General features: G+C 47.0%; 2 protein-coding genes across 5 annotated transcripts; one reads left to right on the forward strand and one right to left on the reverse strand.

Annotated features, from left to right (window-relative positions):
* The first annotated feature begins 3,778 nt into the window (after positions 1–3,778).
* Positions 3,779–75,199, forward strand: SCTR (secretin receptor). 4 transcript variants are annotated; one of them, XM_077861400.1, is made up of 13 exons: positions 3,779–3,872; positions 24,029–24,149; positions 40,004–40,111; positions 46,311–46,414; positions 53,122–53,219; positions 54,173–54,305; positions 56,600–56,753; positions 63,496–63,556; positions 64,886–64,955; positions 68,071–68,162; positions 69,598–69,724; positions 73,603–73,644; positions 74,716–75,199. In XM_077861400.1, exons 1-13 carry the CDS (start codon positions 3,828–3,830, stop codon positions 74,893–74,895), a joined length of 1,335 nt encoding a protein of 444 aa, XP_077717526.1. In that variant the 5' UTR covers positions 3,779–3,827; the 3' UTR covers positions 74,896–75,199. The 4 variants fall into 4 exon arrangements, with proteins under 4 accessions (XP_077717526.1, XP_077717527.1, XP_077717528.1 ...); XM_077861401.1 differs by having other exon boundaries at positions 74,722–75,199; XM_077861402.1 differs by lacking the exons at positions 3,779–3,872; positions 24,029–24,149 and adding an exon at positions 33,629–33,733.
* Positions 75,200–77,048: 1,849 nt separating this feature from the next.
* On the reverse strand, positions 77,049–83,136 carry TMEM37 (transmembrane protein 37). Its single transcript, XM_077861404.1, has 2 exons — positions 83,072–83,136; positions 77,049–77,904 (listed from the first exon to the last, which is right to left on the reverse strand). The coding sequence occupies exons 1-2, from the start codon at positions 83,090–83,092 to the stop codon at positions 77,332–77,334; spliced, it is 594 nt and encodes a 197-aa protein (XP_077717530.1). The 5' UTR covers positions 83,093–83,136; the 3' UTR covers positions 77,049–77,331.
* Positions 83,137–138,046: the final 54,910 nt, after the last annotated feature.

The raw sequence follows: 138,046 nt of genomic DNA on the forward strand, positions 1-138,046 counted from the left end.
TTTTTCTCCTTGCCCCTTATTAAAGAAAACATTTTAACACTTGTTAAAATGGTTAGAAAGACTTTATTCAAGACAGTTAGTAAAGGGGTATTGCAATAGGGGAGAGAGACCCAGCTCAATTTGGAACACAATAAGGACAAATGGGGATTTATGGCCTAGGAGCAGGATGAGGGGGCAGTGGATGAAAGATCACTAAGAGGAGACATCAAGAGTGGGGGATTCTTGCTAGCAGGACTTAACAGGATCCTTGCTGAAGGCAGGCCAGGATTGAGACAGCGGAGGTGGGGAATGAGGAACTTGACCAGATATCAAAGATGGTCAGCTATCAAGAGTTAGAGGGGGGAAAAAGAGTTGGAGGGATTCTTACTAAGCTGAGGACGGTGAGACGCTTGCTGAGACCGGGCTGGGCAGGCCAGAGACAGAGGGGGCCAAGATCCAGGCCTAGGTGAGAATAGGAGAATTCTATTTAGGAATTGGCCAAGGTCCTGTCCCTGTGCTTTAATAAATACAACTTTCTAAATTCTATTTAGGGGCCAAGATCCAGGCCTAGGTGAGAATAGGAGAATTCAGAGAATAGGGCTCTGAGGAGTTAAGCTCAAGTTTTGTCAAGGGGAGAGTCTTTGCCCTCTACTTGCTAGTTGCTAGTCCCTGCTACCTCACTGTCCCTCACTGGCTCCCTTAACCTTGCCCACAGCACTACACCTCCATTGTCCTTTCATTAAACACTCTTTAGTGAAACCACCCATGCCTTCGGTTCTCCATCTCCTGCCAGGCATGGCTGCTATCTTGCCAACCCCATAGGGCTGTTTTAAGGGACAAATGAGATGATGCATACAAAAGCACTTTGAAAGCCCAAGAGTAAGGAAGTCATCTTCATGACGGACAAGAACCCTAGTACAGTACAAAAGGTAAAGGCAGAAGCTTTGAGCTCAGTCCTGGGTTCAAATCCTGCCCCTGCCCCTTGTTAGCTAGTCCCATCTCATTGATCAAAGAAAGTAAATATCTCTCATATAGTCCTGGAGGATTGGCTATGGTAACACACTCCAAATGCCTAAACAGGGTCTCTAGCACATGGCAGGTATTAAAAACATTGTTAGTTCCCAACCTCTTTCCTTCCACCCCTGTTATGAAATCATTTTCTCAGGCAGGTTTTACAAAGCCACTAACTGCATCCATGACTTGAAAATGGGCTTCTCATGGAGCACCTCAGACCCTTTTCTCAATACTCAGAGAGGCAGAACCTCCCATTTAAGGAAGAATGGCTTGCCACAGGCCAGAAATTTATTAAGTTGCACAGAACCAATGTGGTTCTGCTATTTTCCTGGAGATCATGAGGCTCTGATATAGAGCACAGATTCCGTTTTTGTACTGTTTTCTTGAAATTTCTTCCCATCAAAGAACCAATGCATACAGTGGTTACAGAAAACACAACACAGAGGTCTATACAGTAAAAATGGCAAGTCCTTACGGCATGGTTTTTCTGATGTACGTTTAGGGTGTTGGGGCTTAAGGGGCCAGGGAAGCAACATTCTTTCCAGCCTGAATTTTGACCCATTTAATAAATAAGATTAAGACAGATGAGGTCAAGTAGCACTTTCATGAGTGATAACTGGGAGACTGCGTTTATACTTGAGGGCAAGTGGGTTTTCTGACTCTGAACTGCAGAATTACCACTGTCCCTGGTGACACTGGTTCCACACAGGCAGAGCCTTGACCAGCAATGAGTCCGCTGGGACAATCCACTTACAGGCTCTCTGCAGATGAGGGAGCTGTCAAAGGGAGGCAGGAGTGCAGAACCTCATGCAAGTCCTTACCACATATGTGTGAATCACATAGAGCTCTCTCTACCTGTGTGTGTGTGTGTGTGTGTGTGTGTGTGTGTGTGTATGTGTGTCTGTGTGTTAGGGGGAGAGCCTTAATGAGGGAGTAGAGAAAGGTCAGGAGGATTATACTAATGGATGCACTCCAGGAGGAAGGAAATCAAGGGTGGGGTTGAGTGTTCCCCTTCCACATACATTATCTCCTGTTCTCCAGTACTGTACTAGTGTTTCTACAAACATCCTTGCACATATTTCATTGAATCTTTGGGTGAGTATTTCTGTAGGAAAAGTTCTTAAAAAAGGAATTCATGTGGGGCACCTGGGTGGCTCAGTGGTAAAGCATCTGCCTTTGGCTCAGTGATCCCAGGGTCCTGGGATTGAGTCCTGCATTGGGCTCCCTGCAGGGAGCCTGCTTCTCTTTCTGCCTAAGTCTCTGCCTCTCTCCCTGTGTCTCTCATGAATAAATAAATAAAATCTTTAAAAAAAAAAAAAAACTGAATTCATGTTTCTGTATACTTTAGGCTGATATACCCTGGGTATTGACTGTGGACCTGAGAGCTGAAAGTTCTTTCTCCCTTTTATTTTTACTCTGATTTACCAGCTTTGCCCTATCAATAGCTTCTTCAGGTGAGGAAGGCCGCTAAGGACTAGCATATGCTGCCTTAAGAGCAGGTTAGCTAAACAAACAAAAAAAAGCAGGTTAGCCATCTGACCAGAGGCCAGTCACAGAAAATCAGGGTACCAGGGTTAGGCAGGCTTTCTGATCTGACCTTCTGAGTCGCAGGTACCCAGCAGCATGGTTGATCCTCCTGCACCCTCAATACCCTTCTCTATCAAATGGGCATATTATGACTAAAGGGCTTGGGGGGGAATTCAAGGAGCTGATGTGTACTTAAAGTGCTGGGAGAAAGGTCAAGATAGGAGAACCAAGAGAAGAGGAGTGGAAACAAAAACAGAGAAAGAAAAAACTGGGCCTGTAAGAGCCATTTGAGGGTACCCAGTACTGAGAGGCTAAAAGCCCACCTCCAGGTCGTCTAGGCACTCACTCTGGTTGAGCAGCTACTGGGGAGACCTGCCTGGTGCTTAAATAGCTTCACAGGGACACCAGGAAGCACAAAGCCTCCAGGGGTTCATCTTCAGCGCAGCCCCCATAACACCTTGGGTGTACCACGGGGTCCTTTCCCGTCTCACCTGATCATCCGAACTTCCTCATGTGATGGTGCTCAGGGGAATGAAATTCCCTAGAAATGAGCGTTATGACTTATTTATTTATTTTAGAATGACTTTATTTTTTTAAAAAAAGATTTTATTTATTTGACAGAGCACAAACAGAGCAGCAGAGGGAGAGGGAGAAGCAGGCTCCCTCTCTGGGCAGAAAGCCCGATGTGGGGCTCCGTCCCAGGACCCTGGGATCATGACCTGAGCCAACGGCGGACGCTCAACAGACTGAGCACCCAGGGGCCCCTCAATAATGAGGAAATATAAAGTGAAAAATCAGAAAGGAAGTGCCAAGTAGCTACCCCCCCCCCCCCCAACAGATGCGATCTGCATCCAGGAGCAGCCGCTCAACCTCCCTTCAACCCGAGGGCGGGGATCAACCGATGCGAGACGCAGAAGGGGGCGCACGTTGCCCTCCGCGGCAAAGCCAGGGAGCGCGCCCTCGGGACTCGGGGGGCGGGGGGCTGCCTCTCCCGGGGCCTCCGCCCCCCCCCACCCCCCCCCCCACCCCCGGCCCGGGCCCCCCTCCGCCTGCTCGGCCGCGGCCAGTCGGGGCCGGCTGGAGGAGCGCGGGCGCCCGCGCCTTATCCATGGGCTGGGCGGCGTAGCGCGCGGCCACCTCCGGGAGGAGGAGCAGTCCCGGGGCCGCGGCGGGAGGGCCGCCCCGCAGGGCTCCTCCGCACGCGGCGGCCGGCCGGGGCGCGGGCCCCTGCGCAGGGCGCTGAGCCCCCGGGCCGCGGGGCGCACACGGGCGGCCGTCGAGGCGCCCCCGGGGGCGCGCCGGGCACCATGCGTCCCCGCCTGCTGCTGCTGCTCGCCTGCGCCGCGCACGCCGTGAGTACGCTCCGCTCGTGGGCCCCGTCCCACGCCAGGGGGGCCTGCGGGGTCCCCAGATCTTCCGCGGAGAGGGGGAAATCTGACACCCCGTACCCCGCCCCCATCCCCCCAGAATGAAAAGAGCAGGTGCGCCTGGCGAAGGCGGGCTTGGCCCCCCTCCCGTCTGCACACCGACCCCTTCCTCCGGGCTGTGCCTCGACGGAAGCCCTGCCGCGCCCCTGGCAGGGCCCACTGTGTGCCGGGCACGCCGCCTCCAGTTTTTCATTGAAACCTCACGATCGGCTTTCCAGGTCGATATTGTCACCCTCGATTTTAGGGACTGGGAAACAGGGACTCTAAGTAAGGCCAAAAACCTTGCCCCAGGAAAAGATGCTTGGAACCCACATCCTTCGGTCCCAAAGCCTTGACATTTTAACACACACACACACACACACACACACACACACACACACGCACACACTCCGAGGGAAACCTCAGAAAGTTCTGGCTGGAGCTTCTGGGTCTGTCTGTGGTGGGACGGTTCACAGCTCCCTCCCTCAATTTGGGATTTGGCTCCCTGAAGTCTGTACATCTGAGGGGTCCTGGGAGTAACTGGTCCCGGCCAACCCTATCCAGGGAGGAGCTGGAAAAGAAAAGAGAAAGGCAAAGTGGGTGGCTTGTTTTCCTTTCCCACAGAAACTCCTTGGACTCCAGAGCCTCTCCCACTGGGATTTGTGAATGAGTGGCTGCACCCAGATAGCCTGGATGGAAGGAATGGTGGTGGTGGGGGGTTTGGGGGGTAGGGTGGGAGGAGGGCCCAGGGGGTGCAGATTTCCAAAACCACTTCTTCCCACCAGCATTCCAAACTGGCCTTCAAGGCCCCTGTCCTAAGAAACTCCCCAGGAAAAGTGCTTGGGGACCTAATTCTGCGTCTCCAGTCTCCATCCTGGGTGAGTCCTTTCTGATGTCCAAATGACCTTGCCTTCCAGTAGTCCTCTCCTGTTTGATTATAAGAAAAACCTTCACCGCCAGAGCTGATGGGAGTGTTCATACTCAGGGGATGCCCCTTGGGCAGCTCTGTGACATTCCAGCAGCAGTAGTTTGGAAGAGTGGGATGTGAGACTCTCATTCCCAGCTCCCTTGTAACCCTGGAGTCTCTTCTCATCCGTGGCAGTGCTGGTGTCAGAAAGTGCTAGAGCAATAGTACCCCCTCACTAATCTGAACTCCCAACTTGGGGAAATACCACTCAGGACACTGGGGACAATTCAACGCCTCTAGGTATGTTGCTATTCAGTGCCCAGGATGAGAGAGGCAGTAGCTTCTTCCTATGACCTTCCCCACCTACTTCTTAACCCTGAGGTGGTCGGAAGAAACCAACGTGTGGCTGAGCTTCAGGACTGAGGTTCAACCTACATTTTTAATCTCAAGGGGATCCCCAGGTTACGTCAGGAATAAGCAGAGGGGGCAATGAAAGCTTCCACTTGGCTTGAATCTTCAGTGTGCCTTGGAAGGCTTTTCATGATGCTCTGGTCCAATTCCCTTATTTTACAGATGAACAAACTGAGAACCACAGAAAAAAAGAGACCAGCCCCAAATCAGCAAGTTAGCGGTGGAGCTGGGACTAGAACCCAGCTCTCTTGATCTCAGTCACCCATAGCAATGCTTCCTTATGTCCTTTGTCTTTACATGTCATTTTCACACACTCATGTCCTGCTTTGTATTATCCCAAGATGGTTTCCTGTGTATAAGTTTCGGTCCTCTGGGCGTTTTATGGGCTTATCTGGACCTGAGGTCTCATACGTCTTGGCAAGAACTCCTTTAATAAATAAGAATGGAACTGACCTACTTTGGTTGGAGTATTTCCCAGCCTTTGAAACCCTGCTTACCTTCTGTTTCTTTGACTCTGAATGGTCAGACATTTGATTTGGAGATTTAGGGCATTTAAACAATTTTTTAAAGTTATTTTTAAATTTTATTTATTTATTCATGAGAGACACAGAGAGAGAGGCAGAGACACAGGCAGAGGGAGAAGCAGGCTCCACGTGGGAAGCCCGATGTGGGACTCAATCCCAGGTCTCCAGGACTATGACCTGAGCCAAAGGCAGACACTCAGCCACTGAGCCACCCTGTTGCCCCTAAAGTTATTATTTTTTAAAGATTTCATTTACTCATGAGCAACACACACACACACACGCAGAGAGAGAGAGAGAGAGAGAGGGAGAGAGAGAGAGAGACAGACATAGGCAGAGCTGGCTCCCTACGGGGAGCCCATATTGGACTTGATCCCAGAACCCTGGGATCATGCCCTGAGCCGAAAGCAGATGCTCAACCACTGAGCCTCCCAGGCATCCCAACAAATTTTTATTCATTTTGGGGACCCCCCATTGAGTAAGATCACGGATATCTTCCTAATGGGACATCATTAAGCCAAATTGCTTATTACTGCTGCCTGCCCTGTCCCCTCGCCTTTCCATATAGGGAAGCGTCAGGAGGGTCCCTTGCAAATGGAAACCAGAAAGTGATGATGACTGAAGGGGCCAGTTTTCTGAGACCTCCATAGAAATATGGTCTTACCTCCCTTTGCTATCCCACCCCTTGAAGCTCATGAGGACTTTTCCTTGGAACGATATTGAGATTATTCACTAGCATATCTGTACTCCTCCTCCTCCCCAATACACACACTTTGAGATGTTGTCTTATTCATCTTCTATCCCTAGAGCCTGCCACAGTGTAAGGAGGAGCTCAATGAGTGTGTTGGTTGAGTGAAAGAGTGAATGAGTGAATGAATGAGTGTCATAAGCTGTGGCACTTTCCTGTAGCACCAAGTAATAAACAATGACATCCTGAAGGCAATCATTACTTACAAAATTGTACATAACTGTGTCAAGTAAATGAAAAACAGTCATTCAAGGAAGGGCTTTTTAATCTGTGGCATCTGGCAAACTGCCAACTTCATGACCTTAGTGAGTTAAATGGGGTGTAGAGAGCTACTTTCTCCTTCGAGTGGGGTTTCTTCACTTTGACACTGTAACCCTGGATATTAAATCTGGGCTTTCAGCAAAGGGTGCCAGGAAGGGAGTGAGCCCCTCTCTCAGCTTGGAGGAAGTGATAGGGTAGGAAGAGTGGGGACACGGTGGAGAGAGGAGAGTCATAGAATTCTTTGTTATGGGGGATCCTGTACATCGTGTTCCATCTAGCACCATCCCTGGCCTTTACCCACCAGAAGCCAGTAGCACCTCTCTGCATTGTGCCAACAGAAATATGTCTCCAGACATTGCCAAATGTTGTCCGAGAGGCAGGGAGGGAAGAACTGCTCCTGGTCAAGAATTGCTGCCTCGAAGCTTGTCCTGTTTCAGGGGAAATGCATTAGCAGAACTAACAATAGGGGTTTGTTGCATATGGGATTCAACACGGTGGGATTGGTGACAGGGAATCGGAGCCGAAGACAGAACATGTGTACCTGAAGAACACACACTTCCAGACAAAATGACTGGTGCCAAGAATGGGCTTAATCTTCTCCGGCCTCCCTCCTCTCTCCATCCTGTCTCAGTGGACAGCTCAGAAACAGAAAAAGTCTTGGCACAGCCGTCTGGCACATGGTGCTACTGCCTCCAGGGCGCTGACAGGCTCTGTGGCAACCCGGGGGAGCAGGATTTTAGGAAGACCTGCAAGGGTCACCTGAGGGGCTGGCTCTGGACAACTCTTCAGAGGAGGCTCACTGGGATTTTTTTTATCTACCAGAAAAATCACCTTCTCATTTTCTGGGGGAAATATTTGTGGATTCCTTTTGAAAACTGTTGCTCTCTCTAAAATTAATGTGGATGATGATGATAATGATGATGAAGGCTTCCTTTATCGAGCACTCACTTCATACCAGATACCCTGCCAGAGCCTTGCCAGCACCATCCGACTTTATTCTCATAACCCTCATCGTGCAGAGAAAGAAGCCCAGGCTCCAAGAGGGGTGAAGCCATTTGTCAGGGCCACTCACCCAGACATGGTGTGAGGACCCAACCCTGGGATTCCTAACAAGCACCCACATCTGCTCCTAGAAAGAGGCCTGCATTGGTTTCTGGTGCCCACAGGGGCTGTCACAAAATTTTCTCCCAAATCTCAAAGTGACATTAATTTCCGTTTAATCTAATCACTTTATAAGACATACAACAATTACTGAATTACACATACCATTTTATTAAGGGCCCCAGAGATGATCTTGAGAAGTCATAAAATCAATCACCTGGAGGTTACACCTCCCAAACTCTTTAAGAGGCTCCTTCTCTTAGCTTTGACCCACCTTTCTATGCTCCCATGGGGCCTTCCTCCATGCACCCTGTTCCCATTATCCCTGCCCTACGGCTTCCTCCATGCCCAGGGAGGACGAAGGGTGCCCCACTTGGAAGCCTAGACTTCATAACCAGGATTAGAGTTTCACTATCACAACAAGCGCCCTCCAATGTCCCCTGACTTGCTCCTCACTTTCCTGCCTTTAGCAAGCTGAGCTTTCTCACCACTGACCTTCACTCAGGCATTGGGACAACCTGCAGGGTAAAACCCACAACACTCAGATCCTATCTACGTGCTTACATTACAAACAGAGGGCTACTCGGCATTCATGTGGACTCCAGAAAATAATAATATCCTGGGGCCCACTCAACCTCAATGTTCTGTGTCCGGCAGATTCCAGGGGGCATTTGGGGCAAAAACATCTTTTCTTGGCCATGTGCTATAGTCCCAGCCCACCCTGCTGCCAGGGTTCCTGTTTTCCTGTCTTCTCCAGAATCCCCACATGTCCAACATCCTCACCTGTGGGCTCTCCCTGATGTCTGTGTTCCTGACCTTCCTGGCCCTTCTTTCATTGTCATAGACAAGCTTGTCTCCTATTTCCTGACAGCCATGAATGAACTTCCTCCGACCAGCATTGGGCTCTTCTAGACGTATCTAAATTGTATCCACCTGTTCCCTTCCTTCGCATGTACGTCAGTCAGCTCTGGCTGCTGTAAGAAAGTACCACAGTCTGGGTAGGCTCAAACAACAGAAATGTATTTTCTCACAGTTCTGGAGGCTTGATGGCCCAGATCAAGGGCTGGTGGGGCTGGGCCTTGTGAGAGCTCCCTTGCTGCTTTGTCCTCACATGGTCTTTCCTCTGAGTGGGTGTAGAGAGGCAGATAGAGAAGGAGCTCTTTGGAGTCTCTTCTTATAAGGACACTAATCCTATCATATTAGGGCCCCACTCGTATGATCCTGTTTAACTTTCATTACCTCCCTACAGACCCTATCTTCAAATATAGTCACTCTGGGGGAATAGGGTTTCAACATGAATTTGGGCAGGATAACATGGATATTGAGTCCATAGCACCATCTGAGTGGGAAGAGAGCCTCCTCTCCTGCTTGTGAGGCCAGTCCCTGCCCCTGCGCTCCCAGTCCTCCCACCCCAATCCACTTCCATCCTGAGAGGACACAGTGAAGCCACTGTGCCCTGTCTTTATCTTTCTTCCTCTTAACTGACCTTCCCCATCGGCTGGTCTGTCTGGGTCTTGCCCGGGTCTGGCCAGCCCAGATGGTCAAGAGCCCTCCCTCTGCACTCGAGGCCTTCCAGATGCAGTTCCACCTCTGCCCCCTGATGGCCAGCTTCTTGGAAGAGGCATCCACAATGATTGCTTCCACTTGCAATGATTTCTCAGCCCGCCACAACCTGCTCCCACCCCACCACCCACTGAAACCAGTCTCTTACATGGCCTTCGTTTTGCTGTCTTCATTTCACACCTTTTGGCCTTGGTCCCACCTAGAGTGACCACATGACTTAGAGAGATGGGAGGTTGTAAGTAATGATGTCGAGACAGCAGGCATACACCTGACTGTCTTGGGCAAAGTGGGGACAGGACCCTGGCCTCTCAAGGCATCCAGTGGAGGACCCTCCTTCCTTTCCACTCCCCACTCCCTTGGCTTCTGCTCTTTCCAGGCTTCCGGTCCCCATCCTTGTGCCCTGTCTTCTCAGGCCTATAAGGATCTCTTGCCCAGGCTCCCTCTTGCTCTCCTCACTCTGCCCACTCTTACTGTATGATCCTCTTTAGCAGTCCTACCACGTCAGAGATCCAGTCTTCCAAACTCATCCTACCGCGCCCCCCCACCTCCCATGCCTTCTTCTTCTTTCCTCATTTTTCCTATTCTTGAGGCAGCCTTGTGGGAGTCTCACTGTCCCCCATCCTCACCCTGACATTCAATCCACTGTCTGCCGCTGCAGAACCTACCTGCTCACTGTCACTCTGGGCCCTACTCTTCCTGGGATGTTCAGGTGTTGCTGTTCTGGGTCTAACAATTCTCACTTCCTCCCTAAGTGGTGGGGCCACCTCCTGGAGGGTCCCAGGCCTCCACTTTTGGTCCATTATGGCTGTTGCCTTCACTGTGTACTGCAGCTGTTGGCCTCTCTGGACCCCTTAGACCACGAGCTTGAAGAACAGGAGCTATGTCCCATGCACCTTTGTGTCCCCAGTGACGAATCAATTGCTGGGCAGGGAAGAGGTGCCCAATAAATATTTGATGAAATTTTGCATTTTGAACTGGTTGCTTGATAATGAGTTTCCTCTTCTTAGCTCTCATTGTATAAACTGGCTGGTATCATATCTCCATTTATTTCCCCCTTGAAAAAATTTCTTTCAGCCTAAGTTGGAAGGCAAGTAATTATATCATAAGGTGTGATTGGCAGAGCGATATTGAGTCTCTTCACCTTCTTTAGAATCCCGTAGATTTTTACTTCATCTCCTCCCAGATACTACCTTTTCAGATGCAAGAGTCCAGAGTTAAACTAGCAGAACTCGCTCTCAACATCTTTCTCCTCTTTTTTTTTTTTTCCATCGTTCTCCTCTTATTTTGCTTTAGTTATTCTCTCTGTAGACTAGAGTTTCCTGTTGCTTTCTGAAGGCTAGAATGTGGCTGCCCCCTAGCTTTCCAAGATTACATGCTTTAGAAATGGGAGAGATTGACCTTACTCCTCCTTCTAATACCACATATCCAAGAGAGGAAAGCACATTGTCCCAAAATGGGTTAGGTTTTCTCCAAAGGTCTGATCATTGCAATGGGACCTCATGGCATACCTCAGGGTGAAAGGGTCTTCCCAGGGAAGGGTTAATGGCTAACAGGTTGAACAGATACCTCAAAATATGCCCACCATCTGAGAAAACCCTGTGAAAGGGACAGTGGAAGCTAATCAGACAGTCACAAAGCAACAGGTATGAACTTGTACATGGTAGTAGACCAGCCATGACTAGATGCTGAGGTCAATGCTGGAGTATCAAAGAGTGATACTTGTACAGAGACACTACTAGATACTCAGTCTTAAAAAGGATACTACTTAAGTGCCTTTCTTTAAAAAAAAAATTACTGTGGGTTATGCCCAGCAAAACCAAAACTGCATCTAAAATATAGGACACAGGGGCACTTGGCTGGCTCAGTTGGTAGAGCATATGACTCTTGATCTCAGGGTTGTGAGTTTAAGACCCATGTTGGCATGGAGCTGACTTCGAAAAAAAAATTAAAATAAAATAAAATATAGGATGCAAAAAAGTGGAATTTATCCAGGATGGCAATGGGCAGATCAGTTCCACAGTTCTGAAACACAGAGGATTTAGTCCAGAAAGTCAAAGGACTCCTTGAAGTCAGTTCCAGAGAGGCTTGTTGGCAGAGCTGCTCTATTTAGAAACTTAGAATGCAACTATGCTATGCAGTTGATAAAGTGAAGGACTACAGATTTTGTGATCAACAAGAAAAAAGAAAGTGAATTTAAATTTCCAGCGAAAGACAAAAGTTATATGAAAACTTTCATGGTGCAAGTATTAAAAAAGCCAAAGTTTGACATGATTGCAGCAATATTTTTCAAACTCCAGATGTAAAAGTGGCCTGGACTCAAAGTCTGAAAATGAAGAGGAAAGTAATGTAATGTTTCTCTTTGGCTAATTAAAATAATAAAGAAAAGTACCATTTAGTAAATTTTTTTCTGACAATACTTTAGTGAATTTATGAGGAATACATATATTTAAGTGTACTTAGGTTGGAAGTGCCTTTTTAAAATACCAACTAGCATCCCATTCTTGGTACCAACTATTCTGGGATTTTTCTGTTCAAAATATTTTGCTTATGATGCTAAATATATAGGGTTTTTCCTCACATTGACAACCAATTCTCCAACTGGCCCAGCACCAGCTGACTATTCTAAAATTTAATTCAGTTCTGACTCTAACCATCTGGAATCAGCACAGATCCACAGACTATGGGTTAAGGACATAGTCCACAAGACCGCTCCTACTTTAGATGCCAATCCCAAGTCAGGGCCCGTACTTCTGGCTGATTGACTGTATACTGGAGGTTCCCATGACCTCCTCCTTTGATTTGATCATTTGCCAGAAGCATTCACAGAACTCAGGAAAGTACTTTACTTGCCATTACTGGTTTATTATAAAGGATACAATTCAGACAGCTGAGTGGAAGAGATGCAGAGGGTGAGGAAGGGGACACGTGGAGCTCTCAGCACCTCCATGTCTTCACCAACCTGGAAGCTCTCCAAACTCTCTTGTTTAGAGTATTTACGTAGGTTTCATCACATAGGCATGATTGACAAAATCACTGACCATTGGTGACTCCATCACTGCCCTCCCTCTCTTCTCCTGTGATCAAAGGGCAGCTGGAAGTTCCAATCTCTAACTACATGGTTGGTCTTTCTGGTGACCAGCCCTGATACTGTAGTTATCTAGGGGGCCCTAGTCATCTTATCAGCATATACAAAGTCACTTCCCATCACTTCGGAGATTCCAAGGGTCTTAGAAACTTTTGTATTATTAGGAACTGAGGAGTAAGACCCAATATTAAGATGCTTCTCTCACCCTTGATGCTCAGGAAGTTACAAGGATTTTAGGCACATGATGCCAGGAACCAGAGATGAACACCAAATCTATATTTCTATTATATCATAATATTGCATTAGACATCCAGTTTCAAATGGCAAATTAATCACAGGTGTTTATCTACTCTGCCCCTGGTAGTGTCCTTAAAATGATAGTAGAGGAATCACAAAGGTATAAACCCAAAAATCAAAGGGAACAAGATGAGACAACAATGAAGCAGAGGTTTCAAGAAATCTTTGGAGATGGAAAATGAATGAAATAGTGGTAGCAGTGTGGGAAAATACCAACCTATGTGCTTGCACCAGGTAGAGTGAGATTGATGACAAATGGTCTGATGGGCCTGCAGTGCCCTAGAAGGGATCCGAGCATGGAGGAGAAACATAGATCCTGTCTTGGGAATCCTGATTATTTATTTTATAGCAAAAGCCACAAACTGTTCAGACCCACAGTGGTTCCAAGGACCCCATTAGTGAGTGCTTCAAGCTTAACTATGTCATAGTACACAGCACAGTGACTATAGCCAATGGTATTGCCATAGTGTTCTGTGAGGACACATGGGAGCTACTCTAGCTACACTTGTGAGCACAACAATAATGTATAGATCTGTAGAATCATGTTGTGTACCAGAAACTAATGTAACAGTGTGTGTCAACCATACTTCTAATAACATACATGCATATATATGTATATGTAATAATATACATGTATGTGTGTATGCATATATATATATAATTGAGGAAGGCCTCCAATGTGAAAGCGATGAACAGGAGAAAAGAAGGAAGATATATCCACCATGCAGAGAGGAGCAAAGGTCACATGACTACAATTAATTTCCTAAAAAACAGTTCTTTATTTTTTTTAAAGATTTTACTTATTTATTCATGAGAGACAGAGAGAGAGAGAGAGAGAGAGAGAGGCAGAGACACAAGCAGAGGGAGAAGCAGGCTCCTTGTGGGGAGCCTGATGTGGGACCCGACGTGGGACCTGATCCCAGGGCTCCAGGATCAGGCCCTGGACTGAAGGTGGCACTAAACCGCTGAGCCACCCAGGCTGCCCTAAAAAAAGTTCTTTAAAAAGATCTAAGGGTGCCTGGTAACTCAGTTGGTTAAGCATCTAACTCTTGATTTCAGCTCAGGTCATGATCTCAGGGTCCTGGGATTCAGCCCCACATGAGACTTTGCACTCCGTGTCTGCTTGAGGATTCTCTCTCCCTCTCTCTCCCTACCCTACTCATTCTCTCTCTTGGTCTGTCTCTCTCTCATCAATCAATCAATCAATCAATCAATCAATCAATCTTTAAAACAGAAAAGATGCCAGGTCTAAGAAGGAGGAGTATGGGAAAGAAGGTGCTGAAGAAAAGGAGTCACCAGAGAATTAGCCTGCCTGGAAATTAAGTGTACGATGACAAAGCATTTATTAGGATGCTCAACAGATGATGTCAAGGAAATGCCTCAGAAAGAAGAGCATCTGACACAATGGTGGAAGAGTAGAGAAAGGTGAAAGACTAGAGAGTCCATCTGAGTTGTCCGTTAATCAAATAATATGAATTTTAGGAAGACAGAATAGAGAAGATGAAGGTAGGAAATAATAAAATAAATCACATAGCATTTAAAAAATTCCCAGACATGAAGAACATAAGTCTTCAAATAGAAGTGTCCCCTGAGTATCTAACCAATGAATAAAAAAAGAAACGTTTCCTCTAGGAATTTAAAAGCAACTAAAAACAAGAAAAATTCTAAATATTTCTACAGAGAAAACAAGTCACATGAGAAAGGTTTGGAAGTACAACTGGATTTCTTTTTGATCCAGAAAGAGAGGAGAAAGGCCTTCAAAATTGGGAAGGAAACTTATTTTCAACCCAGAATTCTCTGCCTGAATGATTAACTTGATAATTCATCAAATTCATAAAAGCCTTTTCACTTCTGCAAAGATTTTGAAGTTTACCTCCTACATACACTTTCACAAGTAGCGGCTAGAGAATGTGCTAGAGAACAAGGAAGTGAAGCAAGAAAAAAGACGTCAGATCTATGAAATCAAAGTCTAGTCAGAAGAGCTGAAGAGAGGGTACCCAAAACCACAGCTAGGAATCAGGCCCACATTAGAGCAAGAGGAACAAGGACCAGCAGAGAGGTCTCCAGAGGTAAAACAAATACAACTGTTGATGGATGTCTCACAGAGCTGTTGGAGCACTTAGAAAAATTAACCATATGTACACAGAACACTAATCAAATGAAAAAAACAAAGTAATTATTGACCTCAGGAAAAACAAAATGTACGAGAAGAGACATAATCATTTTACATGGCTAGACTTAGCAATGAACAATATTTCATAGTCAAAACAAGACATTATAGACCATTTATTTAACAAAAAATTAAGTCAAGAGAAGTATATATAATATATGAGGGACAGAAGTATATATAGGGAGGTTTAAAAACATCTAAATCTTTATCTTCCATAACAGAGTTTGGAATAGTGTTTCAAATTAATAATCTAAGAATTAGCAGTAGAAGAATATAATTTTTAAATATGGAAGGGGGCTTGGCTGGCTCAATCAGAGAAGCATGTGACTCTTGATCTTGGGATCATGAGTTTGAGCTCCGCATTGGGTGTAGAGAGACTTTAAAAATCCTTGAAAAAATATGGAGATAAAACCAAAAATGAACAGCTAAAAAGAATTGAAATAGTTGCCTCTGAAGAGCAGGTAAAGATTAGGGAAGGGAACTGCTACTTTTGGTGGCAAACCCCTTGGCACTAGTACAAGTAAAAGAGAAAAAAAATCCACGTACATACACAAATTCAATTTTTAAAAAATGTTTAAAGAGACTTTTTAAGGACTAATAATTCTTGTTTTGAGGACAGTTTTAGAAGTTCTTTCATCTTCATCTGTCTGTTTCTCCTGTGAACTTTATTTATATATTTATTTTTAAAGATTTTATTTATTTTAGAGAGAGAGAGGATGGCAAGGAGGAGCAGAAGGAGAGGGAGAGAGAGTCTTAAGCAGACTCCATATAGAGCATGGAGCCCAAATTTGGGCTCGATCTCATGACCCTGAGATCATGACCTGAACCAAAGCCAAGAATTGGAGGCTTTAACCGACTGGGCCACCTAGATGACCCTCTTCTGTGAATTTTAAGTAAAATTATATTTAATAATTATATATAAATATAAATATACATGTAGCTTCTCCTCCCCTTCTCTAGGTTAATTTAGCTAATAAGGGGGCTTGTTTCCCACTTATTTTCCTTCCGATGCTTCTACCACATGGTTGCTCCATTGACCACACTCCTCTCAGCCACTCCCAGCAACCTGAAGGGCCACTTTTCTTCACTGCTGGTCACCATCTGGAGCCACAAGCTCAGTCCTTTCAGCAGAATGCTTCTGCTGTCTTTAGTTGGCATGCCACCACAATACAAAATTATTTTGGTTTATTAAATTTTAATGGAAGGACTAAGGGTAAAAAATGTGGAATGAACCACTTCACATCCATCAAGATGGCTGCTATTAAAGCAAAATACAAAAATAGGGGCTCCTGGCTGACTCAGTTGGTAGAGTGTGTGACTCTTGATTTCAGGGTCCTGAGTTTGAGCCTTACATTGGGTGTAGAGTCTACTTAAATATATATATATAAAGTAAAATAGGGGTACTTGGGTGGCTCAGTTGGTTAAGCCTCTGACTTGATTTTGGCTTAAGTCATGATCTCAGGATCATGAGATCGAGCCTCTTGTTGGGCTCCACATTCAGCAAAGAATCTGCTTGAGATTCTTTCCCCTCCCTCTGCACCTCCTCTCTCTCTCTCTCTTAAATAAATTAATAAATAAATAAAATATTTAAAAATATATACAGTAAAATAAAAAATAACAAAAGTTGATGAGGATGTTGAGAAAATGGAACCTCTGTGCATTGCTAGTGGGAATGTAAAACTGTGCAGCTGTTGTGGAAAACCATTTGGTGGTTCCTAAAAAAGTAAACATAGAATTACCATATGATTCAGCAATTCTATATCTGGGTATACACCCAAAAGAATCGAAAGCAGGTACTCAGATATTTGCACACCCATGTTCATTAGCAGCATTATTTACAATAGCCAAGAGGTGGAAGCAACCCAGGTGTCCATCAACAGAAGAATGAAAGAACAAAACGTGGTGTATATGCACAATGGAATATTATTCAGCCTTACAAAGGAATGAAATTGTGCTAGATGCTACAAGGTGGATGTGCCTTGAAAACACACTAAGTGAAATAAGCCAGATATAGAACAAATATAGTGTGATTCCATTTATACCTACAAAAGCCAAATTTGTAGAGTCAGAAACTAGACTAGAAGTCATTAGAGGATGTGGAAGGAGGGAAATGGATATTTATTGCTTAATGGGTACAAGGTTTCTGTTGTGATGCTGAAAAAGTTCTGGAAATAGTAATGATTGTTGCACAACATTGTGAGTGTACTTAATGCCACTGAATTGTACACTTAAACATAGTTAAAGCCCTAAATTTTATGTTATGTATATCTTACAAGATTTTTTAAAAAAAGAAATTATAGGATAAGAAGAAAAGGTTACTATCTTCTATTTTTTCTGTAGTCCAAGGGAAAAGCACCAAAGAGGTTGACATTGTCTTGGAGGGACAGTCCTAGTACAGGGGTTCTCTCATTTCTAACCTTGCTCCATCTTTTTCTCAAGAGTCCTCTCTGGGGGAGGACCCCTTTCTTGAATCCCACAGTGCAAATTGCCACCTCTTGGGGGAAACTTCACTCCCTAAATTACACACATTGGTACTGCCCTAGAATCTCTTCCCTACCCTGTGTCAGTCAGTTATGCTGTATAACAATCACAAAAAAATCTCGGTGGTATACAGCAGTAAGTGTTTATTTGTAAACTCTCTTTGTTTGTAAGTGAGCTGGGGTTTAATTGATCCAGGCCATGCTCAGCTGGCTTGGCTCCAGCCCCTGGGTTAGGTTCAAGTCTGCTGTGTGTGTTATTCATTCTTTCAAGACCGGCAGGATACCCCAGGTGGCAAAAATGCAAGAGAGCAAGCACAGCTGTGCAAACATATTTCAAGCTTCTTTTCATATCGGATCTACCTAATAGCCCGGTGATCAGTCACATGGCCAAGCCCAGTGAGAAAATATACTCCACCCACCATGAAGTCATTTGTATAAACTCCTATAGGAAATTGAGACCAATAATTCTAATTATGATAATTCCTCTTTCCCTGTCCTTGGCAGTAAAACTCCTAAGTCTGTTATGAGTTACATTGTCTATATTAATACCCAAAGGATACTACAGAATGTGGAAGCTGGCAAGTACAGTCCAGGATAGATTTTGTCCTCTGAATCTGGCAGCATAATCAAGCCTGAAATGTTGCCCTCATCCCCATAATTGAATATGGCACATCACTATATCCACACATGAAAGAGAGAAGCGTGTTTCTTTCCTTTTAAGGGCGTAAGATACCACTTGCACATGTGTGTTTTGCTCTAATCCATTGCTAGAACCAAGTCACGCGGACACACGTTAGTTGCAGGGAGATGGAAAATTCTAGTCTCCAGATGGGCAACCATATATGCCCAGTTAAATTCTGATTGTAGTAGAGGAAGGGAAGAATAATTATAGAAACAAAGAGTAATCTCTGCCAGAGAGGTTATAACTGCAGATAGGAATGGGAACAGAGACATGGAATGAAGTATCTACCTTCCTCTATGTATTTACATAATATTTTTAAAGTTTCATATAATTTTCATAATACTTCCATGTATTCTCTTCCAGATTTTCTTCTGAAAATATGGTACATTCTACATCCCTACAATCATACAGTGTATACAACTTTGTGTCATGCTCTTCTCATTTAATATCATGGTGTTACCATTAACAATCTGTACTGCTGAATAGTCTTCTGAATTATCACAGGTAATGGCTGAAACTATCATGTTGAATGTAATTTCAAGATTTTAAAAAATATATTTCATTATTTATTTGAGAGAGAGAGAGCATGAACAGGGTGAGGGGCAGAGGGAGAAGCAGACTGCCTGCTGAGCAGGGAACCCGACATGGGGCTTAATCTAGGACTCTGAGATCATGACCTGAACCGAAGGCAGATGTCTAACCAGTTGAGCCACCCAGGAGCCCCTAATTTCAAGATTATAGTATTATATATTATGTTGAATGTTAGCTGAGTGTTCCCTTAGATGTTTAAATTGTCTCTTTTTAATATTTAAACTTTATTTTGAGATCATCGTAGACTGTATGAAATAATACAAAAAGCCCATAGCCTTTTGCCAGCTTCTCCCAGTGATAAAATCTTGCAAAACTATAGGTAGTACAGTATTACAATTCCAGCATTGACATTGACACAGTGAAGATACAGAACTTTTCTACCACCCCAAGAATCACAGTGCCCTGTTACAGTCACAACCACTTCCCTCCCACTCCTAACCCTTCCTTAATTCCTGACAACCACTAATCTGCTCTCTATTTCTGTAATTTTGTCATTTCAAGAGCTATATGGATAGAATCATATAATATGTAACCTTTGGGATTGACTTTTTTTCATTCAGCATACTTCTCTGGAGATTCATCTAGGTTGGCATATGTATCAATAGTTTGTTCCTTTTTATTGCTGAATGGAGTTTTATAGTATGGATGCATCATAGTCTATTTAATCATCCACCCATTGGAAGACACCTGGATTGTTTGAGTCTAGGGCTGTTATGAATAAAGCTGCTATAAATATTCACGTACAGGTTTTTGCATAAATAGAAGTTTTCACTTCTGTGGGATAAAGGCCTAGGAGTGCAATTGCTGGATCATATAATAGTTGTGTATTTAGCTTTTGTAAAAACACCGCCAATCTGTTTTCCAGAGTGGCTATATCAAATTTCATTCCCAGCCGCGATGTATGAGTATTCTAGTTTCTACACAACCTCGCCAACACCTGTTGTTACTATTCTTTTTAATTTTAACTATTATGATGGGAGTATAGTGAAAATACATTGGGGTTTCAATTTGCATTCACTTAATAGCTAATGATTTTGAGAACCATTTCACATGCTTATTTGCCATCTGCATATCTTCTGTGAAATGTCTTTTCATGTATTTTACCTATGGTTCTAACTAAATTTTTTGTTTGTTTACTGGTGAGTTTTGAATGTTCTTTATAAATTCTAGATACCAGACGTTTCTTGAATATGTGACTGCAAATATTTTCTCTTTCTTTCTGCAACTTGTCTTTTCATCCACTTAATATGGTTTTTCATAAAGCAAAACTTTAAAAAATTTTTCTGAAGTCCAGTTTACCTAGTTTTCCTTTTATGGATTGTGCTTCTATTGTCACATGTGACCCTGAAAGTCTGCTCATTTTTTGGATCCTTGGGACTCCAGGATCATGCCCTGGGCCAAAGGCAGGCACTCAACCGCTGAGCCACCCAGGCCTCCCTACTTTTAATTTTTTTAATGAAAAAAATATTTTAAGCTCCAACGAGGGGCTTGAACTCACAACCCTGAAAGCAAGAGTCACATGCTCTACAAGCTGAGCCAGCCACATGTCCCAAAGTCTGTTCAATTTTATTTTCAGTTTATTTTTTCTCTGTGTTGTACAGATAGAGTCATTTCTACTGTCCTGTCTTCTGGCTCAGTGACTCTTTCTTCTGTCCCTCCCCATGCCACCACCATTCTCCTGTTGAACCCTTCCACTGAGCTTTTTCCTTCAGTTATTGTCTTTTTCAGTTCTAGCATTTACATTTGATTTCTTTGTATCTTCTATTTCTTTGCTGAGACTTTCGCTTATTGCCGAGGTTTATATCCCTACATTTGTTTTGAGTGTACTTATAATTGCTCATTGAAGCATTTTTATGATGGCTGCTTTAAATAAAGGTCTTTGTCAAATAGGTCTAGATCTCTCCACCTCAGTGTAGGCATCAATTAATCATCTTGTCTCATTCAGTTTGATGTCTTCCTGGTTCTGTTCTTAACATGATGAGTGATCTTTTATTGAAAGTGAGACATTCTGTATTGCTGTAAGACTGCATCTTACTTAAATCTCTCTTAGTTGGCTTTTCCTGATGGGAGAAGGGGATGGGTGCTGCCTCATTTCTGCCAGGTCCAAGTAGAAGTCCAGCTTCCCCACTCTGCCTTTTTTGACAATAGCAAAGGAGAGAGTTTCTCCCCTTACTGATGAGTGGAAGGTGGGAGTATCAGCTCCCTATCTGGTCTTATAACATTGCAGTGGGTGAGATCTCATCATCACTGGTGCTGATTAAAGTTGTGAGTGTCCATTAGGCCCCCTCCATGTTTAGAGAACCTTTTTTTAGCCATTCTTTTAGGGTAGGAGGCTGGCAACGAGTTCCTTCAGTCTTTCTTATCTGAGAGTGTCCTGATTTCCCTTTCATTTCCAGAGATATCTTCTCCTGAGTATAGGATTCTAGGTTAACTCTTTTTCTTAAGTACCTATGACACCACCCCAGTGGGGAGATGGAGGAGCACCTCATTACTTCTGGATTGGGATGGAAGTCCCGTCTCCAAAGACATCATAGGCTGGGGGGACCTCTGTTAGCACATAGCAGGGAGAAAGCACCAGCTCGCTACTTGGCCATCTCTGTCACCACCCTGGCAGGGATGCTGAGGCCATATGTCACAGTCTGGGGAAGGCAGAAGTCCTAGTTCCCCAGCTGACCACAGTTTTTTCTGTGGTATTTGGCTGGAGTAGGGCAGTTGTTGTCTATACATTTTCTGCCTTGCTAGACTTCCTCTTTCCTGATCCTTGGCTAGAGAGAGCAGGCTTTTATTGGGGCTATTTTTGTTGCATATGGCTACATTTCCTTACTGCTGACTTCTTCAGCTCTGGTAATAGGATCTAGGAAGTGAAAAGAAACTTCAGAGACATTACGGCTTCCTTGGGTCATGAGGTCTTCAGCTACTTTGCCTTCTCTCCACCTTCCAGAATCTTCCTAACCTTGCTTTGTAAATAGTGTCCAGGATTTCTTGTTGTACTTAACAGGAGTAATAGGGAAAAGCTTTGTGTACTATATCTTCCTGAAGTCCATCTCTTTGTTGCTATAAGACGTAAAGCTGCAACAGAATCCTTCCATAAAAAGCTTTTTACACATAGATTACTAGAAGTAAAGTCAGTTGGCCAAAAGGTATGAACATTTTTGTGACATTTAATGCATGATGACATCACTTAAAAGATTGTACCTGTTTGCACTACCTCCAGCAGTTTCTCACCTTTTAAGAGTGATGTTAGTCTCAAGGTAGCACTGAACAGAATGTGTGTCTACTTGAGATCTTTGGTGAACTAAAGGCAGCTTGCCAACCTGCAGGTGGATTTTTCCACTCAAGCTCTTCTACTGGCTCTGCTGAAAAGCTAGAGGGTGCTGGTGTTGATGGACTTCAGCAAGGACTGGGAGGGAATCCCATGAGAGGATAAAGGCATAAGTATGTGAGGTTGCATGCCTGTTCTCCCAACAATGACTACATTCTTAGAGAAACTTGTTTTAATATGAGAATCTAAATATAAGAGTCATCACAAGCAATGTGATGAAGTCGTTTTGCTATATTGTCAGGTATGAGATGGAAATTCAGGGGAGATGAATGGGGAAAGAATGACCATAGCGTGATTTTTTTAAAAAAGATTTTATTTATTTATTTATGAGACACAGAGAGAGAGAGAGAGAGAGAGAGAGGCAGAGACACAGGCAGAGACACAGGCAGAGGGAGAAGCAGGCTCCATGCAGGGAGCCTGACGTGGGACTTGATCCCGGGATTTCAGGATCATGCCCTGGGCTGAAGGCGAGACTAAACCGCTGGGCCACTGAGGCTGCCCAACCATAGTATGATTTTAATGCTGGACTGGCACAGGCATTCCTGCAGCAGCTCTGTTGTGGCTGATCACAGCCTCTGGGCCAGGGGATGTGATGTGTGTGTTTCATGGGGATCATGGGCCCAGTTGCTTGGTATTGGGGAGAAGAGCAGTTGCTGACAGCTAATATATTCCTTTTTATTTTGAAAGAGAGAGAGAGCGAGAGAGATTGAGGGTGGGGGTAGGGGCAGAGGGAGAGAGAGAGAATCTCATGCAAACTCCATGCTTACCACATGGAACCCTACAAAGGGCTTGATCTCACAACCCTGAGATCATGACCTGAGCTGAAATTTAGAGTTGGATGTTTAACTGACTGAGCGACCCAGGCACCCTGTGGATAGATACTTTCTGACTGTAATAGCGAAGGGTCATAAGATGTGGAGGATCCAAAATAAGAGATAACCAGATAATTTATGTTTGGTTTGCAATCATTTGAATACTGTACTACCTTAGCTGCCCTTCTCTGGCCCAGAGCTTTTGTTTATTTGGGCCATTTTGGAGCATGGCTTTGTCCCTAGGGACTTCTCCCCCTCTCCATTATGTTGACATTTTCATCTACAACACAGTAGTGCAGGATTGACAAGAGGATATGAAACCTAGCCCTTGACCTCTTGGAAGGCTGGTCTCTGAAATCAGGAATCCTGGGTGTCAGACCTTGGTCTCATGCCCAAACCACTATGGGCATCAGTTTCCTTTTCTGTGTCTCTTTACAGGGTTATTTTGGGATTAAACAATGTATTATATGTGAAAAGTCTCGAATATTAAAATTCATTACTCTGTAAAAGGTAAAGAAGAAATCCAATTCATTTATCTTTTCAGTTGTTCATTCATTTACTCATTCGTTCACTCATTTACTCACATATTTATCAAGTGTCAGGCACAAATAAAAGAAGGGAGCCGTGCTCTGGAAATCTACTCTAGGAAGAGCTAGGAAGTCAGGACTATATGCTAATTCTTCCTGTCTAGCTCTTTCCTCAGTTGCTCTTTGCATGGGGTGAACATGTGCTGTCTTCTGGGGAACTGGGAGATAGTTAAGTATAGGTTTCAAAGACCTTTGAACCAAAACTAAGCTTGCCAAACCTGGGAAATAAACACTGTTGGAATAAATGAAGTCCTACTGACTAATAATGGTGAGATGTCCAGAAAGCAAGTAACTCACTGGGCTCGGGAGTCTTGGTAAACTTAAGAGCATGATTTGCAGTGGACAAGGTACAGATTGAGTGTCCTGGCTGTCCCAGCTGTGTCCTGAATTCTCTCTCAGGAGTGGCTGCCTCCACCTCTCTGTGAGGAGCTCCTTGGTGGCGTGGATTTTCCCCTCCTTATTTTGAATCCCCACTGTCTAGTCCCACTCTTGCTCACAGAAAGTCTTTTTGTGATACACTGGAGTTAGTGGCCAACATGAGCATTCTGGGTTTTGGACTTGCAGGTGGGCGCCCTCCCCAGACTGTGTGATGTGCTGCAGGTGCTGCGGGAAGAACGGGACCAGTGCCTCCAGGAACTCTCCAAAGAGAAACCAGGAGACCTGGGCATGGAGCAACCAGCCCCAGGTATGTGGCCCACTTTAGTCCACTCATGGATGTGGATTGTGTCCAGTCCCACTGGGGTAAGGCGGGCTGGGCCAGTTGAAGATGTAAGGTGCTGGACTAGCTGTATTCATTCAGATAATCAAGGGTGGGGGTGGGGAGGGTCTGGAGTGATCCCAGTGAGCAGTTGACACACACTCAAGAAGTCAGATCATCACCACTCACTGTTTCTCTGGGCTTCTGGATACAAGTCTGTGTTTTCAAACCACCAACTTGTGCATGATGACTTCACCAAGGTAAGAGTTTGGTGAGAATGACTAGTCAAGGCAGTGTACCTCTTATCCATTCTCTCGCCTCCTCTGCCAGTTTAATGAGTGAGGTAGCCAGAAAGGCAGCAAGGGGTCAGAAGAACCGGGGGTCCAATGTTGGCTTATACTCACTGGCTGCGTAACCATGAACAAGTTCTCTAACCTGCTGAGCCTCAGTTTCTTGATCTACATAATGGAGATGATAATGCCTGCTTTGGGACTATAGTGATAAATAAGATAAAGTATGTTCAATACTATGATTCTCAGGGCACCTGGGTGGACCAGTTAGTTAAGCATTTCCTTCACCTCAGGTCATGAACCCAGGGGCCTGGGATCAAGCCCCGTCTAGAGTTCCCTGCTCAGAAGAGAGTCTGCTTCTCTCTCTGCCCCTCCCCGTGTCCATGCGCGGGCTCTCTCTCTCTCAAGTAAATAAATAAATAAATACATACATACATACTAAAAAAAAAAACCAAAATAAATACTGGTGATTCTTAAATGTCATTATTTTAAGTATTACTATTATTCATTTTAAAATACCATTAATTTGACATTTAAGTGTTAATTTTATTTCTATTCTACTTTTTTAACTTCCCCTCATTTAAGGATTAGAAGGCATGTAGCATTAAGAAAAGAATCCATTACAGGTATTCAAACAAAAACTTGTACACACATATTCACTGGTCTCAGTAGCAAGAGGCAGAAACAGTCCAAGTGTCCATCATCTGATGCATGGGTAAGGAAATGTGGTCTATACACACAATAGAACATTATTCAGTCATAAAAAGAAATGAAATACTGGTACACGCTACAACATAGATGAGTCTTGAAAACATGGTAAGTGAAGAAAGCCAGTTACAAAAGGCCATGTGTCGTATGATTCCATGTATATAAAATGTCCAGATCTGGCAACTCCATAGAGACAGAAATTAGATCGGTAACTGCAGGGGCTAGGGGAGGGGGGAGGGGGAGTAACTGCTTAGCGGTTCCCTTTTGATGCTGGTGAGAATATCTTAGCTCCAGATAGAGGCGATGAATGCATGATGCTGTAACTACTAAATTCCACTGAACTGTACACTTTAGAATGGATAATGGTTAAGTGTATGTTACATGAACTTTTAAATAGACTCTTTTTTTTACAGCAATTTACTGCAAAATTGAGCAGAAAGTGCTGGGTTCCTATATACTCTCTGCTCCCCACCCAAGCATAATCTCCTCCCCCATGAACATCCTATAACAGAGCGATTCACTTGTTATAATCGATGAACCTGCATTGATACAACATTACTACTCAAAGTCCAGAGTTCATATTAGGGTTCACTCTTGGTATACATTCTCTGGGTTTTGACAAATGTATAAGGACATGTGTTCACCATTATAGTATCATACAGAGCAGTTTCTGTGCCCTAAAAATCCTCTGTCCTCTACCTATTCATCCCTCTCTCTTTTCCCTAATCCTTGGCAACCACCGATGTTACTGTCTCCATAGTTTTGCCTTTTCTGGAACCTCATATGGGTAAAATCATACAATATGTAGTCTTTTCAGATTGGCTTCCTTCACATTGATATGTATTTAAGGTTTTCTCCTTGATAGCTTGATAGCACATTCTTCATAGAGCAAAATAATATCCCATTGTCTGGATTCACCACAGTTTACCCATTCACCTACTGAAGGACATCTTAGTTGCTTCCACATTTCGATAATTATAAATAAAGCTGCTGTGTGTGGACATAGGTTTTCAACTCATTTGGGTAAAATACCAAAGAGCTTGATTGCTGGATCATATACATGGTAAAAGTATGTTCAGTTTTGTGAGAAGCTACCAAACGGTCATCCAAAGTGGGCGTGTAATTTTGCATTCCACAAGCAGTGAATGAGAGTTCTTATTGCTCCACAGTCTTCACCAGCATTTGCTGTTGTCAGGGTTTTTTTTTTTTTTTCAATTTAATTTGATAAAATGCATGTAACATAAAATGTACTATCTTAATCATTTATAAATTTAAAAAATTTTAATTTTAAGAAAAATTGCATAACATAAAATTTACCATCTTAGCCATTCTCAATGTACAGTGCAGTAGTGTTAAGTACATTCACCTTGTTGGGCACTTGGTCTCCAACACTCTTCATCTTGAGAAACTGAAACTCTATATCATTAAAACAACTTCCTTGGGGTGCCTGGGTGGCTCAGTTGGTTAAACGTACAACTCTTGATCTCAGGGTTGTGGAACCTCCTGAAAAACAAACAAACACCCAACAGCTCCCTTTTTTTCCCTTACCCCATCGCCTGGCAACCACCATTCTACTTTCTGTTTCTATGAATTTGACAATTCTATTAAAAAAATTTTTTTTTAATTTGACAATTCTAGATACTGCATGTAAGTGGAATCATACAGCGTTTGTCTTTTTGTGATTGGCTTAGCATAATGTCCTCAAAATTCATCAATGTTGGGGCATAGAGCAGAACTTTCACATTTTGTTTATCCATTCATTCGTGAAAGGACACTTGAGTTATTGTCACCTCTTATCTGTTGTGAATAATGCTGCCATGAACATGAGTGTGCAAGTATCTCTTCAAGTTTCTGCTTTCAATTCTTTCAGATATATAACTGGAAGTGAAATTGTGGGATTATATAGTAATTCTATTTTTAATTTTTTCAGGATCTGGCATACTGTTTTTTTTTTCATAGTAGCTGTAATATTTCACATTCTCACCAGCAGTGCATATGAATTCCAATTTCTCCATATCTTCACCAATATTTGCTACTTTATTTTTTTATAGTAGTTATTCTAATGGGTATGAGGTGATGTATCATTGTTTTGATCTGCATTTTCATGATGATGAATGATGTTGAGCATCTTTTCATGTGTTTGCTGGTTATTTGTATGTCTTCTTTGGAGAAGTGTCTATTCAAGTCCTTTGCCCATTTAAAAATAGGGTTGTTTGTTTTTTTGCTGTTGTATCATAGGAGTTCTTTATGTATTTTGGGTCTTAACCTGTTATCAACTCTATGATTTGTAAATAATCTTGCCTATTGTGTAGGTTGCCTTTTCATTCTGTTGGTTGTGTCCTTTGAAGAACAGAAGTTTTTAAGTTTGATATAGTTCAATGCATCTATTTTTTACTTTTGTTGTCTGTGCTTTTGAAGTCATATCTAATAAATCATTGCTAAATTGAATCTCACAAAGCTCTTCCTGTATGTTTTATCTTAAGATTTTTATAGTATTAGCTCTTATATTTAGGTTCTTGGTCCATTTTGAGTTAATTTTTGTATATGGTGTCCAACTTCATTCTTTCTCATGTGGATATCCAGTTTCTCCAACAGCTTTCATTGAAAAATGTCTTCCCATTGAATGGTTTTGGCACTCTTCTCAAAAATCATTTGACTATATACGTGAAGGTTTATTTTTGGGTTCGCTAGTCTATACTATTGGTCTGCACAGCTGTCTTTCTGCCAGTGCCATGCTGTTTTGATTACTGTAGCTTTGTAGTAAGTTTTGAAATCAGAAAGTGTGAGACTTCCAACTTTGTTCTTTCAAGGTTGATTTGGCTATTTTCAGGTCCCTTGAGATTCCATATGAATTTTAGGATGGATTTTTCTATATCTGCAAGTAATGCCATTGGGATTTTGATAGGGATTGCATTGAATCTATAGATTGTGTTGGATAGTATCAACATCTTAACAATATCAAGTGATCTGATCCGTGAACACAGGATGTCTTTCCATTTAGTTGTGTCTTTAATTTCTTTTAGCAATATTTTGTCATTTTCAGCATGCAAGTCTTTAACCTTGTGGTTGGGTATTCCTAAGTGTTTTATTTTTTTATGCTATTGTAGATTGCTTCATTTCCTAATTTCCTTTCCAGGTTGTTCCTCATTAGTGTACAGGAATACAACTGATTTTTGTGTGTTAATTTTATATCTATCCTGCAACTTTGCTGAGTCCATGTATTAGTTCAATAGTTTTTTTTGTGGAATATTGAGGATTTTCCACATATAACATTATGTTGTCTGTGAACAGAGATAATTTACTCCTTCCTTTCCAATTCAGATGCCTCTTATTTCCTTTTCTTGCCTAATTGCTATGGCAAGGACTTCCAGTACTACTCTGAATACACCTGGTGATAGCAGGCATCCTTGTCTTGTTCTTGATCTTACAGGAAAAGCTTTCAGTCTTTTACCAGTGAGTATGATATTCACTGTGGGCTTTTCACATATGGCTTTTATTATGTTGAGGTAGTTTCCTTGTCTTCCTAGTTTGTTAAGCGTTTTTATCATGAAAGGGTGCTGAACCTTGTTGTATGCTTTTTCTACATCAACTGAGATAATCATGTGGTTTTTGTTCTTTACTCTGTGAACGTGGTATATTACATTGACCGATTTTCATATGTTGAGCCATTCCTGTGTTACAGGGATAGATCCCACTTGGTCATGGTACATAGTCCTATTAATGGATTATCCTCTTCAATTAAGTTTCCCGGTATTTTGTTTAAAATTTTTTGCAATAATGTTCATCGGGGATATTAGTCTGTAGTTTTCTTGTCTGGCTTTCTGTCTTTGTCTGGCTTTCGTAGCAGGATAATACTGACCTCGTAGAATGATTTACCCCCTTTTCCCCTTTTTTAGAAGCATTTGAGGAGGGCCAGTGTTAATTCTTTTTTATTTTATTTATTTATTTATTTTTTTAATGTTGATTCCTCTTTAAAGGTTTGGCAGGATTCACCAACAGGGCCCTCTGGGCTTTTCTTTGTTGGGAAATAAAAGTTTTTTTTATTATTATTATTGACTCGATGTCTTTACTAATTAGAGGTCTGCTCAGACTTTCTGTTTGTTTGTCTCAGTAGATTGTGTGTTTCTAGGAACTTACCCATTTCATCTAGGCTATGCAGTTTGCTGGTGTATAGGCCATGCATACATATCCTTTTGCAACAGTCTTCCCTCCAAGTCATGGCCTTTGTTCTTGAAATTCTTGATCTGTTGGTTATCCAGTTTCTCACTGTGTACCACGGCTGGGTCGGGGGCTCCTTCCCCTGCTCCAGCACCATGCAGCATAGATACTCCCTGGATCTCAGCTGGCACTCCAGCAGCTCTGCCTGGTGCACACTGCTTTTTCGCTCCTCTCGTCTCCTCCGCCTCCACCTCCTCCTCCTCTCTCTAACTTTCCCACTTCACATGGTGCCTGACTACTGGTGGCAATGATGGTGGAATGTGCTGTGAGCTAGAAGAGGAGGCAGCCTCTATCTCTGTTTTGTGAATTTTACCTCAATTTTTAAAAAGGAAGAGGAAGAGGATGAGAGTGGAGGAGAGAGACCCAGACTTTTAAATTAGACAGTCTGGGGGCACCTGGGTGGCTCAGTTGGTTAAACATCTGACTCTTGATTTCAGCTCAGGTCATGATCTCAAGATCATGAGATAAAGCCCTGCATCGGCTCCGTGCTCAGCGTGGAAACTGTTTAAGATTCTCTCCCTCTCCTTGTGCCCCTCTCCCTGCTCACTCTCTCTCTCTAAAAAGATAAAATAAAAATAAGTTAATAAGTTAGACAGGCTGTGTGACCTTGGACAAGTTACTTAGTGTCTCTGGGCCTCAATTCCCAATTTTTTTTATGGAGTGGTGTGAAATTACAAGCATTCATTTACAAAATATAGCACTTACTGTTATGAGGTGGGAATGGTGAGAACAAAGTATACAGTGATGAGAAAAAGGAACACAGATTCCTCTCTAATCACCGAGGGATCTATTTTTCCACATGTAGTAGAAGTTTGGTAGCCTAGTTTCATCAAATAGGAGTTGGCTTTTTTAGCACATTATAGGAAGTCCAGAACTGGACTTTTTGTGCTGTTTGCCTCATGGTCATAAAAAGGCTGCCATACCTCCAGGCAGGAGGGGGAGAGTACCTGTCTCTGGCAGGAAGAATAGAATCACCAGTAGAAAGGGTGAGATGTACTGGGAAGTCCTGAAGTTCTCTAAGTGACTTCTGCTTATATACCTCATCTGCCAGAACTGGACTGCATGGCTACCTCTGGCTGCAGATGAGGCTGGAGATTGATTTTTAGCTGTGCCTGCGGCCACCTTGAACACAATCACGCTCTGTCAGTGAGCAAGGTAGACAGTCTCTGCTACAGCCATTATGACTAGCTGATGAGGGAGACATTACTCAAATATCACAAATTATTGTAAAACGGAAACAAGATGAGTAGAGTGTGATGTTCGGCTCTGTGTAAGTATGAAGTGAGGGACTCTGACCCGGTCTGCAAACCCTGGGAAAGCTCTCTGAGGAAGCCATGTTTGAGCCCAGACTAGGGATGAGTAAACTTTCCTATGCAAAAAGGAGAAAGAGCAATCAGGGCTGGGGGAACAGTGGAGAGCACACCTGTGGTGGGAGGAAGGCCGAGGTGGCCAGAACGCAGCCTAGGGAGGAGAGCGAGCTTGTCACAAAATGGGCTCGAGAGGCAGCAGGGCCATGGCCATGCACAGGAGCACACTGGCCACATAGAGGATTTTTAGCCTGATCTTATGAGCACTGGAAAGCCCTGAAGAGTCTTCAGAGGGGAGCTATGAGATCCTCTGTTTATGCAAAGATCACCTTTGCTGCAGCATGGAAGGTGCATTGGAGAAGGACAAGAGGAGGTTCCCAGACCCCCCCTGGAAAGCTAGTGGTCTGGGCAATGGATAATGGTCCTCTGGACTAGCAGGGTTCCTGGGAAGCAGGTGCCGGGAAGAGGGTTCAAACGCAAGTAGCTAATTTGGCAGCTATCCCAGGAACGCCCAGTATGGGGAGCTGAGGGAAAGGAAGGAGCCCCTAAATGTGGCATTCTTTTCATTCACTTTTTTTTTTTTTTTTTTTGGCATTCAGAACAGGGAGGGAGCTGGACGTGGGTTCCAGCGGCTGGAGAAAGCCTTCAGATAATGGGATTCAGGGGCTGGCATTTGAAAATGAGGTTGGTGTGTGCAGAAAGGGGAAAGAGCGAGGCCACACGAGAAAGGTCTGCTCCTGAGGGTAGGTGGAGGTGGAGAGGAGCGGACACAAGTAAGCAGGTTCAATGCCAATGCAGGCAAGATGTGGTGGAGATTCGACTCAGGGGCGAGGTGGGAGAGGGCACGTCCAGGATGGCTCCCAGGTGTTCCACTTGAGCAACAGGAAGATAGGGCAGAGGAAGACCGGGTGTGCAGAGGGAGGAGCGACACAGATCAGGAGGTGTCAGCCATGCAGAGGAGGGGTCAGGCTGGGGAGCCCCTCTGTACAGGTGACAAAGGGGTTGAGGCTGAAGGAGGTGAGGGTGTGAGGGGGGAAGAGTGCCCAGGAGCCAGCCTCAAGCTGCCCAGCAGGCATTGTCAGGAGCAGCCAGAGGCAGGAGGAAGATCAGGATGTGGTGGGCAGCCTGGACGTTGCTATGTGCTTTCAGCGATTTGCCCATCCTCTGCATCAGGGACAGGGACAGGATGACCTTCACCCCCAGCCCAGCCTTTCCTTCCTCTGCCAGCTGTGAAAGCCACTTGCCAGAGGCAGACCGTGGTCTTACAGTGCTCACTGGGGGGCACCATTGAGCCTGAGCCTCTTGATTTCCCGGAGCCCCTCCTGCTACCCTAGAAACTGTGTCTGGAAGGGCAGAAAATGAGCCACCAACTCAGCCAGCCTTGGGTGCTGCAGTGTTGGCAGCTGACCTCTGCCTGCATGTCCCCAACACGAATGCCTACAATTCCAATGACAGGGCATGGGCTTTTCATTAGCCCTAGGAGAAAGGCCTAAAATGCCAGGCCTCTGGGCAAGAGACAGTGGACTTCAGCTCCTACTGAGAAGTAAGGGGCACTTATCTTGAGAATTAGTGCCTGATGTGTTTGGAATGTTCCATTGCTCTTCAGTGGGTCCAGGATGAGGTCCAGCTCCTGACTGGGCTCTCGTCCATGCCTCCATCCCAAACATTTCCCCATGGCTCAACCAAATTGCTTACAGTTTTACGATTGTGTCAGTTTCTCTGGGCCTCCAGGCCTTTGCACATGCTGATCCCTCTGCTACAGCACCATTCCCTCTTCCTCACTCTGCCAACTACCCTACTTTTTAGACACTTCCCAAAACAATTTCCTGAATGCCCACAGCTCCGCTGGTTAGGTGGCCACCCTGACCCCTACAGGGAGCCTGCTTGTCTCCCTCCTGGCACCTCGGCACTGCACTACAGAGATGTATTTGCTAGACTGTGTTAACTTTCCTCCCCTTCCCTGATGCATGGCACAGGGCTTGCACAGACCAAGTAGTCATTGTGTGTTTGTTGACTGACTTACCAAGTGAATGAGTGAGTACAGATACTGACTGAGAGCAAGGAGAGAGGAGAAAACAATAGAGCTGGCCCTGAGTGGACAGTGGGAGATGAAGCAGAGCCATCCACGAGCCAAGGCCCCTGCAGGCCTGACCTGTCACAAACTAGCTAAGGTGGGGAGTGTGGCCCATGCCACCCATGGAGGGATGCAGAGAGCCTGACCCAGGAGCAGAGACACAAGCCCTTTGTCCTCAGGGAATGCCCATAACAAGCATCGAGCTGCTCTGCTAGCCCCATTCAGCCTCCAAGTGACCCACATCGTTGGCTGGGCCCCCTGCTTGGCCTTCTGGATGCCCCAGTGCTCCTGTTGGCTCCCGCACCATGAGGGCACATGTGCTCCTGTAACCGTGGGGGGTTGTGAGCTGAGCACCAGGGGTGCACACCAGGCCGCAGGACAGACAGAGCCAGCCAGAGTCTCAGTGCTGTTGCTTCCTCTCCGTGATCTTGGGCCAGATCTCTCCAACTTGCCCATTTAAAAATGAGGATATCATGGGGACCTCACGACACCGTTGGCCATATATAGAGGCAGGGGTCTCATGGTGGCAAGGGGCTTCTCTTATGGCCCCTCTGCTAGGTCCACAGAGACCAGGCTGGCCTCTGCTGTGGATGCCTAGGCTCCACCTGGGCCTGCTGTCCACCTGCATGCTCAGCCCTGCCCGGGGAGGCTCCACTATCTGGAACTGCTACCCAGATGCTACGGACGCCGACCTCACGCACACAATGCTTGGGGTGGCTGTGAACGTGCCCACACCGGGTTCTGGGTTGACTGATCTGGAGCAAGTCTGCTCATCCTTTCTCCTTAAGGCTCCCACGTGGTCCTAATGGTGCCTCCAGGTCCGAGAAAGCTCATTAGGAGCTCCTGCCCTGGTTCTGCCTCTAACTCCCTTGGAAGGCCCTGAGCATACCCTCCTTCTGGACCCACTCTCTCCGTATGAGAAAGGGACTATGCTGGATTTGTGGTGTTCAAGAATGTTTGGTGAGGCCAGGGCAGGTGAGTGAGAAGGTGGCCAGGCTCCTCTCCTCGACCCCCCCCCACCCTCCAACACACACACAGGGCCCTGTGGGATCTGTTTGGCATGTCGGTCTTCTGCGATTTTCATTTGGGAAAGCGGATCCGTGGCGTGGAAAGCCTAGTTTAAAAGCCCTGGAGGCGCAGGATGTCCGAGCGCCTGGCCTGCTGGAAAAGTCTTCAGGCTCGCTCTGCCGAGAGGTTGGGAAGACAGAGCAGAACATGCAAGCTGGCCCAGGCCTTGCTCTCGAGACTGCCCGGTCCCCGGGCCACCCAGGCCACAGGCCCACAGGCCCTCCGTCCCCAGCAAGGATCCGTCTCCTCTCGGTGCCTGAGGCAGGAGGGGCTGGCCGACTCTCGGTTGGGGGCGTGGGGTTAATGGTTAAGCTGTCCAGTCCTCCCTGGGGAGGAGGTTAATGTTTGATCACCAGACGAGTCACAGGAAATGCCACTCACGGAGCTGTCCCCGAGCCTGGCACACTTATCACAAATAAAAAATTAACTCTTCAGCTATTCCGGGTTAGGTGGCCAAGGCCTTCCCAGCATTTTGTGGGAACATTTCAGGGTCACCCTAATAGCTGCATGAACCACTCTACCAGGCTATTTATTGCTCTGTTTACAGAAGCTGATACCCCCTTGGAGCTGGCTGGTGGAAGGGCTTTGACTCCATGGGGAAGAATGTTCCAGAGAGTTGGTATGGTGGCAGGAAAGGTGTGCGCTTGGCAATCACAAAGACATGTGCATTCCTCTGTCACGTAGGGGCTGTGTGACCTTGAGCAAGACACTAATCCTCTCTGGGACTTCATGTCCTTGCCTTCAAAGTGGGGACTTGCCATTCATTCCTTCCCTCTTTCTTCTTGTCTCTGCTAGCTGGTTGCCCTGTCCTGAAGAACATGAGCAGGAGGGGACAGGCTGACTTCTTTTTGGGGGGCGGGGAAAGGGGAAGGAGTGAATGAGGTGAAATTCACATAACTTAACCAAACTGAACCAGTATAGAGTGAACAGTTGATCGGCATTCAGGGCACACAGTGCCGTGCAGCCAGCATCCCTCCAGTTCCAAAACATTTTCATTGCCCCAAAATAAAACCCCATCTCCAGTAAACAAACCCTGCTCACTGCCCCCATCCCCTGCCCCTGGCAACCACAAATCTTCTTCCTGTCTCAACGGATTTGCTGACCCTAAATTCCTTTTTTTTGTTGTTTTTTTACCGATTTTATTTATTTATTCATGAGAGACACAGAGAGAGAAGCAGAGACACAGGCAGAGGGAGAAGCAGGCTCCCCATGGGGAGCCCGATGTGGGACTCTATCCCAGGACCCGGGGTCACGACCTGAGCTGAAGGCAGACACTCAACCACTGAGCCACCCGGGTGCTCCTGACGTTGGATTTCTAAACGGAATCCTACAGTATGTGACCTGTGTCTGCCTTCTTCCACTGAGCATGTTTTCGAGGTTCATTCACACTGTAGTCTACACCAGTATTTCAGACATGCTGCTTTTAACAGTTTTTTTCTAGCAAACATTCCCAGCTCCTTTTCTGGATTCTCCTCCTGAAGGGTTCCAGAAGCCAACTGTCTCCCCCCAGTGCCTGACACGCCCACCCTGCCCACAGCTCACTTCCCCTCTCCTTTGCTCGGCACAACAAATCTTGGCTCATTTTTCAGAAATAAGTAACTTATGTTTGTGTAACATTTCAGACTTCTTCTTTTTTTTTCTTTCTTTTTTTTTTTTTTTTTTTTTTTTTAGTTTTTACCCTATATAGTAAGTACTGTGATTAACCCCAATTCACAGATGAGGAAAATAGAGGCCCCAAGAGACTCAGGATCACCCAGAGCTGAAATAGGACTCTATCTCACATGTCTTGACTCTAAATCCAGAGAATTTTGTAGTTTGCAACCCTGCCTGAGCTGTGAATGATTGATACCCTCACACTCCCAAGAAGGGATTTAGAAGTTAGAAAAAAAAAAAAAAGACAGACTGTTGATGCCAATTAATCTTTAATTCATGGGAGAGGCAGCATGAAACAAAGAGCTTTAGGCCAGGTGAGAAAGAGCTATTGGAGTGGATGAGAGGATTCTGCAGGGCAATGTACAGTTTGCCCAGTGCCTGAGAGGGGACGGGCTCAGCGCACAGTGCTCAGGAGCTCACCTTAAGGAAAGCAGCCTTCAGCCTCAGGCTCGAAGCGTCCTTCCTCGTATCTCTCGAAGCCTCCATGCAACATCTAAGGTATTTCCCAGTCTGCTAATTCCGTGCCCTGCTTGAATACTTTTAGTGGTGGGGAACTCACTACTCCCAATGCAGTGTATTCTGTGGAACAGCTTGTGCTTCCTGGTTTTGGGGTTTTTTAAAAAAGATTTTAGTTATCTATTCATGAGAGACACAGAGAGAGGCAGAGACATAGGCAAAGGGAGAAGCAGGCTCCCTGCAGGGAGCCTGACTGCAGGACTCGATCCCAGGATCATGCCCTGAGCCGAAGGAAGATCCTCAACCACTGAGCCACCCAGGTGCCCCATGCTTCCTGGTTTAAAGAGAACTGCCCCCCGACCTCCAGGCTGTTTAGCTGTTCCTCCCATGCTCTGCTTTGAAATGTCTTTTTCACCTGGGACTTTAGTTCCCTTGACCCCATCCTGACCACTCCTGTGTGTGGTCCAGCCATCACCTAGAGGGCAACACCTTTCCTGACCCGGATACTGGATACTGTAGATCAGCTCATTAGCAAAGCCCAGGAGGCCTCACCGAGTTGCCCAGTGGATGGCCTAGGGATGGGGCTGGGGTAGCTGAGAAAGGTAAAGAGAGACGCGATGAAGCCGAGGAACAGGCGGGTGGCAGTGGCAGGACACAGGGTGGGTGGCAGTGAGCAGGGTCAGGAGGCACCTGGAAGATGGCTACGGCAGCTCTAGTGGGAGGAGAGAGTTAACACTGATGCAGGCAGAAGCTAGGGGAGGACCCGAAGGGCGAGGCCAGGGGGAACTTGGGTCCCCGTGACCTCCCTTAGCTGGCCCAGCAAGCAGCAGGGGTGGTGTGGGGGGCTTGGAGGGCCGGAGGACCCACTGCCCCCACCCAGCACATCCCCGGGGGCCTGGCTTGGTCCTGGCCCCATGGCACTGCCGCCTGACACAAGGCTCCGGAAATGCTCCCAGGTTATCGTCAGGCCATCTGAGCTCATTTATAAATAAATCAAGGCCTGGAAGATGGATGCTCCCCTCTGGGTGGATGCAGGGCAGACATGCAGTTGGCAGAAGGCTGGCTGTTTGTCAGGCACTGGGCTGGGTGGGGATGTAGAGATGCCCAGGCACTGTGCTGCCCTCTCTTGGATCACCTTTACCTGTAATCCAGGCCCTCCCCGTTGCCAGACCTGCCTGTGGGCCACCCCTCTCTACAGGGGCAGGGGGTGAGGCAGGACAGCAGGACTGCAGGACAGAAGGAGGCTATGTCACCGAGCCTCGGCTGGCCCAGTGCCAGGGGCTTCACAAGTGCAAAGGAGACCGATGTCTGTCCATCAACTCCAGTGGGCAAAAAGAGAACTTTCTCAGTTTTCTGTAACTTTAATTCTGACTCCATTCTCCTGGGGCGAAGAAACCTAACCTAAGCCTTGGGATTTTGTGGCTCTTCCCCACATCTTGCCCAGGGTATCAGAGATCCACAGGGCACCCTGGTATCTGGGGGAGCCCACGTGGTCCTGAGCTTGGTGGCCAAGAGAGTGGTCTTGAGAGCGGTGGCCAACAGATTTCTGTGCTTCGTTGGGAGGCATGGGCTCTGCAAGGCTTGTCTGTGGTCCTGCTGGTCTAGACGGTCCCTACAGCCCTTTCTCCTCTGGGCTATCCCACCATCCAGGGCTGGCTGGACGGCAGGGCTCTCACACCTCTTTCTGGAACCTTGTACGTCCCACTCATCACTTGCCTTCCTTTTCTTCCCAGTCTGAGGGAAGTCTTGCTCCTTTTCTGTTTTCTCCCAAGCTTGTTGTTCACACCAGAATTCTTGTTTACCACAAGTCACAAGTGGGAGGATTTCTTTAGTTTTTAAGGCTGAGTAATGCGCCATTGTAATCTTCCTTATCCAGTCATGGTTCGGTGAACACACGGGCTGCTTCCACAACTTGGCTATTGTGAACAATGCTGCAGTGGACACGGGAGTGCAGAGATCTCTTTGAGGTCCTGATTTCACTTTTGGGGGGATATACCCAGAAGTGTGATTGCTGGATCATGCGGTAGTACTATTTTTATTTTTTGAGGCGCCTCCATACTGTTTTCCATGGTGGTTGTACCAGTTTACATTCCCCCAACAGCGTATGAGCGTCCCTCTTATGTTTTTTTTTCCTCCTACGTTCTTAAAAAGATGTATTTACTTATTTTGGAGAAAGAGAGAGAGAATGTGAGTGGGGAGAGGGGCAGAGGGAGACGGAGAATCTCAAGCAGACCCTGTGCTCAGCCTAGAGCCCGATGCCGGGCTCAATCTCCAGACCCTGAGATCATGACCTGAGCCAAAAACAAGAGTCAGATGCCCAAATGACTGAGCCACCCAGGTGCCCCAAGGATTCCCTTTTCTTCAATAGACTTTTACTTTTTAACTTAGCCTCATCCTAAATAATAACAGGTATAAAATCACAGCTGTGACATGCTAGTTCTATAACTTTTTAATGCATATTAAATCCTCTTTAAAAAAAAAAAAAACGAGTAACCTATTAAAATGGAAAGCATTTAGCCATGTACCAGCTAGAAGAGCATGCCACTGGGGATGTGCTCCTCATACTGGGAACACTAGGTCTGTTCCAACGCCCTCTGAGTTGAGGCTGGGAGAGAGAGTGTGGCTGCATCATAGCACATCACAGTGCTCAAGACACGAGCAATGCCCCGTGGAGGTAGTAGCATCAGGTCTGCTGCCACCAAGCAGCCTGGAGGGTGGGATTCCGGCTCCACCAGGATTAGCTCTGTCCTCTTGCTCATGTCATTTTGCCTTTTGGAGCTTGGGCTCCTCATCTCCATCACCCATGCTGTGGGGCAGTGACCTTACCCAACCCCTACGGGCTCCACAGGGTCTGATGCATGTGCAGCGCTGATCTGGGTTGGCCCCATCCCCAGGCTTTTCTCCTGCAGGGCTGATATGAGCCAGCTGTCAGGGGGACCCTACTCATGTGGAGGGGAGCCTGCTCCCACCTTACCACCAGCCGCTCCTCTGCTGCCATCTGCACCAGGGCAGTGTCCCCATGGGCCCAGCCTGATGACCCAGGTCAGGAATCCTGCCAGATGCCCTGGCACCCTCTCCATCTGTCTGGCCAACTGGACGTGGGTTGTCTGACCTCCTGGGCAGGAGCCGTGGGCCCATGCCTTGGCTGACCTGGCCAGGCCCAGCCCTGAATTCATTTCTCCCAAAGTGAGGAAAGAGGCCCTTGAATTTTTCCACAGCTGGAAAATGCCCCAACTGCTTCGAATACAAGAGATGTGGCTCATTGTAAATGAGGCATCCTGCAGTCATATATGGAGACTTCTGGAGAAGAGAAAGGACATGGGTCAGCCCCATCTTCCAGACTCCAGAGGCTAGAATAACTCACGTAGACACAGCGGATCACCCGTTACGGGCCTTCCCAGCGCAGTGTCGCCGTCCAGGGGCAGCTGGGGAGGCCAGAGTCACTGGGAGCCCGCAAGCTCTGGCAGTCTCTGCTCTGGTCTGGTGAGCAGTGTCCACAGCTGGAACCTGGCTGACCAGATCCTGGAATTCAGGAGTCAGTGCGCAGATGCAAGCCTGTTTTCCAAGGGATGCACACCGGGAAGGGCACAGGAGCCTGTGGTAATACAGTGTCATGCCTGGGCCCCTCCCCAGACCGGTTAAATCAGGATCCCTGGGTGTTTTTAAGGCTCCTTAGATGTAAAGCTTTAAAGGTGTATGTTTTTAAAGCTCCTTAGATGGTGACACTACGCAGCCAGGCTAGAGATCCCCCGCTCCCCAGTCTAATGCAAGCTGCCACCAAGAGGTATTCGCTCTTCTGTTCTAGAGAAATCCAGACCTGCCCTTGTAAGGCTGATATCAGATAATATGTGTTCTTTCCTTCCTTCGTGCCTTCAGCGTGAGTGCTTACTGTGTAGATGGCCCCAGAGATACAAAGGCACATCAGACAGCCTTTGGTTCCTGACCCGGAGAGTCACTGACTAATGGGAACTCTAAGCAGGCCCCGGAGCGCTGGGGACGGTGACAGGTGGTGGGGGACGCCCTCGGCCCATGCTCCATCCTGTCTAATGCTGCGGCTCCTCTTGGCAGGTTGCGAGGGGCTGTGGGACAACATGAGCTGCTGGCCCTCCTCCGTTCTGGGACAGACTGTGGAAGTGGGGTGCCCGCAATTCCTCCGGATGCTCACTGGCAGAAACGGTAACCACTCAGTGCAGGGGGTGCTGGCTGTGAGGCAGGAGGTGGCCCTCTTGTGGGGGCGCGCACTGGCCTGGAGGCCCAGGAACCTCTGGGGACAAGTGGTGGATGGAATGGTGGGAGGTGGTCCCTGCTGGGGATTGGAGGCCTTGCTTGGGGGTATGGGGTGGGCTCGATTGCAGGGTCCTAAGGGAGGGGCCAGGAGGCCTTTACTAGGACATGATAAAGGAGACTGGGCTTGCTTCTCTCTGTCCCGTACCCCCATATAGGCTCCCCCATTTCCTTCCATGCTTCTGTCCCCTTAGCAACCAGACCGATTGATTGTTCCAGGCCCTGGGTCTGGGTCCCACCCCGGCACAACCAAGCTTTCCAGAACACTTCCTTCCTATCTGTCCATTCTACTAGGTCCTGCTGATAAACTTGCCCTCCCTGAAAGCCCCTGGCCTCCTGGGGATCTCTTGCCCCGGGGAATACTGCAGTTTACAAGGTTTTTTTTTTTTTTTTTTTTTTTAAGATTTTGTTTATTTACTCATGAGAGACACACAGAGAGAGAGAGAGAGGCAGAGACATAAGCAGAAGGAGAAGCAGGCTCCATGCAGGGAGCCTGACATGGGACTCGATCCCAGGTCTTCAGGATCAGGCCCTGGACTGAAGGCGGCGCTAAACCGCTGAGCCACCCAGATTGCCCAAGGATTTTCTTAATTTGAGGCAGGGAGGTGGGACTGTCTCCGACAGGGAATATTCAGGGACTGACATGGTCTAAAGCCCCAGTCCTTGCTGGGCATTTTCATAAACATGGGCTCATTTTACTGTCACAACTGCCCTGTACATCAGAGACCTTGCCTCTTCCCCTTGACCCAATAATGAGCAAAAATAACAGAGACTACGAGAACTTTAGCACTTTGCCTAAGGTTCAGAGCTAGAAGGTGGAGAAACTAAGATTCAAACCCAGATTTCTCCAACTTCAAAACCAATGCTCTGTCCTCGAAGCCATGGTCAAGGTGGGACTCCAACCTCGAGATGGGGGTGACGCTGGCTGGAAGCAAGGTAGTTTCATGGCCTTTGCCCCTGCCCTCCATGAGGTCATTTAAAGCCTAAAGCCTGGCCTGGCCCTGCTGTCCTTTTTCCCTGACCAACGAGGACCTTAATGAGAATGAACCAGAAAAGATGGTCTAACACTGAAACCCACCAGCATCCCAAAGCCAGGTAAGGAAAGGATGAGGGATCCCTGGGTGGCACAGCGGTTTGGTGCCTGCCTTTGGCCCAGGGCGCGATCCTGGAGACCCGGGATCGAATCCCACATCAGGCTCCCGGTGCATGGAGCCTGCTTCTCCCTCTGCCTGTGTCTCTGCCTCTCTCTCTCTCCGTGACTATCATAAATAAATAAAAAAAATAAAAAAATTTTAAAAAAAGGAAAGGATGACTGGGGGTGGGGGACCAAGACCATGAAGTGTGGGAGAGGAGTGTAAATTCCTCACCGTGTAATTCTCCAGTATGCAGGTGCACACACATGTGCACATAACCCCTACCCCCCTCCCCAGATCTGAGGAGCACACTCTCCTGCTCAGCCATTGATGCCCAGCAGACGGGAACTGCAGGGGACCAGGAGACAGGTTCGAGTCCCCCTTCTCCACTTACGGCTTGGATAATGCCAGCTGCTGACACAGGTGTCCCAAATCTCAAAGCCTTCATACAGACACTACCTGCCTGCCTGACGTCCACACCAGCTGTCCCTGATTAGCACCAGGCCTGCACATGATCCTGCTTCTGCCCACACTGCCTTTGCCAGAACTCAGTTGGGTGGTGACACCGACCTGCGAGGGACATGGGAAAGCATGGTCCAGCCAGGTGTCAATCTCCGCCCGAGAGCCCAAGTTATTCATTCTCAGCCTCGATTTTCTCCTCTGTAAAATGGGGAGAATAAACAAGACCAATCTATAAGTCTGGGCTTGGAAATTAATTTTAAATATCTTTCTTTTCTTAAAAAAAAAGATTTTATTTATTTATTTGCAAGAGAGACAGAACGAGCAGTGGGGAGGGATGGGGGAGAGAAAGAGAGGGAGAGAGAGAGAGAGAGAGCAGACTCCCTGCCGAGCAGGAAGCCCTGACTCACAGCTGGATCCCAGGACCTGGAGACCACGACCAGAGCTGAAGGCAGATGCTTAGCTGACTGAGCCACCCAGGCGCCCCTAAATATCTTCCTTTGTCCTTTCTCTCCCTCTCTTTTCCCTTCTTGCCCTCCCACAACCTCCATCCTGCACACACAAGTCTGCAGGCTTACCAACAGTCTTTTCCTCCCAGCATCACCGTTCCAAGTCTGTGTCGGGGGTCCCTAGAGCTCGCAACACACAAGATTAATCCACACATGGTTGACCTGGAGCAATGTGCTGGTCAGATGCAAGGCCAGGACCAGATCCTGGACTCCCTGTCCAGTGCTCCTTCCTCGCTGACCGAGTTCTCCTGTTGGAGGGACTTGAAGCTCTCCTCCTCTCCCAGCCTCTCCCTCACGGCGCTCGCAGCACCTCTGCCTCCCCCACCATCATCCCTCCTACCTTCCTGCAGCCGGGCCAGTTAGAGCCGTGCTCATGGCCAAATCCTTCCAGATCACTTGCTAGAACGCCTGCCTGCCTCATTAACTAGTAGCCCACTGACTCCTTCTGGAGGATCCCCTACGCTTTAATTGTTCAAGACCCACTGGAGAGAAAATGAGTGGGAAATATCAGAGAGGGAGACAGAACATGAGAGACTCCTAACTCTGGGAAACGGAGTAGGGGTGGTGGAAAGGGAGGTGGGCGGAGGGTGGGGGTGACTGGGTGGCAGGTACTGAGGGGGGCCCTTGATGGGATGAGCACTGGGTGTTATGCTATATGTTGGCAAACTGAACTCCAATTAAAAAAAATACTTAAAAAAAAAAGACCCACCGGAGTTCACCGGGGGTGCAGGTCCAGGTCTGCTCCCTGCGGGTGAGGAAGCTGGGGTCCCGCCCCTACCTCTGCTGCAGTTTCTTCTTGCTGCCACGCGGTGTCGCTGCGGGGCCGCAGGAACCACCCGTCTCGGCGTCCACGGGGAGGCCCAGCCCGCTGAGAGCCCTGCGCCTGTTGGGGGGCAGTGTCATCTCACCGTCCCCCGCAACCCCCCAGCCCCAGGCCCAGGGTACCAGCCAGTCCAGGGGCGCGGGTCAGCACTAGTCTGGCCTCAGCCACCAAGAACCATCTTCTTAGCACCTCCTTCCCTCCCCAGAGATCCCAGATCCGCCTACCCCAGTCAGGAAGGAAAGCTTCCCTCAGTCCCGCAGGATTCCAGGGGCCCCCAGCCCAACGCACGGAGGAGCACCCAGTGAGGACATGAGGACAGTCGGGTGTTTTGGACCAACCCTTCCTTTTGAAAGAAGAAAATAATAATCATAAGTTTAACTATTTCTCAGGGCACCCACTACAGGGGCCCAGGGGTTGGCTGTGCATGTGACTGAGGAAACTGCCGGCCGGAATCTGCCCCCAGATATTTTTCTGTATGTGCCAAGGTCTAGAATGTTCCCTCCAGGATGCATTCCTGTGATTCTTAATGGAGCACCGGTCTTCGGAGTTCCTAGTTAGAAAACACACCTCCCGGGCAGGGGCAGGCTTTGGCCTTTCCCTTTTATCTTGGGATTGGAGTCTTAAAGCAGTAGAGGTTCCTTGCCTGATTAGGGTCCTGGAGCCTTTTGAGAATTGGATCAAAGCTGTGGACGGGCTCTTCTCCAAACTGCACATATGTATATGCACAAAAATACTGACTGTACCTGCAAGGAACCTCAAGGTATACAGTGTCCTGAACCTGGTAACAACCCCTGACCTATTAGAAATTAACTCCAGAGGAAGTGGGTGGGGTTGAAGGGACTCTAGAGAGAGCCCAACCCTTGTCTCTGCCACAGTTCTGCAAAGAGCCCTGTCAGCAAAGGGCACTGCCTTGTTAGCCACACCAGGGCCTGGCCTGGATCACATGCAGCCTCTGTCTGGGGCATCCCACTGGGTCAGTGAGGAGGAGACCCTCAAACAGGCAGCCCAGGCCAGCCTCTAGGCACACACTGATACGATACCTAGTTCTGGGCTCCAGGGAGTTTGTGTTCTCTTAATTCAACTTCCCATCCAGCCGGCCTAAATCTGACCACCATTCTTTCCTGTTGCACAGCCTCACTCCCTTGACTTAACTGTGGAAATCTCCCACCCCCTCGTAAATTCCATGACTCCAAGCCCTACCACCCCTGGTCTATTTTGGAAAAGCTAAAAGGAGGAGGGAGTCACACTCTGGTGTTCACTTGTGCCTGGCACCAGCCTGGGCCCTTTCCGCATGCTATCATGTTTCCTGCCCAGTCTTGCAGAGTGAGTGGTTATTCTCACTGGCACAGAGAAGTGATGCCCCTAAGGTCACACCCAGATGGCCAAGAGGCAGTGCCGGGTTTCAGACTCAGATCTGGCTAGTTGGAAACCCGTCCTCCAGGTCTCAGGAGCCCTCATGGACTGGCATTCCCTAGATCCAGAAGTCCGTGGTCTCCTGGTGCTAGAAGCTTCCCCGGGACTGCAGAGTCACATCCTGGCTGGGGACTGTTGCTCAATTCTGGGGCTCGGTTTTCTTGTCTGTAGAATAAGCTAGTGGTACCTCCCTCACTGGGTGCTATGACGATTCGATCAGAATCTGTACATTAGCATCGTGGCTGGTTCTAGAAATGCCAGCCAGATTTCTCTAGTTCATTGGAACCTGTTTGACCCTGAGCCCTGTGAACCATTCAGTCAATGGAAGGCACCTCCTCCTGGTGGCTTCCCAAGGCTTCCTTCTCAGCTGGCAGCTCCCCTTCCCATGTCTTCAGGCTGCTGTTCTAAAAGGTCCTTGTAGGCAAACTTCCCTGTTCTCTTATAGAAGAGTTTAGAGAGGGCGCTTCATCTGCACTCAGTGGCTCTTCTGGCCAGCTGGTCAGCAAACAGATGAGCAAGGGGTCTGGGTAGGCACCTGGAGCCCTCAAGAACTCATCCTCTGCCAGGGGAGGCGGGAAAGCCAGCCACCACTGTGTGTGGGGCTCTGGACTTGGCTTTGGCCCTGTGCTGGAGAAGGGCAGTGAGCTCTGCGGGAAGACTGCAGTTATCCTGTGATTCACAATGCAGAGAAATGCAGACGTGTGGCCTGAAGGACTGAGAAGACCCTCCTTTCCATGAGGGGTGGCCCCCTGGGAGGTTGACCTCAGTGCCGCTGCTCTGGTGGTGGTTTTCAGGTGTTGGTTAGCAGGTTGTGGACTTAGATTTGAAACGGAACTTCCTTGGTGCGGCAGTAGCACCAGGAGCCAGAGCAAATTTCACCATGGGTGTGGCCAGATCCTTTCCAAGGGTGCCAGATTCTCGGGGAAGCCAGCCATGAAACGACAGTGCAGACCTGGGATCAGGATAACCAGGAGAAAGAAAGGGGGCCAGTACATAGTGTGTGGCTAAGATTAAGGGTTGGAGACCTGGGGTCAAATCTCATTTCCCCCACATCCTATGCTGTGATCTTAAGCAGATTATTTAACTGCTTTTGCCTCAGTTTCCCCAACTGTAAAATGGATGCAGTATTTACATGTTATAATTTATTTTACAGGAAAAGTAACTGCCTAGCTCATAGTCTTGCTAGGATTATGAGTTGCTACCTGCCATAGGCTTAGAACGGTGTCTGGCACATAGTAATCACCATGTGTTATTATAGTAGAGCTCAGAATTTTATAATTGAGTAAATAAATCATCATTAGTGAGGTGAATGGGTTTTTTTTGGTTAGGGTTGTATAATCAAAATTGCTTGAGGCTGTTGTCCTTGAGCACGACACTTGGCCTCTTGAATCTTATGGGACGCTGCAATCCCTTGAAAGAGTACTGGTGTCCTCCCAGCGTGAAGGTTTATTATTCACCTCCTGTGAACACCCAGCGGATTGGGGAGCAGCCCCTGTTTTGGGAAAACCCTCAAAAAGCCAGAAGTGGCACCCCAGCCAGTAGGGGTGGAGTATGGGGAAGTCCCTCCTGGAGCGCCAAGGGACCTTGGAGCTGAGATTGGAGCCTGGGAAGGGAAGGTGAGGGGTGGGGTGGGGGTGGGAATGGAGGTGAGGGATGGGGTGACCTCAAGTCCTATGGGGGGCTTGGGGTCCAGCGGAGGAAAGCTGCTGGGACCATAGGGTGCTGCTCACCTGCAGGATGCTTGGCCCCCGTAGGTTCCATGTTTCGAAACTGCACGCAGGATGGCTGGTCGGAGACCTTCCCCAGGCCGGACCTGGCCTGTGGGGTTAACGTGAATGATTCGTCCAATGAGAAGCGGGTAAGCCTGTCTGCCCCTCTTTTCCAGGTGGGGGCCTGTAGGGTGAGAAGCCCTCTGGGAGAGGACAGAGTAGGGCCAGCCCCGGGTCAAGATCAGGGGACTGGGAGCTGCTCCTGTTACCCCCCATGTCCCCTGCTCATCACCTGGGGTTCACAGGGCCTGCCTCGCTGCCCTGGTCTGGTGTTCATGACGGAGATGGTGTTCCCGAAGACCCAGACACGGTGAGAACTGCCCTGTGCCACCACGAGACAGGGGGTGATTTAGTCATGAAAGCGAAAGAGAAGCAACATGGTGGCTAAATGCCTGGACCCAGACTGGAGAGTCTGAACCCTGACTGTGACCTTGGTCGGGGAGGGAAGGACTTAACTTCTCTGTGCTTCAGTTTCTCCATCGAGGAAATGTGGCTAATAATGGTTGTGACCTCACAGACTTGTCAAGAGAACCAAATGAGGTAACCCAGGGAAGTGCTGAGCAGGGTGCCTGGCTACAGTAAGTGCTCAATAAATGTTTGCTCTCGGGGTGTCTTGGGCTCTGATGGGAAGAAACGAGCAGACTGGTATAGGGCTGGCCCATTTAAGAGGGGATGCTGACCAGTGGGCTGAGCTTCTCCGGGTGCCCGGAGTGCCCAGGAGTTTCAGAGAGCCCCTCATCCTTACTTTTCCTGCCTGATTTGTACACATCCTTCAAGACTCCACTCCTGCCCATCAACTCCAGAAAGCCCTTTCTTCCCACCTCCCCACCCCAGGATGGGCTCCCTTAATATGTTTCATTGGCCCCCACCTACTACCTACTACGTTAAATGAAATTGTCAGCATGTGCCATGGGCATCCATCTCTCTCACTAAAATGCGAGCTCTTCAAAGGCTTTAATTCACTTAACCAACATTTATTAAGCACCTACTATGAGCCAGACTTGGGTCTAGGTGTAGGGATATTACAGGGACAAATCAGTAGCTTGTTCACTTCCAGGCCCCCAGACCCCAGCACAATGCCTGGCACCTACCAGGTGCCCAATGAATGTTTGTTGTTGTAGTGACCACCTACCGTGAGCTGGCTGCTTGATACAGTTACACGAAATCCTCAGAAAGATTCATTGTAAAATTGTCCCTATTTTGCAGATGAAGAAACTGAGGCTCAGAGGGGTTAAGGAACATGCTCAGAAACTAGTGGAGGCAAGAGTCAAACCAAGTTAATTCCAAAAAGAGCCTGTGTTCTTTCCTCTAGTTTCTTTTTTTTTTTTTTTTTTAAGATTTTATTTATTTATTCATGAGAAATACAGAGAGAGGCAGAGACACAGTGAGGGGGAGAAACAGGCTCCCTGTGGGGAATCCAATGCAGGACTCGATCCTGGGACCCCAGGATCACGACCTGAGCCAAAGGCAGATGCTCAACCACTGAGCCACCCAGGCGTCCTATCCTTCCTCTAGCTTCTGCTACCTCCCTAGTACAGTGCATGCCCCCTGTGAGATGCTCTTTTGTAGCCCCGTGGGCTAAACTCCCCAGTGGGAGTCCAGATGGACAGGTTTACTGGTCCCTTGGAGGATGGGGTGAGGGTGTTAGAGAAGCATGGGTGGGGAGGAGAGAGCAGCAGAGTGAAGGGAGAAAGGATGAGGTCTTGAGACAGACCATACCCACTTCTGAATTTATTCTAAGACTCTTACCTCTGGCCAGTTCTGCTCTGTATGGAGACCAATTGGGGAACCAGAGTGGAGACTTGAGTTTCTTCCCTCCCAGGGCTTGTCATCCTGTTTGGGGAAACACACGAGGTCTTCAGATCTGGCCAGAGCAGGGTGCTTTAATAACGAGACCAACAAGCATTGATCAGTGGGTACCGATGGTTTTGAAGGACCCCTGCAGGTTACCACTTCTATCACTGAGTATCTGAGGACAGGAAGTTTATGTGATCACATTGTCAAAAGCCATAAAATTAAGAAAGAACCGTCTTATGATGGATGGCATCTTAAGGTTCAAAAGGATGCTCTGGGCTGCAAGAAATAGAAATTCCCAACTTGCCTAATAAACAAATGTGGCTCATGTAACTGGGGGTGCAGAAAACAGGCTTCAGAATTCTTTAACAAAGCAGCCCTAAGAAGCTGCCGAAGGATGAGTTCTTTCCATTTCTCCACCTGCTATCCTGATGGCTTCTTCTTGAGGCTGGCACCTCTCTTGATGGAAGGTGACTGCCATTGGTGATGACAGCCACAGACTCCTTGATGCCTGCTTGTCCAGGAGGAGGGACAGCCTGATTTTCTATGGCTCTTTCCTAAAAGTAGGAAAACTTCTTTACCCAAACCCCCGCAAGCTTGTCCTCATATGACTTGAGGCCCCAAATGACTTGAGCCTGTCCACCCCTGGACCATCCTTGGCAAAGGGATGGGACACAGGATTGACCTAGGCCAGTGGTTCTCAAACCTTTTGGCCTTGGTACCCTTTTACACACTTAAAAATTATTGAGGACCCCAGGGAGCTTTTGTTTTTGTGAGTTATCTCTATTGAAACCACATCTGAGACACTGTTGGCTTAGACCAGTCAGCTGGGAAAGGACAAAGCCCAGGGCCTTAACCATGATATTCATCCAGGATTGAAACTAAAATAACCGGGAGCTAAAATTTAACAAAGATAAGTGCAAAGTTTGGACTTAACTCAGAATTTTAATTGACCAAAAATAGTGGAAAGGAGACCTATCTTGGCTTCAATGCCCATAAAAAATTTTTAAAAAATTAAAATCCCTAAGATCAGAAGTGTTTCCAGACTGTGTGATTTACTGGAGCCTAGATTCTGGTCCATGCTTTGTCTTTTACTCTGAGATCTGAATCATCCTATTGACTGAAAAAGAAATGTCTTTTTTCTTTTAATCAAATGATGATGGAAATGTGCATTTGTTGGTTGTCTTTTTTTCAATTTCCTTACTTGGCACATGCCACTCTACTTATTGACAAATGCCCATAGTGGACTCCAATAGGCAGAAAGACCAGGCTGCCACTTGAGTGAATAAAATGGGTTTGCTTACCTACAGCAGAGGTTGCCACAGCCTTTGCAAGTAAAGTTTTATTGAGACATAGCTACAGCCATTTGCACTACAAGAGCAGAGCTGAGCAGCGGCAAGACACCAAATGGCATCCAAAGTCTAAAACATTTATTATCTATCCCTTTACAGAAAAAGTCTGATATAGAGGATGCTGACCCCTGATCTAGAGGATGCAGAAGGAATTTGGCCCAGTCAGGAAATACAGCAGAGAGACACGCAGCTTGATCTAGGACAGACAGCAGTGAGGCTTCTGGATCCCAAGCCCCCTGGGGGGTGGCACCCACTGCAGATGTGGAGGGCTGGCATACTGAGGACACAGCAGGCCTCCTGGGAGGAGAGCTCTTTCTGGGTCAGAACTTAAACACACAATGCAGGAGCAAGTGGGGTTGGCTGACGTCCTGAGGGTTCCCTGGCAGACAATAAACCCGACCTCAGGACAGTGCAGAATATTCAGGCCAAACACCCCATACATGTCACCCCCTGCCTCCTCATGCTGTCACAGACTGGCCCAAATCTGCTTCTGAACTGGGAGCTGCCAAACCATGTGTTCCTAGGAGTGAGGCTCATGCCCTCAGGTATGGGGCTCATCCTGCCCATGGCAAGATTGTAGGCTGACATTTATTGGTCCTCTGATTTCTTAACATCTGACTGCTCCTCGATGTCCCAAAGTCCAGGCACGGTTAATTTAGCAAAGGCAGCTTACTGCCTTTTTGGCTCTCTTCCTCATTCCTGGGAGGTGGCTCCTGGCTTCTGGGATCATAGTCATCTCAGCAGGGAAGCTCAATGTCACATGGCAACCATCCCATCAAACGCTACCTCTTGCTCTCAGAAAATTTTTGGTCACCCTGAGTCAGATTTCTTTTTTTTTTTTTTTTTAAATTTATTTATGATAGTCACAGAGAGAGAGAAAGAGAGAGAGAGAGGCAGAGACACAGGCAGAGGGAGAAGCAGGCTCCATGCACCGGGAGCCCGACGTGGGATTCGATCCCGGTTCTCCAGGATCGTGCCCTGGGCCAAAGGCAGGCGCTAAACCGCTGCGCCACCCAGGGATCCCCTGAGTCAGATTTCTTTTTGGTAACTTCCTCACCCTGGAGCTCACACACTGGGTCTTATGCTTCTACCTGTCAGTCATTCTAATACTTATCTCCCCCAAGTTTGTTTGTTTCCTTGGGGCATAATATACCCAGTTTTTTCACGCACTCTTCCCTTCTCCTGAAATGTTCCAATTTATCAACGTGCCTCTTAAAATACCATGCCCAGAATTGGACATAACATTCTAAACACCCCAATGTTTCCTGCTGTCCCACAGCACTCCATTTTGTAACTGAGATTGGCCTAATTTTTTTAGCAGCTCTCTCATACTCATACTTCATATGACCGATGACTTGTGTTGAAGGGTGGAAGGATGATGGGGGTGGAGGTGGAGGTGGGGAAAAATTAACACGCTCCAAGTGTCTTCTAAGTGCCAGGCATTGTCTAGATACCCCACCTGATACCTTATTTGTTCCTACAAGCCTGCAAAGTAGATATTATCTACATTTTGCAGATGAGGAATCTGAGGCTCAGAGAAGTTAAGTAATTTGCCCAAGGTCACACGGCTGGTGAGTAACAGCCCTGGGTTTGGAAACCTTGTCTCTGGGCTCTGAAGCCGCATTCTTTCTCTGCAATATTAACACCATGGAGCTTGGGCCATTTGAACTTCAAGGTCATTTTCATATGAACAGCTGTCAGCAAGGTTTCCCCAAAACTATCCTTGTGCCTGTTTTTTCTTTTCTTTTCTTTTTTTTTTTAAATTAATTACCCTTTTCTTCTGGCTATAAAATAGTACTTACCCACTGGAGAGAAATGAAAAGTGTGGAAAAAATACAAATAAAAATAACAACTATGTCCACAAACTTACCACCCCAAGTTAACCATTATTAACATCTAATACATCTTTTTACAATCTTGTGATCTATGCATGTATGAGATTGAACCACATGAAATGACCAGTATTCAATCATTTGACCTACAAAAAAAAGGGCATTTTCATGTCATTCAACTTACCACTTTTTTAAAACAGATGGCAAGAATCACACTGTACATGTAAAATTTGAATTCTGCTTTTTCGCTTAATGTTACATTCTTAGCATGTGCTGACATCTTTTAAAACTCTTGGTGAGCATCATCTTAATGGTGGCATACATTAAAATAATTTAATTTAAAATAATTTTGTTAATTGTTCTTCTATTGTTGGACATTTGAGTGTTTTTCATCACAATGATTCTGTGATAAATATCTTGTGATGTATAAATATGCTTTTCCTTTTGTGTTTATTTCTTCTTGTGTGTGTGTGCTCATTTCTTAGAACTAATTGTTAGAGGTAGAAGGGAGGTCAAAAGGAGAACACTTTTTTTTTTGGAATACTCTTTTTAAAAAAGATTTTATTTATTCATTCATGAGAGACGCAGAGAGAGAGGCAGAGACACAGGCAGAGGAAGAAGCAGACTCCCTGCAGGGAGCCTGGTGTGGGACTCGATCCCAGGATCCTGGGATCAGGACCTGAGCCAAAGGCAGACTCTCAACCACTGAGCCACCCAGGCATCCCGGAATGCATATTTCAAAGGTTCTTGATACATGATACTTTCCAGAGAGATTGAAGCAATTTTTACTCCCACTATACCATCACCTGCATAGGATATTATTGCCTTTAAATATTTGCTAATTTGGTTGGGAACAAATGGTATATAACATTATTTGTTTAATTTTCATTTCTCTGATTTCTTTTTAAGACTGTCATACTAGTTTTTTTTTTATCTAAAAGATGCAAAGTTTATATTTATCTTTATATGTCACATTTTTCCATCCCATTGAGATCTTTCTGAATCAAAGATGAGTCAGTAATGTGAGGTGGTGGTTGGCTGCATTAATAGGCATGCGGTGTACAGGTCAGGGGAAGTGATGATCCTCCTTCCTGGTCAGAGAATACATTGGAGCTTTCCAGCTACCAGTTCTGGGTGTCTTATTTAGGAAGGATGTTGACAATAGAGCATATCAATTGAACAGAAGGATGAAGGATTGTGGCAAGAGATTGAAGACACAGGAAAAATGTCATTCTGAGAATGTATGTGAGAGATGAGTGAGTAGAATAGCAGTATTAAGAAATGACGGATCTCTGTACGATATTTGCAACTCTTCTATAAGTCCAAAACGATCTCAAAATGACACGTTTATTTTTAAAAATAACGATAGGCCTTAGGTACGGACAAATTCAATTTATTTCAAGTGGCTCCAGGAGTGGGTCCAGAAGAAGAACCAATAAGTACAATTGAAAAGTAATAGACTTTAGCTTCACAGGAGAAAAAAATGATCTAATATTTTGCACTGCTGTATAGCAGCTGACTTCCTAAAAGGCAGTGAGCCTGTATTCCTGGAGGTGTTCAAGCAAAAGGCTTGAATTCAGGGTGGTGGTAAGGGGCGCTATACATGGAGTAGAAGCTTGAGTTTGGCAGCAGATGATCCCCGAGGCTTTCTCCAAAGCCAAGATGTTCCCAGTCTATGAATTGAGGCCCATGGAGTGATCAGTGTAGCAGTCCCTATTGAAAGGTTCAAGTGGCCCCAGCAGGTATCTCTGAGGCAGAAAACAGCACAGGCGGCCAGGTGGGCCGGTGGGTGGGGCTGACACACGCCTCTCTCTGCAGCACGAGTACCTGATGAAGCTGAAGGTCATGTACACCGTGGGCTATAGCTCCTCCCTGGTGATGCTCCTGGTCGCCCTCAGCATCCTCTGTGCTTTCCGGTGAGAACACATTGCCAGCCCTCTGTCTCCCCAGCCTTCTCCAGGCACAGAACTTGGGTCTCTTTAAATTACTTGGGCCAGAAAAAGGAAGGTATGGGTGGGCCACCTTGTGGCCTCTTGCTCTCAATCTTACCTGTGGCAAAACACTAATATCCCTGTGGCCTTATTCATATTTCTATTCATTTAGCATTTCCTGACCATATCTAGGAACTTACTGCACCACTTGCTTTACATGTGCTATTTGTAATTTTCACACAACGCTGTAAGATAGGTATCATGAGCCCCATTTCATAGGGATGTTAGCCAGACTCTTGGTTGCAAGTAATAGAAATCCACCTTAAAACAGTTTAAGGAAACAAAGGTGACCTGACCTACATAATTGACAAAGTCGGGAGTATCTTCCCGGCTTTAGGAATGGCTGGATCTAGGTGCTCAAAGGTATCAGCAGAACTAGATTGTCTCCCTCCCTTTCTCGACTCTGCATTGGCCTCATCCCTAGGCAGGCTCTCTGCAGGGGTGGCAGAGACAACCACCAGCAGCCCCAGGGGTACATTCCACGGGCTCAGCCACATCAGGACAAGGAGAGCCGCTTGCCCATTAGTTGCAGTGAAAGTCCTGGGGTGGGGTGGGGGGAGGTTCTCATAGGTCGCGCTTGGGTCGCACACCCAGCCTGAGCCAATCACTGCAGCCAGGGGTTGGAGTACTCTGACTGGTCAGGTCTATCAACAGGGTAGGGGGTTTGGAGCCACCCCCACCCAGCGCTGGGATGGGTTCCCCATAAGAAAGCCTACTTCTGGTACCAGAAGACTGAACGAGTATCCGACTTTGACCCTTTCTGCAGAGGAGGAGGCTCAGGCTCTGGCAGGTGAAAAGGTTTGCTCAAGGTCGTAGAGCTAATGTGTGGCAGAGTGCCTGTGGCTCTGGCCCCACATCCTTGCATTCTTTCCCTCCAGGAGGCTCCACTGCACCCGAAACTACATCCATATGCACCTTTTCGTGTCCTTCATCCTGCGTGCCCTGTCCAACTTCATCAAGGACGCGGTGCTCTTCTCCTCGGACGATGTTGCTCACTGTGATGCCCACAGGGTAACACACCTGCAGGCCCCAGCGTGTGGCCAGGCCTGCCCGCCTTCCCCAGCCTAATTTTTGAAAGGGTGGCGGCCCCATTGCCCCGCCCCCAAGTACCTACTTTGGCTGCACTTCATGCCTAGAGCAGAGGGGCCGGTGCTGGACTAGACCTGGGGATGGGGGGAGAGTCCTGCGTCTCCAGTGCACAGTCTGGGTCATGCCTGTGAGCAGTTTGTCAGGAAGCTGCTGGAGGCTGCCCTTTGACTCCCAGCATCTAGGAGTGGATTAGCCACTGGAGCAATGAGATAGGTAGCGAGGCTTTCCCTCCACCTGCCAAGTCCCAGCTGTGGACAGATGGCCAAGTCTAAAGAGGATTGAGGTTGGTTGTAGAAAGCAAAATGGGAGCACACGCCTGTGTGTCCACATCTGCAGGTCTGTAGTGAAACTATTGTTTTGTTAAATCTAACCCCCTTCCTCCTTCTGCAGGCTCAGATGACGACTCTTAATTCTTTGCAATATCACTCTGTGTATCAGTTGGGAATTCCTTTTGCCGCATATAACAGAAAACTATGCATCAGTGGCTTAGACAGATGGGGGTTTCCCACATAAACAGTCCGCAGATGGGAAATCTGGAGGTGGCACAGGGGCTCCATGATGCCATGGTGGACACAATCATTTTCCTTCTTTATGCTCCACCGTGCTTGATTCCGTGCTTTACACCACATGTTTACAATATGGCTGCTGCAGCCCCAGGCCTCACATCCATGTTCCAGCCAAGCAAGACAGTCAAGGTTAAACAGCTTTTGTCTTTGGGCAGCTTTGCCTTTTGTGGATGGGAAAGAATGTCTGCCCCCAAGACACCTGTCTACATTTCATTGGCTAGAACTGTGTCATGTTTCCATAGTTAACTGCAAAGGAAGCTGGGAGATTGAGGTTTTTACTATCATAATCTCCACAGCAGAGGCAAACAAAGGAGAAAGGGATTGGAGATTGAGATTGGTTTGATCAACCTGCCTGTCACTCCCCTTCCCTCCCTGGCTCGTATCTGTAATTCCTTACAGATCTGTTAAGGTTTATAATTCTGTGTGAGTGTGTGTGTGTGTGTGTGTGTGTGTGTGTGTGTGTGTTTTCCGACTCAAACGGAATCTCCCAGGGAGATTGGCAGGATGAAGGAAGAGTACCAGAGTGAGAGTCAGAAGACTTAAATTCGGGCAGCCCAGGTGGCACAGCGGTTTAGCGCTGCCTGCAGCCCAGGGTGTGATCCTGGAGACCCTGGATCAAGTCCCACATCAGGCTCTCTGCATGGAGCCTGCTTCTCCCTGTGTCTCTGCCTCTCTCTCTCTCTGTCTCTATGAATAAATAAATAAAATCTTAAAAAAAAAAAAACTTAAATTCAGGCCCCCCACCTCAACTAGCCAGAAGTCTAGCAGTGCCAGCAGGGAACCTCCTTGGGGCCCACTAAACAGCAGACTCACAGGCCAAGCATGAGCCCTGCCTAGAATCAGAATCTATGGGTGGCTGTAGGCCAGGAACCACAGCTGGCCAGCAGGGCAGCACTGGGCGCTCCTCCTCTGTGGATGTGACCTCGAAGCAGTCCATGTAGCAGCCCTTGGGCTATCCCAGAAGCTGTCTTCTCCCCAGGGAACAGCTTAGTGAAAGCAAAGGAGACCCCTGTAGTGTCGGAAGGGTTGCCTTGCTGGCAAGGGAGGCTTGTGCCCCATAAGTCCCCAGGCATGGCTTCTGGTGATCCCTGTAAGAGACATGCCCATAACCAGGCACAGGCAACACCCATCCCCATCCAGTAGTTAGAGGTCTCCAGAACAGACGCAGTGTGCCAATGAGGGGCTGTTTTCACTATAATCAATGTTGCCTCCTGACATAATTGGTACGTCCCTTCTTTTCATCTGTTTCTGTGGAAATAGCTTGGAAAGGATTTTGTTAGGCCATTGCTCAGAAATCCCTTTCCTTCTCCAGACGTGTTCTCAACTGCAAATGAGGAATGTGGGATTTGGGCCCTACCTGACACAGGTTTACAACTGGCAGCCAGTTCCAGGGTTTGAATACAACTCCTGCTTCTGTGATGGCCCATTAGCCTTCTTGTCTGAGCCTGTTGGCATGTGGACTTCCGCCCTCTAGACACCTCTGTAGGCCTGGTCTTTTGAGAGTGGAAGGTCACAGCGGATGGCCATGAGCCCCAGAGACTCCCTCTGTGACCTGACCCTTACCACACCCTGTCACTTCCTTTGGGGGTGGCCACTAGAGGGAGGCCCACTGTCACCTAGCCTGGGGCTCACCTGCCTCTCTCTGTCCAGGTGGGCTGTAAGCTGGTCATGGCTTTCTTCCAGTACTGCATCATGGCCAACTACGCCTGGCTGCTGGTAGAAGGCCTCTACCTTCACACACTCCTCGTCATCTCTTTCTTCTCGGAAAGGAAGTGCCTCCAGGGATTTGTTGCCCTCGGATGGGGTATGTTTCTCCATGGGTATAACGGCTGTGGTATAAGGGGAAAGGTACTGAATTAAAGAATTTGGTTTCTAGTTCCAGCCACACGCTTAGTTAGCCAACTTGTGGAATCAGGCAGGTTGCTTCTTATTTAGCTCCCTGGTTCTGGTTTATTTGTATGTCAAATGGGAATTAAAAGCTAAAATATATCCCCAATTTTGGCTACCCAAAGTCTCTTACCATTCAATACCACCCAACACTTGTCTTCCTTAGACATTCTACTGACATATTTTCATTCTTGCTTCCTTTCTATATCAGTTAGGGTATTTTTGACTGTAGGTATCAGAAAACCTGGCTTAGATCAGCTTTAAACATAAATCAATTGGCTCCTATATCTGAAAAGCTCAGGGACTGCCAACTTCAGATGAGGCTGGATCCAGCAGCTCAATCACGTTTCTTTGCGTCTGTCTTTCTACTTTGCCTTCTCTAACATTGGCTTTATCATTAGACCAACAGCTTCTGGTCTGCCAGATTCCTTGTTATATCCAATGAGAGAAAAAGGCTGTGTCCGAGCATTCCCAGCAAATACTCTGAGGTTCACTCTGATGAGACCGGCTTATCTCATATACATCCTTGAACCAATCACAGAGGCCTGAGTGAGGGAAATACACTGATTGGCTTAAGCTACTCAAACCACATAGTTTCCCAAAGGAAATTCAGGGTTTGTTTGTGGGAAGGAGGGGAAATAGTAGTAAGAGAGCCAACTACGGGCCCCATTCCATCTCTTCCCCCTTTCATTTCTAATCAATGAAGATGATAACTTCCATTTCTTGAGCAATTACTATGAGTACAGTGCTTTACATGCTTATTTAATTGCCACAACAACCTCCAGACGCCTCTCAAAGAAACCTGCTCAAAGAAAGGATGTAATATGCTCAGCTCACACTGCAGACAAGAGCAGACCCAGGATTCAAACCAAGGCTTGTGTATTTCCAAAGCCCCTAAATTCTTATTCTGCCATTAACAAACATCCATCCATCCATCCATCCATCCATCCATCCATCCATCTATCCATCCACCCATTCATCTATACATTGAACCATCCACCCATCCATCTATGTACCCATCCATCCATCCATCCATCCATCCATCCACCCACCCATTCATCTATAAATCGAACCATCCACCCATCCATATATGTACCCATCCATCCATCTGTACATCCATCCATCCATCCATCCATCCATCCATCCATCCATCCATCCATCTGTATTCATTTGATGAACATATGTAAGTTACCCACTGGGCTCTAGAAAGATAGCCAGGTTCCTTTGAGTGACTCATATGCTAACAGGGATAGTCATGTGTACCAGCCATTAATTTCACTTGCTTTCTTCTTAGTGTCTTTAATTAAGAAGTGCCCTTGCCAGGAATGTCCTGTCTTTTCTGCTTGTCTGAATCCTTACATTGCAAGGGCCCTATCTTCTCACATCAGGAAAGTCACCTGAGGTGCCAGAGCTCACTGAGCCCTCCTGTAGACTTTGGCAGCCTGATTAGCACATGACCCTTGGCCAGTGGGAGCTGTGGGGCTCTGCAGATCTTTGGATTTCTGCATAGGACAATAGTCCCAGAGTGCTGAGAAACCAGGGACTTGCTTTATGCAGGTGACCCCAAAAAAGCACCCAGTTTCTAACCTCATTCACTGACTTTGGCTCCCAAATCTGCCAGGATCTCACCATATGAACATGGGCAGTTTCATTATCTGTAATACCAGGATCACAATTTATTTGGCTTCCTTCGAGTATTTCTTTGTGCTAGGAGGGGCTTCTAGAGATTACAGAAACAAAACCAAAAACAATTCCAGCTTCAAAGGTGTCGTAGTCTAGCAATGAGACAAAATTGGATTGTGACGTCCCCATCACAGATTTTTTAGGAGGGTTTATTTTATTTTATTTTATTTTATTTTATTTTATTTTATTTTATTTTATTTATTTTATTTTTTAAAGATTTTGTGTATTCACTTGAAAGAAAGAGAACACAAGCTGGTGGGGAGGAGCACCTGCTCAGGGCTCAATCCCAGGGTTTAAATGAGTTTTTAAAAGAGTTTAAATGAGATCATGAGAGCCATCCTTTCTTCCTTAAATATTTACTGAGCATCTACTATAAGCCAGGCCCTCGGGGTAGAACAGCACATAAAACAGCAGTTAAAACAGCGGTTCCTCCTCTCTGCCGGCATAGTCCCGAGGAGACCGTGAAGGGACTCAGGAAGGTCTAAGGTGTTTTGTCTGGGTGAAGCCGTTCTCTTGCAAAAGCAGGGGCCCCTCCTAAGTTTATATGCAACTTGTTTCCCCAGAGATAGGTTGCTTAAATGAGTCCATGCTCACTGTAAAAGTGAAAAAACATTTTTTTAGTAGAAAAAAAATTACCCTGGTCTCATCTAATGAAAAATTTTTTTTGGTTTCCCTCCAGACTATTTTTCCTATTCAGTTTTTCTCTGCAATTTTGTGGTCATTCCATATGTAGAATTCTGAATCTTGCTTCTTTCCATTAACACACAAGCGTACTCTGTATTTTTCTACCCTTTCCATAAACATTTTTAACTAGTCCATGGACATATTTAACCAAATACCTATTATATGGATATTTAAGTTGTTTCTAATTTTCCACTATTATAAATAGCACAGTGACAAATATTTCTGTGAGCTAAGCTTATTTCCATGTAATATGGAATCCTAGAATTGGGATCGCTGAAATCAGGAGTGAACACTTTTAAGGTTTTTTTTTTTAAGATTTTATTTATTTATTCATGAGAGACAGACAGAGAGAGAGAGAGAGAGAGAGGCAGAGACACAGGCAGAGGGAGAAGCAGGCTCCATGCAAGGAGCCCGATGTGGCTCGACTCGATCCTGGGTCTCCAGGATCACACCCCGGGCTGTGGGCTGTGCTAAACCACTGCGCCACTGGGGCTGCCCACTTTTAAGGTTTTTAATACTTATCCAACACTTACACTTTTTCAAGGTGGCTGGGGTGTCAGCCTGTACCCAGAAAATGGTGATACCTTTGGCTTTTAGAAAGATGAACCAAGCTCCCACTCACTGAGTTGGGAGCCAGCATCAGAGTCACGTGGAGGGTGTGTCAAACCCGGCTGGCTGGACCCCATGTCCTGTGCCTCTGAGCCAGTTGGCCTTGGGTGTAGCCAGAAACTTTTCTTTTCTACTAAGGCCCCAGTGACTCTGATACTGATAGTTTGGAGACCACGCTGAGAAACCCTAACTCAAGCCATTATCGGTTCTCCCACTTTCTACCCACTCTGTTGAAGATGGAAGACAATGAATAGGTGGCCCTTCAGAACCTATGTTCTTTGCCCAAAGCACCCAAAAATAAGGCAGGGAATTTTTGGAAAAATGTTATTTGTATTAAAGTCATGCACATACTTGGTTTAAAGAATTAAATAGGACCACAAGACTTACGACGACAAAATGCAGTCTCTTGCCCCACTGCCCAGAGGTGACACCATACAACTCCTTAGCTGGTCCTTCTAATGTTCACTCTTGTGTTTCTAAATAAGATTCTACTATTCCCTGATTTGTCCATCTGAGGCACTATTGGTTGACTCTAAATGATGGACAGTAAGAATGTAAAATTCTCCATCCACTACCTCCATCCTATCACTAGTTTTTCCACTTTTGGTTAAGTCCTATTCGATGTATATAGCAGTATGTCTACGTAAATGTTTACTGCCGAGCCGAGTTGTGTACAATGATTTTACTTCCAATGTCTAACCTTTTGTTTTTTATGGAGTCACTTTTAATTGACTTACTTGTTTTATGCTCCTGTACTTAATTCCCCCAAATTCTCCCACAGAACTAGAAGACGCTCCGATGGCTGTTTTCCAAATCATCCAATGTCAACAGGAAATCTATTAGTTCCTATTTGTTTGGTTTCTTCCTGCTGTCTTAGTTTCCTATGGGCTGTGTAAACAAATTGCCACAAACTTGGTGCCTCAAAACAACAGAAATTTATTCTCTTACAGTTCTGGTGACCAGAAGTTCAAAATCAAGATTTGAGCAGGGTTGATTCCTTCTGGAATGCCCCATGCCTCTCTCTCTTCTAGCTTCTGGTCATTGCTGGCAGTCCTTGGTGGTTTTTGGCTTAGGGATGCATCCTTCGATTTCTGCCTTTGTCTTTATGTGGCCTTCTTCCCTCTGTGAGTCCTTTCTCTCTGTGTCTCTCATGGCCTTCTTATAAGAATGCCAGCCATATTGGATTAGGGCCCCCATATGACTGGCTTCCTTATAAATATGACCTATGACCTCCTTTTACCTAATTACATGTGCAAAGACCTTTCCAAATCAGGTCATGCTTTAAGGTTCTGGGTAGATATGAACTTAGGGAGGATGCTATTTAACCAAATAGACCCAACAATGGTCTTTTAAGAGACTTCTGCCTTCCTGCTCTATTTGAGCTGGTTGTTCTCTAGACTTGCTCAATTCCCTTACCCTTCATGCTGAGAATTTCTTTCGTTTTCCTCTACATAGCCTATTCCTTTATTTCTTATCTCCTCTGTGGTTTGCTCCTGGTGGTGTTGGAGCACACACTCTAGTCCTTGTCTAACAAAGAGTACATGGAAGGTACATGTTTTTGCATTGCATTATCTGAAAATATCTTTTTCAACTTTCACACCAAATTCATAGTTTTCCTGGGCATAGAAATTAGGTTGAAAAACTCGTTTTCTCCTAGAATCTTGGAGGCTTTCTGTTTGGGCATCTGATGTTACAGGATGTGCTGTGTTATTCTGTTTTGTTTCGTTTTTTTTAAGATTTTATTTATTTATTTGAGAAAGAGAGGGAGAGAGGAGAGAGCATGTGTAAGCAGGGGTTGAGGGGTAAGGGGCAGAGTGAGAGGGAGAAGCAGGCTTCCAGCTGAGCAGGGAGCCTGACACAGGACTTCATCCCAGGACCCCGAGATCATGATTTGAGCCAAAGGAGGATGCTTAACCCGCTGAGCCACCCAGGCACCCCTGCTGTGTTATTCTTCCCCCCACCCCCATGAGCATTTTTATTCATCTTTTTCTACGTAAGCTGGAGGGTCTTCTCTCTGTGCCCTGTGTTTTGAAATGCCCTAGGGATGTGCCCCCATGCGAGCTGATTTCATCCTTTTCGCTGACATCCGGTGGTCCTTTCATCTGGAAACTCACATCCTTCATTTTCTTAGACAATGTTCTTACATCACCTATTTGATTTCTTTCCCCTTGGTTTTTATCCTCTCTTTCTAAAACTTTTCATCAGATGGCGCACATCCTGGAATTGACCTCTGATTTTTTTCCTGTCTTTCCTCCTACTTTTCATTATCCTCTTTGTGTTCTGCTTTCCGGGCAATTCCTGGTCTCTATCCTCCAACCCATCTATAGAGTCTTTTATCTTGGTTATCATATATTCAATTTCTAAGACCTCTTCCTGGTTCTCCGACTGCTCCCTATTTTCAGCATCCTGTTTGGGTCTTGCAGATGTAATCTTTCCTCTTATCTCTCTGATGATACTCCTTAGAGTTGTTTTGTTCAAGTGCCTCCTGCAGCCTGCATGGTCTGCTTCCTTTGAGTTCCTTCTCTCTGATTATTTTGGTCCTTGTCTTTTATGTAATCAGCTTTCCTCAGATGTCCGTGACCTTGACTGTCTGTTCATGTTTAAGAATGAGTCATTTCAGTGCTGACTGAACATCTTGTGTGTGGGGTAGAGGGGTGTGTGTGTGTGTGTGTGTCATGTGTCTTGAGGGAGACGGGGCTGGAGGTGGCCACTGTGTTGGGGGGTCCCCAGCCTCATGATCACTAGACCCTTTGTCTGGGGCTGTTTGATTCTTCCAGAGAAAAATCCTTTAATTCTCTGCCTGGGGATGAGGGGCTAGGGTGTAAACCTGGCTGCCGGAGGTCTGAAAACTGAGCAGCCCAGGGGCAGGGCTGTTACTGTGCAGGTGCACGTGAGCATGGCTATTAGAAACAGAATGAGCCATGTATAACCTAAAATCTTCTAGTAGCCACAGCAAACACAGTAAAAAGAAGCAGGTAAAATCAATCTCAATAACATATTTTAGGGCACCTGGGTGGCTCAGTGGTTGAGCATCTGCCTTTGGCTCAGGCTGTAATCCTGGGGTGTTGCTGGCGAGTCCCACATCAAGCTTCTCACAGGGAGCCTGCTTCTCCCTCTGCCTGTGTCTCTGCCTCTCTCTCTGTGTCTCTCATGAATAAATAAATAAAATCTCTAAATAATAATAATAATATATTTGCTTTAGCCTGGTGTAAAAATATTATCATTTCAACATATAATTAATATAAAATTAGCATATTACACATTCTCTTATTCCTACTAAATCTTCAAAATCTGGCATCTTGCACTTACAGCACATCTCCACTGGGACCAGCCACGTAGCAAGTACTCGATGGCTACGCGTGGCGAGGAGCCACTGCCCAGGACAGTGCAGGTGTAGATCATCACTGTCCTCTTCTCTCCCTGCAGTGGGCCGGCCGGGTCTGGCCCAGGCTCCCAGGACACCCTGGGCCCACTGTGGTGTTCAAGATCCTTCTGATTCTGCCTCAGTTGCCAGGGTGTGCCTAGTACCCTAGAAGCAGGAGTCTACCCATTTGCACAGGATTTCCAAGGGGGTTTCTGTGGCACCTGCTCACTCCTAGGCCGGGCTCACCGCCCTGTTGCTGTATGGGTGTTGAAAATTGAGTCCCCTCTCCCCCACCCCTCCCTTTATTTTTAATCCTCAGGTTCCCCGGCCATTTTTGTTGCTTCGTGGGCTATCAGCAGGCACTTTCTGGAAGATGTCGGGTAAGCTGTTTGAAGGAGAGGTAACAAGAGTGTATTTTATGTTGTCCAGCTCTTCAAGCAGGATGGACACTTCTAGGAATGGCCTGTTTTTCAAACTGGGGGCTACAGGCGAGTACCCCGGAGTGCTGGGCTAGTGGTGTGGGTCGTGGCCTTCACCACGCCCGCACCCTCCTGGGCCTGCCTCCCTTCCTGCCCACCCCATCAGCTCCTGCAGGTGCCTGGCAGGAGCCGTGAAACTCCAGGCAGGTGCTGCTCAGAGAAGGAGCTCTGGGCCAACCCGGCTTTTCCTTCCTCCTGGGGTATCTCTCCTCTGCTCCTCCCTACACCCCGGTGTTTGAGAGTCCAACAGAGGCGGGCACAGTTGTATTCCCGTAACCCCTGATGGGGATAAAGAGATCTAACTTTGTTCTCTGAGGATGGAGGTAAACCCAGGTGGGGCTGCTGGGAAGTAGGCACGCAGAGAGAAGCTTGAAAGAAAGCCGGAGAGGGACGTCTGGCTGGCTCAGTGGTTGAGCGTCTGCCTTCGGCTCAGGGCGTGATCCTGGGGTCCTGGGATCGAGTCCCACATCGGGCTCCCTGCATGGAGCCTGCTTCTCCCGCTGCCTATGTCTCTGCCTCTCTCTCTGTCTCTCATGAATGAATAAATAAATAAAGAAAATCTTTAAAAAGAAAGAAAGCCGGGGACAAAGTGAGGCAGTGTGACAGAACAGAGGCAGTTGCTCATCAGCACACTGATGCACCCGAGCCAGTATGAGGCTCTTGCAGTCCAAATGTGCCTCCCAAATAATTGTTTCAAAGTAATTATTTTCATTGGGTGAATTAGATTTTTTTTTAAATCGGGATTTTTAGCTTCTCTGGAAAACATGAGACGTTCTACCAACATCTCTCATTTTCCCTTGAGGCAAAAATCAGCGGGAGCAGAGTCGGGGTTGCCTTAGGCCACACTCATGCTCTCCAGTTTGCCAAGTACTCCCTTCACCTGGTGTCCCAGGGTCCTGAGGTCACATGGCAGTCACCCAGCCCCTTCACTCACTGATGTCACCTGCCTGGCCATTCTTGGCAGTTTGTCACTGTGCTGGCTTTGGGCTCTGGGATCTTCTGGCTCTCAGGTTCCATGTACTATCTACTGCCCCAGACACTCACTGGACATGCACGGGGACAGGGAGCTGCTCCAGTGGCCTCAGAAACGCTCCTGGGCAGCAGAACAGGGTCAGTTAGAACAGTCCTGGGCACACACCCACAGGGTTCAGGGCCACCAGCGTGGGGAACTGGTCTTTCCTGGTCACCTTGGCTCTCCACTCCTAACCATGCCTGGCCACCCCTCTACAGGTGCTGGGATGTCAATGCCAATGAGTCCATCTGGTGGGTCATTCGGGGGCCCGTGATCCTCTCCATCCTGGTGAGTAGCCATCCTCCAGGGGGAGAGATGGAAAGGGTGACTGACCTGGACAGAAGGCCAAAGGATAGGGCTAGCATCACTCCCTCCAGGAGCTGGGAGGGACAAACCACAGAGCTTCCCGAGATTGGCCAGTGCCTTGAGGGTCTAGATGATGGATGGGAGAATGGTGGGTGGTGGATAGGAGTGAGATGAGGTGTACTTAGGAAGCAAAAGTTGATATAACTCTTTTTGGTCTGTGAGTAGCCACTAAAATGTGGTGAGCAGAGCTCCTTGCCCTAAACTGGCCTGAAATCCCTCCTTCAGGTCTTTGGGTCCTGATCTTTTTTCCAGGCAGGCTCTTGTTAAACAGAAAAATCACTGGGGCTGAGGAAAGCCAAGTGAAACTTGGTCTTGGGTCTTTGGGATGCTGTTGGGGGGGAGGGGGGCAGGCCTTGAGGGGTGGCTTCCAGGGAGGAGATACAGGAGTGAGTCTCATGGACGGGGAGCTCAGAGTGTCTTAACTGAGCTGGCCTTCAGAATCACCTGGGAGCTGTTTAAAAATTCTGATAGATTTGGGCTTTTTTTTTGTTCTGGGGTGGGGCCTGAGCACTCATTGGATGTCAAAGTTCTCAGGAGCTTCTGCTCTGCAGTCAGAGTTGGGAGGCCTGGAGCTGAGCCTGTGGGAAGGGATAGGAAATAGGTGGGCAGAAGATGGGGACACCCTGGGGTTATCCCCTGGAAGGAATTAGCCCCTCAGCTGTGTGCAAGGCTCCAAGGGACACCAGGCACGGCTGCAGGACCATTTGACAGGAGGAGTCCTTCATGGGCTCACTGGAGGGGGAAAGCGTGCAGCACAGGGCAGTGGCCACCTCCACACCCCCCCTACCCCACTTCCACTGGCTGGCTGTGACCTTCCAGGGGCAGTTGGAAGGAGGGGGCCATTCTGGGACCCCTTCTTTTTACTTTACTTTTTTTTTTTTTCCAAAATAGAATTCATGTAAAAAAATTTGGAAGATACAAAATGTACCTTTTTTCAAAAAGGGAATAAAACCACATGAACTTTTAGCACCGAGACACACTGGAATACACATGTACTTTTCCTTCCTCTCTTTTTTTTTTTTTTTTTTTTTTTTTTGAGCACACATACTTTTTTTCCAAATGCTCAATATAGTTTTGCATACTAGTTTTCAGTTGCCAACCTTAGCAATAGATGTGAGCTATCCCATGTTCTTTGAAATTATTTGACCAGCCAATGTGCTCTGGCTGCATAATGTTCCCATAGGAGGTCTTTCCTCATTTAGTTAGGCCAGTTTCCCTACCATCATTGTGGGCATCTGACAGCCCAGCCCATGAGAACTCCGGCTGAGGGGTGATGGGCCCCGTGCCCTGGCGGGTTTCACCAGACTAGTGATGTTTGGTGGGCACTTCTGATGCAAAATATCTCCCAACAGAGGCCCCTGGCTGGCTCAATTAGAAGAGCATGCAACTAGGTCTCAGGTCATGAGTTCAAGCCCCATGTTGGGGGTAGAGATGACTTAAATTAATAAATAAGAACTTAAAAAAAAAAAAAATCTCCTAACCAGTAGGTCAAGGGCATCAACTTTCACTATTTAAGACTCATTCTTGGGCTCTTAAAGATGTTTTTCTTTTTCTTTTCTTTTCTTTTCTTTCTTTCTTTCTTTCTTTCTTTCTTTCTTTCTTTCTTTCTTTTTTTTTTTTTTTTTTTGCCTTTCAGTGCTAGGGAGCACTGAAAATCAAAAAAATCAAAATGCACCTCTAAGACAAAACAAATAAATGAAAGTAAAATAACCTTTATTCGTTTAGGCCATGCATAATCAGCTGCGAGCAAGATGCATAAACAAACAACAAGCTGAGAAGCAATGTTGCTGAAGAGGCAGCTGGGCTAGGAGTCCTGGACAGGCCACTAATCCTTGTCTTTTGGCCAGCATTCCCAGGCCCCAGGCTGGTTGTGTGAACAATGAGGGTGCCTGGCTGGGCGATTCCATGGATCCCTGCTTCTGCAAATGGTGCTGTAGCCGGTGGGTGGGTGAGAGAGGTGGAGAGGTGCCGGCTGGCTGCCACGTGGGCACTTTTATAACATTCTGGCACTGGGCTTGGGGAAAAGGACACACAAAAAATAATGAGACTACATTCTTGTCCTTGAGGAAGTTATGACTGAATTGGCAGATAAGTAGATACATGTCCAAGTTTGACAGATGGATGCGTTTAGCCTCCCTCAAATATTTCAAGTGCTTGCACACCAACATGCCCCCTTAACTGCAATGTATCAGGAAAGAGAGGTAATCAAGGGTGGCTTCCTGGAGTTGGTAATTAAACTCCAAAGTGATTCTAGAAGACTCTGAGGCAGTGGTACTCAAAGTGTGGTCCCCAGACTGGCAGCTTCAGCATCACCTGGAAGCTTGTTAAAAATGCAAATTCTTGGGCCCCACCCCAGATTTGTTGACCTGTAACCCCTGATGGAGGGAGCCCCCCCACCCCCGACTTGCCCCCAGAACTTTAAGAGTCTCTGCTGGAAGAAAGCTTTGCTACTCAAAGTGTAGTCAGGGACTGGTTTGGGCATTATTTGGAGCTTAATAGAAATGCAGACTCTCAGGGATGCCTGGGTGGCTCAGTCAGTTAAGGGTCTGCCCTTGGCTCAGGTCATGATCCCAGGGTGCTGGGATTGAGCCCCACATATGGTTCCCTGCTCAACAGGGAGCCTGTGTCTCTGTCTGCTCTGCCTACTGGTCCTCCTGCTGTGCTCTCTCTCTGTCAAATAAATAAAATCTTAAAAAATTTTTTAAAAAGAAAGAAATGCAGATTCTCAGGTCACCTGTGACCTGCCTTTTAACAAGGTCCCCGAGGGAGTCCAATGCACTCCCGGTGTGAGCCATCGCTGCCCCAAATGAGCAGACCTCAGAGCTCCTGCAGCCAGTGCCAGGAGCAGGCGCTGTGTCAGTCAACATCTCCAGACAGTTTGTTCTTCCGGGCCCATGGGGATGCCTGGAGGGCAGGGTGGTGCAGTGATATGCACCCTGGGTGTGGTCTGCAATGCCTTCTCCGAACTTCTCCCAGGGGCCAGGGCCAGGAGAGGTGGCAATCACCTTCAGCCCCATGTCCCTCTTGTGTTTTCCAGATTAACTTCATCCTTTTTATAAACATTCTAAGAATCCTGATGAGAAAACTTAGAACCCAAGAAACAAGAGGAAAAGAAATGAACCATTATAAGTAAGTAGAGGGCAAAGGCTGAGTGTCACTCAGCCAGTCAGCAGATATTTACAGAGCACCTATGGTTTTACCCAACTGGCCCTGATTCCAAGGTTACAATGTTCTTGGGAATAGAGGTGGGGAGGGATGGGCCCACTGGGAAGCCTTAGACATTGCCCAATGGTGGGAAGATGGAAATCTCTCAGGATCCCAGGAGACAGATATCTATGTTTGGGGAAACGCTAGGGCTTCAGAGGCCCAAATTCAGAGAAATTTGTACAGGTATGTGTATTTTTCAGGGGAGAAAGGCTCTAGGTTTCATCAGATTTTCAAGATGTGGGATCCAACAATAATTTAAAACCTTTAAAAGATGTTAAAGGGAGATGCCGTATTAGTTTGCTAGGGCCACCGTAACAAAATAACCACACACTGGATGATGTAAAGAAGAGACATTTATTTTCTCTGAGTGCTGGAGGCTGGAAACCCAAGATTCAGGTGTTCACAGGTTTGGTTTCTTCTAAGGCTTCCTTCCTGGCCTTGTAGATGGCTGCCTTCTCCCCTGTGTCCTTACTGGACCTTTTGTCTGTGTGTGGGCATCTTTGGTGTCACCTCCTCTTCTTACAAGGACACCAGTTGATTGGACTAAGGTCCCACCCTAATGACCTTATTTTAGCTCAATCACCTTTTATGGGCCCTACGTGCTTGTACAGGTAGGTATTTCTGAGGTCTTGCACCTAGGACTTCAATTTGTATATTTGGCTAGAGGAGACATAATTCAAAACAGAATGGTTAAAGATAAATCAGTGTCCAACCAAGACTTTCTCTGTGATGTTCTGAGCTTTGAGAATCTGGCAGTGACGCGATTACTTGGTGACAGATTCTCCAGGACACCTTTAGGGCAGTGGGCTCCACAGTAGGGTAGAGCTGGGGATCCAGGATAAAGTTGCCCAATAGAGGATGCCCAGTTCAGTTTGAATTTTGGATAAACAACAAATAGTGTCTTAGCACTTTGTCCAAAAAAACTATTATCCATTGTTTATCTGAAATTCAAATTGAACTGGGCATCCTGTATTTTTTATCTCTAAATTTAGCAACCATAATCTGGGAAGAAAATAAAAGAATGTCTCCTTATAGATAGTTATTATCAAAAAATTAAGAATGCTGGCTTTGTGAATAACAGGTTTGATGACTTATGCATGTAATTAATAAATAATAAAGTTATTTGGGTGGCTATGTGTTCAAATTTTTCTTTTCCTGATGGGTGCACGATCAGAAAGCTTAGGGGACTGGCCCTGGGGGATGGGTATGTGGGAGTTGGACATTCTCCAAAATGAAAGATAAAACCACAAAGATTGGGGGGCACCACTCCAGGCCTCCTACAATGAGGTAGGTTGGGGTGTGCGGAGCTGTGCCTGTGGGGAGAAGACGGGACACGACAGCGGGTCTCTGTCTGCAGGCGCCTGGCCAAGTCCACCCTCCTGCTGATCCCGCTCTTTGGAGTCCACTACATCATCTTCGCCTTCTCCCCAGAGGACGCCATGGAGGTCCAGTTGTTCTTTGAATTGGCCCTTGGCTCCTTCCAGGTAAGCTTCAAGGACTGTGACTCTTGGGGGTTCTCTCTTTCAAGAGCATTGTGGGAATGGGGGGCGGGGGAGGGCATCTGAAGGAGAATAAACTCTTTATTCTGGGAAGTCCATGAAATGCCCCAAACTGAAAAATCCAGAAGGAGCAGCATCAGCATATTATTCAGAAGCTGCAAAGAGAATTCCAAGTAGCTGCCTCTGAGGAACAGGAAATGGGGGCAGGGGTGTTGGGAGGCTGCCCTTGTTTTGATGAGAATCATTTGACTCCTTGAAACTATGTGCACACACAATGTATCAAAAAGAAAAACCAACTTTAAAAAAAAGGAAGGAAAAGTGAAGGGGGAAATCACCTACCCCCAACTCATAAGATGTTGTGAGGCTAAAAAAAAATGAATAGTCAAAAACAAAAAACTCCAACAACAAAAAGCAAATAATAAACACCTTCAGACAGAAGGACTCTTCACATGAATCCCAAACTTCAGAATGTTATTTGTTTACACTCTCATAGCTGTCTCCTTCCAAAAATAATATGATGTAGCTTTCAGGAAAACCACACAGAGGATTAAAAAAATAATAAGTAGATGAAGATCAGCGAAAAAATAATATAAAAACCCAAACTGAGTTCATACAGAGAAGCAAATCCAACAGAGTGCCACGAAGGTGGGAGAGATGGGTCATACATTTGGTTTGGAGCTCCCCAGTAGCCAAAGCAATCGGTTCCAAAATTTGTAATATCCATAGATGGAAACAAGCCAATTCTCAGGAAAAGCCTAGACATTAAAGACTTGGGGGCCTGAGAAAAATTTCTCCCAGTGGCTGTTCCTCAAGAAGCCAAGCTGTCCTCAACAGCACTGATTATCCTGAACAGTCCTCCTTATGGCAGACGCTTTGGTCTCGAGAAGGGACCCTGAGTCTCCCTCGGTCCCTGAGTTCAGTTCAGGGCGAGTGGGTGAGTCAGGGTCATCCTCCTGTCACTTTCAGGTTTCAGGCAGGACACATCACTGGAGACACATTATTGAGCAGTTAGGTCTTGCCCTAGCCCTGCCTTCAGACCCCACCCAGGGGCTGTCCCCTCTGCCCTCCCTGAGCTTCTCTCCTCTGCCCGGAGCTCCCTGCCAGTGCCCCAGGCCTCCAGGGAACCCAGCCTCTTGCATAATCCGTATTCTTTGTTTCTAGACCAGGGAGTTTTCATGCCCACCTGCTCTTGTAACATGCAAGGAGGCCTGGGTCACGATGGCCCATTAGCAGGTAGGGGATTCCAGGTCCACAAGGATGGAAGGCCTTGGCCTGGCTTCCAGAAATCGGTAGTGACCACACTGCGAGCAAGGAGACCCAGGTCAGCCTCCCAGCCGAGAAAGGGAACCGACTTCCTGTCCCCTGGAGCTGGGGCTTGTGGTTGGGGCTGAGGACTGTCAGCGGAAGGCCATTCGGCTTCTAAGGAAATGGCTTGTCGAGAGAAAACCAAAAGCACTTTCCTAATGTGTCCATAGAAATGTTTATGCAGAAAAGAGATCTTTGAGGTTTTTTAAACCCTTGTTCACAAACATATTATCAGTTTATTATATATTACACATATATATTCTCTATGTGTCTATTTTTAAAAGTCTGTATTGTAGAGAATGTCTTCACATATGAAAGTGAAGAGAATAGTAGACAGTGAACCCCCATGTGACCACTGCCCGCTCAAGGTGCAGCATGTTCCAGCTCTGTCCCCATCTGTTCCCTCCATCCCATCCCCCATCATTTTAAGCCAATCAAAGGGATGATTCTTCTCAAATGTAAATATGCAAGTATGTATCTCTAAAAGACCGGGCTTAAGGAAAAACATACCCAGAACCACAATACATTATCACCATCCTGTTCTTTTAGAGACGCAAGTTGATTAGCTTTTTTTCCGATTGTAGAAATGATACTTAATATAGGAAATTTGGAAAATAAGGAATAGTTAAGAAAGGAAATCATCCACAATCTCATGACTGCAGAAATAACCTGTTAAAATGACAGTGGGTTTACTTGTAGTCTCTTTTCTCTGCAGGAAGACACATACACATGTATACACGTCCCGTAAAATTGAGGTCATGCTGCATGTGGTTTTTTTTATCTTGCTTGTCCCAATATCTCTATCTTACCTGTGGTGAACATTTCCCTATGTCATTAATTCTTCCAAGACTTCATTTTTAATGATTGTATAAACACTGTGGAATTTCTTTAACTTGTCAGCTGTGGGAGACAGCTCTAGATACCTGGGGTACAACTAGCTTTCCCTCACCCAGGACTCCTGCTGTCACCTGAACTGTGAAAATGTGTCCCAGGATCTTGGCAGCGCAGGCACTCCCGGGCCCAGGGAGAGGGTCCGCACCTGCAGCCAGCAGCCTGACTTCCAGCTCGGGCTTTGGCAAGGATTCAGTGATACACCTGGAAACCAGAGCCCCACAAGTATGCAAGCCAGGTGGCACACCACATCCTGTTCCATTTCATCCCAAAGCCTTTCACACCCTCTGATGGTGGTTTCCAATTGGGAATACCTGTTAGAACCATCTGCGATTTTTCAAAGCTGCTGGGGCTTCCATCCTCAGACATTTGGACTTGGGTATGGAGTGCAACATAGGCAAACCCTCCCACGTGATGCTAACATGCTACAGACTTTAGAGATTGGTACCTTGTGTAAGTGTTCCTGCTGCCCACCTCCCCCATATAGTCCTTGTTCTGCAGTGGTTCTCGATGCCTGATAATTCTTTGAGGTCTGTCACTAACTCTTGTTAAAAATGACCTTAGCCCTGAGCAATGGTACATATTAAGCCCACCATAGTCAGGCTGGCTCATCATTCTTTTGGGTCCTTTCCAATGTAGTAAGTAGGTGAGGGCAGGCTTGGATGGGACTGGGAAGTGTGTGTGTGTGGGGGAGGGTGCAGTTTAGGGCCCCCTGAGGTCAGAGCTATGACACCCAGGCCTCTGAGGGCGAGGGTGCTCACCAGCTAGGGAAGCCTCAGGGCAGAAGCAAGGGCAGGCTGGCCGGAGGTGTGTCCCTGAGATGAGCATAAGCACTGTGGTGACCCCCCCCCCCCCATAGCTTATGGCCCCAAGCAGGCCTCTTGGCCTCAATCCTGCATCTTGAGACTGGAGTCCCTGCCCTGGCAAAGCTCCAAGCCACGACTGGGGGTAGGGGGAGGCGCCACTGGGAAACAGGAACCGCAGAGACTAGGGAGCGAGGGTCCTGATAGGTACACACCCCCACCACACCAAGGAACGTAAAGTATATATAGCCCCAAGGTCCCTAACCAAGGTGACATAAACAGGAAGTCATACCTCACTGGCCCGGACCTACATGTGGGTTTTGTTCTGACATCATGCTCACGTGCTCGTGTTTCAGTTTGAATAGTTGCCTGTGTTGGAACATCTCCAGGTTTCCAGTTTATCTTGAAAATGAGCCCACACAGGGCCCAGGGGGTCTCACATGGGCTGTCCCCACCCCCTACCTGAGGGACAGGTGCACTTCAAGTGCCACCACTCCTTGCTTCTCCCAGACGGCCTGCCTTACTAATTCCGGTGACTTGCTGGGTCTCCACAGGCCCAGGTTAGCCGCTTCTGCACTGAAATCACATGCATGCAATGCCCCATGCTGGACCCTGCCCCTGCCCCAAGGAGCTGAGCCTGTGCCAGATGATGCCAGCACAGCCAGGGGCACTGTGGGCCCCCCCCCCCAAGAGGTAGCCCCAGTCCCCCTTGGAGTGAGAGGTGTGGGAAGGCTCTGGAGCACTCTCTGGGGAGAAGTGAGCCTGGGGCTGGCAATTTTAAGGACATAGGGAAGAGGTTAAAGGAAGGAGGCCGGGTGCCCTAGCACCTGCACTGATCCCCTGCTGCCTCTGCCCCCTCTGCAGGGCCTGGTGGTGGCCGTCCTCTACTGCTTCCTCAATGGGGAGGTGAGTGTTCTCTGGGTGCCCAGATGGAGGAGCTCCCTAGCCACCGGATTCCTGCTCAGAAGCTCCCTGGAAAACCAGGGTGGTGGGGAGAGATGGGTGGTCTGGGAGGGGGAGGTCTCCTGAGCCCACTTCATGGAAGCACTGAAGCACCAGGTCTCATTAAAAGAATTGCTTGGCCCTACCCGACCCACACCACATCCCTCCCCCCTTCTAATTCGACAAAAGGATTGTTATGTCTGGGTAAGAGCCTGAAAATGTTTAACAAGCATTCCAGGTAATTCTTATCCTTGAGCAAGTCCTGAGACTAGAGCAAAAGTTGCAGGCACCCCAACAAGAACTCTGGTTCCCAATGGCTCTGATGCTTGCCTGATGGGTGATCCAGGTCACTGCCCTCCTCTAGGCCTCAGTCTCCCCATTTGTAAAATGAGTGACTCGATGATGCAATCCCTAAAGCTCAGTGCTCACTGACTTCCAAATAATCGTTGACTCTTCGGAGGGCTGCACACTTACCTTGCTGTCTCTCTGCTCCCTGCCCAGAGCATTTGGGGGGGGACACACACAAGCCATGCAACCAACAGTTGAATACAGTATTCCACCCAAGTCGGGCCTTCCTGTGACTGTTGACCATTTATCTGGTTCACCACACTTGAAGGGGAATAACCTGTTTTCCAGAACTCAAGCCCTGAAGCCTGGCTTCAAAGGTTTGGGCTGCTACAGCTTGGGGACCGTGAAATTAATATCCAAAGAGCCACTCTAAGGTCCCCAGATTTAAGTTCTGAGCTAGGCTGGCTTTATGGGAATGGGTCCGGTGGTCCCAGGTCATGATCTGGATGTCATTCTGCAATTCGTAAAATAACCCCAAGCCCCTTCTTCAGGACACATGCAGTAAGGTGGCAGGTGAAAGTGTCCAGATAAGGTGAGGGGGTTCGATCCCTACTGGATATTGGAGCTGGAAGGGGTCCATCTGAGTGGCCTGCAGGAAAGGCAGGGCCTGTACTGAGGGGGCAGTGAATGGGGCTCTGGGGACAAGGTGAGTTGTCTTCCCCAACTGATGGCTGGTCTCTGGGCCAGGTGCAGCTGGAGGTGCAGAAGAAGTGGCAGCAGTGGCATCTCCGCGAGCTCCTCCTGCGCCCCGTGGCCCTCAGCACCTCCTTCAGCAATGGCACCAGCGGCCTCACTGGCTTTACCCACAGCACCAAGGCCAGCACCTCAGAGCAGAGCCGGGCCGCCTACAGGGCCAGTGTCATTTGAGGGTCTGGAGCAGGGCCAGTCACAGGACAGACAGATGCCAAGACAGGTCGTGAGAAGGCCAGACACTGCTGCAGGACAGTTCTCTGCAGACATCATCTGTTCCTCCTGGGACCCATCTGTTCCTCCTGGGACCCATCAACCCTCCTCTGGGCCTTGGGTTGGAGCCCAAGGTGATATGTTCCTCAAAACTGAAGACAATAAGGGACCACGGGGCAGGAAGAGAGGGCCTGGATCTGTTGTATTTGGGAAGGGCAGTTCGGGCGCCCCGGAAGAGGGCAGGGAAATAAATGGTAGTGGGGATGGGTTTGGTCCGTAACTGACCACTCTTTTTGCCCTTGAGACACCAGGTGGAGGAGGACCCTCCCACTCGCTTCCCTACCCCTTCCTGGAGTTTTCAGGGATAAGTTCAACACACAGGAAATGGGAGAAATGGAGACCCTTGGCTCTAGGTGGACCCTCCCTACCCTTCACTACAAGTCACCTCTCTGGTAGCTCTTCCCCTACAGCGTCAAGGCAGCTGGATTAATCTGTCCCAAGTCAGCACGGCTGACAGTCCTAAGATTCCTAGCTTCCTTAGTAACCCTAGTGTGGTGCAAGCATCCCTCTGGGAATGGGGTGTGATTCCGCTGGACAGAAAAGAAACAGGTTCACTAAGGTCCTGTGACTTGCCTGAGATACCCAGCAAGAAGGGACAGAAGTTCCATTGAGGGCTTTGGTGTCAAATCCCTGTGCTCCGAGCCTATATCTGTTTCTTCAGTCCTGGGCAGGGGACAGGGGGTCTTCTGGGGGATGTCTCCCCTTTATTCTCTGGATCTCAGTTCCCCTTGACTATCAGCACTCCCTCACCACCAGCCACATGAGGATGAAAGTGAACTGAACATTTGAGCCCTTTTACAAAACAAAGCCTACCAGTGTTCAGGGGAAAGCGTGGTGTACAGGAGCTCAAACGTAGAGGAGACATCTTGTTGCTGGGTGACCCCGGACAAGTGCCATCCCCCTCTGGACCCTGGCTTCCCACCTTTGCACCTCCCCATTGCAGAGACAAGGTCACCCGTTTGCGCCTGGTGAACGGCTCTTGAAATGAAAGGTCAGGTGCTTCTTTGCCAGGGCTAAGAACCCAGCCCATAGGGTTGATGAGCTCTGCTCTCTGAAAAACTGATTGGCCCGTGACACTTTTCTTCAGTGATCTCCATGGACTCCATTGGAAAAGCTTTGAAGAACCCCAAGAGATAGATAAACGCACCCAGCCCAGGCCAGGAAGGGAACCTGCAGTGACAAGGATGGGACAGAGACCCAAACCCACGCCAGGAGCAGCAGTAGTGTGGCCCAGGTGGAGAGGGAAGGGGGGAATGAAGTGGCAGCTGAGGGGCGAAACCCCAGCTATGGGGCAGAGAAGAGACTGGAAAGGGGGCAATTGGCACAGAAATGCACATCTGTGGGCAAGGATGGAAATCTCCACTGGTTCCTGGTCCCCTTCACCCGCACTCATCCCCCGGGCCGGCTGTTAATCATTACTCAAGGCCCTGCAAGTCCTCTTTACCCCTTGGAATTTAGCAGGTCCAGATCTGTGCTCTTTGGAAATGTGCTCTAAGATCAGAAGTGGTACCCTGAGGCTGTCCTGACACATCAGAAGCAGACACGCAGGCACGCTGGCCTCAGGGAGGACTGCCTTGGAGGGCTGGCGGGCCACCCTGGGAAGCTTGCTGGAAGGGTTTAGGGCAGGGTCCCCACAGACAGGACAGCTGGCTGCTGGAGTCTACAGTTATTCAAGGATTACGCCCTCCTCACCCCTGCCCCAAAGGGCAGGGTTCAAACGGAGTCAAATGGTTTGAAAACCTAGTATGTACAAAAAAAAAAAAAAAAAAAAATCAAGGGAATCCTGAATTCTGCTTCCAAGCGTGACTGAAGCTACGGCAGGGCGATGGGCCCAAAGGCCCTTTGAGCTGGTGGAAGAGAAGTCTGAGGCACTGGCTGGATATGCTTAGCTGGAGGCATGATCCACTCTGGGCAACCCCAGGAGACCCCGGGGACCCGACAGCCCCCATCCTGGCACACAGTCAATAAAACAAGTGTCAGCTGGGCAGCCAGCCGGGCACCAGTTACCCACGCTGCTTCCCAATCTATTCCCATCCCAAGAAGAAGGATTCAAGGAAAAGGTTTTAAAATATGTTACTTCTTCTAAAATCAACATCCTAACAACTTGGCTAAGCCTGTGCAGCTGGTGGCACTGAGGCACCCTGGCCTCTGGCCCTGCAGGCCAGCTGCAAAGGCCACTGGGCTGATTGTGGCCAACCACCCAAAGGTTATTGGCTAAGCAGCAGCAGTTTCAAGGTCATTGTTCCGCCTTTACCCCCACCAGAGGTCACATGTTGGAAAAGTCGAATCTTGCCCACACTTTCATGTAGAACCTGATGTCCTCGGATGTAAGCAAGAGGCCTAAAATTTCCTTGGTTGGCCCCAGGGATGGGTGATGCTGTTGATGTGAAGCCCACTGATGGCATTCAGAAAGAAGAGGAAGGAGGCTGTGAACTCGCACCAGAACATCAGGGTGAAGCCAATGAGCGTAACGTGGTTCCAGAGGAGGATCACAAAACCCAGGAGCCCTCCAGAGGAGAGGACGAAAGAGACGAGGAGGAGGACGGAGCCCATGGCCCACTTGCGCCGCGAGTGGAGGTCCTCACACACCTGGGACACCATGAGGAGCTCTAGGCCCAAAATGGCGACCACCACGGCCAAGGCGCCCACGCTGCGGGCCAGGACCATGCCCACCACCAGCCCAGGCACACGGGCTTGACTCAGGTCTCTGAAGCAGTGTGGCCCCGTCTGGTTGGAAGACGTGCAGAAGTGCCAGAGCCCAAAGAGGCGGTCTTCAGCCAGCAGCCAGTGGCCATCGCAGATGGAGACGGAGGAGAGGACCAAGGCCAGAGCAGCACACACAATGATGAGGGCCCGGATGAAGGATTCCAAGAAGGGCCGCTGGGGCCTCCTCTGGGCCAGGAGCCTCTGGGCCTGGAAGACACCAGACAGCATGTCAGGGAGGGCCCGGCTCTACCCCTCCAACCTCTGCAGGGAAAACCCTTGACCATGTCCCCGTCTTCCCAAAGCCTCATTTTCAGCTGCAGTCTCCTTGCCCACCTTTGCAGGCAGCTTCTTTCCCAACTCCTCACCTTTCAGCCGACTCACCTTTCTTGGGGAGTCCTTCCCCTATTCCACCTGCTGCGTCCTCCATTCAAGACCTAGAAGCACTGCCTGTCCAACTATTCACCAGGCACGAAAGGTTCCCTGACCTTTCTTTCTTCAATGATCTTCATGAATAAGAAATCCAAATTCTACTGACCAGCAGGTTGGCAGATCCTAGTCTGTTCTGAATTCAGAAAACTTGTCAGGCCTGGCTCGTGTGACCTTGAGCTTGCAGTACCCCCTGGGTTTCTTTGTACACACGGCAAGAATCCCAGCACTGGATTATTAGTATTCTTTTTTTTTTTTTTTTAAATTAGCATTCTAATACAAGGCTACATTCCCAGTACACTTCAGTTTTACCCTCATCTCCACCCAGCGGCTTCTGCATGTTCCAGACTCCATGTTATTACCTTGTTTTCCTTGGTACTGAAAGTGGTGTTTGCACTTTGCCCTTCAGTCTTGAACCTGCACCCCTCCCAGAGTTGGCCAATCAAGATGTCTGTCTAGAAGCTTCTGGGTGTGGGGAGGCCGCTGAGCCTCTAGTTTCAGCCCTGAAGGGTGCACCTGCCCCTTTCTTCTGCCAAGCTGGGCCAGACATCCAATGAGGTGTCCCTTATCTCATAGCTGCAGGACGCCACCCAGGCATGAGTTCTATCCCCAACCATAAAGCAAAAAAAAGAAAAGCATGTCAAAGAATCAAACTCCTTACCACTACCCACAAGCCCTGCACCTTCTGCCCTGCCTCGCTCTCCAACTTCACCCCCAGCACACTCTTCCTGGCCCCCTTGCTCTGACACAGCAGCCCTCTTTCCAGACCTAAGGATAAGCCTAGAACTTTCTTCCTCAGACCTACTGGCTCCTCCACCTGAAAACTTCTTCTCCAGGTTACCTCCTTTTCTCCATTCTTCATGTCTTAATGGAAATGTCCCTTTCTCACAGAGATCTTGCCTGCCTCCCTGACCCAAACCAAACCAGGACTCCTCCCGTCAGGCGCCGTTTTCTTCACTGTTCTGACCATAGTTGTACTTAGGAGGGCACGGCCTCCCAAGTAGGCACTGCTGCATCCCTGGTACATGGCACAGGTACTTGACCTGGGCATTCAGTGAGGCCCAGCGAGAGCTTGAGAAGCCACAGGAAAAATGGTCATTGCAAGCACTGTCACTTCCATCAGAAGCTCCCTTTAAATGAGTCTCCTACCTGGTCATAAATTACCCTTTACAGTGTATACAGAAGCAGCCCAGGTTACACTTCAGTTTGGGAGGCAAGCAAAGCAGGCAGCTCATGCGCAGCTCTCACTGCTGGGAAACTGAACAGGGACTATGAGGTGCACCTTATACCATGTGCAAATGGAAGCTTCCAGAGGCAAGTCGGTAACACCTCTCAGTGAGGGACAGAAAGCAAAGCCATGCTCCTGGGAGACTCCTGTGGTCAGAGCCCCAGCAGGAACATCAGGGCGCCTGCTAACCTGTCCATCGGAGCAGAAGCTACTGCTAAATCTCAGCCCCCCCACCCTCACCCCGCCCCATACACGAATAAGGACCTGGTTTGTTTTCAGCACTTCTGCCTAAGCAGGGACCTGTTTTACTCAAACCTGTGAGGTGGGGAGAGCAGGGAGCTCCACAGGGGGTGTGTAAAGAGGGAAACTATGTCATGCAGAGGTCAGATGACTTCCCCCAAGATCACTCACCTAAATCACAAAGCTTGTTCCGGCTTCCTGGACAACTGAATAATGTGCAGGGTGCGGGATGCATTCAGCCAATAAAAACTGACTAGGGCCTTCCAAGTATGGGGCATTCCTATCAGGGGCTCATTACTACTGGTGGGGAAAAGGAGTAGAGAGTACAGAGGGATGGATGCCGAGGCGGGATCAGGGCCCCAACTCACATCCCCAGACAAAAGTAGCCCAGGACCTTAGAAAGAACACTGTGGTGGAGTCGGCTGGGGTTCTCAAACTGTGACCCCCTGTTTGCTAAGCGGCCTCCAGGTGCTAAGTAGGGGGAGCAGGAGAAGCTGGGCTGGCCAGCTAGGATCACTTCCCTACTTCAACCACAACAGGTACTTCTTACCTGCTGGAGACACCGGTAGCCTAGGTGTCTGTGCTGGCTTTCATCAGAAAAAAACGGTTTTACTGCTAAGAAGCAAACTAAGGAAACCTTTGTCTACAAACCATTCAAGGCCTTTGTCTTTGGGTGGCTTCTGAACCTCTGTGGCCCTGGGTTTCCCATCTACAAAATGAGAGTTGGCGACCCCTGCAGGAGAGTGGGAGCCACGAAGTTACCTGGCCAGGTTACAAGGCTCCTAGAAGTTGGTTGGTAAGGTCCTGGAATAGGAGAGCCCCAGAGGCAAGGCCCCAGTCAAGTCACAAAACACCAGAGGACCCAGGAACTAGAGAACAGGTATGCACTGTCCCTCACTTGGCCCCACCTGCCCTGGGCAGACTGGACTTTGGCCTCCAGTCCTTCAGACATCACACTGGGATCAAAGAGGAGCCAGTTCATGTCAGTTCATTTCTTCCCCCTCCCAACTTCAAAGCTGGCTTCATTTAAACTCTCTCTAATCAGCAAGAAAGCTCCCAAGGATTAAGTGAGATCATGTACGGAAAGGTGCTTGGGGGCCTACTGATAATATGACAACAATAATAACGCAGACTGGAGTCTTCATTCCTAACTACGCTGCACTACACTGGAGCTGCTCTGCTGGCTGTCAGTGACAGGGCCTGAACCACCTCCTGGAGGGGCGCGGGCGGCAGTGTGGTCAGTGGAAGGCCAATGCACAAGAGGAATCAAGACTGTCTAGTCCTGCCCCTGCCTGAGGGCCTCGGGCTTGGGGACCCGGGCCAAGACACTAATCTCTTCTCCATGAAAAAAATGTTTCTCTTTTCCATCTCTAACCCCGAATGATTTCTATGAGCTGTAGGACAGGGTCACTTGACACTCCTGGGCCACTGAGTCCAATCCCAAGGTCTTCTTTTTCTCTACACTCCTGGACCCCACCTGCTCCCCTCAACCCCCAGAGGCCCTGCTCACTATTCCTTCCTCACATCCCCAGCCCTCCCTCCCATACTTGCCTCTAGAATCACTGCCCACTCCGTGCAGGCCCAGGTCAGGCCCCTATCATGATCAACCAGAAGTATCTTTTTTTTTTTTTTTAAGATTATTTATTCACCAGAAAGACAGAGGCAGAGACACAGGCAGAGGCTCCATGTAGGGAGCCCAATGTGGGACTCCATCGCGGGACTCCAGGATCAGCCCTGGGCTGAAGGGAGGCGCCCAACCGCTGAGCCACCGGGGCGTCCCAACTAGAAATATCTTGGCCAGCTTCCTGCCACCATCCCTGGAACCATAGCCCACGCCTGCCTGCACCCCCCAGCCAGCCTGCTCTTGGCTATGCGTCCTCTGGCATGCAGGTATCCCCTTTCACTGGGTTTCCTCGCCTATACATGAAGATAGGGCATCTCCCTCCCAGTGGTGGTGGGTGGGTGGGTGGGGCTGGAATGAGTTATCACAAGAGCCTAGAGCAGCCCCTGGCAGGGCTTTAAGGCGCTTCTGAAGAGCAGCAACCGCAGTCAGGCAGGGACAGCCTGGGGCGCGCCCCACCCCTGGGGCAGAGCCTCGGGGCCCCGCTCGCCCCTGCCCCCTCCCGCTCCGCCACCACCGAGGCCCCCCACCTGCTGCCAGTCTTCCAGGCCCCGCACACAACGCCCCGCCCGTTAACCCAGCCTGCAGCTTTTGCACCTCTTAATTTAGCCCCCACTTCCCGATTGGTCTTCTAAATCCTTGTTTACAAGCCTCTCCGCAGCTGGACCGCGGGCTCCGGGAGGAGAGCGACCACACCCGGTCCCACCCTCCTCCCTCCCGGTCCCCTTCTCCCCAGGGGCTGTCCCGGACGCTCGCTCCTCGAGACTCCGCATTCTGGTCCCGAACAAAGAGGAGGGGCTCGCTGCGACCCGCCCCTGCTCCCCGAGCGGCCGCGCCCTGAGATGGGGTCTGGGGGTGCCCGGCGGGGAGGGTTTCTTGTTAGTAGAGTAGAAAGGGCAAGTAGGACTTGGACTAAGAAGCCGAGCGCCGGACCTCGATTCTGTCGCTTGGCTGCCTGCGGTGGGCGGGCTACTTCCCTCCGAGCCTCAGTTATTTTGTCCATAAACTGGGTGAAAGCGCACGTAGGGGGGTCGGTGTTGGGGCAGGGGTGGAGGCTGGGCGTTTGCACCCAGAGTCAGCGCGCCTCTCTGGGCCTCTCTGGGCCTCTCTGGTCGTTAGGACGGTGGGGCCAGGAGACTCGGACCGGGCGGGCCGGGAACCGCCTCCTCGGGGAAGCGGCTGGCTCGCAGGGGACCCGGCGGTCCCGCCACCAAGTTGCCTTTGGACGGCAGCGCGCCCAGGGGACGCGGCAGGAACCGGCAGCTTTCTCCGCCAACAAAAACATCTTCTCCCAGTCTGAGACCTCGAGCCTTCGGGGGGATGCGGCTCCCTTGCCTCCCGGCAGCTTTTCTCTTAAGCATCCGCGCACCCCGCGAGTGGGTCCCCGCCCCGGCACCCCAGAAGCGTCTGGGAGACGGTGTTTCTAGCCCTTGCCCAGAAAGTTCTTCTGGCAAATCCTCACCTTACATAAGACAAGCCTCCCTTTTGCAAGTGGACTGTGTCCATCCTCCACCCCGGACGCGCCTCTCCTTCTTAAAAAGGAGGGACCCCCCATGGTTACTGGGGACCCCAAAGAGAAGCAGAAAAATGCCCCCTAAGAAGCTTGGGAGCCACGGCCGCGAGCAGAGGCCCTAGGAGACCGCGCGCAGGGGGCCCTGGGGTCGGGGAGCGGGCTCCCCCAAGTTGCTTCCCGCCCACTTTCCTCCGCACCCCGCAAGCTTGCAACCGAGGGCGGGCACCACGGGGCACTGGGCCCCCGCGCGCCCACCCCGCCGCGGCTGGGCCCGGCTCCGCGCGCAAAGTCCGCTCCCGCCTCCCGAGGGGCGCAGCCCGCGCGGCGCCGCGGGGCCCCGGGTTACCTGCACGGCGATGGCCGTCATCGCGCTCCGGCCCGCGCCCTCCAGCGGCTCTGCGGCGGCCGCGCCAGCTCGGGGCCCGGACCTCTCCCCGGGGGCGGGGCGGGGAGGCGGGGGGCGGGGCGGGGCGGGGCGGGGGGCGACCCGAGCGGAGCCGGGGAGCCCGGGAGCCCGGGGCGGGCGCGGCTCGCTTTACGCTGAGTCAGCGCGGGCGGCGCGGAGGAGCCCCGGGCAGGGGCGGGGAGGGAGGGCGCGGGACGGGGTGGGGGGGCAGGGTCCCCCGGGGCCGAGGGCGGAGGACCCGCGGGGACCACCTCCCCGGGGCCCGGATTCCTCGAGGGAGGGCGGGCCGGCGCCGGGGGAGTCGGTTCCGGGCCCGGCTTGTCCGGAAGAGGCCGTGAGGTCCGGAGGGTCTAGGCCCGGGCCCGGTTCTGCTGCCTTCGGCACCCGCTGTGTGACCCGCTGCTCGTTTAACGTCTCTGAGCCAGGGGCAAGGAAGAAAGTATCTGTGAAAGGTCGGGGTCTTGCAGGCCCTCAGTAAGTGTAAAGGGGAGGGGACCTTCACAGGGCAACCCTGGCAACCCTTTTTCTCTGCCCTGAAGGGGGGTTGTACAAACCGGCCCCCTTCCTGGCTTCAGGGATCACCGAAAAGGCAAATAGGACGAAACAGAGGTCGTTGTGCTTCCTTGACTTTTGATGGGGACTGAGTTCGAGAGGAGACCGCCCTAAGTCCCCACCCCCAAAAGAAGTGGGAGGCGGGAGAGGGTCCAAGGGCAACAGATGCCAACCAAGACCTTTCTTTCTCTCCTCAGGTGTGTGGGGGGGTGTTGATGAGGAGGGAGACCTCTGCTTGGGGAAAAGCAAGATCCTCTTTCCCCTTAACCAAATGGAGAAATTAAATTATTTGGCTCAATTGGGCAGGCAGCTTCCCTGTGACTTTACCCGAGGACCTTCAAAATAGCTACACTTCTTCCGGACCAGAGACTTTTCCAGCTGCTGAGAAGGAAACAAAACAAAACGAAAAGAAAAAAAAAAAAAGCAACCACTAACAAAACCAGGGCACTTCTCTCTTTTCTAAGAGCCATGTTTTGAGAAAGGGGGAGAGTTATCACAGGTAGTCTGCATCTCCCAGTTAGATGTTGATCTGACTTCATTACTGCCAGAGAGACCTCATAAAATTCTTTATTTAACCCAGTGGACAGCCAGGACTGGACTTAACTGCCCATCCCCATCCGGTTTCACCTGTCCCACCATTCTGTACCAAAATCACCCAGAGGGTTTATTAAAACACAGATTGCTGGGCCTCGTCCCTCCAAATTTCCTTTTTTTAAAAGGTTATTTATTTATCAGAGACACAGATTGAGAGGCAGAGACATAGGCAGAGGGAGAAGCAGGCTCCCCGCAGGGAGCCTGACGCAAGACTTGATCCCAGGACCCCGGGATCATGACCTGAGCTGAAGGCAGCCGCTCAACCACTGAGCCCCCCCGGTGCCCCCTGTGTGTTTCTAACAGGGGGGCTGCTGCTGCTCCTGGTCTGGGAGCTGTGCTTGGAGGACTATTGAGCCAAGGCGAAGGGCAGCTGGCCAGGCCCAGCCATGTCAGCCCCTCTCTGCGAGGCGCCTTCCCTGCATGGCTCTCTCCTGCCTTCTCCCCCACTCACAGGTCCCAGAAGCCAGGTTCTCCTTCCTCCACAGCCCCGGGCTCTAGACAAGGGGCTCACACAGGGAAAGAGGAGCTGCCCTGTTAGGGATTCCTTTGCAAGACCCTAGGATGCTCTGTGGGAGGGACCTTCTGGGTTTCTGGGGCCTGAAGAATCTCACATGACCAGGAGGGGCGTGCCTGGCTGAGAATCAGGAACAATTGGCAGGTTGGGTGATCCCTGCCCATCGTGTGCCTCCGCGTGCCTTCTAAGGTTCCATGTGTGGTCAGGCATGTTTGGGGATATATTGCTGTTATACTTTCCTGGTAAGAATAGAAAGTCTTGAATCAGTGGAATTTAGAACATGTCTCGTCAGCAAGATTGCTGGAGAAGCAGAAATGGTTTAGGAATCATAAGGAGGAAGTGATTGTCATTTTGCTGTCATAGGAAGGCCCGGACACAGCCAGGAGTCTGGGTGCAGTACCAGCCATCAAGTCTGGGCTGGTCCTTTGCATTCTAGAATCCCAGATTTTCCTAGGTATCTCCTTGGTGGCCAGAGGTTGGGGCCGAGTAGCGGACACCCTCTTGGCATATCCTTAGTCCCTGGGGAGATGATGAATGAGGCAAATGACTCACAAGCAGATGGCTGTCTGGAGAGGTAAGGGGTTCCCCCTGACATGGGGGCCATGTCGGGGGCAGAGCAGAAGGGCCAGGTGACAGGGTGGGGTCCCCAAAAATAGCATGGGAGTGAGTGGTGGCCTCTGGGATAGCACAGAACCAGCCCTCTTCCTTGACTTTCTCTGCCTTTCCTCCAGGCAGTGTGACAGCTTCAGTATCTGTCCATCCCACTTCCCCTGCTTCTAGGCCTGGTCAGTGCTGGGAAAAGAGGGACAGCATTAAAAAAAGGAAGGAATTGGCTCCCATTCCACCCTTCTGACCAGTCTTGTTCGCTGGGAAAGACCCAGGCATTGTTCTCAGAGGCTTCCAAAGCAGAGACACAGGTACTGATTAATGAATCAACAAGTAAGAGATCTGCTGGTCGGTCAACAAGCACTCCGCCACCTCTGGGCCTTTGTACCTGCTGTTCTGTTTGAAATGTACTTCCTTGGGATCCCTGGGTGGCGCAGCGGTTTAGCGCCTGCCTTTGGCCCAGGGCGAGATCCTGGAGACCCGGGATCGAATCCCACGTCGGGCTCCCAGTGCATGGAGCCTGCTTCTCCCTCTGCCTGTGTCTCTCTGCCTCTCTCTCTCTCTCTGTGACTATCATGAATAAATAAATAAAATCTTTAAAAAAAAAAAAAAAAAAAAGAAATGTACTTCCTCAAGATACATGTAAGTCTCCCCACCTCACTCTTTTGAGATCTAGGCTTAGAGATCGCCTCGTCAGGGAAGCTTGCTGTGACCACCACATTTAAAACAACCTCCCCCCCTCAACTGAGGCCCCTTTCCCTTCTCTTATCACCAATCACACACGTGTGCACACACATGTACCCTCTCCCTCTATAGTATAAGCTCTGAGGGGGCCAAAGACTTTGCCTGGTTCACTGGTATATCCCTGGGGCCTAGGACAAAACCAGGCACACAGTAAGTGCTCAATAAATATTCACCGAATACGTGCATGAGTTGATTGACTACCTACTATGTGCCTGCCACTGTCATGGCCAATGAGGGCCAAGGAAGAAAAAAAGTCACTGTCAGTGGTAAAATGTTTGGGCTTTATTTATTTGTTTTTTAAAAAAATACTTTATTTATTTATTCATGAGAGACACAGAGAGAGAGAAGCAGAGACATAGGCAGAAAGAGAAGCAGGCTCCATGCAGGGAGCCTGATGTAGGACTAGATCCCGGATCCTGAGATCCCACCCTGAGCAGAAGGCAGACAAACGCTCAACCACTGAGCCACCCAGGCATCCCAAAATGCTTGAGTATTTATTTATTTATTTATTTATTTATTTATTTATTTATTTATTTATTTTTAATGCTTGGGTTTTAGGGTCAAAATCCTCCCTACCATGGGCCCCATCATCTCTGAGCCAGATGCCCTATGGAATAGCCACTCACTTGGCCTCCCTGCCTCCAATCCCACCTCTTCTAACCCTTCTTGCAGCTTCCCATCCTCTTTTGCCCAAAGCCTGAAGATACCCAACTCCTGCCTACCCCCCTTCAATGTCAGATCCAGTTCTGCTTGCCCACTTGCCACTTGGGCAGGAAGGGCATGGCAGGAAGCTCCATCTGGTCTCAGGGCTTCCATGCTCACCCTTCTCTCTGTATGGGAGCTATCCCACTTCCCTACTTCTAGAGTGTCTGCTGAGCAGGGGTGTCTGCTGGGCAGGGGCCTCCCTCGGCTTCCCAGCCTGAGGAGCAGCCCCCACATGCTTGCCCCTCTCTATTTGCTTTGTATGTCCTTCATCATTAGCTCAACCTCTCCATTTGCTTCTTGGATTTTTTGTCTTCCCCTGTAAAAAAATACCAGAAGCCCCCTGAGAGCTGGGGGGCTGTCTCTCACTGCTGCATTCCCAGTCCCCAAAGCAGGGACTCTCAGTAAAGCTCACAGAGCGATGCACCAGGCTTCAGATGTGTTCTGGCCCAATTATTTCCCCTCTGGAAGCCTCTCTTTGATGTCAAATGGGGAAACTCTCCCTCCTGGTGTCATAAAGGTCACGGTGGGGGGTGGCGTGGGCGGGGCAACTGTAGTGAAGTGTCCTGCAGACTGCTTGGCATACGAGTGCCCGACAACCTATGGTCTGGACCATCCAGTGTCCCAGTCCCCCAGGGAGCCCCAGATGGGAGAATGACCCCATGCCTGTTAGGGAGCTTTGGCCCCAAAGACGGAGATCCCTACCCTGGAGTTTCTCCCTTGAGGGGTTGGGGTTGGGGCTGGTGGGGGGGGGCGGGCTCCTGGTCTCAGGGGCAAGGCCCGAAGACACTCTGGAGACCCGGAGGCACTGAGGGAGTCTGCCCGGAAAGCCGCAGTTGACTGAGCAGCTTGAAAGCCAGTGACTAAGCCTGCCAGCCCCTTCCCTTGTACTTTGGACTTCTCCGACTTTTGCCTGCTTTCGCCTTAGAGACAAGCAGCATCCCCCCCAACCCTCCCCCTCCTGCGCCTCCTCCCCACTGTCCTGCCTTCGCCCACCACCCACCAGATCTTCCTCTTCTCCCAGCTCCGTCCACCCTCCTCCCTGCCAGTCCCACTCCCTTCCACACCAGGCCTCCTCCTGCCCTTTGCCTCCACCGCTCCACACCCCGGCCCTGCATTCTGACCTTGTCGCAGGCGCCTGGATTGCAACACAGACCTTGTTTACCTCATTCTAGTGCAGCTGGGGGGCAAGGGGCTCCTTCTGTCTCTCCTTCCTTCCAGCCAGGCTGCAGGTGTAACATTTACTCTGCAGTTGAGCAAGCGCCCTGGCACCAGGAGGACTGGCTGTGGTTGAAGCCATGAATGAATGAAGCAGGAACCCCCTCCCCGCCCAACACACACACACACACACACACACACACACACAGAGGCACACAGAGGTGCATGCGTTTTGAAGGTGGTGGGGTATCTGTGGGTGGGACCTCTGAGGGTGACCTTTCTATGGGGTCTCTGTTTCTAAAGCAAGTCCTTCCTTGAGATGGGAAGCCTCTACGGTCCTGGGATCTAGGGATTCCCAGGCAGACCTCCCACCTGTGCTGGGGATACTTCTAGCACCTTCTTTTCAGAACCAGACACTGGACTTGTCAGCATCCTCTGAGGCACCCAATCCCTTGGGGACGGTCCCCTATTAACCAAATACACTCAGAGGTTGTATGGAGCAGGATTGCCAGCCCAGTCCTGTGTAAAGGGTGGGGTTCTTCCCTAATCAGGGGACCCCATTGAGACCAAAGTGCCCAGGAATCAAGATTAGGCAGCAGGAATGGTTGGTGAGCACAGACCATGATGAGGGGGATTAAATGGTTTAGACAGGGCTTTGCCTAAGCTCTGGGGAAGCCCAAGAAATACCCCTCCGCCCAGGTTTTTAGATTCTATGTTTACAAGGAAAGCAGCCTGGGTCAAAGGATCTGGGATGAGTGACAAAAGACACAGAAATCTCTAGGGAATTCACCAGGGGAAGATCATCTCCCCAGCAGAAGGGCAGTGGCCTCTGCGTGCTGGCTGCTTACCATCCTCCGTCCGTGGACACGTTTTGTCCACAGTGTTTTCTTGTTTTGTTTTGTTTTTAAAATTTTATTTATTTCAGAGAAAGAGCACAAGTGGCCCGGTGGGGGGCGGGGAACAGAGGGAGGGAGAAACAGACTCCCTGCCTAGCAGCGAGCCCCGCAAGGTCTCAATCCCAGGACCCTGGGATCATGACCCAGGGTCTGGCTTAACTGAGCCACCCAGGTGCCCCATCCACAGTGTTTTTTAATTAAAAGCAAAAAAATGTCAATTCAAGAATTAAGGAGCTTTCAGCTAAATTCTTGATTTCTGGCTTTTCTAGAAAATGCAACAACCTGGAACCCTGAGGGTCCTTTTCCCACGTAGGAATGATGTCCACTTTGGGGGGATGTTGTTAGGACGGTGTGTGCTCTGCGGGCCCCACTGATCTTACCCCAGGGTCTGTCCATTCTGTGTTGCCTGCCTCGCCCTCATAAGATTTCAGTTTGCAAGCCCAGCTCCGGGTTGTGCTGGTAAAGTAACCCAGCCATGTTTCCAGTGTCTGCCTATTTCTACCCCACCACCGCTGCCTTCTCTTGCTTGACCCTGGTTTCTGTTCCCTTTAACCCTGACACCCACCCCAGGCTCTCCGGCCCAAATTCATGACCGCCCTGCAGCAGCTCTCACAGTGAGGTCTCCCTTCCTTGTTCAGGGTCTAGAGACAGAACCACCCCCCCCACCCCCCGAGTCCAGGAGAGCCAACCTGCTCGGTTTAAAGGGAACCTGACAGCCTAGTGTTGGTTACTCTGGGGCTCGAGGTCAACCCAGCGCAGAAAAGCTGTGACCAAGGGCTGGGCACAGGGTCACACAGTATAAAATACGCCTCCTGGGCAGCAGAAGCTGTAGGCAAGAAAGGGTTGGGAGCAAAGCAGGATATATACTGACCAGTCATATCTCCGATTTTCCTTTTTGCAAGTTTCCAAGCCCACTGCCTCCTTTTCAGGTGGCCTCTCCTTGTTGATGGTGAAGGGACCCTATTCCCTCTCTTCTAAGTGAGCCCTGGATAACATTTTGTCTCTGACCCTTATAAACTGATTTTATTAATGCATTTCAAGAATTCTAAATGTGGCATTCTCCAGCTTCTACGTATTTCTGGAGATTTATGTGATTCTCAAACTTTTCCAGCAAGAAATTCATCCCCATCCCATCTCTGTTTTGTCAGACCCCAGTTTAGGACACAGTCAACCATTCTGCTCTGAGCGTGGCACAGTGGCATGATCCTTGCACTCAAGATCTTCCGGCCATTTACTTTCTTTTTTTTTTTTTTTCATTTCCCCATTGGCACTCCCTTTAATATATTTGCTATATCTCCTTAACTATGCAGGTCCGTGTGTGTGCAGAAGCGTGCTTTTGGCTTTAAGTGGCACTGACATAAATCTTATGTTTCCCATTTTTTTTTTTCACCCAGCAGCTTGATTGAAGACCATCGCTGTTAATGTATAGAGATCTAATTCACTGTTTTCCAAATGGTAAGTTGGATTCCAATAGTGGCAACTGGAAACAATTTGGCAGAGGCATAACCAGAATGTATAAGAAATGAATAGGACTTAACAGAAGTTATCAGAGTGCCTTGAACATAATTAGGGCAGATATTATCTCATGATTTTTTTTTTTTTTTCAAAAATAGACAGACTGGAGCGTCTGGGTGGTTCAGTGGCTTTAGCACCTGCCTTCAGCTCAGGTCATGATCTCTGGGTCCTGGGATTGAGGCCCAGCCTCTACCGCATTGGCGGCATTGGCAACCGGCTCCCTGCTCAGCGGGGACCTGCTTCTCCCTCTGCCTCTGCTCCTCCCTGCCTCCCCTGCTCTTGCTCGCTCTTGCTCTTGCTCTCTCAAATAAATAAATAAAATCTTAAAAAAAAAACAACAACAAAAATAGACAGACAGATAGCTATAAATTACAATGGGAAAAGTATTTCTTACTGTGGGTCCCAGTAAGAAAAGCTTGAAAGCTCCTGGTCTAGCTCACTGCTTCTTACGGCTGCAGGGTCCTCTGCTCCTCCATTACTTAGGGTCACTTCGGAGTCCCCACCCCATGTCAATCACACTGATGAATATCTTGATTCATGTTTTGTCATGTGGGGAATTACTTTTATTCTATGAAAACCTCCAAGTACACTACCAAGCATGTTGATCCAAAGATCATACAATGGAGAGGTTCACAGACCAAATTAGGATGCCTGAATCATAGGGAGTATTAAGTCAATGTAAAGCCACAAAGGGAAGATGGGAAGAGATGGAGGGGGTTAACATACCTAGGACAGGTGCAAGAAATCTGGAAGGCAGGTATTACCTGGATCCTGAGTATGTAATCAATGCTTGTTTGTCTTATCTCTCTCTCTCTCCCTGACCTTAGCCTTTTCTATTGAAGGTGAATTATACTGTCTAGAGTTGAGGCTTGAGCAAAGGGCCCAGCAGACAGAGGTACTCTAGGGCAAACACATACCCTTGCTCTTTTGAGTCAAAGGAATAGTGGGCCTGACCCAGCTGTAACTCACCACAAATCTGCTGCACAGCCCTGGGCTTTCTCTGGCAGGAGACCCCTGGGGCAGAATGGGTCACCAGTGAGAAGCCACATCAAGATCATGAGTATCAGGTACCTTGTATGCTTTGTGTATATCTAGTGTTTTAGAAATAGTCTGTGCCCCCTGGAAAATGTTAACATACCAGGAATAGTTAGCATCTCCTGCTCCTTCCACCCCTTTCTGTCTATATTCACAGTATGATCTTCTGGTCTGTTATGTCCAGAAGATGTCTGTCTGTTATGTCCAACCTGTCTCTACTCAACACCTTCTAAGTTTCATCCTTCCCATTTTTCTGGCAAAATTGAATGTTCTTAAATTATTTTAGTAGATGCACATGACCTGTTCCCAGGATGCCGGGCCACAAAGCACATGTATGGATTTGAATTTGTTAAATGCACCTGTTGCTCCCCAGAATGAGTCTTCAGTGCATACCAGCACCAGAAGCTGTGCCAGCTTCTGTTTCCCCACATCATTGTTGACATTTGATTTTATCCTCTTTGTTAAAGTTTGCTATTTCAATGGGTATAAAACAGGGTATTTTTATAATTTCAAAAATTTTTCAGGGTCCTACATGATGGTTTCTTTTTTTTTTTAATGATTCTTTTTTTCTAAGATTTTATATATCTATTTGACAGAGAGAGAGAGGGAGAGAGAGGGCACAAGCAGAGGGGTGGCAGGCAGAGGGAGAGGGAGAAGCAGGCTCCCCACTGAGCAGAAAGCCTGACATGCTTATGGATCCCAGGATCCTGGGATCATGACCTGAACCAAAGGCAGACGCTTAACTGATTGAGTCACCCAGGTGCTCATAAATGATTCCTTTTCTTCTTCTTTTTTTTAAAGATTTTATTTATTTATTTATTTATTTGAGAGAGAAATAGTGAGAGAGCACAAGCAGGGAGGAGAGGGAGAAGCAGGCTCCCTGTGAGCCTGGCGCCTGACACAGGGCTCGATCCCAGGGCCCTCAGATCATGTATGACCTGAGCCAAAGGCAGATGCTTAACCAACTGAGCCACCCAGGAGCCCTTACATAATAGTTTCTTTTTTTTTTAATTTTAAAGAATTTTTAAAAAAGATTTTATTTATTTATTCATGAGAGAGAGAGAGAGAGAGAGAGAGAGAGAGAGACAGGCAGAGGGACAAGCAGGCTCCATGCAGGGAGCCTGACGTGGGACTCGACCCCAGGTCTCCAGGATCACACCCCGGGCTACAGGCGGCACCAAACCGCTGCGCCACTGGGGCTGCCCAATTTTAAAGAATTTTAATACAAACTTAATACATAATAGTTTCTTGATTGAGAAAAGTATGTGTTTGCATGTGGATTCCTAGACTACTCCTTGCAAAAGGCTCCTCCAGTTCTCCCTCCCATGATTGCTGACCACTGGTCTGAACTATTGACACTATCAAAAAACCACTGTTCTCAATTTTTAGGGGTCTGAAGACCTGTTGTTATGCTCTGTGGGGGTGGTGGGGTGACAAGAACATGTAGGGACTGAGAAGGCCCTCCCTACACTCCAACTTCCAAATGGACTAGAATTCATGCTTTAGGTGTATATTACACATTTACACATTTATTTGTAGGTACAAAAAGTTTCCCTAACCATGGAGGTGGTATGTTCCAAACTTTCTCTCCCCTTATGTTTTCCAAGCTTTTTTGGGGGAAAGTTTCTTGCTTTGACTTGGGTGTGCCTCTGCCAGAAGTTGGGTAGACGTAGTGGTGAGGTGAACGGGCTTGGCCCACTAGAGCTGTATAATGGCCCCAGGGCTGCCATCTTAGGGGACTGGGGTACAGGAGGGGAAGAAGAAATTTTCTATCATTTCCCCTGAACACACACTCAGGTCTCAAAGAGGTTAAGAGTTTCGTATTGAAGGGATGCAGAATTCACCACCAGGACATAAAACCTATTTTGAGCTGGAGGTGTTTGAGAATGGATTGTTCCATTTGTTTGTTTTTCTGAACTGCCTTATCCGCCTAAAAGCTGAGCCCCAAAATAACTTGAAAGGAAGGAAAAACTGTTTTCCCTCTCCCCATCTTTAGTTCACTGTCTGGGGCTTCACCAGTTGGACTGACAAAAGACAGATCAAGAAGAGAATAAACAAACATAAGTTAGTTAGCATGAGTATCACCCACACACACTGGGGGGCACTCAGTGATTAGTAACTCAAAGGGGCACCTTGGAACTTGGCTATGCAGCATTTTAATAAAAGAATAATACATTTTTATTTCATTTTACTATTATTTATTATTGTAGTATAACTGATGTACAATGTTATGCTAGTTCAGGTGTATAACGTAGAGATTCGACAGTTCTATGCATTCATTGTGCAGAGCTCACTGTGTTAGGTGTAGTCACCATCCGTCACCACATGACATTTTTTTTTATAAGATTTTGTGACATCCCAGGAGCTTTTTTTTTTTTTTTAAGGATTCATCTATTTATTCATGAAAGACACAGAGAGAGAGAGAAAGGCAGAGACTCAGGCAGAGGGAGAAGCAGGCTCCATGCAGGGAGCCTGATGCGGGACTCGATCCCAGGACTCCAGGATTATGCCCTGGGCCGAAGGCAGGCGCCAAACCGCTGAGCCACCCAGGGGTCCCCACCACATGACATTATTACAATATTATTGGCTCCATTCCCTATGCTGTGCTTTTCATTTTCATGACTTATTTATTTGACAACTGGACATTTGTACCACTGAATCCCCTTTGCCTAGTTCATTGATGTCCCCTCTCCCAACTACCAGCTTGTTCTCTGTGTTTGAGTCTGTATTTGTTTATCCTTTTCTCTCCCTCTCTTTTTAGCTTCCACATTCAAGTGAAATAAAAAATGACAAGACAGGGTGCTTGGGTCCTGGGATCGAGTCCTGCTTTGGGCTCCCGGCTCAGCAGGGAGTCTGCTTCTCTCTCTCCCTCTGCCCCACCCCCTGCTTGTACTGTCTCTCTCTCTCTCTCTCTCTCACTCTCTCATACTCTCCCTCACAAATAAATAAATAAAATCTAAAAAACAAGACAAAGGAAAAAGGCTGAGTTTCCAGGGCAGCAAGTTGTGAGGAGGCAAATCCATGGGGGACATTTGTGGAAGGTAAGGGCTAGTCAGTAAGTTTGGAATGTAGCTGTAGCTGGGCTGCTAAGATGGTCTACAGTTGTCTCCTGTGCTGCGATTCTGTCCTTCAAGGGGGCAAGGGGAGGAGGGACACCTTTGTAAATTTGTGTTTGCTTTAGTAAAGGGACAGAGAGCTTTTCTTGTCTCTGCTTTTTCTCAGGTTCCTTCAGCTCAAAATAATCCTTATTATTCTGGGATGGCATCTTCTACTACCCCTCTAACCTAATCGTCATGAATCCCCTCCCTAGGAGCCATGAGGGAGGATGGACTCTTATCACTAGAACTAAAAATCTGCATCCCACACAAACAGACATTGTCACAGGACTATCACATCTCCCATCTGCTCTCCTAAGAGCCTGTTTATCTTTCCCCAAAGTCATTTGTTTTCCCATAAGTACTCTCTCTCTCTCCTTTCTTCTTTCCCTATTAAGAAATCATTTGGTTTTTTTTCCAAGAGTACCTTTCTCCTCTCTCCCTTCTCTATTTGGGTGGTATATAAGCACCAAATTCCAAATACCTCTTTTAGTCATGTTGTGTGTGTGTGTGTGTGTGTGTGTGAATTTTTGTTTGTATATGGTTAAACTCTGTCTTTTCTGTTGCTAAGCTGTCATTTGTCTGTTTCATTCACAGGCCTCCATGGCAACATGGGAAAAGTTTTTTGTCCTCCAACAATATCTTGTTTCTTTTTTAAAGATTTTTATTTATTTATTTGAGAGTAAGAGTGAGTAAGAGAGAGAGAGAGAATGAACAAAGGGAGAGGGAGAAGCAGACTCCTTGCTGAGCAGGGAGCCCGACTTGGGGACTCGATCCCAGGACCCCAAGATCATGACCTGAGCCAAAGGCAGAAGCTCAACAGACTGAGCCACCCAGGTACCCCTTCAATAATATCTGCTTTCTTGGACTGGTCTGCTTCCTGGTGACTTTCTCCTCCTAAACCAGTGGGCCCTAACTTTGGCTGCTTAATGGATGGAAATTCAGATTTCATGGTCTGGGCTGGCCTGTTGACGACATTGTCCTAGTCTCTAGAGTTGTGACTGGGGCACACCCAGCCCAAGTACCCTCTCTAACTTCCCTTTCCTCAGCTTCCTTCCTTCATTGACCTAGAACTCAACTGGGTGTGAGGAACTGATTAACATTAAGTGGAAAATGGTCAATTGACTTCCCTTAAGGAAGTAAACTTTTAACATGAAGATACTGGTTTATGGAGACAGATCCATAATTCAAACATGACTGGGCAGTTGTAGAAAAGTGGAATTACAGAGTTTTAGGCTGATGTTAGACCCTAATCCAGGATTATCAACCCTACGTGCATACAAGGATCACTAGGGGAACTTGTGAAAAGACATTCAAGGCCAGCCCCCACAGGAGACCCATCAACTCTGTGTCTCTGTGGGGCTGGGCATGGGTATTCTTTCTCAAAGCTCCCCAGATGATCTTTTTAAATTTTTTTTTTTAAACAGATTTTATTTATTCATGAGACACACACACACAGAGGCAGAGCCACCCCAGGGGCCCGCTCCAGATGATCTTAATATGCAATTGAGATTGAAAATCTCTGTCCTACGGCTTTCTGCTTTCCTTAGTTTCTCGCCTAATTTATTCTCTTCTGGGTTCACAGAAGATGTTTTGACCTGGGAGTTTTGCTTGTTTGTCTGTTACCACTGCTCACAGAGCAATGTGGGCTCAGAGGTGCAGGTGGGGGGCATCTGGGTGGCTCAGTGGTTGAGCATCTGCCTTTGGCTCAGGTCATGATCCTGGGGTCCTAGGATTGAGTCTCTCTTTGGGCTCCCTGCAGGGAGCCTGCTTCTCCCTCTGCCTCTGTCTCTGCCTTTCTCTGTGTCTCTCATGAATAAATACATGAAATCTTAAAAAAAAAAAAAAAAAGTGCAGGGTGGGTGTTGGCTCTTCATTTCAATAAATGCTGTAAGTCAGGGACTGTGCGTGTGCATGTGCAATGTGGATCTATATAGCTGTACCTGTTTACACATTTCTCGGGAGAGACAAAAGTCCTTGCTTATCCACAATGTCATTTACTTGGCAGTGTCACATGTCTCAAACACTAGTGAGACCAGGAAATAAGCCCGCCAAAAGTTCCTCAACAGTCAGACAGAGTCCCTGAAATCATTACTGAATCAACTTGCACTGATTGGCATTCCTGTGTCCTCAGGTCAATGGGAAAAGTTGCTTGAGAGGACAGGGAGCCCACAGGGGACTTAAAGGCACTGGTGCCTGACAAGGCCAGCTGCAAATATTTGGAAGACTGATTTATATGCACTCAGATAAACAAGGTGTTAATGTATGGTTTGTGTTAGAGGCCCAATAATATAGCAATATTTGTTGAGCACTTATTATGTCCTAGGAACCATGCCAAGCTTGCCAAAAGATATTGTTTCATTTATTACTCATATTGCCCTTTTAAGGCAGGTACTGCTGTTATATCCGTTTGGAGAGAGGAAACAAGCACAGAGAGGTTAAGCAACAGACTTAGGCACACACAGCCAGTACTGGCATTTTGGGCGATTTAGATCCAGGCCTCTCTGCAAAGTCCGCACTCTCAACCTTAGCATGACACACACAACCCGGACTCACTGCTCACATCCTGGGTGCTCTGAAAGAGGGTTTATTTAGAAAATCTCCCAAGTCTGCCACAGACATTTTCTAGAGCTTTTCCAGAATGCCCAGCTACCAAGATGGTGAGCAGAGAACCAGGAAGCACTTCTCTCTGGGGCAAAATGTAATGGAAAACTGGACCAGGCTGGAGAATTATGGGGCTCTGGCTCTCTATCTGCTCACCCCACACCCCCGGGCAGGGTGGCTGGGCTAGGCTGTTCCACCACTTACCCCAGCTCACCACTGTTGGGGGTCAGAACGAGTCGCCCCAAGATGTACCACTTTGGTTTACAGATTATTTCGAGCTAAAACTAATCAAGGTACAAAAAGACTTAGGAAGAAATTAGGCCCTTCCCCCTAACTGCCTAAAAGTATTTAGGTAGAGGACCTGCTGCAGGAAGGGAGCTATCACCCTAGATACCTACAGAATGATATGACCCGGGGGGTGACAGGGAGAATTTAACAACTTGTTTGTTGAAATTCCTCTCTCTGTCTCATGGTTCCTGAGGGGGCCCAGCAAACATTTGTTTAACAAATGTTTACTCTTTTTCATCTTCCTGTGAATTGTCTTCCTTCTCTTTGAAGTCCCAGACCCCTACCCACTTCTCCTTAGTTGAGAATGACATGTATAACTCATTTCTGCCTCTTTGGGGTCTTGTGTTCCTGTGGGCTCCCCATATATACATACTTATATTTGATTTTTTCCTGTTAACCTGTCAGTTTGATTCTTGGGCCACTAGAACCTTGAAGGGTAGATGAAAATGTTTCCAGCCTAACACCACCAACAAATTCGTCCCAGCCAGGCAAGAGACTTGGCTTCCCAAGTCTTGGCTCTGGGCAGAGAGGACCCCAAAAATCCCAGAAAATCACAACATCTCCCTCTGCTGACCTCTGCCTGAGGTTACAGTCAAGGGATTAATGTTTCATCCCCCCACCAAAGCATGGCACCCTATATATACATACCTCCTGGTAACAGTTCTCTTCGTGGGAGATTGGCTCTCTCCCATTTCCATGTCCCTCGATTTCAATAGAGCCACAATCATGGAATCCCATGTGTCCCGCCCCCCCCCCCCCGCCCAGCCAGGCAGTGGGCATGCAGCCCAAGGCGGTGAAGGGCCTTAAGGGCAGGCACATAACCCAAACAGGACAGTCCTGGGGCATTATAGGCCTATGCTGTGCAGGACCCCCCCCGCCCCTTCTGCTGGGGTCTCCCTGGGAGATGCTGAGAGCCTGGGCTCCCTGTGGCTTGGCTCTCTTTCCACATAAAGAAAGCCTGCCCACCCCTGTAAGGCCCATACACAGAGAAAGCCACTGGAGATGGAGCAGGAGCCTCATGGGAGTTCTTAGATGCAGAGAGGGCTGGTTCCTTAAATACAGTGCAGGCTTTGCTGTGGGAATTGAAACCAGTGGAAGATAAGGCCCCAAAGGAAGAAGTTGGGGTTCCTTGGAAGGCTTCCCATCTTCCAACTTCCCTGGGATATGGCTGAACCAACTGGCCACGTGTTCCCAGGATGCCCTTGGTCAGTGAGTACATTACTTGTTAGCATTCACTGAATTTGTGTTTTTCAAAGATTTCTCATATTATATCCTTTTATCCACCCCTCGCTGAAAGCCCCGAGCTTTCTCTCTCTCTAATGAGCTGGGGAAGATACTTTTCTGGCTTCTAGTGGTTTTGGTCCTGTGTTTTTAGATTGGGAGGGCCTCATGTGAAGCCTCAGTGTATGCAGTATGTGGCCGAGGGCCCGATGGCAGGAGCACACCTCTCCCTCCTGTGTCCACACAGCTGCTGGCTGCAGTGACTTGGGAACCCACAGAGGCAGGATGTCCTGCAAAGGGCAAAGGTTTGGCTTTCCTCTCCCTGCCCTTAGAGCTGGGGTCCCAAATGCAGCCAGGCCAAACAAGAGTGCAGATTTTAAGGCCTGCATCATTTCTGCATTCCCGGGTTGCCAGGCAACCCGGGGTTGCCTCTTCTACAGGAGATTTCTTTCTTTTTCTTCCTTCCTCCCTTCTTCCTTCCTCTTTCTTTCTTTTCTTTCTTTCTTTCTTTCTTTCTTTCTTTCTTTCTTTCTTTCTTTCTTTCTTCTTTCTTTCTTTCTTTCTTTCTTTCTTTCTTTCTTTCTTTCTTTCTTTTCTTTCTTTCTTTTTCCTTCTTTCTTCCTTAAAAATAAATTGTCCTTTACTGCAGAGGGTGAGCCAATGATAAGTGACTGAATTTCTGCAGTCATCTAACCTTAACTTTCTTGTTTTCCTCTCCTAATTTTCTCCAAAAGGTTTGGAATAAGGATTGTTAGGGCAAGACACATCAGAACAGGACCAAAATGGAACCTCCCATTGGTGGGCCCAACAGCAATTTCTACAATGGAATGTAGACATATGGTGTGGCTTTTTTCTCTTTTCTTTCTATCTCTTTGTTTCTTTGTTTTCCTTCCTTCCTTCCTTCCTTCCTTCCTTCCTTCCTTCCTTCCTTCCTTCCTTTCTTTTTTCTTTAATAATTAGAAACCTATTTTTCCCTCACACATCAAAGAAGCTGATGTTGGGGCATCCACGTTTGATATGGCATCTCCATGTTGCCACTGGGGGCTCAAACTCCATCTTTCTGCTCGGCCATCTTTAGCAAGTACATTTTGGTCACAAGCTTATTATCTCTTTGTGAGCTCACAGTAGATGCTCCACCTTCAACATGGTGTTTCCATTCTGGACAGAAAGGAGGGGCAGAGCTAAGAGCAAAAGGCATACACCAGCCCGGTCTCAAAGGATTTTCCAGATGCCTCATCTAACAACGTTGGCTTTTCCTTAGCCAGGACTGGCCATTTCTAGCTGTGAATGGGACTGAAATTTATAGTTTTTCACTGCACTCTGCTTTCCCATACAAAATTGGTGTCCTATTGTAAGATGGAAAGGGTGAATGGATATCAGGTGGTGACAGGCAGTGTCTGCCTCTGGATCACACTTGGTCTGTACTGGAATGTTCTGAGATAGCATTGCTTCTTGAGTTTCTACTTAATGGCTCCTCTCAGTTATTTCTGTACCTGATTGGAGTCTCAAATACAGAATTTTATGCAGGTGGCTGGATGCCATTACTGATCTAAGTAACTTACACAAGACAGACACATGTACAAGCTATTCATCTGTAGCTCACATCCATTAGGATAGCTACTATCAAAAATGTAGAAAGTGGGGTGCCTGGGTGGTTCAGTTGGTTAAGTGTCTGCCTTCTGCTTAAGTCATGATCTCAGTCCTGGGACTGAGCCTCCTGTGGACCTCCCTGCTTAGCGGGGAGTCAGCTTCTCCTTTTCCTCCCTGCTCATGTTCTCTTGGGCTATCTCTCTCTCTCTGTCTCTCTCAAATGTAAAATAAAATCTTTTATTTTTTTTATAAATAAAATATTTTTTAAAAATGCAGAAAGAAACAAGTGTTGGTGAGGATATGGAAAAATTGCAACCCTCGTGCACTATTACTAGGAATGTAAAATGGTGCAGCTTCCATGGAAAACAACATGGTGGCTCTTCAAACAATTTAAAATAGAATTACCATATGATCCAGCAATCCCACTTCTGGGTACACACCCCAAACAATTGAAAGCAAAGTCTCAAAGAGATATTTGCATACCCATGTTCACAGAAGCATTATTCACAATAATGGAAAGATGGAAGCAACCCAAGTGTCCATCAATAGATGAACACGTAAACAAAATGTGATGTACATATACAGTGGAATGTTATTCAGCCTTTTAAAGGAAAACATTCTGACACATGCTACAACATGGATGAAACTTGAGGACATTATGCTAAGTGAAAAAAATTAATCATAGAGAGACTAATACTACATGATTCCACTAATATGGGGTATCTAAATTAGTAAAATTCCTAGAATCAGGGACGCCTGGGTGGCTCAGCAGTTGAGCATCTGGCTTGGGCTCAGGGCATGATCCCAGGATCCAGGATTGAGTCCCGCATCAGGCTTCCTGCATGGAGCCTGCTTCTCCCTCTGCCTGTGTCTCTGCCTCTCTTTGTGTGTCTCTCATGGATAAATAAATCTTAAAAAAAAAAAAATCCTAGAATCAAAGAGTGGAATGATGGTTGCCAGGGGCTAGGGGAAGGTGAAATGGGGAGTTAGTGCTTAATGGGTATAGTTTTGCAAGACGAGAAAGTTCCAGAGGTGGTTGGTGGTGATGGTTGCATGACGCTGGGAATATACTGCAGTCTGTACTTAAAAATGGTTAGGGTGGTAAATTTCATGTTATGTATATCTTACTATAATTGATCTGATTTGAGGAAATCTCAGAACTGTTCAGACCTGCCTTGGCAACTGGCTATTCCTGAGCTTGTGTCTCTGGCACTCCAGCCACCATGGAATTGTCCATATGGTGTGGAAGTCCAGGGGCAAAAGACCACTTCCTTTGCTTACTACTCTCAGACATTGTGTCAGTGCTCTGATCGGGGACAGGAACTAATCACTATTTCTTGGTAAGAACTTTCCTGTCAAGGGACACCTGGGTGGCTCAGTGGTTGAGTGTCTGCCTTCGGCTCAGGTCATGATCCTGGAGCCCTAGGATGAGTCCCACATCAGGCTCCCTATGGGGAGCCTGCTTCCCCTCTTCCCCTCTATGTTTCTGCCTCTTTGTGTCTCTCATGAATAAATAAATAAAATCTAAAAACAAACAAGCAAACAAAAAACTTTCCAGTCTAAACATTGTACCAAACATTTGTCAAAGCTAGCATTCTGTTATGTCAAGGGACCATTTTAGGACCAGTAACCTGGCAGTGTATTCCATGAGCCCTTCTTGGGTGAATGAATTTATTTGCTTTACAATTCTTGGAAGAGTCTGTCTGTCTTTCTAGGTGTTCTCCATCCTCAGTCACCCACAACACTGAATCTGTACCACTGTCACGAGCACCTTAGGAAGGCACCCACAAGAGCTGCATCTTTCCACAGCATCAGCTTTATTCGGTCATACAGCAGGGTTAATGTAAGTGTAAAGCAGATTCAGGATTCCAGAGTCAATGACATTTCACTACCCATTTAACTTGGCTTCACGCAGGCCACACAAAGCAAGCACAGGACAAAGTCACACAACAAACAAGATATGATAAGGGGTAAGAAGGTAATGATCCAAACGTGCAGGGAGTCCGTGAGCATGTGAGGTGGAGGCAAGGACTGGATCAGGTGCAGTCGGGCTCGGCTCTCAGCCCGCAGCGGAGGAGCTCTGCTCTGTTCAGAGGTCAGTGCCTCTGGTGGCAGCTGCCTTTCCAATGCAGTCATATGGGGTCAGGTCAGCCTCTGGAGAGTCTAACAACTGGCTGCAACTCCCTTTTTGAAGGAGTTCCGTTAGCCTTGGGCCTTTGCAGACCTCCTCTGGTGGTCATGATTGCCAGCTCCTGGTTCTTCCAGGCTTTCTTGGCTTTCCTGGTTATTGGTCGAGGGTGCTGGCAGCCTCTGCTGATCTTGCTGATATCTGGTCTTAACTGCAACACCCTCGGCTGCTTACATCACTGCTTGACATAAGTCATTGTTTGACGTGAGTGATTCCATCTTGCTCTCTACAACCATCTTCAAGGAATCTTCTCTGATGCTCTGGAGGCCGCAGCACCTGGCTTGAAATAGCTTCCTGAGCATTCCTTCAAACCCCAGAAAGAACCTCTAACCTAGGAGAAAAGTGCAAGAGTTGGAGAGGTTTGAAGGAGTTGGGAAGATTTGAGTAACTCAAGAACATTTATTCTTTACCTCTCTTGCTAACCAGAGTCTCAAGAAACCTGTTGTGACGTTATGATTTATAATAAGAAATGTATATTTGATCTTTGTTTCCATTCTGGTACAGAGCTCCTAAAACTCTTGGAACTTTCTAAGTGATGAGGGTGATAAAGGTGTCTTTTGTTAGATTAATAAGTGAATTTTGGGTTCTCCTAAGGATGGGCGCTGGTTGTCAGGAGAACCAACTGCGTGATTGGAGGGTGGGAACCTTCAGTCTCCCACTCCTGCCTCCCGCCTGGGGTGGGGTGGGGAGGCTGGAGGTTGAACAGGTGTCAATAGCCAATGATTTAATCAATCATGCCTATGTAATGAAGCCTTGGTAAAAGCCCAAAAGGACAGGGCCAGAGAGTTTCTGTGTTGCTGAACAGAAGGAGGTGACGGAGAGTGGCGAGGCTGGAGAGAGCACGCAGCGCCCTGCCTTTCCCCGACCTTGCCCTGTGCATCTCCTCCATTTGGCTGTTCCTGACTTACATCTTTTCACAGTAGGCGGGTGATCCAGTAAGTAACATGTTTCTCTGAGTTTGCTGTGCAGCTCTAGCAAATGAATCGAACCCAAGGAGGAAGTTGTGGGAACATCTGATTTAAATAGCCAGTGGTCAGAAGCACAGGTGACAACCTGGCTGTGACTGGCATCTGAAGTGTGTGTGGGGGAATGGGTGGTCTTGTGGGATCGAGCCCTTAGGCTGTGGAATCGAGGCTGCCTCTGGGTAGGTAGTGTCAGAACTGAGTTGAATTGTTGTGCTGGTGTCAGAGAATTGCTTTGGAGGTGAACCTCCTCTGTCCTTCCGCACATTGCAATTGGATGCAGAACCCCAAATACCCGAGTACCCTCTGGTCAGATTAAGACACAAGAGCTGGTTGTGCATTTTAACGTGTCCTTCTAGGGGAGTCCTAGGTCCAGTTAAGCCCAGCTTAAGGGCTTGGGCTCCAACTTCTAAACAAATGTTGCAGACAGAAAGTGTGTTTGTTTCTCCTCTATCTCAGGGAAGTGAATTAAGGAAGAGAACCAAAGGGTCATCAGGAAAGGGCGAACAAGAGATTAGGGAGAGTGGGGGGGGGGAGGAGATCCTGCCGTGACTGGCTGGTCTGCTGGCCCTGCTGCTACCGAGGTGCTGGTGACCTAGCCCTCTGAGTCAGGGGTCACTCCGGCTCCTCCTCCTCCTCCTTCTCCAGCTCACATTCTGCCTTTGAGGGACTGGAATGTCGCTGTTGAAAGATGGGCAGCGATAGAAAGAAAACCACAGGTCCAAATGCTGTCACTTAGGCTGAGTTACCACATCTGGCTAAATAGTGAACCTAAATGCAGTTTTCACCTCTCCCCAAAAGTTAAACCTTAACCTGTCAATCAGGAATCTTCTGATAAGCACCCAGGAAGTAATCTGTCACTTGGGCGCTTTCTATCCCCTGAAAGAAGATGAGGTAATCTGTGTAAGACCCTGTGGCCCTTCCCCCTAAGATGTAGAGGGCTTGGTGTCTTGGCTAACACCAATTTTAAACTTACCCAATTCCTACATTATAAATGCCTTCAGATCATAAGGTTTACTGCCCATTCAAACTCAGGAGCAGTCTGGAGAAGGGAGAGACCACCTCCTATCAACAAGTGCGACACAGCAGAAGGCACCAGAAAAACCCATAGTGGCTTAAAGACTGGTTATAAGGATCAGAGAAGGCGAAGTCTCTCCCACAAACCCCAGGAGAATACAGGGCCACACTTGAGTCCCATGTTTGGTGTAGGCCAACTGTGAGTCCTGGCCTGGGCCTGGGCCTGGGCCTGGGCACCCACCAGCAATCACGGAGTAAGGAATGGCTCCTAACTTGGCTACTGTCCTTGTCAGCCACAGGGCTCCAGAGGCAGAGCTTCCTGTCTTCCAGGCACCCCGATAGCATGAGGTAAGGCATGAGCTCCACACAGGGAGTGCTCACTGGGTGGCACCTTGCTCTTCACTGGGGTGGCCGGATTCTGTGAGATGCCACTGGACCAGAGCTGGCCCATGCAGCCACAAGGCACCCTATGCTCGGAGGGCTTGTGCTTGCTTCAGTGCTGTCACACACGTCCTGAAATTCTCAATAGCAGCTGAAAAGAAGCTCCGCATTTCCATTTTGCTCCAGGCCCACGGCTTAGGCAGCCTCCTGCTCTCGTTGGAGGTGCAGACCCTGGCGCAGAGCAGGATGGGAAGCCAGGACTGCAGGGCTGGGGGATCAAAATCCTTCCTACCCCTTCCTTTTGCAGAGGAGGAAACAGAGGCTGGGGGGGGGGGGGTGCGGAGTAGGAGGGGTGGAGGAGGGCAGGAAGAGGCACAAAGGAGTTTGGTTAGGTGCAAAAGCAAGGCTCTTCATTTCCACACCAGAGTCCTCATAGCAGAAGTAGTTCCTGGGGATGTTATGCAGGCAAAGGCCCAGTGTCCTTTTCCCGCAGCCCAGCCCAGAGCAAGGGGCCTCCCAGTAGTGGTGCAGTGCAGATGGGCTGGAATCCAGTGCTTAGCTGTGGAATCTTGGGCGACACTCTGGGCCCTCCCGAGTCCTCATGGGAAAAATGGGAATAGCACTCACAGCCACTGCAGGGACTCTGTGAGGCATGGAAGGCGCCGATCACACCCTATGGGCCATTTTATAAGTGTTAGTTTGCCTTGCTTGTTCCTCCTCCTGAGGACAAGCCACTGTGTGCAGAGGTTAGATGGCTGCTGGGCCCAGAGCATTCCGTGGGGGCTCTTAGACTCTCAGGGTCGGGGCTGAGTGGCCTCTGCCGGGGGCTAGCCCTGTCCCTGCTCTGCAGGGTCTATTTGCTTGTGTCTCCCCTAGCATCTCGTGTCCAATAAGGGAGACAACTGCATGGACCGGGCATCATGGAGGTGGGCCCTGGGGCTTTGTCACTGGGCTGGCCTTTACGCTCTGTCCCTGGGTGTTGAGGGGCCTTCAAGAGGGAGGCTGCAAGGGCAGGGGCCAGGGGGATCACCACCGGATGACCTTGTACTAAAAGCAGCTGATCCATCTGGGCTCAGTACACACAGCAGCAATCAGCAAATGCTTGATGGGTTGAATGAATGGAGACCTGAATAATCCCTGGAAGGAGCAAAAGCTCCTTCCAAATGCCTTCAGGCTGTACTATGGTTTGGGGTCTGTATTTTCAGATGCTGAGCAGAAATTCCCTGGAGGTCCTGTATGGGGCAGCTGGAGGGGTCAGGAACCAGGAACCTTTGCCCAGCACCGTGGGTGTTCTCCAGACTCCGGCAAGTCGGCAACCTTTAGTGCTGAGGAAAGCACAACCTTATCACTCCTGCCCTCTCTGCCCCCGGCCGCCGCCGGGGAGTTCCAGCTCCAAGCTGCTTGGTTTCTTCCTTCTTCTTCCTTCCTACCGAGTGGATGCTGCAGGACAGGTCAGAAAGAGGCAGTGGAGTGTAGAGCAGCGATTCTCAAACTAGTAGAAAATCTGACTCCATGAGGCCAATATATAGACGAATGTATATGGAGAGGCCACGAGTATATGAAGCCCACTCAGAAAAATGGGCCGTCAGACTAACATTCATCACTGGTGACAGAATGGAGGCCAGCTGAGGACAAAACAGAAGCTGACACTCCACAACCCACCCCCACCCCCCGGGTGGGATACGTGTGAGGTTCCTCAGACATCCTGGCTGCCCTAAAGCTAAGGAAAGGAAAAACAAATAGCTAACTTAGAGATCACGATCCTGAAAGACTGGAGTCTCCCTCAGTTTACAAATGTCTTACTAATTTACAAGAACAAAACATGTTTATCAATAACCCAGCTTCTAGAAAGAAATGTAGATACAATGAAATGTCCCTATAACCTGCAGCCCACTGACAGATACTTGAAGGGGGTAGAGTGTCACGTTCCCTGGGAAGCTCCCAGCTGTCTTATTGTTAGTGCTTTGCTTAGAGGGAAGAACAACCTCAACTAGGCAAAGGCAAGGCCTCCAAGTACCCTAGGAGTCTTCTTTAACATATGAAAATCCTATTGAAACCTCCTTTGTCCTTACCTCCCCCAACGTCTGAGTTATACAATCAGCCACCCCTCACATTCCTGGGGCAGCAGCTCTTCCTGCCCATGGGTCCTGTCCCTAGGCTTTCATAAAACTATCATTTTGCACCAAAGATGTCTCAAGAATTCTTTCTTGGCCGTTAGCTTTGGACCTCACTCTACCCAACTTCACTTACATTCCAAAAGAGCAATCACTATTTTCTCAGTTTTCTATTAATATTAATTTCTTCATTTAATTTTAATTGGTTGCCACTAAAAAAAGGGGGGGGGGTTAAGGGAAAAGCACTTGGCATTGGGAACATTCTACCCAAAGGGGAGGTGGGTGGGGGAATGGGGTAACTGGGTGACAGGCACTTGACGGGATGAGCACTGGGTGTTATACTACATGTTGGCAAATAGAATTTAAATTTAAAACGGGGTGGGGGGTGCACCTGGGTGGCTCAGTTGTTGGGTACCTGCCTTCAGCTGGCGTCATGGGATCAAGTCCCGTGTGGGGCTCCCTGCTTGGCGGGGAGTCTGCTTCTCCTTCTCCTCCCCACTCATGCTCTCTCTCTCTCTCTCTCACTGTCTCTCTCAAATAAATAAAAATAATCTTAAAAAGAAAAAAGAACATTCTACCCATCAACTTGGGAAACTTGGGAAAACCATGTTTCATGGTGGAAAGACCATGAGCCCCTCAGGAGTTGGCTCCGGGTGACCAACTGTCCAGGTGTGCCCAGGGCTGAAGAGAGTTTGTTTTTTAGGATGCGGGACTCTCATTGCTAATACCAGGACAGTTCTGAGCAAACTGGATGAATGGCTTGCCCTACACTAGCTGCTTCTGTCTTCCAGGCCCGAATGTGCTTCCCTGGAGAATCACTGTGAGTGCTCAGTGACCACAGAGCCAGGCAGGTGCAGAGCACTCAGCAAGTGCTCACTGTTAGGAACCAGCGGGCGGGGTGGTACATGGGTTTGGCCTCTGCAGCGCTCAGGCAATGTCACTGTTCAGTGTAGTCCAAGAGCGACCGGGTTAAAGAATTCTAGAGTTTTGGCTCCTCAGGAAGTCAGGGGGCTAGTCCAGGGTGTTGGGAGATGCAGAAGCTCCCTGGCTTCCCCACAAGAGGCAGGAATTTAGAGAAAACTGAGCTCCTGATTGTGAGGGAGGCCTAATTCCACAGATGGAGGATTCAAGCCCAAAGACTGGGCTGCAAGTAGGGTCATTGATTCTTTACATGCCTGTGCCCTTAGCCTTCTATTTCACATGTCAATTTTTTGAAATTTCTTTTTTTTTTTTTTTTCTTTTTTGAGCAGCTCACTCTTTATTAATGGAAGGTCCTGGGTCACTTGGAGCTGGTGAACTTGGTGGCAGCCTTGGTGCCCTCAGATATAGTGTGCCTGGCTAGATCCCCAGGCAGCAGCAGATGCACTGCCCTCTGGACTTCCTGGGTTGTCAGTGTGGTTCGGTCTGAGTACTGGGCCAGCCGGGCAGCCTCGCTAGGCAGCCATTCAAACACATCATTCACAAACAAGTTCCTGATGCTCATGGCCTTGGAAGAGACACTGATGTCATGGTGCACCTGCTTTAGCACCTTATAAACATACATTGATTAGGTTTCCTTGTGCCGGCTATGCTTTTTGGACTTCTTATTCACCAGAACTATGGCACCTGTGGCCCTCGAACAGAGGCAGAGATAAAACCCCATGCACCTATCAGCTCCTTTCAACAACTATTAATTCATGGCCATTCTTGTTTTATCTATATGTTACTATCTACTCTCCTTCCCCAGTGATTTTTAAGCGACTATGTCATATGTCATATATAAATACTTCTGTGTGTATTGGTAAATGTAAACATAAGAGTTCTTATATAAAAAAATGCATAGCCCACTATCATTATCATGCTCCCCCCAAAATAGTAATTCCTTATACCATCCAATCCATCAGTATTCAGATTTCCAAATTATCTCATAACTTTTTAAAAAGATTTTATTTATGAGAGAGAGAGAGACATGGGGAGTGCGAGCACAAGCAGGTGGGGGGGGGGGGCGGAGGGAGAGGGAGCAGCAGATTCCCCGCTGAGCAGGGAGCCCACTTGGGGCTCCATCCCAGGACCTGAGATCTTGACCTGAGCCCAAGGCAGATGCTTAACTGACAGCCACCCAGGCGCCCCACATCACTTTTTAAAAAAGAGTTATTTTATTCACATCAGGATCCATCAATTGGATGGATCCAATTGATCCAAGCACAGTCCATCAATTGCACTCGATGGAATGATCTCGTAAGGGGTCTCCCTCCCTCCTTATTTTTCCCCTGTAGCATTTTTTGGACAAAGTTGGGTTTTTGCCTGGTAGCATTTGTCTGGATTTTGCTGGTTGCCTGCCTCTGGGGTTGCTTACCACATTCTTCCTCTGTCTCCTATACTCCTTGTAAGCTGATAGTAGGATCTGGAGGCTTGATCAGATCGAGGGGAGATAGTTTGCAAGAACCAGAGGTGGAGCTGTGGTTCCATTTGCATCATCCCCTGGTGACTGAGAACTCTTGAAGACAAGGATGAATCAGATTTAGCAGTGTGTGGCAGGACCTCCACACAGCTGTGTGTCCAAAGACCAGGAGTCTCAGCAGCTGCTGCTCACAAGGTAAGAAGAGCCTGGCCTCCTTTTGCTGTACACCCCTGTGCCCATCACCGGCCAAGGGCACTCGAATCCCCTCTCCAGGTGGTTGAGTGGGCTCCAGGGCAGCTCTTTCCCAGAGTCTCCCTGCCCCCGGACCGACTGAGGTAGGGACAGGAGGCAGTGTAGAGGCACCATCGCTATCTCTTGCCCAGGAGGAGGCCAGAAGGAGGCTGGGAGGAGGCCAAGCAGAGTATCAGGGGAGGGCTCTGGGGCCAGACACCTAGGGCCAGAGCCACTCTGCCCCTTATTGTGCACCTTGTGTAACTTACAGAACTTTCTGGGTCCCAGTTTCAGAGCCTGTCTCATGGGGATAATAGAATCTCCTCTGCATAAGGGCTCAGAGAAGGCCTTCCTGGGACACAGCTGCTAAACGCTCCCAAGGTTGGTGATCCTTCTTGTGATCAGCTTACTCCATCTGCCTGAATACCCAGGCGAACCCCTCAGATGGTACAGGTGGGAGAGGCCGTGGCTGGCCTGGGTTGGGAGGGGCCCCGGGAAGGTGACATCACGCAGGCACCACTTCCCTGGCTCTCTGATGCCTGCACGAGGAGTGAGTCACCTCTTGGAGTTAACCATGGCTTTGTTCCTCATTTCTCCTTTTGAAAAGCAAATATTCCAAGGTAGCATTAAATTTCTGGAGAAGGCCTGAGAGGAGGGGGGAAAGTCCAGAAAATAGAGATAGGGCAGGGAGTGTCCATAAAGGCAGGTCCCCTCCGGCCTTGGGGCAGTGGCTCACTGGCCAGAGGCTCTGCATAAACTGAGCTCAGAAATGAGCTCGGCTGGCCCACGCTGTCCCAGAACGTCCCGGGACGCCCGGGGGAATGGCCGTTTTGGGGTCAGGCCTTCCAGAGTCACTCTCAAAGGCCTGTGCACGCGCGCAGGGTTAGGAGAATCTCCAGGGTGGCAGGGGACGCCCGCGTCTGGACTCGACATCAAGGGGGCTGGCAAGTTGCGCGGCCTGGAGGCCTCGGCGCGCCCTCTAGAGGCCCGGAGCCCAAAGCACAGCGCAGGCCGCTGCCCGAGCGCCCCGCGTCCCTGCTCCGGCCCGGCCCGGCCTCCAGGAGCCTCCGACGGCGCGGGCGGGCCCGGCAGGCAGGCAAGACCCACGCGCGACACAAGGCGCGGGGGACGAGGTATTGGCGCAGGCAGTTGTTCGTCTTGCCTCACCTCGCTATGCCCCCGGCCCACCGCGGGTGGGAACCGAGTGATGGGAGCTGGCAACTGGCAGATCAAAGGGACTGAGTCTCTCTAGGTCTGCAAGAGCTTTTGCAAATGCTTAGTTTTCAGATTTAAGCCTCCCTATCAGGCCTCTTCTCTGAGGGAGGCTTCCCTCCCACCCTTCCTAAGAGGTCAGAGGCAGAGGATGAGCTGTGGCCTGGGCCTGTGTCTGGGGCAGCCCTGAGTCCCTTACTGGTGTGTGGGGTGGCTCGGGGAACTCAGGACTTGCTGCTGCCTTTTGTCCCAAGCCCTGCCCCTGCCCCCAGCTCGCTTGCCCTCACCTGGTGCTTGCTGACATTGTCATCCCTGAGACCTGGTGGTGGCCTGGCTTACAAGTTCTGCCTGTGTCCCTTTTTCTCAGATCCCCTTTGTGCCTTACTGAGGCAATCAGCACCAGGTTATCCTCCTGGGACCACAGGGAGTCTGGGTCCTGGAGCTGTCCTATCCTGGCTCTCAACATGGGCACACTGTTTTCCTTGGTAGAGGTCTTCAAACTTTCCCAAGATCTACCCATGTGTCATGGGCAATGACACATTCAAAAGACACTTATAGGGCTCTAACTTCAAAAATGAAGATTATTATTTTGCTTAATTTCTAAGTAGTCAGGTTTGGTACTTTCGTATAATTTTGCACTAAAGGGAATCAGGGCTCCATTAGAAGGTAATGAATTCCATATCCAGGGAGGAGAAAAAGATAGGAATGGGCCTAAACTGTCTTGCTGCTGGCCTCCAACAATAGAAGATTGCAGAGGTGTGGGGTGGGCCTAGGGGGCAGCAGGTAGTGTTAACAGGACAAATGGTCTGCTTGGTCAAACAAACACCCATTTATCACAGTTTGAGTGTCAAAGTTGAATAATAATTGTAGTTGTTAAGAGCAAGTCGGGTCTAAAAAGACCCTAGAGGAAATGGTAGTTGGCAATGTTTACATGAAGTATACAAAAAGGCAGTATTTTAAATGCATTTCAATGGTGAGAAGAATCTTATGTATGGCTTTCTTATTTCTTAAGGTTCTGTTTATAACACTATGTGTTCTTTATGTTTGGAATGGGTGAATATGGGATATGTGAGCAGGCGAGAGGTAACCCGGAAGAGTAGTGTTGATAGTCACACAGTCACACAGTAGAAAGAAGCCTGAGAGTGTGTTGCAAGTTGGAGGATGAGGTAAGTCTCCAGAAGGAGAGAATTAACTGGCTAGATGTTATTCATCTGGGAAATGAAACCTCTAGTTGTCCAACTTAATTAAAATGAGTCCCCAGAAAGCAAGAGTGTTTCCCCCCTCCCTCCTTCCCCCCCTTTTCTGGTTCTTCCCCTTTCCATTGCCTCCCCCTCATTTTTCAAGGTATTTTGCTATATTCCTAGAAGGTATCAAAATAAGGACCGCCATGATTGTAAAAGAACAAGTGTAATGGTGATGATTATAAGATAAATCCCATGGTGCTGATATTTTAAAACACATTTCAATGTAAATGTAGTAGATAGTTTCGTAGTCATTGGGTTTGTGGATATTTACATCAGTATAGATCTTTTTTTTTTTTTAAGATTTTATTTATTTGAGAGAGAATGAGAGAGAGAGAGAGAGCAGGAGCAGGAGGGTGGGGCAGAGAGAGAAGGAGAAACAGGCTCCCTGCTGAGCAGGAAGCCTGACATGGAGCCCAGTCCTGGGACTCTGGGATCATGACCTGAGCCGAGGGTAGATGCTTAACCAACTGAGCCACCCGGTGCTCCTCTTTTAATTTTTAAAAAGGTTTTCTTTTTAAGTAATCTCTACACTCAATATGGGGCTAGAACTTACAAGCCCAAGATCAAGAGTTGCATGCTCTACTGATTGAGCCAGCCAGATGCCCCTATATCTTTTACTTTATATTTATATTTAAAATTTTAATTATTTATTTATTTGAGAGAGAGTGCACACATATGCATGTGCAAGCACTACCAAGTGAGCTGGGGGCGGGCCAGGGGAATGGAAGGGGATAAGCAGACTGCACTGAGCACAGAGCCAGCCAGATACATGACCAGATTCACAGAGCCAGATACCCATGGCCCCAAGATCATGACCTGAGTCAGATGTTCAACTGACTAGGCCACCTTGACACCCCTATCCTTAGATCTTTTTCTTAAGGGTATAGATAGTAAATGTTTTCAGCTTTGTGGGCCTGTGTTGCAACAAATCAACTTTGCTGTTATAGAGCAAAAGGAGCCATAGACAATTTCCAAATGAAGGGCATGGCTGTTGGCCATGAGAACCAGCTTTATTTGTGTGCAAATAAAACTTTATTTATAAAAGCAGCCAGGGGCCGTAGTTTGCTAATTCCTGGACTAGAGTATTTATTTTCTATTTATTTTTATTTATTTATTTATATTTTTTGAAGTTTTTTTTTTTTTGTTTTTATATGTATATTTTTTATTGGAGATCGATTTGCCAACATATGGTATAATACCCAGTGCTCATCCCATCAAGTTATTTTTTAAAAAAGATTTATTTATTTCTTTTAAAGAGCGAGGGACAGGGAGGAGCAGAGGGAGAGGGAGACAATTCCTCAAGCATACTCCCCACAGAGCACAGAGCCTGATGTAGGACTCCATTCCAGGACCGTGAGAACATGACCTGAGCCAAAATCAAGAATTGGACCTTAACCGGCTAAGGCACCCAGGTGCCCCCAGATTAGAATCTTTAAAGCTTCAGATAATCAGTTTGTGATAAGACTATAATTTTAGTGTTAGCCATTTAGGATATTTATTGAATTGCCTTTGTAATGACTGTTCAAATGTTTATGAAAAATTGTTCTTCAGATGTGGTTTATTAAAATTGTGTTGTTTAATAGAAGTATGAATTCCTATACAAGTGATGGGAAGAGTTCCTCTCTACTCAAAAAAGTCTGTCTTTTAAAAGACTTCATTTATTTATTTGAGAGAGAGAGCAAGCACAAATGGCAAGAGGGATGGAGGGAGATGGAAAAGGAGATGGGGAGAGAGAAGCAGACTTCCTACTGAGGAGATAGCCTGATGTGGGGCTCCATCTAAGGTCCCTGGGATTATGATCTGAGCCAAAGGCAGACACCCCAAAAAAGTGATACTAAAATTTTCCACCCTGGTAAATGACAGAATCTAAATCTCCACATCTTTCCATTAGTAAAAGAATTCCTGGGTCACCTGGATGGCTCAGTGGTTGAGCATCTGCCTTTGGCTCAGATTGTGATCCTGGGGTCCTGGAATCAGGTCCTCACATTGGGCTTCCTGCAGGGAGCCTACTTATCCCTCTGCCCATGCCTCTGCTTCTCTTTCTGTGTCTCTCATGAATAAAATAAGTAAAATCTTAGAGGAAAAAAGAAAAAGAATTCCCATTAAGGTGGTGTGGCAGAGATGGGCTGGGTACCAAGATCCCCTTATCTCTGAACACACATAGCCAGACTACATCTCCCCGCCTCACCTACAGTTAGGGTCCTGTGAGGCTGAATTCTAGCGAATGGATTATCAGCACAAGTGATGCATGTCAATTCCAGAGCTGGCCCATAAAAGCCTCCACATTTTTTCCTAGTCCACACATTGACTGTGGACAACTCTAGGCTGGGGAAAGGAGGGCAGAGCCAGGACCAGACACTGAGTGGGAAGTCTGCTTTGGGCTTCCCATTAGTGAGCAATAAAATTCTATAGTACTGAGCCACTGAGAGTTTTGGTTTAGCTGTCACAGCCAATAACGTATCTTAATTATGTTAATGGTGGATAGCAATGGAGATTTATGAATTTATTTTGGAATATCTTTGAAGGGCGTGGGGTGGAGGAAGGAGGGAAGAAGATGGAATTTTATATCTATCCGTCCATTCATTTAACAAGTACTTATTGAGGATTTACGTGACTAAGCTCTGAGGGTACAAGACAGAGAAGACACAGTACCTGTCTTCGAGGGCCTTGTATGGCAGGAAGCTGGCAGTTGTGCTAACAAATAGTCCTACGGCACTTAGAGTGTCCTGTGATAGAAATACATGATGTGAGTGGGTGGGATAGAGGAGGGAATTCCCATTTCTGGGGGAAGGAGGGAGCTACTTCTTTCAAGGGCATACAAAGCCACCACAGCCTGGGGCCAGCTGGATCTATAGTTGGCTGAGGGGAGGTTGGGGAGGGCAAGAGTACCAGGAGGTGGGCTGGAGAAACAGTCATCCCTTATGTCCTACCAGGCGGTGGCAAGAGGCAGGTGGTGGGGTCCAGGATTGAGTTCTGCATAAAAAGGATTTTCTGCTGAGGATTCAGCAGAAATCTACTGTCACAGTTTTACCATAAGAAGAGGCTGCCCGGTGAGCTGAGCTAGGGGTTTATGGGATTCTTAACAAAGCTAGTTGGGGACTCTCACAAAGTTAGCACAGTCATAATTCTTTTTTTGGCCTCCAGAGGGTGCACCAGTGCTACCTATAAAGATTCACTCTTGGAATACAGTAGTCTCCACTTAGACTAAGTTTTTCTGTGGTTTTGTTTACCCTCAGTCAACTGCCAGCAGATGAACCTGTTTCTGATGAATAATCAGAAGGCCAACAGTAGCCCAATGCTACATCACGATGGCTGCGTCATTCCCATCACTTCATCTCATCGCCAAGCATCACAAGAAGAAGGGTGAGGACAGAACAATAAGGTATCTTGAGAGAGAGGGAGAGACCACATTCACACAACTTTAAAAACAGTATATTGTTCTAATTATTCTATTTTATTAGTTATTGCTTGGTTGTCTCTTATTGTGCCTAACTGATAAATTACACTTTATCAGGGGTATGTCTGTATGTATAGGGAAAAAAACACAGTATACATTGGGTTTAGTACTATCTCTGGTTTTCAGGCATCCACTGGGGACCTTGGGATGTATCCGCCATGGATAGGGAGGAATTGCCGTATACACAGAATGTGTACCGTGTGTCAGGAACTGCTCCGATCCCACAGTCTAGTAGGCAGTAGGAGCCACAGACACAAACAGATCCTTTACATGCCCTGCCTGTGATTACTCCACCAAGAGACACACATGTAAGATATCTAAGGAGCTCAGAGAAGGGCTTGGCTATGTATCCATAATAAGTAAGGACTCCTTGTCCTCACCTTCTGGAATGTGTATACCGAGTCCTTGTTCCCTCCACACAATAAAAATTGCCTGATTTATGGAGCAGATACTGGATGCCAAGCACTGCATACATCTAAACACATCTGATTTTTTTGAATTCTAATAACAACTCTCTTTCCAGATAAGTAAATGGAATCATGGAGACGTTAACTAGTAGGTGGCAGAGCCAGGGTTTGAATTCAAACCTGCTCACCCTGAAATAAATTTCATGCTTTAGGCTTTCTGCTCTAGGGCACCCCAGGAACTGCACATTTTGCTCCTCTGGCCCCTAGGCCTTCTTTGCAGATCAGGGCCCATTCCACCCAGTGATGCCCTCTCTCTGCGTGTCCCTCGGAGAACCGTGGTTGGCTCTCTCTGCACTGTCTCCATCCCTACCTCACCTTCCTATGCAACAGTGGGGAGATCTGCCCAGCCTTTGCTTGGGATGCTGGGCAGTCAGGTCTCCTTCTGACAGCCCGGCCTTCTCCTACTATGGGTGTATCATGGCCACTGTCATCTGCACGGCTTTAGGCTTGGGGTTTCTCCCCACTCCAATGCTGTCTGCCTCAAATTCCGCCTTCTTCAGGGTGATAACTTGCTGGCTCACAAGACCTCTACCTGTTATCTTCATTTCTGAAACACCAATTAAATGGATTTATCAAATGTTGCCACAAGACATATCTCTCCTATAATAATTTATTTTAGGGTAGTTGTCATATATATGATAACTTTTCCTACTACTGAAAGACTGGAAGGGTATCCAAATTTGAATAGGCTTAAAATACAAAATGTAATTAAAGTACAACTTTATATTTGCCTCTAATAGTGAGTTTTTGTAACTTTAAAAAATATTAACTTTATTGAGATATACTTTAATACTATAGATGCACTCAGGTATATATTTTGATGAATTTTGACAAATTTATATAACCACATTAGACCACTGTAATCAAGATAGAGGACATTCATATCATCCAAAAGAATTTCCATGTGTCCCTTCTCAATCAACCATTCCCAGCTTCCATTTTGGCCCAAGGTAATCACTGGTCTGGTTTCTGACCCTACATATTAGATTTGTCTTTTCAGAGTTTCATATAAGTGAAATATAAAGTATGTATTCTTCTGTCTGACTTACTCCAGCATAATGTATTGGCTATTCATCTGTGGACCAGTATTTCTGTATTATTTTTGAATAGTAGTTTCAGGGCAGCCCTGGTAGCTCAGCAGTTTTGCACCGCCTTTGGCCCGAGGTGTGATCCTGGAGACCCGGAATCGAGTCCCATGTCGGGCTCCCCATAGGGAAACCTGCTTTTCCCTCTGCCTCTGTGTGTGTGTGTGTGTGTGTGTGTGTGTGTGTCTGTCTGTCTGTCATGAATAAATAAATAAAATATTTTTTAAAAAGAATAACGTTTTCATTGTATCAATACACCACAATTTGCTTTTCCATTCTTCTGTTATGGACAGTGGAGTTCTTTCTTGGTCACTGAGAATAAAACTGCTAAGATAGAGAGGTGCCTGGGTGACTCAGTTGGTTAAGCATCTGACTTTTGATTTCAGCTCAGGTCATAATCTCAGGGTTCTGGGATTGAGAATCTTGTGTTGGGCTCAGCATAGAGTCAGCTTGGGATCCTCTCTGTCCCTCTGCCCCTCCCTCCACTCGTCCTCTCCATGCCTCTCTAAAATAAATAAATAAAATCTTTAAAAAAACTGTTATGAACGTTTGTGTACTAGGTTTTTTTTTAAGGGTTTTTAAAAAAAGATTTTATTTATTTATTCATGAGAGACACACAGAGAGAGTGGCAGACATAGGCAGAGGCAGAAGCAGGCTCCATGCAGGGAGCCCAACGTGGGACTCTATCCCAGGTCTCCAAGATTAGGCCCTGGGCTGAAGGTGGCGCTAAACCACTGAGCCACCGGGGCTGCCCTGTCCTGCCCTGTACTAGGTTTTGTGTGGACATACGTTTTCATTTGTCTTTAGTCAATACCTAACTTTATAAGAAACTACTACATTTTTAATGGTTGCACCATTTTACATTCCCATGAGCAATGTATGAGAATTCCAATTGCTCCACATCTTTATCACGTAGTACTATGAATCTTTTATAATCTGAGCCGTTTAGTGAATATGTAATGTTATCTCATTGTGGTTTTAACACAACTCACTAACTCTGGTGACTAATGATGCGGTTAAGCAGCTGCCTTTGGCTCAGGTCGTGATCCTAAGGTCCTGGGATTGAGCTCCATTTGAGGCTCCCTGTCAGTGGAGTGTCTGCTTCTCCCTCTCTCTCTGCTCACCCCACCCTCACCCCAAGTCATGCTTTCTCTCTCTCACTCAAATAAATAACATCTTTTAAAAAATCTTAAAAAAAGAAAAAGGTTCTTCTTAAAAAAAGAAAAGAGATTAATCCTCTTAATCTCAGGATTGTGAGTTCAAGCCCCACACTGAGTATAGAGATTACTTAAATAAAGAAAACTTTATGAAAATAAATTAGAAAATGAAAAGAGGGCAAAAGAGCTGAAAAGACACCTCATCGAAGAAGGTGAGCAGATGACAAATAAATATATGAAAAGATGCTCAACATCCTAAGGCATTAGGGTATTGCAAATTAATACAACAAAATACCACCATACACTTATTAGAGCAGCTAAAATCCAAACACAGACAATACCAAATGCTGACAAGGATGTAGAGCAACATGAACTCTCATTCATTGCTGTTAGGAATGCAAAAATGTTATAGCTACTTTGGAAGACAGTTTGGCAGTTTCTTACAAAGCTAAAGATACTCTTATAATATGATCCAGCAAATGCTCTGTTTAATATTTACCCAAATGAGGTGAAAACTTAGCTCCACACAAAGCCCTGCACATGGATATTTATAGCAGGTTTATTCATAATTGCTAAAATGTGGAAGCAGCCAAGATGTCCTTTCGTAGATGATGGGATAAATAAACTGTGGTACATTTATATAATGGAATATTATTCAGTGGTAAAAAGAGATGAGCTATCAAGCCAGGAAGACATGGAGGAAACTTAAATGCATATTACTAAGTGAAAGAAGCCAGTCTGAAAAGGTTACATCCCAAATGATTTCAACTGTATGATGTTCTGGAAGGGCAAAACAGTAAAAAGATTGGTTGTTGTCAGGAAGCAGGGGCTGGGGAGAGGAATGAATAGTTAGGGACCAGCATATTTTTAGATCTGTGAAACCGTATTGTCTGATACTGTAATGGTGAATACATGACGTTACGCATTTGGTGAAACCCATAGAACCGTACAACATTAAGAGTGAACCCTAATGTAAACTAGGATTTTAGTTAATAACAGTGTATCAATTTTGGTTTATCAACTGTAACAAGCTACCACACTAATGCAAGATGTTAATAATAGAGTGAACCAGGGCTGGGTGTATGGAAGGATAGGCATATTTGGGAGCTCTTTGTATTTTCTGTGTAATTTTTCTGTACATCTAAAAATGTTCTAAAAATTAAATAATACTTTAAAAGGACTATACACCATGATCAAGTGGAATTTACTCCAGGATGCAAGGATGGTTCAACATATGTAAATCAATCAATGTGATGTATCACATAAACAAGATGAAGGATAACAAAATGATCATCTTGGGATGCCTGAGTGGCTCAGTGGTTGAGTGTCTGCCTTTGGCTTGGGGTATGATCCCATGATCCCGGAGTCCCAGGATTGAGTCCCGCATCAGGCTCCCTGCATGAAGCCTGCTTCTCTTCCCTCTGCCTGTGTCTCTGCCTCTCTCTGTGTCTTTCGTGAATGAATGAATGAATAAATAAATAAATAAATAAATAAATAAATAAATTCTTTAAAAAACAAAACAAAAAACCCATTATGATCATCTCAATAGATAGCCTGAATATGACAAGCCCACAGCTAACATTGTAATTGACAGTGAAAAGCTCAAGGCTTTTCTTATAAGTTGAAGAACAAGACAAAGATATTCATTCTTACCAACTTTATTCATAATGTTGGAATAGTATTGGAAGTTCTTGCCTCAGCAATGAGGTAAGAAAAAGAAATATAAAGCATCGATACTGTAATGGAGCAAGTAAAACTGCCATTATTTGCAGCTGGTGTGATATTATATGCAGAAAACCTGAAAGACCCCACCAAAATACTACTAGAACTAATAAACAATTTCTTTAAAGTTGCAGGATACAAAATTAACATACAAAAATCATTTGCATTTCTATATACTAATAATAAACTATCACAAGAAGAACTAAGAATACAATCTGATTTACAATTAAATAAAAAAATACCCAGGAATAAATTTAACCAAGGAAGTAAAAAGCCTGTACACTGACTATAATGCATTGATGAAAGAAATTGAATATGACACAAATAAATGGAAAGATATTCTGTGCTCATGAATTGGAAGAATTAAAACTGTTAAAATGTCTGTATTACCCAAGCAATCTACAGTTTTGGTGTAACCCATATCAAAAAAAAGTTTTTAAAGATCTTATTTTTAAGTAATCTCTACACCCAATGTGGGGCTCAAACTTACAACCCTGAGATCATGAGCCAGTGAGGGAGGAACCCCGCTATCAAATATCTAATGACATTTTTCATAGAAATAGAATAAACGATCCTAAAACTTGTATGGAACTACAAAGGACCCCAATTAGCCCAAGCAATCTTGGGCAAGAAGAACAAAGCTGAGGGTATAATGCTGGATTTCAAAGTATTTTATAAAGCTGTAATAATTAAAACAGTTATGGTATTGGCATAAAAACAGACACATAGATCAATGGAACAAATAGAGTCTAGAAATGAACTTACATATAAGAGTATACAACAAGGTAGTCTCTACAACAAATGGTGCTGGGGAAACTGGACAGTCACATGCAAAAGAGTGGAACTGAATTACTATTTTACACCATATGCAGAAAATGAACTCAAAATGGATCACATATTTGAATGTGAAACTTAAAACTCTAAAATTGCCAGAAGGTAGTAAACTCCCTGACATCAGTCTTGGTGATGACTTTATGAATTCGGCATCAAAAGCAAAGGCAACAAGAGCAGAAATAAACAAATGGGACTCCATCAAACTAAAAAAACTCTGCACAGCAGAGGCAACCATCAACAAAATGAAAAGCCAACATATTAAATGGGAGACGATATTTTCAAATCATGTATCTGATAAAGGGTTTAATATCCAAAATATATGCAGAATTCATACAACCCAATAACAAAAGCCAAAACAACACCCTAAAACCCCCAAACCCCCAAATCCAATTAAAATATTGGTGGAGGATCTGAATAGACATTTCCCAAAGAAGACATACAAATGGTGCAACAGGTAAATGAAAAGGTGTTCACCATCGCTGATTATCAGAGAAATTCAAATCAAAACAATAATGAGATATCTCCTCACACTTGTTAGAATGGCTAGTATCAAAAGATGAGAAATAACAAGTGTTGGCAAAGATGCGGAGAACAAGGAGCCCTTGGGCATGGTTGGTGGGAATGTAAATTGGTGCAACTATTACAGCAAATAGTATGGATATTTCTCACAAAAATTTAAAAAGTACCATATGATCTAGCATTCCGTATAAAAGTATTTATTCAAAGGAAATGAAACACTAACTTGAAAATATATATGCACCCTATGTTCACTGTAGCATTATCTATAATAGCCAAGAAATGGAAGCAAGCTAAGTGTTCTTCAGTGGATGAATGGATAAAGAAACTGTGGTACATATGCACAACAAAATATTACTCAGGCATAAAAAGAAGGAAATCTTGTCATTTGTGACAACATGGATAGACCTCAAGGGCATTATGATAAGTGATACAAGTCAGAGAAGAAAAATTCTATGTGGTCTCATATTTGCATCTAGAAAACAAAAACAAAAAGCATACTCATAGATACAGAAAGCACTTATGTGCTTTATGTGCTTTTTTGTTATCAAAATGGTAGTTGCTAGAGAGGAGTAGAGATGGATGAAATGGGTGAAGGTGGTCAAAAGGTACAAACTTCCAATCATAAAATAAAGAAGTCCTGGGGATATAGTATACAGCATGGTGACTATAATTAATAATACTGTTTTGTATATTTGAAAGTCTGGTTGCCAGAAGCAGGGGGTGATAGGTGGGTGAAGTGGGTCAAGGGAGTAAAAATGTACAAACTTCTAGTTATAAAATAAGTAAGATAAGGGATATAATGTGCATTACGGTGACTATAGTTAATAATACTGTGCTGTATAATTGAAAAGTGATAAAAGAGTAAATCTTAAAAGTTCTCATCACCACTAGCAAAATTTTGTAACTGTGTAGTGATGGACGTTAACTAGACTTATTGTGATGATCATTTTGCAACCTATACAAACACCAAATCATGCTGTACACCTGAAACTAATATAATGTTATTTGTCACTTATATCTCAATGAAAAAGATAAAAAAACTTCATTGATTATATAAGTGTAGCTCAATTTCTGGACTCTCTATTCTCTTCCATTGGTGTATCTGTCTACCCTGATGCTAACACTACTCACTACTGTAGCTTTACAATAAATCTTAAGTAAGTAGAGCAAGTCCTTTAATACCTTTTCCCCCAAGATTTGAATTTCCATGTGAATTTATTAATTTATTTATTCATTCATTCATTCATTTTTCCCAACACCACCTCCTCCCCCCCACCATGTAAGTTTTAAAATCAGCTTGTAAAGCCCGATGAAATTTTGGTTGGAATATATTGATTCTATAGATTAATCTGGGGAGAACTGACATTTTAACATTGAGTTTTCTGATCCATTAATATTGTATATCTCTTTATTTGAGTTTTATTTCATTTAACTTGCAATGCTTGGATATTTTCATTGTACAAGTTTTGCAGAAAATTTCTTTAAATCCATCCCTAATTATATCATATTTTTGGATGCTACTGTAAAGTTTCTTTTTATTTTGATTTTCACTTGTTCATTGCTAATCCTTAGAAATAGAATTGATTTTTTAATACTGACCTTGTATCCTATGATATTGCAGAACTCAATTACTAGTTCTTGAAGATTTTGGTAGATTCTTTAGGTTTTTCTTTGTACATCATTTCATCCACAAATAAAGACTTTTATTTCTCTCTTTCCAATATAGATGCATATTTTAGTTTCTATTTCCTTAACACATGGCTTTGCTAGAAGCTACAGGACGCTGTTGAACAGAAGCGGTTAGAGTGGACATCTGTGCTGTGTCCCTGTCCTCAGAGGGAAAACCTTTAGTCTTTTTCCATTAAGTACGTATGATATTAGATCGAGTTTTACCATCAGCGCCCTTCATCAAGTTGGAGGAAATTTCCTTATGGTGTTAGTTTGTTCAAAGTGTGCATCATGGATGGGGAATGACATTTGTTAAATGCTTTTTCTGCATCTACTGAGGTGATTACGTTTTGTTTTTTCAATCTTTCAGTATGGTGAATTGCAGTGATTTGTTTCTGAATGTTAGGCCAACCTTATATTTCTGTAATAAATCTCACTTTATCCTTTTTATATATTGCTGGATTTGATTTGCTAATATTTTATTAAAGATTTTTGCATCTACATTATGTTTTGTGTCTATTCCCCCCACTCACTGTAATATTTGTGAGATTCATCTATATTGTTGTATGAGGTTGTAGTGTGTCCATTCATTACTGTGTATTATTCCATTGCATGAAAATTCCATATTACTTCCCCCTTCTCCTGTTGATGGACATGTGGGTTATTTTCAGTTTTGGCTATTACGAATAGTGCTGTTACGAACATTTAAAAAAAGATTTTATTTATTTATTCATGAGAGACAGAGAGAGAGAGAGAGAGGCAGAGACACAGGCAAAGAGAGAAGCAGGCTTCATGCAGGGAGCCCGATGTGGGACTTGATTCTGGGACTATAGGATCACACCCTGAGTTGAAGGCAGATGCTCAACCACGGAGCCACCCAGGTGTCCCTATGAACATTTTTATACAAGTATTTTTATGATGCATTTCAGCTGTGTGTATACTCAGGAATCGATTGCTGGGCCCTATGATATACATATGTTTAGCCTTAGTAGATATTATCAAATAGTTATAAAAGATATTTGAGGTGAAATATTTGAGCTAATGGAACATCAACAGTATCTTGTCTTATTTGACATGTGACTTTTTTTTTTCAGTTTTGCTATTCTGGTGGCTGTGTACTTGTATCATACTGTGGTTTTAAATTTTTCTGATGACTTGAGCACCTTTTTGTGTATTATTAGCCATTTACATAGCCTCTTTCGAGAAGTTCAAGTCCTTTGCTCTTTTTTTCCCTTTGGATTATCTGTCTTTTTATTATTGATTTGTGAGAGTTCTTTATATATTCTGGATATGAATATTTTGTAGGATAGATGTATTGCAAAAATTTTTCCCAAAATGTTTACCATTATCCAAACTCTGTGGTTTACCTTTAGATTCTCTCTCTTTTTTTTAAAAAAATGATTTTATTTATTTATTCATAGAGACAGAGAGAGAGAGAGGTAGAGACACAGGCAGAGGGAGAAGCAGGCTCCATGCAGCGAGCCTGACATGGGACTCGATCCCAGGTCTCCAGGATCACGCCCTGGCTGTAGGCAGTGCTAAACCGCTGCACCACCGGGGCTGCCACCTTTAGATTCCTTTAATGGTGCTTTCCACTGGTTTCTTCTTTTTAAAGATTTATTTATTTATTTATTTATTTGAGAGAGAGAGAGAGAGGAAGAGAGAGAGCAAGGGGAGGGACAGAGGGAGAGAGAGAGAATCTTGAGCAGATTCTGCACTGAGTGGGGAGCCCAGCCTGGGGCTTGATCTCACTACCCTGAGATCATGACCTGAGCTAAAACCAAGAGTTGAATGCTTAACTGACTGCACCACCCAGGTGCCCCTTTACTGTTGTTTTAAATTCTATAAATGGAAAACTTTTTTTCATGTTTGTCCCACAGCTGGGTTCTCAGTAGGCCCTATAGTTTGCTAGTTTTTTCCTACATTACAAAGTGTTCTTAGCTAAGGTGGAAGAAACCTCCCACAAAGAGTACAAATGTATGAATTCACCTATATGAAGTTGTAGAATACATAAAGCTAATCTAGGGTAAAAAGAAATGAGAGCGTTTGTCTCTAGGAGGATGATGACTATTGACCAGGAAGGGGCATGAAGGAACTTTCCGGATTATAGTAGTGTTCTGTATTTTGACAGGGATCTGGGTTGTACAAGTATGTGCATTTGTAATATATCAAGTGGCATGTTTAAGATGCTTGCTTTTTATTGTAGATACATTTTACCATAAAGAAATAATAAAACTAAAAAAAAAAAAAGAAATAATAAAACTGTAACAACTGTTGAACTCAAGTTAATAACATACCCGTTTAAGTACTTAGGGGGAAACAGATTAATGTCTGCAACTTACTTTGAAATGCATAAAATATTTCAGGTTATAGGATAAAGGGGTAGGTGGGTTACTATACGAGAAAGTGACTGGAATAAAATGCTGTGGTGAAAATCTAGGTAACAGCTACGTGGGTGCTCACTGCAAAAGTCTTTTGCCTTTTCTGTATGTTGGAAAAGTTTCCTAACAAAACGGAGAGAAATAAGATAAATAAGATGAAAGCACTCAAAGTCCTTTAACGTCTGGTGAGGCTGGAAGGAGGCCAGCTTTTCTTGCTTCCTGTCACCAGATTCTGCAGAAGTGTCCCCCCCCCCCATTTGTGAGTCTGTGTCACGCTGTTCTGTCCTGTGGCTGTCTGTGCTGGAAAGCAGCATCTTCCCTCAGAGCCCCCAACACATTTCTCTCTGTCCACGCAGGCACTCAAATTCCTTTGTGAGCATTTGAGTCTTGATCATGTGCACCATTCAGGAGGGTGACTTTATCACTACAGTGAAGCCAAAGAAGGCTTTGCATTTGGTCCCCTCTGTGTGTAGCATCTGGCCTGAGAGGCTGGATGGGGATGCCTCAACCCCACTAAGCTTCCTGGACACCCCTGCATCAGGGCTTCCCTGGTTAACCCTTTAACACACACAACCTTGGTTCATGGAAGATGTCAGATCTGCTCCCTGGCGGAAATGGACTTTGCGGAGCAGAGCTGAAACTGAGAAAGAGCCTCAAACTGCAAGACACCATGTTTTACCCTCCAATTTATAAAAACAAAAAACTTTTTGAGATGGTAATACTCAGAGCTGGCAAGGATGTGATGATGACAGGGCACTTATATGCATGACCAGTAAGAGCTTTTTATGGAAATAATTTATATATGTATGAAAAAATTCTGTGTTTTGAATCAATAAGTTATATCCAAGATTTAAGTATAAGTGAAAAATCAAAGTGTTTTCAAAGATCTAAATATTAAGATATTTTATAAGTTATTATAATAGTAGCAAAAACTGGATATTGCTTATCAGGATACTAATTCAATGGCAGCTCAACAACATGATACAAATATTACCCAGACATTTTTCATGATATACTTTTAGGGGGGAGAAATGAGGTTATAGAACTTTATACACAATGTGAGCCTCATGATATGCTAAAAGACTATGAGACATTATTTGTTCTTTTTTTAATAGTTTCTGGTATTTTCCAAGTTAGCTGTAATCCATGTACATTGTTTTTCAAATTAGAAAAAAAATTTAAAGATTTTATTTATTTATTCGTGAGAGACAGAGAGGCAGAGACATAGGCAGAGGGAGACACAGGCTCCCTGCAGGGAAACCAATGGGGGACTCAATCCCAGGACCCCAGGATCACACCCTGAGCTGAAGGCAGACTCTAACCACTGAGCAACCCAGGTGCCCCTAGAAAAAAAATTTTCAAGGTGGCAGTTTGGAGCTGGAATATGAAGGAGAAGTCTACTGGGAATTCATGGTATGATGCATTTAAAGAGACCGTAACTTAAAAGGTTTAAGAACTCTTAAGATCAGGTTGCAAAATCTTTTGCTTACAAAATGAAGACAGGGCAGGTCCCCACTGAGGATCAAATTGTTGGAAATGTTAAGTCAGTGGGTGGAAGGAAGACGAACCACAGCTGAAGAGTGGAACTTTGTCTGCATTAGGCTGGAGAAAATGCATTACAAAATTCCCAAGAGTGTAATTGCAAGCAAGGGGTGTGAACTGTCCATGGTGGTAAAGGTTGCTGCCATTGCTGCCAGTTCCTACCATCAACAGGGATGTGAAGGGTCACTGGAAAGGAAGGAACAGGGGGAAGGAAACTTTCACTTAGGGAGTCCCTAGAATGTGCGTTGTGTTGTGAATTTTGCAAGCATTACCAATCATCTTATCTTAGAGTGGCCCTGTGAGATGGGCATTATAATGCTGTATCCAGGAAGTGACGGAAACCCGCACCAGACCAGCTCAAGCAGAAAGGGGATGTGAGCGTTGAGTTATCTAGGAAGGACAGCTTGATGGAGGCCTCATGTGATAAGGTCATGAACCTTGGGCAGGTTGTACTCCACCCCGCCAAATGACTGCAACAGTGTCCTCCATCTCACAGGCCTTTCCAACGATGGGACTTTGATGCTTCTCCCATTAAAAAAAGGTTCCCTGTGGGCAGCCCCGGTGGCCCAGCAGTTTGGCGCCGCCTTCAGCCTGGGGTGGGATCCTGGGGACCTGGGATTGAGTCTCGTGTCGGGCTCCCTGCAGGGAGCCTGCTTCTCCCTCTGCCTGTGTCTCTCTCTTTATGTCTTTCATGCATAAATAAATAAAATATTAAAAAGAAAGAAAGAAGAAGAAAGAAAGAAAGAAAGAAAGAAAGAAAGAAAGAAAGAAAGAAAGAAAGAAAGAAAGAAAGAAAGAAAGAAAGAAATAGAGCCTGTGTTCTCTCTCCCTGAATTTGGGTTAGCTTATGACGATGGCAGAGGTGATGCTATGTGGCATGGGAGGTGAGCTGATACAGATTCTGACAGGGTCTTTTCGGACACCCACTCGGGAACTCATGCTGTTAGGAAGCCTACCCCACATAGAGAGCCCTGTGTAGGGTCCTGGCTGACAACCAGCGTCGACCACCAGGCACTAGCATGAGTGACAAGGCTCTCAGAGGACTCTACCCTTGTTACATCTAGCAGCAACCACGTGAGCCATTCTGGGCAACAGCCATCCAATGGAGCTGGGCAAGTCCAGAGCCATGAGAATGATAATGAAATTATTGTTTTTTTTAAGCCACTGATTTTGGGGGTGACTGTTTTTTGTCCAGTGTCCAGTCTTCCTCTTCTGAGAAAGAGCTAGTCTGTTGAGTCATGACCATGCTGGATAATCACTGTGGCCCAAGGAATGGGGTTCTGTGACCTAGGTTGCCATCTGTATACTCACTCTCCCCTTCACCTGTGAATGACATCATAATTGTATTTGGGTTGACAAGGTGCCCAGTCTCTCATAGCTAAGTACAACTACATGGTTAAATCTGGCCAATGAGCAGAGGTTTTTTTTAAAGATTTTATTTATTCATTCATGAGAGACACACAGAGAGAGGCAGAGACAGAGGGAGAAGCAGGCTCCTCACAGGGAGCCCAATGTGGGACTTGATCCCAGGACCAAGGGATTATGCCTTGAGCCAAAGGCAGACACTCAATCACTGAGCCACCCAGATGTCTCTGTATGTGGTTCTTTAAGGATAGATCCTGTATTTATTTCCTATAATCCTGCCTAGTCTCCTGTTGCTCTAAGATTATTATAAATTTAGTAGCTTTAAAGAACACAGACTTATGGCCTTACAAGTTCTGGAGGTCAAAAGTCTGACATGGATCTCACTGGACTAAAGTCAGGGTGTGAGGGAGGCTGCATTCCTTCTGGAGGCTGTAGAGGAGTCTCTCCTTCCTTGTCGTTTTCAGTCTAGAGGCTGCTGCATGCCTCGGCTCATGACTCCTTCCATATTCAAAGTCAGCAATATCACATCATTCTGACATTGACTGTTCTTGATTTTTCCACATGTAAGAACCTTGAGATTACATTGTACACAGCTAGATAATCCAGGATCATCTATTTTAAGGTCAGCTAAAGGTCACATAGAGTGAGGGACACCTAGGTGCCTCAGTGGTTGAGTGCCTGCCTTCTGCCCGGGGTGTGATCCTGGGGTCCCGGGATTGAACATTACTGTAATTAACAACTTTACTTCCATCTGCGACCTTAATTGCCCTTTGCCATGTAACCTAACATATTCACGGATTCTGGAGATCAGAACATGGACACCCTTGAGACATCATTATCCTGCCTACCACAGATCTTTAGATGGGAAGGGGTGTCTTTTTTGTCCTTTCCTCCTCCTTCCTGCTATCTTTTGTTTTGTTTTGTTTTTTTAAGATTTATTTATTTATTTGAGAAAGAGAGTGTGAGAGGAGGGGCAGGGGGAGAGAATCTCAAGCAGACTCCTCACTGAGTGCCAAGCTTGAAGTGGGGCTTGATCTCACAACCCTGAGATCATGACCTGAGTTGACACCAAGAGATAGATGCTCAACCGACCGAACCACCCAGGTGGCCCATTCCCACTGTCTTGAATGGACTCAGATATGTCCACTTCTGGGATGAGGTATTGTGGTTGGCAGCCTTCCAGAACCACCTTTCAACAGTTGCTCAAATAAGACAGGGAGGAGATGCTGGACAGAAAAAAAACATCAAATGTCCTCTGAACATCTGCTACAAAAATGCTACATAACCAACAACCCCAAGACTCAGGACCTTATAACAACATTTATCATCAGTATGTAGTAGCTCATAGATCTTCAGTTGATGGTGGCTCTGTGGCTTCTCTGCAACCAACTGGATTTAACTTTAGGCTCTGGGTTAGGTTCAGGTATGTTCTACCTGTCTCTCACATCCACCTGGGACAGTTGTTCCTCAGGAATATTCTTCTCATGGTAGATGCAAAGTATATGAGGGCAAACCAAGCCAAGTAAGCACAATTGCAAGTCTTGCTTGCATCACATCTGAACATATTTCATTGGCTAAAGCAAGTCACATGACCACACCCAATATCAATGGAGTGGAAATGAAAATTTTGCCCATTCTAGTGAGAGGGTCTCCAAAATGATGCACAAAGTTGTGTAGATATGTACTTCTATTATATGAAGGATGTAAAGGATTGGGAGCCATCATCCACTATTTAAAAAAAATACTTAAAACATATAGAAAAGACTAATATATCACATATTGAAATATGTATTCATAACCCAAATCTAAGAAGTCTTTTTTACTTGAAAGAACCCCCTAAATTCCTATTCTATTTTTATATATGTATAATTTAGGATATATATTTTATATATTAATATATACTTATAATGTATATAATATATATTTTGTTTATATTTATGCAATATAATTATATTTACATAATAAATTTATAAATAAATTATATATAACATATTTAGATATAATTTAGGATATATATTTTATATACTTATAAATAATATGTATAATATAGATATTTTTAAGTAGTCTCCACATGTAATGCGGTGCTTAAACTCATGACCCTGAAACCCAGAGTTGCATGCTCTACTAACTGAGCCAGTCAGCTGCCTCTTATTCTTTTTCCACTCTTTTTGAGAACCCCAGATAAACTATAAATGCATCAGTTTTTGTTCCAGAATCCTAGGTCCCTTACACTAGGTTATTACCATACCTATATGGAACACAGTCCTGACTATTCACAGTACCTGTATCACTTAGGAATTGCATTTGGCTGCAAGTAAGAGTGCCCTGAAAAAAAGGGTGTTTAAACACACAAGGGAGCAATGCCTGGGTGGCTCAGGGGTTGAGCGTCTGCCTTTGGCTCAGAATGTGATCCCGGGATCCCGGGATCCCGGGATCGAGTCCCACATTGGGCTTCCTGCAGGGAGCCTGCTTCTCCCTCTGCCTGTGTCTCTGCCTCTCTCTCTCTGCATCTCTCATGAATAAATAAAATCTTAAAAACAAAAAATAAAACAAAACAACAACAACAAAAAAACACACAAGGGATTATTCTCTGACAGAAGGAAGTCTTCAAGTAAGCAGCCCAAGGATAATCCAACACTTCTTCAGAGTCATCAGGAATCAGGATCCTTCTATCTTTCTGTGTCCATTTTCAAGTTTTCCTTATGGTTCGATATGGCTGCTGGAATTCCATCTATCATATCTGCTTGTGCGTCCTTTTTTTCCCTCATCATTCCACGTGTATCCTTTTTTTTTTTTAAGATTTTATTTATTTATTATTTATTCATGAGAGACACAGGCAGAGGGAGAAGCAGGCTCCATGCAGGGAGCCCAATGTGGGGTTCAATCCCGGGACCCCAGGATCACACCCCGGGCAGAAGGCAGGCACTCAACCACTGAGGCACCTAGGTGTCCCTCACTCTATGTGCACTCTATGTGTATTCTTCTAAAATTAGGTACTTGGTTGGAGAGGATGATCTCTGTGGACCCAGGAGAATGTCTTTTGGTCAAATATATTAGCAGAGGAGTATGTTTGTCACATAGGACTTCCAGCTCTCAAACCTATTCTCTAACTTATTGTTCCCACTTTTTCTCTTCCTCCCTGTAACAGAATTTTATGTCCATGCTCTTTGCCATAAAACTCTGTAGCGCCTCCCACTGTAGTAAACAGAATGAATATCCTTTTCCTGTTGACTTTGGACTGCCATGAGACTTGTTTTGATTCATGAAAAGTGAGCAGCTGTGATCCAAGTGGAGTCTTTGAATGTGATTGCACAATTTGGTTCAGCCCCAGCAGAAGAACATGCTCCCAACACTTGCTAGTTCAAGAATAAGGAGATATATGTGGAACAGATCCAACTCACCTCAACCTGGATTCAGGTTCAGTTGATCTCAGAAGTCCAACAGTAGACCCATAAATGAGAAGTATATGCTTATTTTTATAAGGCAGAGTTTGAGGAATTATATGTTACAGAGCATTATGATGGTAAAAAAAAAAAAAAATTGAGTAATATACCCTCCAGGCTGGTCAACTCCGGAGAGAGAGTTAAGGATACTATTTTATATTCTGTTGAAAATGACAAGAAGTCAAGGAATGTATGGGTCACATTTCTTAAAAGCTCAGGGGCAGGTCTGGCATCTTGAACAGCTGAATACAGAACCCAGAAGATATTGTAGGGCTTTGTGTTTCTTTCTACCTATCCCTTGCTTCTGCTTCTCTCTCTCTCTCTCTCTCTCTTTCTCTCTCCATGCAGGGAGCCTGATATGGGACTCCGTCCCGGACCTCCAGGATCACGCCCTGAGCCAAAGGCAGACACTCAACCGCTGAGCCACCCACGTGTCCCACTCCTGCTTCTCTTTGAATATTAACTTCATTCTTTGCTATGGTAAACCACTTCTTTCGTGCTGCCGGGAATGTGGCAGCAAGCAGCTCAAGCTTAGAATGTCCCTGCAACTAGGATTCCTATGGATGGGGAACATTGCTTTGAGGCCTGGCCAAAGTGCTCCATGTTCCCAGCCATGGAATTGGTTCAGCCATGGCCAGGAAGCCCAAGCAATCATTCTTCCCTATGATTTTCATGCTAGGTTCCTCAGGAAAAAGTATCCCTTTTTCCTAGGGTTCTGATGGGCCAATTCCTCAGGAATAGGGAGGGGAGGTATTTCCTTGAAAGAAGGGATGCTGGTCCAAGTTCACAGGAGCACAAAAGATATACAGTTTAAGATTGGAGAAGAGTCTGGGCTACTTTAGCCAAACCTCTCAAGTCTTAAAACCCTGGAAAAGGTTAATTCATTCTTTATTTAACTCTTGTGTTGACTAATAATAACTATCATGTATTAATTTTTCTTCTGTGTATTAGGCATTTATTCAATCTTCCCTCATAGAGATTATCCTTTTTTATATAAAAAAATCTCAGGCTCAGGGAAGATGAAAAATTTGCTCAAGATCATGAAGAACAAAAGTGGTCAAGCTGTGATTCAAATTCAAATCTACCTGCAAAGCCCATGCTCTTTCCACCCCAACGAATCACCTGATGAATCGGCAGCAACCCTCAGGGTCAACTTGGGCAAAACTATGTTAAGGGGGGGCGATAATTGCCTCCCTCAAACCCCTCCCACTTTGCAGTCCCCTTCTTTTAACACCTCTCCTACTCGAGGGTGATGCCCTGGGATTGCTGTGTGATTTCTCAGTGTGATGATTTCCATAAAAAAAAAAAAACCCTGCCAACTCCCATGCTTTTAATGCCCCAGATCTCTAACACAGATGAACCCAATCGTGTTCACAGGAGAGTACTCCAGGTAATGGTGTCACATTTGTACGTGACAAAGACCCTCAGGGTTTTACTTCTAAAGAAGGGCAACTGGTGGAAGGGACTAGACCATGTGCAGCCACACAGGAGTTGGCAGGCACATGGGTTTCCTGGGGTTCCTGCAACAAAGCACATAAACTGGGTAACTTAAAACAATAGAAATGTATTCTCTCACAATTCTGGATGCCAGGAGTTCAGAGGTCAGTTCCTTTTTGAGGACTCTGAGGGAGAATCCATGCCTCTCTCTCTTAGGTTCTGGTGTTGCTGGAGAACCCTTGGCATTCCTGGGCTTATGGCTCTTCACTTCAATCTCTGTCCCCATGTTCACAGGGCCTTTCTCCCTGTGGACCCCTGAGTCTCAAATTTCCCTCTTTTCCCTCTTAAAAGGACACCAGGCATTGGTTTACAGCCCTAGATCACCCAGGGTAATCTTATCTTGAGATTATAAAAAAAAAAATTTCTCCCAAGGGTAGGAATGTCTTTAGTTGAAGAGGGATACTGGGACATACGGGAAGGAGACTCTCAAAGGCCCAGTGCTCTCCCAGTACCCAGCTGCATGTTCGTTCCACTGTGGCTGGCTTGTCCAAGTGGCTGAGATAGCCAGTGTCAAGGGCCCCAGAGATGACCCCTTCCCCAAGTGCAGTGGCCTGTGCTTGGGATCTCCCAAGTTTCCCTGGAAAGGCTTTATGGGGCTCCTAAAAAAGGAAAATATTTGCAGTCTAGAATTATGTTCATCATTACTTAGAAAAACCACGAAACAGGGATGCCTGTTTCAAACAGGGTGGCTCAGTGGGTTAAGTGTCTGACTTTGGCTCAGGTCATGATCCTGGGGTCCTGCGATGGTGCCCCTCGTCAGGTTCCCTGCTCAGTGGGGAGCCTGCTTCTCCCTCTCCCCCCATCCTTGTGCTCTCTCTCACTCTCTCAAATAAAAAAAGAAAAGAAAGAAAGAAAAATCATAAAACATAAGAAAAAGCTATTGGTTAACTAATTTCTGGTCTTCCAGGGGTTGAGTTGTATCCATGCCAGGGATGTTGTAAAGCAGAGAGGACGGATTCTCTGTTTGGATGACTGCAGAGAGAGCATTCTGTTGCCCTACAGTTTGCAGTTTCCAGCCCTTTCAGGGCAAAGGTGGCATCTGAATGATCATCAAACCCTAGGCTCCTGAAAGAGTTTTGCTTATTTTGCGGTCTGTTCTTAGCTATTCTGTGTTCTTTCAAAAGAGATGTCATGTACAACTGTACAAATAAATAAGAGGAAACATTCTGATATCTTCCTTGGGAGCTGCCAAGGGCAGAGGCGTCTTGCCTTGACCCAGGCCCCCAAGGCACAGCTCTGTGAAAGGCAGCCTCTGCTGGTTATTTTTCCTGGCTTGTCCTCAACTCCTGACATCTGTAATCTAAGTTTAAATACCTTTAGTCATCTGGCTACTTAAACCACCCCCTCACAACTTCCCAGACTGGCTCCCATCAAGTCGGCCATTTCTGGGGACTTCATATTCCCCTCGTCTGGCTTTCCTTCCTCCCTACCCTGGGCAATGGCCTTTAGCTCAACCTCATTTTACTGATGAAGAAACTGAGGCTTACAGAGATGACCTATGTAACTCAGGCAGGGGCTGAGCCAAGTCCCCTACTGGCTCTGATCTACAGCAGTGGTTCTCCAAAGCTTTTGGTTCTTGGAGTTACTCTTGTGCAGAGAGAACATTCTATGACAACCCACACTTATTTGTACAGCTGACTTCTTTCCTATTGAAGCATGGTCAAGGTGGGCAGCAGCAGGCCAGGACCTGTTTGGATGGCGGGGAAGGAAGTATCAAGAGTGAGGATGCACACTAGGGAAGGCCCCCGGGCCTCTAGAAATTGTTTGCCAGGCATCAGGTGAAGTTCTTTACCCATTTTATCAACCATTTTCTAGATGAAGAAAGTGTGTCTCCAAGAAAATCTGTGATCCAGCCCCTGAGAGACCACAGTGGGATTCACAGGGAGGTCCATCACCAAAGGCAGATTGAAGGTAAGCAGTACGACAGGGGGTACTGCGGCTGCCTCACAGGGGAGAGGGTGAAGCCTGGTGCCCTGCCCTGCTCCCCACTGCCTGTCTCATTGGTTTCCGAATGACAGCCTGCATGTGAAGCGTACGTGGACTTCTGCAGCAGCCCGCGGAGCAGGCCCGGCCCGAGGCTACTGGTGACGTGTTCTCAGAACACCACAGCTTCTTACTTTCCGAGAAACCAGTACTACTGCTTTATAGTATGTGTATGTGGAGGCGGGGGAGGTGCTTACAAACCCAGCAGAGGCTCAGAATCACCTGAGAGGACTAGAAAAGTATTGGCTCATTGGTCCCCCTGCACCTCCTCCCCAGCCTGGGAGATGTGATCTGCTTCCCTGAGCCCCTCCTCAGGAAGACTTGCACCATGGGTAGGGGGTTTCCCAGCACCTTCTGTGAGCCTGGTGAGACAAGTGAGGCAAGGGTCATCCTTGTCATTGGATGGGCAGGGGCAATGCAAAGCTGAGTGGCAGCCAGTGGTCATGAGAGACCATGTGATAGAAGGGGACAAGCAGGGCCTTCCTGGACAGAGAGCCCTGGGTCTGGATCCATTCACATCACCTAAGTCTTAATCCCCCCATCTGAATAACAGGTCCAGGAATTCCCATCACAGAGCCTACTGAGGTGTAGTACCTACTTCAAAGCACTGCAGGACTCAATTCACCGAGCAAAGCAATGAACCTGAGAGGGAGGCTCACCCTGCAGGTTCTCAGCAACTGACATCTAAAAACCGGAGGCCGTGCCAATTGTGGGCAGATGGGCCTCTCTGGTCCCATGGTGGTTGTCCCATCTGTATCCACACCTGCATCCACGGGAGGAGAAGGAACATGGAGTAGTAACCTGTAACTGTAGACGGCCAGGCTGTACAGGCTCTATCAGGGCTTCCTGAGGCTGAGGCCCATTCTCTGATGCTGCCCAGCAGCTGTGCAGCCCAAGCACACATCTGCCAGGGCCCGGCTTCCTTTCACAAGCTAGAGTACCGGGTGGGCTCTTGTCCTGCCCACACCCCCTCCAGTGCCACCACAGGGATGATCATTTGCTTCTGGGCTCTGTCCTAGACTCTGACAGACATGGCAAGGGATGTTGCCAGGGACAAGAGTTGGTTTAGAATTGCGGGAGAGGGATCCCTGGGTGGCGCAGCGGTTTGGCGCCTGCCTTTGGCCCAGGGCACGATCCTGGAGATCCGGGATCGAGTCCCACATCGGGCTCCTGGTGCATGGAGCCTGCTTCTCCCTCTGCCTGTGTCTCTGCCTCTCTCTCTCTCTCTCTCTCTGTGACTATCATAAATAAAAAAAAAAAAAAAAAAATTAAAAAAAAAAAGAATTGCAGGAGAAAAATCCTGATGGAAGGGTCATGCACCAGGGACCCACTCTGTGGCAGGACTTTCTCAGTGTCATTTCACACTGACCACCGCTGTCCCATGAGTTGTCCTAGGCCTGATCCCGGAGCCAGGTCTGTTTGGAGGAGAACCACGCCCTGGACTCACTGAAGGTGGTTTTTCCTTTGGCTTACCCCTGAAGCAGCCAGAAACTGATCAAAGGGGAGAATCCAGATATGAATATAGGTGAGTGACTCTGGTCTCTACTGCCTCCCTTGGGCTCAGAGGTGCCTGGGAGTTCTGCGGCCTTGGCAGGCTGGTGCTGTGGAGGGGTGGGGGAAGAGCAGAACGGAGGGCCTTCTGCCTCGTATGCCCGCTCACATTAGTGTCTGGGGAAGGCTAACTCCCATCAAATGACATCACTATTCAAGAAGTCACTTTACTTGGGTCACATGTCTCAGTTTTGAACCTTGACCCCATTGGGAGCACCCCCCCACCATCTACACCAGAACTTCTGGGCATCATTTTCCATGTGCAGGCTGGGCTGGCACTGGGCTATCACCATTCTCAGAATCCACTGACACAGATCAATTCTCTGAATGCCTTTGACCATGTCTACTTCCCAGCAGCCACCAGCACCTTTGAGGACTGCCAAATTCTGTACTCTTCATTGGCAAGACTTCTCACTATCCAGTGCCACTTTCCATCAAAGGTATGCTGCCGCCACCCATACCAGACAGTTGCCCTTCCCTGCCGTTCCGGTTTCTCCCATTCCAGCACGGAGCACGCCTGAGGCTGCCTTGTGTGGTGCAGGCACTGAGCCAGGAAGATGTGCGTGTGAATGCTAGCTCTTAGGTTACTCACCAGCTGAGTGGCCTTGGCCAAGTCACTGCACTCTGATGCATCCCTGCACTCTGATGTTCTTCTGGCTGAACTAGGTCTAAGACCAGGACATGGGCTTCGGAGAGAAGAGAGAGCTGGCTGGCCTCAAGGAGCTTCTCCCTTGACCCCTTTTCAGCCTTGCATCCTTACCTGCATAATGGGAACAGCATCTCCTTCCTCACCAAGACTGTGGGAGTGATTGGAGTAGAACATCTAGCAGGGAGGGCCTGCCAATTGTCTGTCTTTTTTTTTTTTTTAAGATTTTATTTATTCATGGAAGACAGAGAGAGAGAGAGAGAGAGGAGAGAGAGAGATGTAGGCCAAGAGAGAAGCAGACTCCATGCAGGGAGCCCAATGTAGGACTTGATCCCAGGACTCCAGGATCACGCCATGGGCTGAAGGGAGGTGCCCAACCGCTGAGCCACCCAGGCATCCCTCTTTATTACTTTCCAACAACCTACACCCAACACAGGGGTCAAGCTCTAGCCTCTCTTCGTGTGACCTTAAACCCTTGCCTTCTGGGTCCTGGTCTCCCCTCTCCCTGCTGAGCACCTGTCTCCCCACTCGGTTTTGTCTGCTGAGCTGCCTAGGGTCTGGCTGCCCATGGGCCTGGGACTGTGGGAATGCTCTTTGGCAGATGCACAGTTTATTCCTGCCTGGGGCTTCTAGCCTTGCTCCTTTGCTCTGGAACTGTGGACTAGAGGGGCTTCAGACAAACCTCAAATACTTGCCAACTTTGCTTTCCTCAGAGCTTGAGGTCAGCAATGTCCCCAGCAGAGGGCTGGCAGTCC

The sequence above is a fragment of the Canis aureus genome, chromosome 20 (assembly GCF_053574225.1).
Source record: "Canis aureus isolate CA01 chromosome 20, VMU_Caureus_v.1.0, whole genome shotgun sequence".
NCBI lineage: Eukaryota > Metazoa > Chordata > Mammalia > Carnivora > Canidae > Canis > Canis aureus.

Bases quoted from the DNA above. Each gene is read 5' to 3' on its own strand.
- SCTR (XM_077861400.1), top strand. From the start codon at position 3,828: ATGCGTCCCCGCCTGCTGCTGCTGCTCGCCTGCGCCGCGCACGCC. The intron at 53,220-54,172 runs GTGAGAACACAT...CTTTCCCTCCAG, and splicing joins AGCATCCTCTGTGCTTTCCG to GAGGCTCCACTGCACCCGAA. The intron at 56,754-63,495 runs GTATGTTTCTCC...TTTAATCCTCAG, and splicing joins ATTTGTTGCCCTCGGATGGG to GTTCCCCGGCCATTTTTGTT.
- TMEM37 (XM_077861404.1), bottom strand. From the start codon at position 83,092: ATGACGGCCATCGCCGTGCAG. The intron at 77,905-83,071 runs GTAACCCGGGGC...GGTGTCTTCCAG, and splicing joins TGACGGCCATCGCCGTGCAG to GCCCAGAGGCTCCTGGCCCA.